This window comes from Phaseolus vulgaris, chromosome 11, assembly GCF_051622355.1.
Source record: "Phaseolus vulgaris cultivar YP4 chromosome 11, ASM5162235v1, whole genome shotgun sequence".
Classification (NCBI taxonomy): domain Eukaryota; kingdom Viridiplantae; phylum Streptophyta; class Magnoliopsida; order Fabales; family Fabaceae; genus Phaseolus; species Phaseolus vulgaris.
In genome coordinates, this window is record NC_143508.1 from 42,807,364 (window position 1) to 42,951,542 (window position 144,179).

Sequence of the window (144,179 nt, forward strand, 5' to 3'; positions counted from 1 at the left end):
ATACTTTCCAAACAAATTTAAGATCCTAGATCAAGAATTAGAAGCAAAACAATAATAACAATAATCAATCAAGAACATAATATTATGTTAAGATATCACCTCAATACATAAGAGTTTGAATAGATTACTCCCAATCACAAAGGGTAGAATTAGCCACACATCTTCTAACACCTTTTGTTCTACCAATTGGGTTACAGGTCACTCAATGGTGTTTTCCTCTCAATCTTCCACACCAGGCTCGAGCCTCAAGCACCCTATTTAACCTAATTTGCTAGGGTTAGGTGACTTCCTACGTCATGTTGATGGGCTTATTGATTAAAACATAAAATGGCCCAATGGGTTTGGCGCTTTCTCGCTCAAGCGAGATATATCTCGCTTTAGCGAGAAAGGCGTCGATTTTTTACACTGTCACTAGAGCATTCCCGCTCAAGCAAGAATGAGCTCGCTTGAGCGAGATTCCCTGTTGCTGAGTTGGTCTTTTTGGCGCTTTTATGCGTTCTGGGACCTTCTAGCTTTCTCTTTTTAGCTTATATAATTCCTCTTAAGCTCAATCATCTCCATTTTTCCTTAAAAATATGAAATTAACACCAAATTTGGGAATAAAATGCTCTTATTCAAATAAAGATCATAAAATATGTAAAAATATATAAATTCATAAATTAGAGATTATTTTATATGTAATTTAGAAATTAATACTCATAAGTACCTATATTTTAATATGAAATATTGTTGAAATTAGACACTTATCACCTTACCGGTATCAGTGAACATAATAATCATCGTAATAAAACATATGTATCACTGAAACAATATCTTTCAATATTTTTTAAATATTGAGATCTTCTATTATAAAAAAATTTATTGTAAATGCAATTTTAAATTGTTTCCAAGTTTAACACAAGATTTGAATGTTTAAGTATAATTAGATTTTATCCAGGATATATTTCCACAAAATATATTTTAAAAACTCTTTAAAATGGAAAATGTGTACTCTATTCTTAAAAAAAAAATCAATTAAAACACTAAGGCATAGTTGTATTAGAAACAATTTATAATCAATACAAAAGTTATTTTCCATTCACAAAACATTAAAACATGTACTATTTCATATATTTTTAGTGTGCTTTGTTTTACATTTTCAATTACAAAAACTTCCCAAACTCATTCAATCATTAATCTTATTTGAAAATTGTGTTTTGTATGAATTAATATCAGCAAGTAAAATTTGAAAAAAACCACATAATGTCATAAAGTAATCTAAGAATGTAAAAGTTAAGTATACTTGATATGATAGACCATCTGACGAGTAGAAACTGAAGTGATTATATATGATGTGCAAGCTCTAGTTGTTGTCTAGTGTGTCCATGAGCACTGCATTGTTAATCTTTTCTTGTGCTTTGGAAGCATTTGCCTTGATATAAAGTTAATTGTTTAGTACATTCCAGTATTGTGAGATTGTCTGGTGTGTTTCTTCAAAATTGGTGTTTCTTATTATTGGTCATGTTTTACACTTTAAATGTTTTCTTTATAACATATACTCACTCAAAGATTATCCATTATTAAGACACAAACTAGGTTGTTTGTTGTGATTTTACAAGACTGTCTAATTTTTTTTTCATTGTGTGATCGTCTAGTGAGTCTTGCTCATTTTTATTTATTAGTATAATTACAATTTTGGTCCATACATTAAGGGCAATAGTCAATTTAATCTAGTGGTTTTTAAAAAAAAAAATCAATTTCATCCTAAGTTTTCTTAAAAATGTATGCAATTTTGTCCCTTCTATTAAATTCGCAAAGACAACATTAACTTATGATGATGTGGTAGACAAGGAGGAACACATCATAGCAAATTTGAACATGTAAATGACACTTGTTAGTGGATATCCACTAATACTTGGGTCCACCACTGCTAACACCAACACTACATCCTATGGTGGAAAGACCTCCAATCTGGTTTTGTTCATCCAACCAACGATGTCCACTCCATCTCCAAACTTCCCCACTGGCTTCCTCCCTATTATCAGTTCGAATAGTACCACCCCACTAACGCTTCATTATGTTTATGTACCTTATCTTCCCCAACATTTTTATCTGAGCCCTGAACTCATAAGATCTAGGGTCTGTTGAGCTCATTTGAGTCCTACTCTTCCTGTATTCTTCTGGTCATGGCTCTAGTGGTTGGTCCATTGGTAAGGTATCTTCCACCAAGACTTGTCTTTGGCGCGGATCATCTTGGCGAAATTCCTTGTAAAATAGAATTAAGCTTTGAGAATTCTTTATGTGTATGTTAGCTTATTTTTTTTTACACTTATCGTCTGATTATCATCAATGCTTATCAGATAAAGTGGAAGATGTGCATGGTGCTTTATTGTCTGTCAGATGAAGCACTTTCCTTTTGTGTAAGCTACCCTTTTTATACAACATTTATCAAACGAAACTTCTTCATGTTTCATGCTTTGTTGGATTAAACACTTACTTAAAATCATATGGTTGTTGTAATTTTGCTTTAACAATTTTATATAGTAATACTTAATTGTCACCCTTTGAAATTGTTTATGGTTTTAATCCCTTAACTCCTTTGGATTTGTTTCCTTTTACCTAACATTTCTCATTTTAAGGATAGGTATGGGCATGATTAAGAAGAATATGTCAAGAAGTTGCAAGAGAAATTCAAGGTCCGAATTGAGAAGAAAAAGGAAAGGCATGCAAAATATTCAAAAAAAAAGGGGTCTAAATATGTGAATTTTGACTTCGTTTTGGAATCACCAATTATGAGTTTTGTAAGATCAGATACATTCATGTCTTAGTTAGGTCTGAAACTCAATGACCTAAGGTCTCACACTCATAATTGCTACCTCAAGTAGGCCACACTTTTTTTTTTCAAAATACTCATTTCTTTACCTTAATGTCATTACAATTGCCCACACCATAAAATTTTAGCACAAATAAGTTCACATAATAACATGCCGGGGGGGAGGGGGGGTGAATGAAGAATGAACTCAATCTGTAGTAAATAAATAATGTTGGGTTCAATAGTGTCAAAGTTCAAAAGAGAGGGTGAATTGAGCTTTTAAAACTTTACCACAGATTCTGTATTTTTTGCAAAACAGAGGAAAATAATCTATTTATTTAGCAATGAACAAATTTATTTTTATTCTGCTTAGTGTATTAAGACAGTTATATCAGTTATGTGATTTTCTGATATTAATCAAGTTCATTAGCAAGCAACGTTCACATTGATTTCCATAGAATAAAATGTGAGAGCAAAAACAGTAAAATACACCCTTTGAATACAGAGTCAAACTTTTGATTGAAACTTGTCAATTAATTGAGTCAACTTTCACAGAACAATGAACTGTAATTATATTCAACAACCCATACAGATTTTCACAGAAGTTTCAAACTGATTTTCCAGAAATCAAGAACAGTATGAACAAGTCCAGAAAGAACAAATTTATTCTTAATTGAACAGATTTAATTTCTGTCAGATTAACAAACGAATCAGTAAAAAAAATTGCAGAGATGAAGAGAGATTGAACACAACGAGATTATACTGGTTCACTCAAATGAGCTACATCCAGTCTCACCTAATTCAAGGTGAAATCTACTAAAACACAGTTCAAAACAATTACACAACCACTGTTCTTGAACCCTACAAGAACATGGCACACCTTGCTGAAAAACTCTATTCCAGCACACACAACTCTTCAAGAAACCCTATCAAGAAGAGTCTTACAATCACACTTTAAAAAGAAATTAAAGATGAAATGAATACACCTGGAAAGAGAATGCAGAAATATGACTTAGACCAGTAGAACAGATTGCACACACAGTCAGCACCTCCAACCAAGCTAGAACAAGCACAGCTTCTGATTTTCAAAAATCTTTTAAGAACACGTACTGATTCTTTGAAAATGCTCAATCTCAGTTATAAAACTTGTTTTTTCAACTCTCTTTAAGTTAGAACCAACTCTCCTTTTTTATAAGAAACATTTTATAACAGACCTTTAAGAAACAGTTAAAGCAGTTATAAAAAAAACATATTGAAAATAAAATGAATAGATTTATTTTCAAAAACAAAGGTAGTTTTTGAAAGGATGTAGCTTGGTTACAAGAGATTTAAGTCAAGCTTCTTGGTGCAAAGATAAAGATGTGGAAAACTCTTAAGAGTCAGGCACAAGACTAAAAACAATTTGTTCATTTAAGGAAGAACAGATTCATTTTCAAAACGATAACTAGAGATATTTGAATAGATGAAACTTAGTTGTTTTGATAGAATCAAGACTGAGTTAACCTTCAAGAACATGAACATTGAAGCTTGAATCTGCAAGACTTGAAGACTACACTGATTTTGCACTCTAGCTTCTTCATTTTTTGATTAGACACTCCAAAAGGAAACTTTTGCTATGATATATTTGTGCATCTAGAGAATCTACTTGTGAAAACATTTCAAATATGATTGACATATATAGTATTTAAAACAAAAAAATTAAGTTCGATCAAAATCAGTTAGACTTAAAATCATAATCAGTATTTGAAAACCTTCTATATTAGATTAGAAAGCTACTGGTAACATAAAAACTTATCATCTGAGTATAAATTTCAAATGTTGAAGTACACCAACCTTTTACATAGATTTAATTTAACTAAACATAATATTGAATTTGAATAATCTTTGTAAACAAGAAAATCTCTGTTTTCAAAACCTTACTATACTAACCTTACTATTTAAGTATGTGTTATTGAAAACCTTATATTTATGTTTGCATTTTTTAAAACTTTTTATTCTTTGCGTGATTTTCCAAATGTTGATACATATCCATGTTTTAAATAAGATATATTCCATTAAGAAGATATATTTCATTAAGATAGAATAAAGAATGTGAATTAACTTATATTTTCGAAAACCTCTATTAATCATTCTAGTTTCGAAAACTTTCCATAATATCTTATTGAAAACATTGAATAAAAAGTGTGGTTAAAAAGATTTAAAAGAATCAATACAAGTTTTGTAACCATCCAAAGATCTAGAAAACAGTTTCAGAGCACAATGATTGAGTTTAGAAATTCTCTAATGTGTTAGATTTTGTATCACGAAAATGAAGACTTGACCGTCTAACGTTTTGATGTCTTTGAGACTATCTAACACATTTTTCTCCTTGAGATAATCTAGTAAGTTGAACTCCACTAAGATTGTCTAGCAAATCTTATATTGTTTAACATGTTTAACATAATGAGATCGTCTAACATGTTTTGCATAATGAGATTTTCTAACAGGTTAATCATCGGGATACCGTTAAAACTATAGACTTGTCTAACTATTTGAATCTAAAGAGACTGTATAACGAGTTTAACTCTAAGAGACCTTCTAACAAGTGTAACACTACTTGATCATCTAACAACTGTAACACTACTCGACCGTCTAACATGTTTTAATCTGAATAGATAATCTAATGAGTTTATTTTAAGTTTTGCACATGAAATAGCTTTGTTATAAAATTTACACATCTTCTAGTATTTGTTTTCATCAAAACCTCATAGACTCTCTTATTATGAGACTGTCTGGTGAGGTATTAGACTATCTAACAATGATTAGACTATCTAATGTCTTAACAAAATTTAATCAATCGTAAGGTTAAGACAATCAACCCAAAGTTGATACTCCAAAATTGAAATCATATTCATATTTGTAAGTTGTCTAGCCTATGGTTTTTCATGTAAATAGTTTCTTATCACATCTACCATAGATTGCAATATAAATTGATCCTGCCTGTTGACCAAAACGCTGGAGCCTTGCCTCGTCAAACCTGGATCGACTTCTGCGCCGTGTTAGCCTCCGTCCTTCACCGCGATCCACCTCAAGAACCTGCAAAAGACAGAACGGCGCCGCTGCGGCCGATCACGCTCCGACGCCCAAGTCTAGCCTATGGTTTTTCATGTAAATAGTTTCTTATCACATCTACCATAGATTGCAATATAAATTGATCCTGCCTGTTGACCAAAACGCTGGAGCCTTGCCTCGTCAAACCTGGATCGACTTCTGCGCCGTGTTAGCCTCCGTCCTTCACCGCGATCCACCTCAAGAACCTGCAAAAGACAGAACGGCGCCGCTGCGGCCGATCACGCTCCGACGCCCAAGTCAGCGACTGAACCACCAATTACTAAGAGAAAACTCAAGAACTCTAAGGAACCGTGCACAAATTCTCTCTCAGCGTACTCAAGACTTGCAAGCGTAAAGAAACAATCTAAACGCGCGTACCTCAGAAGTTCGTTGGAAACTCTTATATACCTGTGCACTTTCTCTCTCCAGACAGTTACACTTCTGGACACGTGGCTCGCATCCAGCTGTACGCGTGTCACCATCTGGAGCATCCTTGACTTGGGCGCCACTTCTTGCTCTTCAGGTTTTTTGGCTAAGTTACTTATGCATGATACAACTCAGTGCATAGCTGCCTTGGAGCGTGATCTCTTCTGGGTGACGAGTTCGGGTGCCTTCGTACACACCTTCCCTGTGGTCTCGCCGGCCGCCTTCATGATCTGCCCTACCTGCTTCACCATGTATGTTCAAGTAAGCTGTCTCCCGACCTCATCCTCTGGCCAGCTGGGAAATGACTATCTGCCTTCATCTTCGGTGATGTCCTTGTTTCGGCGATCTCTAATCACTTGGTCGCCTGGGTTCACATCTGGCGACTTCATCTTCAACCCGGTGAGCGCCGGTTTAGGTATGCTGGAGATCGGAGCACGCCAACTTAATAACTGGCGACTACACGAGCCCCCCGACTTCCTTCCCTTCCGCCAGCCAGGTGTCCCATCCAACACGCCCATATAATAGCTCGACGCCACGTCATCACTTCCGACTACCAGGGCGGTACACAAGCCCCCCAGTCTTAAGCGAAGACTTGTCCAGCGAAAAGACTAAAGAAGTCACGTCACTACCGATCTACGTGGCGCTGGCGCAGAATTACAAACGTTTGTACTTTCTGCTTTCCTGACGCTCCACCAAACATTCTCTCAATCGTTCAACACGTGGCTTCATCAACGGTCATCTTTAGTTGTCGTTTGCGCTTCCAAAAATCATTTGAAAAACCCTTAAACCCATTTCATTTCTACTGTTCCATCACCTCTTTGCCTTCCCAAACGCTCTGAGTTTCTTCTGCAAAAACCCACGACGCTCTTCAACCTTCTGAATCCTCAACTTCCTTCAGCGTTCTTCTGATCATCGAAAGGTACTCCCTTTACTTCTTCTGCTGAGTTTTTCTGCATTTTAACTGATTCGCATCATCCATTAACTGCCTGGTGCATACGCTGTGGGTTGTTTCTTCTGCTTCTCCCTTCTCGTAACTTAGGGCTTCGTCTCCATTACAACGAACTTCCGTTCGTTCGTTTTTCATCCTTCTTTCGCAATCGAGTCAGCCTCTGCAACCTTCGCTCACCTTTGCCTTTCTTTTTCCTTTGCAGTTTCCGCGATGGCTCGTTCAAAGATCACCCCAAATCCTCCTCCCTCGTCACGAAACCCTCCATCTCAAGCTCATAACCCACCGCGAGCACCTGGTGCTTCCTCCTCCCAGGCTGAGAGGCCTGCAACCTCTCATCCCAACCTTGCTCAGGCAACTCCACCCATCGCTGGAGGTGCCTCCATTCCTTCCCCAGACTACAAGAAACTGTACCCTTGGGCCACCTCGACTTTGCTGAAGGAGACCTCTTCAATAAATTCTGCTGGGGCAGTTCTTCGATTAAAGAAAGGGGACGAGCCCCACCTGTCGTTCCACAAGGAGCACGATGACAAACTGACGGTGCTGCCTTGTGCCCTCGATGTGCCGGTCTGTGCTGATGATAAAGGGAACAACGGCGAGTTGTTCTGCTTTATATACACCACCCTATTCAAGAAGGTGAAACTTAGGTTTCCCTTTACTCGTTTCGAAAGGGAGCTACTAACCGAGCTCGACATCGTCGCCGCCCAGCTCCATCCCAACAGCTGGGCATTCGTGCGGGCGTTTTAGATTATATGCGCGCACTTGGGACTACCGGCCTCGGTAGACGTGTTCCTCTTTCTATTCGAGGCCAAGAACCCTGGGGATCGCCTTTGGGTGAGCCTGAACGGGATTGCTGGGAGGTCGATCCTCTCTATCTTCCAGCAGTCCTACAAGGATTGGAAAGGCAAATTCGTCCAAGTGCGCCAGAATGATCGGGACACTTCGCTGCTCGACGGCTTTCCCTTGTACTGGGTAAACAAGGGAAATAAAGACTCCAAGGGAAGCTTTAGAAAGCAAAGAAGCCCCGACAACATGGGCGATTTGGATAAGGACCTGTGCCTTTTCTGGAAAAGCGTGGCAGACGCTAACATCACCTTCCTCACCACCGCACTCATCTCCTTCGAGTTCTTCGAAGATCAACTCGAGGCTCGCATAGGTTAGTGCTTATCTCAACGCTTAAGTCTTTGCCCCGTGTTGCACTTCTGTTAACTGTTGCTGGGCGTCTTGTCTGTTGCGCACAAAACTTGGTCTTTATTTTCCGCATCACTTGTTTGCCTCACTTGCATATCTACCCATGTATTTATCTTTCTCTTTGAGCTGACCTGTATACCTTTGTATTATGCAGATCTCATGTTGGGCAAAGGAAAACTGGCTGAATTGAGGGCGCTCGCCCGAGCTCATGGGTTAGCGTCGGGCTCCCAGACCGTGCCCAACTCGGTGGTGGAGATCGCCGCTGCCCAGGGCAGATCGCCCCCTAAAGGCCCAGCTCCTTCAGAGGCCCTGCCCGCCCCACAACGTAAAAAACTCATCCTTAGGAAGCCAAAGAGGAAAACCCCTCAGGTGGTCCATGAGGATGAAGAAGAAGACGATGAGGCGACTGAGGACGGCCTCATCACCAAGAGAAGAAGGGTGGCGCCTTCTTCACCACCTGCTCCACCTCCTCCTCCAACATCAACACCGCCCCGACCACCAGCTCCCACTCCGATACCGACTTCTCCGCCAGCTGCAACACCGCCGGTTCAAGCAGTTCCCTTGGTGGCTGCACTCCCCGTGATTGAGGCTACTGAGCCTAACTTCATGGAGAACCCCCCAAGCGCCTCCACGCCATTTGTATCTGCTGGAGGGGGTCCCCCTTCAACAGCCTCAACTGCGGAAGCTGCACCAGGCAGGGATGAAGGGGCTCGCAACTCACCCATCATCATCACCGAGTCCCCCTCGTCACCACCACGCCAAGAAGCTCCAACCCACCAACCAATTCAAGAAGGTGGTGGCGAGAACCAGCAAAAGGCTCCCCAGTGCTTCCACAAGCAAACCTTTCCCTTGCGGTCAAAAGGGTGTGGGAACCCTTCTTAGCAAAACTCAAGATGATGGCAGAGGACTTCCCCTCCATCATATCAAAAGCTGTGGAGAGTTCCAGCAAGAAACTTCAGGATGACATCTCCGTGCTCCAGGAGGAGAATCGCCTAATAAGGATTGAGGCGGAGAAGTTGTCCTGCAACCTTATGCTGGCGGAGATCGACCACTCGCGGGTGGAGGATGCTATGAGCACCGAGCTGCGGGTGGCGCGCAAGGAAGCCACCGATCTACGCCATAGGGTGCACCTCTTAGCTCAAGAGAAAATTGAGCTGGAAAGCAAGCTGGTCCCCTATCGTCTCAAGGTGGCTGACTTGGAGGCGTCGATTAAAGCAGATGCCGCCAAGGTAGAAAGCCTTGAGAAGAGGTTCGTAGATCGGGAGGTCCTCTTAGGTAAAACCGAAAAAGAGAGGGATGACACCATGGCTAAGCTCGCCGAGGCCAAAAAGGAAAAAGAAGGGATTGCTGCAGAGCTGGTCCAAGCGCAGGCGGAGAACAAGAGGGTTACTGAAGACCTTCTTCAAGCTCGGGAGAGGGCTGAAGAACTGAAACAGCAGAACGAGGGGCTCAAGAAGCAGATTGAAGAACTCGAGCTGAGCTCTGCCCAAATCCTCGCTGCTGGGTTTGACGCCGCCCTGGAGCAGTTCGCCTGTCAATACCCTGATCTGGACCTCACCATGGTGTCATTAAACAATGAAGTGGTGGATGGGAAGATCATTCCTTCTAAAGACTAGCTGATTCCCTCCATTCACTTATTCATCTGTTTTCTTTTGCACAACATTATTGTAATAACTTTCCTCCTTTGTATATGTAATTTGAACTGATACACTTTATTATAAAGTTTTTCCGCCTCTTCTTACAATTCCTCTGTTTGCCTTATCTCTTCTTGTACAACTCGCTTCAAACGAAATTGACTTAGCAATTCTGCGGGCGCAACTTGTTTACTTGCTGCTTAAACTATCAACCCGATCTGTTCCATCAAATGGGCCTTTGCTCATGCCACCGCCCGAATCTGATCGCTAGAGGGTCTTGGCGATGTAGGCCTCCTCTTGCCCTCACAACTTGGCCATTGTTCCCTCATCTGGGGGTAGAGGCGCCTTTCGGATCCTTCTCTACCTCCCTGAGCTTCAGAACAAGGAACCGGGTGACTGGGCGTTCTCTTCGAACCTACCTTAGCCACCCTCTGAACTTCTTCCACCCTTTACACCATACCTGAACTCGTTCGAGACGAGAAGGATTTTATCTTGCCTGAACTCGCTCGACGGCGAGAAGGTCTTTAACTCGCCTGAACTCGCTCATCGGCGAGAAGGTCTTTAACTCGTGCCTCTACATTGCCCCAGGGGCTACATCTTCTCTCCCCTAGAAACACTGAGGACTTTTCATTGGTTCCTCTACATTGCCCCAGAGGTTACATCTTCTCTCCCCTGGAAGCACTGAGGACTTCTTACTCTAACTCGCCTGCACTCGCTCGACGGCGAGGAGGTCTTTATCTCTTTCTCGCCTCAGGACGCGCGAGGGCGTTGAGGTCTTTAACTGGTGCCTCCGATCGCCTAAAAACGATGAGGACTTTAAACTTTAACTGATGCCGCCAATCGCCGAAAAGTGATGGGGACTTAGAAACTTTTTTAGAAAGCATGCGACATATCTTCAAAACTCGCCTTAAATCACATATAAGCGACAAGGTATTTTCTTCAAAACTTTCGCAATAACGACAAGCATGCAATCTAAACAACTTTAAACTTCGAAAACTCTTCTTTATTGGGTGGCCTCATTAAAAACCCTCCTTAGGGAAAAAAGAGTGCCACCTTCAAACTGTTTTAACAGAAAGCTTGCAAACTCTACGTGTTTGTTTTTACTTACAAAGCTTTTAACTGTAATATAACTTGAGGTGCGTGGCGTTCCAAGTGCGAGGAATCGCCCCTCCTTCCAACGTTTCTAAGCGGTAGGCACCGTTCCCGAGCGCCTCGGTTATCCTGAACGGTCCCGTCCACTTAGGCGACAGCTTGTTCTCCATCTCGTGCTGGTGGGCCTTCCTCATCACCAAGTCGCCTTCTCTGAACTGCCTTGGTACCACCTTCGAGTTATACCTTCGTTCGATCCTTCTTTTCACCGCCTCAGCCTTTACTCTCGCCTCCTCCCTGACCTCATCCAGCAAATCCAGATTCAGCCTTCTTTCCTCATTCGAGTCTTCCACTACAAAGTTCTGGAATCTCGGCGAGCTCTCCTGGATCTCCACTGGAATCATCGCGTCGCATCCATAGACCAGGCTAAACGAGGTCTCATGGGTTCCTGACTGCTCAGTGGTGTGGTACGCCCAGACTATACGGGGTACCTCCTCAGCCCAACTTCCTTTGGCTTTCTCTAGCCTTCTCTTCAAACCTCTCAGCAATACCCGATTGGCTGACTCTACTTGGCCATTCGTCTGAGGGTGCTCGACGGATGCAAATACTTGTTGAATTCCCACCCCTTCGCACAGCTTCTTCAACAGGTGACTTACAAACTGAGTTCCGTTATCTGACACCAGGCGCTTGGGCACACCAAACCGGCACACGATGTTCTTCCACACAAAGCTCTCGATCTTGTGCGCGGTGATCTGGGCCACTGGTTCTGCTTCGATCCACTTGGTGAAATATTCAATCGCCACCACCAAGTACTTCATCTGCCTGATCGCCAATGGAAAAGGTCTCAGAATGTCGATCCCCCATGTATGAAACGGCCAAGGGCTATAAATCGACTTCAACTCCTCGGGAGGCGCCTTGTGCCAATCGGCGTGCTGCTGACATTGCTTGCAACATTGTGCATACTTCTTGCAGTCTTCTCTCATTGTTGGCCAGTAGTAACCTGCACGGAGAGTCCTTGCAGCCAGAGCTCGACCCCCGACGTGGCTTCCGCATATCCCTTCATGGAGCTCGGCCATGATTCTTGTACATTTTTCCCCGTGCACACATTCCAGGAGTGGGTGAGTGAACCCAAACCTATACAGCTCGCCATCAATCATTGTGAACTTGCTAGAACTCTTCTTTATCTTCCTAGCCTCAGTCGGATCCAGCGGGAGAAGGCCATCCGCCAGGCATCGCTTGTACTGTGTTACCCAGGTGTCTGGCTCATGGGTCGTGCAGACCTGCGTCATGTTCACCTTCTCTCCCCGACATGCTCTTATTCTTGGTGACCTCAAGGTCTCTTGAGTCAAAGACCTGTGACTCCTCGCCGTTTTCTCCGTCGATTTGCTTATCTGAAGAACCAGGTGATCTGCCACAAATGCTCTGGGTGTCTTCAGAGTTTCTTGGATCACCGTCCTCTGCCTACCCCCCTTGCCTGAACTGGCGAGCTTCGCTAGCAAGTCAGCTCGGGCATTCTGCTCCCTGGGCACATGCATCACCTCGAAGGAGACAAAGGAACTCTTCAGCTCCTGCACATACTCCAGGTAAGCCGCCATTTGTGGATCTTTAGCCTGGAACTCGCCTGTTACTTGTCCCGTGACCAACAGCGAGTCACTCTTAGCCATTAACACCCTAGCTCCCATCTCCTTGGCCAGCAAGATTCCGGCGATCAGCGCCTCATACTCTGCTTGGTTGTTGCTGGCTTTGAAGGCAAACCTCAGGGACTGTTCAATCAGCACGCCGTTGGGCCCTTCCAAGATGACTCCAACACCGCTACCTTGCTGGTTCGACGATCCGTCCACTGAAAGCACCCAACGAAAGTCATCCCCCTCAACTCGTGTTGCTTCTGACGAGAGCTCGACCACGAAATCTGCGAAAATCTGCCCCTTAATCGGACCTCGGGGCTCATACTTGATGTCGAACTCTGACAGCTCCACCGCCCACTTTACCATCCTCCCGGCGACGTCGGGCTTCTTCAGGACTTTCTGGATGGGCAAGTCGGTCATCACCAGTATTGTGAAGCTGTGAAAATAGTGGCGTAACCTTCTCGCCGAAAAAACCACTGCCAGCGCAGCTTTCTCCAAGGCCTGATATCTCACTTCGGGGCCCTGCAGCACCTTGCTGACAAAATAAATAGGCCTCTGGGCCTGATCTTGGTCTTGGGCGAGCACCGCGCTTACCGCCCTCTCAGTCACAGCGAAGTATAACCTGAGAGGGGTCCCCATCAGCGGCTTGCACAAAACCGGCGGGCTCGCCAGGTACTCTTTAAGCTTGACGAAGGCTTCTTCACACTCCTTCGTCCAGGAAAATTTGTTATTCCGCCTTAAACACTGGAAATACGGATGGCCCTTCTCTCCGCTAGCCGACACGAAACGAGACAGGGCGGCCATCCAACCCGTGAGCTGTTGTACCTCCTTCACAGTCGTCGGGCTCCTCATCGCCAAGATGGCGGCACACTTATCAGGGTTGGCTTCTATTCCTCTCTCAATTAAGAGGAACCCCAAGAACTTCCCAGCCTCCACGCCAAAGATGCACTTCTCGGGATTCAGCTTTAACCTGAACTTGGCGATCGTAGTAAACAACTCCTCCAAGTCCACAACGTGCTTGCTCTTCTCTGGCGAGGTCACGACCATGTCATCCACGTAGGCTTGCACATTCCTTCCCAGCATTGGTGCAAGTACCCGATCCATCAACCTCTGGTATGTGGCTCCCGCGTTCTTCAGCCCGAAGGGCATCACCATATAGCAGTAGCACGACCTCTCGGTCATGAAGGCGGTCTTCTCTTCATCCCTAGGATGCATCTTTATCTGGTTATACCCCGAGAAGGCATCCAGGAAGCTCAGCAACTTACACCCCGCAGCATTGTCGACCAGGGCATCTATACTTGGCAAAGGATATGAATCCTTCGGGCAGGCCTTGTTCAGATCAATGAAGTCGACACACATGCGCCACTTCCCATTGCTCTTCTTCACCAGCACGACGTTGGCCAGCCACTCAGGGTACTGCACCTCCCTGATATGGCCTGCAGCGAGGAGCTTCTGGGTTTCGTCTCTAATCCCCTGCCTCCTCTCCTCGTTGAACTTCCTTCTCCTCTGTCGTACTGGTCTAACTTGGTTGTCCATCGCCAAATGATGGCACAAGAAGTCGGGATCGATCCCGGGCATGTCCGAAGCGGACCATGCGAACGCATCCAGATGCCGCTCTATCACCTTGGCGATCTGGTCCTGGAGCTCAGCCTCCAGAGATCTTCCCAGCTTGAAGATCTTTCCCCCGATCTCCCTTTCGAGCCACTGCTCGACGGGTTTTGGTCTGGTTTCTCTGGCGATCACCGCCCTGGCGATTCCCAGCTCCCTCGCTTCCTCAGGGCGATTCCTCGCCTCTTCTTCCTCTAGACCGGCATTCTCCTCCCCCAACTCAGCATCCACCATCACCACGTCGCTTCCGGCGGTCTCCTCTATTACCGTCGGCCTGGGCTTCACACCGGGAGGCGGGGTGGTTGTCACGTAACTCACGGACCTCTTATTCTTCAGGCTATTCTCATAGCACTTCTTTGCTTCTTTCTGGTCGGATTTGATGGTGATCACCACCCCCTCCATAGATGGCAGCTTCACCTTCATGTGCCGGGTCGAGGGTATAGCGCCTATTCTGTTAAGCGTGGGTCTTCCCTACAGAATGTTGTATGCTGAAGGAGCGTTCACAACAAGGTACTTGATTTTCTCTATTCTGGAGCCCACCTCATCCGTAAACGTAGTCCTTAACTCAATGTACCCCCTGACCTCCACCCGGTCGCCAGCGAAACCATACAAACACCCTCCATAGGGCCTCAGCTGGTCAAGGGGTAGCTCCAACTGCGTGAAAGTCGGCCAGAACATCACGTCTGCCGAGCTTCCTTGGTCCACCAGCACCCTGTGGACCTTCCTTCCTGCCGTAATCAGCGAGATGACTATGGGGTCGTTGTCATGAGGCACAACGTCCCGAAGATCTTGCTTTGTGAATGTAATGTCCACATCCGGCGAGTGGTCTTCGAACATGTCCACCGTCATCACAGACCTCGCATACTTCTTCCTCTGTGACGCGGTGCATCCACCACCCGAGAAACCTCCTGCAATGGTGTGGATCTCTCCGTGAGTGGGCATCTCGTGCTGTTGAGCCTCACCACCTGCGGGCTGGGAGCTCGACGCGCCCCCCATCCTTCTATCCAGCAAGTAGTCGTTTAGGAACCCGCTCTTGACCAGGTCGTCGAGTTGGTATCCTAAAGCCAAACATGAGTCCACGGTGTGGCCAAAGCCCTGGTGGAACTCACACCAAGCGTCTGGCTTTGGTCCCAACACCTTGTCGCCCACCTTCTCGAGCGCCTTCAGCCTAGCTGATATATTGGGAATGGCGATCAGATCCGCCAACCCCATGACAAACTTATGCTTTGGTGGGCGATTGTACTCCCGACGTGCTGGTTGAGAGCGCCCTGGGCCCCTGCCCTTGTTCTTCCTTGGATCATAAGGATGGCGAGTCCTCTGATCCCTCTTGGCCGCCACTGTCTCCAGCACCCTCTGTGGCTGGATCCTGGTCTGGGCACGTGGCCTAGCGGGGGTCACGCTTCCCCTCTTCTCGGCGACCTCACTTTCGTCGGCGATGTGGGCCATCGCAAGTCGCCTAACCTCAGCAAACGTGGCGGGGTGAGCCCTGATCAACGCCTCACAGAAGGGTCCCGGCAGCACGCCCTTCTTGAACGCGTAGACCAGCATCTCTTCGTCCTTGGCTGGCGAGCGGACCATCTGTGCCCCAAAACGATTCAAGTAGTCCCTGAGGGACTCTCCCTGGTACTGCCTTATGTCGAAAAGATCATAAGACACCCTAGGCGGCACCTTGTTCACTATGTACTGCTCGACGAAGATCTTCGAAAACTGTTGGAAGTTGGTTATGTGGCCTGTAGGCAGGCTCACAAACCATTCCAGCGTCGTTCCCTGGAGTGTGCTCACGAACATCTTGCAGTACACGGCATCCGATCCTCCTGACAGCATCATTTGCGTGTGAAACGTGGTGAGATGTGCCTCAGGATCCTCCACGCCGGTAAAAACAGCCTTCACAGGTACCACACTCGCAGGGATAGGCGTGTCTGTAATCGCCTGAGCGAAAGGCATGGGAAAAACACGAGGCGGCGTTGACGGCGCAACCTCTTCAGCGACTGGGCGCCCTCGCTGCTCCTGAAGAGCTTGGCGCAATTCCTCAGTAACTCTGCTGAGCTCTTCATTCCTGGCCTGAGAGGCGACCAGGTCCTCGTGCATTTTTGCCTGCTCTATGCGTGAGGCTTCCACATTCGCCTGCAGCGAACACATGATTTCCACCATCTGCGCCATAGTCATGGCGCCTTCAGCAGCAACGGGCGCAACTGGACTTGAACGGTTGCTCCTCATCTTTCTCATGAAAACTTGACAGACCACAAAGAGCGATGAACAACACCTTCTTCAGCAACGATCGATTCAGCGATCAATCGGTCAGAACTTCGCAGAACTCTGAAGAACTCCAAGAACACAACCTCAACAGCAAACCTTCACAGGAACTCACGACTCCACCTCAAACCTCCGCTTCCTCCGCGAAAATCCAAACGAGCGGCGAAACTTAGATCTTCACCGAACAAGAAGTCAAACGAACGGTAGAAAACGCGAAACTACCGAACAAAACTTAGATGAACAGCGGAAAATGGTTGCACCAGCACACAACTACACAGAAACCGCAGAAACTTCCAAGAACTCACGCTGTGGATGGGAACAGGTTTTACACGGCCCCACGGTGGGCGCCTGATGATCCTGCCTGTTGACCAAAACGCTGGACCTCGTCAAACCTGGATCGACTTCTGCGCCATGTTAGCCTTCGTCCTTCACCGCGATCCACCTCAAGAACCTGCAAAAGACAGAACGGCGCCGCTGCGGCCGATCACGCTCCGACGCCCAAGTCAGCGACTGAACCACCAATTACTAAGAGAAAACTCAAGAACTCTAAGGAACCGTGCACAAATTCTCTCTCAGCGTACTCAAGACTTGCAAGCGTAAAGAAACAATCTAAACGCGCGTACCTCAGAAGTTCGTTGGAAACTCTTATATACCTGTGCACTTTCTCTCTCCAGACAGTTACACTTCTGGACACGTGGCTCGCATCCAGCTGTACGCGTGTCACCATCTGGAGCATCCTTGACTTGGGCGCCACTTCTTGCTCTTCAGGTTTTTTGGCTAAGTTACTTATGCATGATACAACTCAGTGCATAGCTGCCTTGGAGCGTGATCTCTTCTGGGTGGCGAGTTCGGGTGCCTTCGTACACACCTTCCCTGTGGTCTCGCCGGCCGCCTTCATGATCTGCCCTACCTACTTCACCATGTATGTTCAAGTAAGCTGTCTTTCGACCTCATCCTCTGGCCAGCTGGGAAATGACTATCTGCCTTCATCTTCGGCGATGTCCTTGTTTCGGCGATCTCTAATCACTTGGTCGCCTGGGTTCACATCTGGCGACTTCATCTTCAACCCGGTGAGCGCCGGTTTAGGTATGCTGGAGATCGGAGCACGCCAACTTAATAACTGGCGACTACACGAGCCCCCCGACTTCCTTCCCTTCCGCCAGCCAGATGTCCCATCCAACACGTCCATATAATAGCTCGACGCCACGTCATCACTTCCGACTACCAGGACGGTACATAAATAAAAGGTTCATCTGATTAAATCAAATAGGGGACGTCTTGGATTTTTCAACAACTCTCACTTTTTCAACATATTCTTTTATAATTTTTGGTACACGACTCCACTTTAAGTGATTTTTTTAACTTAACCTAGATTCTCATATCAAGGAATCCATTTCTTAAAATCTACGTTACCAAATTCTAAGTATACAGAACTATGTAAGTGCAGGGCTGCTAAAAATTAATTAATATAAGTTAATGATTTTAATGATGATAGAAAGTTCCTCTTACCTCAAAGAATTCTTCAATAAAAAAAAAGCAAGATGCAAAGATGTCAAAAAATTATCTCACTATGAAAATGGAAATGTAGAAACTCCAGGAATAACAAAATGAAATTATTAAATTATAGCAAATAGAAGAAAGAAGAAGAACAAAAATTCTTTTAACCCTCACAACTCAATCATAAACCTATACACTAAAAAAAAACCATCAAATAGAAATCAATTTTTAAAACTAAAATAATTAGTTGCAATAGTAACTAAATTAGAGATCATTTTAAAAACTAAAAAAAAATTAGTTTCTAAATTAATTTTTATTATTGTTAAATAGTTTATAAATTGGTATCTAATTAGTAACCGAGGTTTTTGCCACCAAATTTAGAAACTAAATAATTGGTAGTTAAAACTTTGATTGTTAATTAGATACCAATTTAGAAACTATTTAACAATAATAGAAACTAATTTAGAAATCAATTTTTTTAGTTTCTAAAATGGTCTCTAATTTAGTTATTATTGCAACTAATTATTTTAGTATCAAATATTGGTTTCTATTTTATGATTTTCTTGTAGTGATATGATACTCAACCCTAGACAAAGAAGAAAAGATGAAGTGAAAAAAAAAAGAGTAAAACTATTCTGAGACATGAGATCCTAAAGGACAACAATAACTGAGAAAAAAAAAAATACTCACCAAAAGGGCATTCATGCATACTCTCACATTGATGACTATTATTTTGGTTGAATATTTTTTCTCTCCTTCTCTCTTAGATTGGCCAAGAATCACACAACAACATCGGGATGTTATGGTTGCTTTTCCTTTTTCTAATAGTGGTCCAAATGGTCCAACTAGTGATCTAGCTTGTTCTACAAATGTCATGACTTATTTCATTTATAAATTAATTTTTAGAAAATTTTAAGAAACTAATATTTTTATTTGTCACTTTTGTGCTCGTAATTATTATTATAATCTATTTTTCATTTTTAAATAAATTTTTTACTTAATTATACTTAGACTTCAAGATTTGCTCTAAAAAGAAAGAAGAATATATTTCAAGACAATAAGAAAGTTAACCACACCATTGAAACGATTAAAATAAAATAAAATTATATTACTAAAAAAAATTAATTAAATAATAACTAAATTTAGAGACAAAAAATAATTTCTCACTATATTGATTAAATTAAATAATAATTTAAAGACTACAAAATTATTCATATTTAAAATAGTTTTTATTATTAATAAAAAAATTAAAATAATTTTTTCTAAATTAGCTACCTATGTTTTAGCTACCTAAATTAATATTTTAGATTCTAAATTAATTTCTAAAAGACTAATAGAGATTAATTTAATATATAAAATAATAAGTAGTTAAAATTTTAATAATTAATAATTAGATACTAATTTAAAAATTATTTTAGAATTTTTTATTAATAATAAAAATTATTTTAAGATATTAATAATTTTTTTAGTTTATAAAATAATTTTAATTTAATCAAATAATAACTAATTATTTTAGTTTCTAAAATTAATTTTTATTTAATAAATTTTTTTACTGTATATTATAATTCAATACTAAATGATACAAGTTCCGGAGAGAGAGACAATGATCTACAAGGTTATACTTCAAACACACTTCCATCACATCTGAAATAGTGCTTATGTTGAGTAATTTTTCTCACTTGCTCTCGCTTTGTGTGTTGGCTATTTTCCAACAGTAATGGACCTAGCCAAGTTGTTTTCCATTTGCTAAAACACTTAATACAAACATTTATCATTATTATCACATCACTTAATAAAAACGTTTATAATTCTATTAGTGACAGATTTAACAACCAAATTACCAACACAATCTAGAGATATAGTGGCAAAACTTTAGTTATTATATATGTATTTATCAAATTCATGCTAGAATCACTCAAACAATGTTTATTGCAAGTTTGGTAGTTATAAATCAAATAATTAATTTACATTGAGATTTTAGTATGTTTACAAAGATTAACTTAATTAGTTTCCAAACACATAACTGTAGTTATTAAATATTTAGGATTTAGTTAATTATTTTTTTATTTACAATTATTAATAAACTTTTTTGTTATTATTTTACTATTATTTTAACCGCTAATTTAAATTATTATATCCAAATTCAGGTGTTACAAGTAATGTTTATTTTTACAAGTCCAGAGTTGTGATTATTATTAAAATATAAAAAAAAAGTTTGAAGACATGCTTTTGTCGGGTCAATATTTTCGAAAATTATCTTTCTCACATAGAAGTTGCAAAGAGAAGAAAACTCATTAATGTATTTTATTTGGACCTGATGGAATTCCTATAATATTAATTACTTAATTTTGATTTTATTATAATAATAAAAACTATTTATTGGTTTATACGTGGAATAACATATTATGATAGCGGGTGGTCTGATAAGACCACCAAACACTCATTAGGATAAGGTTTAAATGACTCTAATACTATATTACGAAGTAAATTTTAAACTTAACTCAATCTTATAAAACCGGCTCATGGAGTGAGGTTTGCACCCACTTATATACAATGAAATGTCATAATTTCTAGTCGAGGTGGGATCTCCAACATTATTATTTTTTTATAGTTAATTCTCCTATCAACATATTGTTTTCTACTTAATTTGGATTTTATTTTAATTGGAAAATGTTTTTAAATTTAACTTTTTTTATTAATAAAAAATTAAATAAATAAAACCGAACATTTCATAAATGTTTCGACCATTATAAAAAATAGACAAAAAAATTTACAATATCAAATACAATTCCCCTACTAGATTATATGCTTTTCAACCAAAGCTTGTAATTTAATGCCCAGCATAAGCTAGAAAAGCAAAAACGTAAATCTGCTAGATAATGCATAGGCACTAACTTTATCTAATTCATTTTGTGGCACTCAGAGCTGCAATATAAGGTGTTGGAAAATCACAACATTTACACAAGAATGGGGAACAGAGCAGCTGGGAAAAGATCATCTGCATTGATTGTTAGAACTTTCACATCACTTGCAACTCCTCTGCCAATTCTGCTGTATATTTGTCATTGAAAACTGTCATTGAAACACTCCTCTGCTTTTAAATCTATAATGTTGGGATAAACAACAAATTATAATTAATTAGAATCTACCAACTTAGAGATTCAATTGTTTAAATAATTAAAAATTGAATAATTTTATGAGTTCATGAGACATATTAGTATTTAATAAGTAACTAATATTATAGCTAGTTTTGAGAAATTTGGCTGTAAGACTGCCTTCCACCTATCATGTCTCTTTAATCTACAATCCAACATTCAATAATCTTTTCAATGTTTTATTATCTTTTTGTATTTACTTTTTCTATTCTCATTTTTGTGTGTGTGATATCTCCTTTTTTTTTATCTTTTAAAATTTATTTTCATATCTTTATTTTATATAATATACGAAAAGATAAAATAAAGAAAGGTGAAAAAAATATGAGATATAATTAGTGATCTGACTTAGAAAAATAAAAAAAATATATCATTTAATAAGTTATTATATATGATTTGATATTATAACAACTCTTTTGAAATCTAATTACAAGAAAATAATTAAATATAAATTAGATACTATTTTTAAATACTAAAAAAAATATATTAGTATTTAAACTAGTTCTATTATTAACCAAATTTATAAACTAACTTCCACTACAAGAAATAATAATATTAGTCTCTCCAAAAATTTTACACAAAAAGTAAAAGGGGAACACTAAATGATACTTAGAGTGAGTTTAGTGTCCCATTAGAAGTTGACACTAATCCAAAGGCTGCTAATGAATTAGTGAGAACTAGGGGGACACAACTATTTTTTTTTTTATAATTTTAGTGTCCGTTTAAAACATCTTTGTCCACACTATAATTAATATTTAATTTTGTGTCTCAATTGTATAGGATTTGGGGACACTAATAATGTCCTTTACTTGACCCTCACTTTTTTTGGCAGCTAATTATAACTTTTTTTTGAAGTAATTCTAAGTTGGTTCTAAATAGATATATAATTAACTATTAATATTTTAGTTACCAATACCAATTTTAAAATTTAAAGTAGTTAATAACTAAAATCTTGATACTTAATTAGATATATCAATTTAAAAATTACTTAATTTATAAATTTTATTAATAATAGAAATTATTTTATATACCAATAATTTTTTTAATCTATAAAATAGTATATAATATAATCAATATATAATAATTAATTATTTTTTATTTTTAAAATTAATTTTTATTTAATAATTTTCTTCCTGTTTATACATAACAGAACTTGAAAGTATTCACTTAACATTCTTTGAGAATTTTCTTATTTTGCAATTTATGTCTACTCTAATTCATGAAACACATCACCGAAAGAATTAATGAAACCGCATTAAATTTGATAAGCTAGTGTTCACAAAGGAACAACCATAAGTTCATGAAGGTAGATGCACATTAACTAGAATACTTTAAAGACCGACTTTTTAGATATACTATAGGTTATATCTTTATACCATAACTTTATTTATAAGTATTTTTTACAAGTTAATTTATTTACAAGTTAGTTTTAGTTTATAGAGAAATTTACGTCTTTTTTTTATACAAAATATTTATAGATAATTTTCTTTTATTTTATGAGTGAGTATATAATAATAAATTGTTTATATTTTTTTGAGTTTTTAGTTATATATTATAAATTATAGATTTTTATATACTTGTGTTATTGTTCGTTCTCGTATGCCTGTTTGATTTATATTTGAACATGTGAAAAATATTGTTTTTATTTTTTTTTATGTGAAGTGTGTTATTATAAGTGTTAGGGAAAAATATTAGTGTTTTAAATCGAAAAATTAAAAAATAAAAAGAGTTTATTGCAGTTATAATTAAAAGGTGTAATTAATTTAAAAATTCATATCATGACATTATTATAGTTAGTTGTCAAGTTATTAAAGTGAAAAGATGGATTAATTTGAAATCATAACAAAAACAATATTTTTATAAAAAAGAGATTTCAACTTATTAAATAACAAGTTTTAATAGATTAAAGATACATCCTACACAAAGTTATGAATAGTTAGAAACTATTTTAAAACATAATTTTTGGAGTTTCATATATTATTTACCTTAATAGACAAAAATAAATAGACAAAAAAGCACAAAGACACATTTAAGGACAACTTCAAAAAATTTGATCTTCATTCTTTAATTGGGTTGGATTCATCAATTACAAGCTTCAACTTCACCTATCTTCAACAAACTCCTCTTGTGTACTAGAGTTTACTAGGTCCGCTTGTTGAGAAGTAACCAAAGAACAACTTTGTGTTCACTATAGCAAACTAGAAAATAATTTTTTATCCTTATAAACGTTGAAAGATGCAACCCCGCTCTAGTGAGCAATCTTCGTGATCCTTTTATCATAACCTTTTTTTTTCTTTCTCTTAGTCAGGAGTGTCTTGTTCTTAAAATGTATTTGTGTTATCCAAAAGTGGTTTGTTATCAAACAATACTCATATTATCTAGAAGCAACTTGTTGTAAATGTTGTAAACAATACTTATACGTGTTAGTCAAGAGTGACTACAAGCCAAAATAATACTCTTGTATTTTACAACGTTAATATGCTAGTAGAACTTAAACAGTTGTTTGAGAACTCGACATAGTTTGTGTTATTAGATGAACCAATATGAAAATTTCTTAAGTTATTTCTTCTCTTCTTTATCTTGTTACATTGCATGTTATAACTATCAATCTAACTTAAGAAGGAGATGTTTTAAAATTTAGTTTATGAAAATATTTGTTAGTTCATCTAACTAACAAAATATATTATTTGACTGCACTTATTCAGGCAATATTAATTGCGAAAAATTTAAAAACACAATTCAACCATCCCTTGTGTATTTTCTTTTTTTCATAGAAGATATAAAGAATTGTAGATTGTAGTAGTGTATTCTTCTGATTTGTTTGGAGTCCTTTATATAGACTTCATTAATTCAGATTACTTAGATATAGTGATTCTACAATTGTGTAATTTCTTAACTGCTTGTCATATTAAAGTTTTCCAAACTCATATATGTAAATGTTGAAGTTATAGTTCAAAAAATTTGAAAACATTTGTCTTTATGTATATAAAGCTTTGATTGTTATGACTTGGTTATGGATTTAATTCAAATTAAAAACATATAAGGAATGTTAGACTATTTGTCATGAATTTGGTGATACAATTGGATGGTCTAGATCTCATTCAACTAGCACAAAATGCACATTGTAATGTTTAGATAGTAAATTCATAATTAGACAACTAGGTCACATTAAGTGTTTGTTATCATCAAAACTTAATGATTTGTTGATATTAGACCGACTACTTGGGCTTTATGGATTAGACGTCTAAGGTCTCCACAATTGCATGTTCAAAGAATACTTGAACTGAGTGATTGTGTTCTAAATAATACTTAATGTTTAGCTAAGAATGACTATAGTCCAAAGATTACTCATTTTGTATCTTGAAACATTAGTCTGGTAGTGGAACTTGATTGTGTTGACGAAGAACTTAACATAGTCTTTTAGACGAACTAGTATAGAAATGCCTAGTGTAAATCTATCTTTACCTTTATCTCTTTTGAATTGCATAGTATTGATATTCAGCTAACTGAAGAAGAAGAGTTTTTACTTAAATGAGACTTAAAAAGTATTTTTGACAATATATTTGTCAACTTGAAATTGTGTCTGATGATATATTTCATCAAACGTTACTCTTACGAAAATTTCTTCAATGTGTCTATCAAGTTAAAAATTTGATTCATCGCTTTTTCTCGGATGTTGATTTGTTAAAGCTTTGAAAAGTTTTTAAACACACAATTAATCCTACTTTCCTTTATATTTTTCCCTTTTTTTTCAGATCTTTGATCTAATTGGAAAAGTTCTACTTGTTTGTTTGAATCTAATCTATTTGATATGATATTAAGCTTGTCAAGGACTCAATGACATTCACAATGTGTTTTGCTAAGAAGATTTTTTTCTCAACCAAAAGGGAAATGGTTGATATTTGGTCAATAAACAAGTATATTGAAAGTTGCTTTAATTTCTATTTATGGAACATGTCTAATAAAAAACGTCTGATGCATTTATTCGTGAAAATCATATAGTGTAGACCGTCTGATGCATACTATATATACTACCAACCACAAGCATAATCTATATTTTAAATAATTCAATTAGTGTGAAAAAGATGTCATATGCCACGTATATTTGGTTGAAGTCATTCATAAAGTTAGTTATAATTATTTCTTATATATAGGTACCTTGTATAACATGCAATTTGATGTTGATCAATTGCCACAATTAAAAATATGCAGAGTTGAAATTCTTCTACAATCAAAAGACTCTCGTCAAAGCTAATCCCACCATAAATAGTCATTCAATTATTTATTAAGCCTCCTTTCTTTTTTTTTATAATGCATTGTAAAAGTATTGATTAATGACAACTGTACTCTACTTATAACCCAACAAATATTAATATTTTAATTATTTATAAAAATTTATAACTTTTTGTTAATTTTAAAAAATATTCTAACTTCTTACGTTTTATATGTATTTTTATTAAAAGATTTTTTTTATATAAATATTAATATTTATTATGGTTATATTTTGACTGATAAACGCAGTCTTCACCGTTTGAATTTTCTTGACCGTGTCCATCATATGTAGCATTCCTAGGAACAGTTTGTTTCCTTTTTAATTGTTTTTTAAAATTACCAACTAGCCATCACCCAGTTCAGACCCAACCACTTGGTTTATGATAGAAACCGTACCAAAATCAATGGAGAGCTTTGACATGCTTGGTGTGTGCGTTTTGTTCCTCTCTTTGATAACCATGTCCTCCACTTTGGAGATGATTACTCCGACCCAACCCCTCAGAGATCCTGTGAATGAGAATGTAACTCTTGTCTCAACAAACGGAACCTTCGAAGCAGGATTCTTCAGCCTTGAAAATTCCGGTAGCCGTTACCTAGGAATTTGGTACAGAAACATATCCCCCAGAACAGTTGTTTGGGTGGCCAACAAAGAAACACCACTTCAAGACCACTCTGGAGTCTTGGAAGTAGACGGTGATGAAGGGTTTCTCAGTATCAAAGATGGGACAGGAGCCAAAATTTGGTTCTCAAATGCATCATCACACACACCAAGAAAACCAGTTGCGGTGGAGTTGTTGGAATCAGGAAACATGGTTGTGAAAGATGGTGACAACAACTTTTTATGGCAAAGCTTTGATTACCCTGATGATACTTTTCTTCCGGGAATGAAACTTGGAATGAACTTCAAAACTGGTCATCATCGAGCTCTAAGATCATGGAAATCCTTCACAGATCCTACTCCAGGTGAATTTGCATTTGGTGTTGATACTCGTGGCCTTCCTCAGCTAGTCATCACAAAGGAGCCTAGTGATTACATAGTTTATAGACCAGGTTCTTGGAATGGTCTTAGTATCACAGGACTACCTGGAGAGATAACTGACCCATTAATCAAATCCCTTTTTGTTATGAATGAAGATGAAATCTTCTATCAGATTCAGCTCTTGAACAGTTCAACTAAGCTGAGAAGCAGATTGATCCCAGAAGGGTATCAAGTGCGTTTAATATGGTCAGATGAGACAAAAAGATGGGACACGAAATACCCTGGTTCATTTGATGAGTGTGAGAGATATGGCATGTGTGGTGCAAATACTATATGCAATGTGAGTGGAGCACATCAACACTGTGAATGCTTGAGTGGGTTTCAATCCAACTTTGAAGATTCAACTTGTGATCGAACTAGACCTCTGGGTTGTAACAAGGGAGATAAATTTCAGAAGTACGAGGGAATGAAATTGCCAGACACATCATCGTCTTGGTATGATAAGAGTATTAGTCTTGGGGAATGCGAGAAATTGTGCTTGAGCAACTGCTCTTGTACTGCATATGCTCAACTGAATATCAGTGTCCAGGGAAGTGGCTGCTTGCATTGGTTTCATGAGATTGTTGACATCAGGGTACTAGCGCAGGGTGGACAAGATTTTTATCTGCGAATTACAACTTCAAAACTTCAAGGTACTTTTAATTTTACAATTCATTCTTAACAAAAATCTATCGTCTTTTCGTGAAGATCTACCGTGCTTGTAGTGGTATTTAATTGGTTTATCAGGTTACTTCACTGAAATACAAAACGAAAAATGATATTTTGAACGAAAAATATATTTTGAACATTGCTTCATCAACATCTCATTAAATATTAATATTTTTATTATTTTTATTTTTTTAATTTTAAAAATTATTTTAATATTTTGTATTTTATTTATATTTTCATTAAGAATATATATTTTTTAATTTTTTTATTATAAATATTAATATTTTGTTGGGATAAAGTAAAGCAAAATATCAAAACAATCGTCACCAATACAAAGCTATGTATGTCGGTGCAGTAAGCGTACGGCAATTTTTTTTAAATGAAAAGATATACAGAGTGGGTACGTTACAAGATATACAGAGGGTGTGCTAATTTAATATTTTAGCAGTATATGCAAATGAGAAATATCAAATATTTGTAGATTTTATTGAAACTAATTATTTATTTATCTATAACAATATAAACAAAGGGATTTCCTTTATTTTGGTGTATATATTTCGTTTTTTAAATTATCCTTTATAATATTAAAATAGAATAAATTTAATAATTATTTATTTAAATTGAAAATTTGAATTTTAAATTTTTTTCAAAAGTTTAAATTTGAAAAAAAAAACAAAGAATTCAATTTCTTACAATTTTATACTTTAAATATTTTTTTTTAAAATTCAAATAATCCTTTCCAATAAAAAATCACCTACACAATAAAATATTTGCATACAACAAAATTAAAAAAATATTTATTTTATAATAATTTTAAAAAAATATTTTTATAATAACATGATAACAAATATAATAATATATTTTTATTTCAATAGTTATTATAATAATAATAATAATATATTTTTTCAAAAGAAAAAAAGGTGTAGTTATTCATCTTTAAATAAAAAAATATTTATTCATTTATTTAATAAAATAAATAATTTATTTTATTTTAAACTAATTAATCTCTTTTTAAAAATAACGGTTATAAGATTATTAACTTTAAATTTAAGTCATATATTAATTCTATAATAAAATTAGAATTATTATAAACTTCTAAGGACAATAAGCCTTTTAAAATATATTTAAGACATTTCACGTTGGTAAATAAGTTTCAATTAAATTGAGAAACACATCCGCTGAAATCGAACAAGGGACACAAAAAAATCTAAAATAACTATAAAAAAGGAAGAAGAAAAGTAGAGGAGTAGAAAAATAATAGAAATTAAGTGTGATGATTTTGAAATTATTTTCTAAGAAAACAAAACAAAATAAAATATACATGTAAATAAAACAAATATATTAAATAAAAATTATAAACAGCTTAAATCGGTATATTTCTATCATTTTCTTTTAAAACTCTTTTTTTTTTCTTTCAATTTGGAAGGACACATATCCCTTAAAAAGGTTTCACTTCCACAAAGGAGGAAATATATATATATATATATATATATATATATATTTTAAATGTAAACCTATTTCTGCAAAATGGGTAGATCCCACAATCCGAAAAGTTTATCACTCGTAACCCAATTTCTTAAAAAAAATAATTAAATAAGTAATACCCCCAATATACAATAGAGAATAGGTTTGACAAAAATAAGTATTTTCCATTAAGATACAAATAATATTGTTATTACCAAAAATGAATTGGAATCGTGAATGTACAAGCTATACTATTTTGTTGACCTTTAGTTGAAGCGCTACATAGCTTCAATGATGAAGTCGAACGATAGTTTAATGATAAAAAATTCTCTAATGCTCAAGTCACTAAGAGCTTAGAGATAGATAATAAAGTGAATAATAAGTGTTGAGAATCTCTTCGTCATAATTAATAAATCTTGGTAATTGATTTATTGAATATATTCAATGATGACATTCCAATGTCTTGAAATTATATATGTGAGAAGCATTAACTATCTATTATCTCTTTGTGATGAAGCTTTTTTCTCCTTCTCTATATAAAGGGAACTTGTGAGGAAGAGAAATGCAAGCAAGTGAGAAGAGCAACATAGATATTAAATGAGAGAATTGATATCCACCATAGCGTGAGATTAAAAATCCTAGTGAGAGCCTAGAGAGATATTATATTCCATCCTTGTTGGGTGAGATTAAGTGTTACCCTCATAGAGTGAGAGAAACCCACTGACGACATATTTTGGACTAGGTCTCGTGGGTTTTTACTTCTCAAGTTGAGGAGGTTTTCCCACATTACAAATACTTGTTATTACTATATTTTGTTCTATTTTCTTATTTTTTGCTTATTGTTTTTGCAAGTGCCGATTTTGTATCTACACAAAGGAGGGATAATTACTTATGATTTTCCCAACAAGTCACTAGTACAAAAGTTTAAAACAACGACCCATTATTTAATGCGTTTTTGAAACTAACTTGATTTAAGAAGGCATCTATTTGTAATAGCCTCATTCTTAAAGCTTTTTTTACCCTAATTCAGAAGCGTGCCACTTACGTTTTCATACTCTCCTTTCTCTCGAGCTTCGTTTCTCTTTTGTGCTTCCTCCATTAACTGTGCTTCCTCTTTTCTTTCTCTCTTCTTTGCATTGTCTTCATGCCATTAGTAAGCATTGTCTTCCTCTCTTCCTCTTCACCATTGATTTTTGTATGTTTTCCGTTTCTCTTATGTTTTCTCTTATGCCATTGCTAAGGTCACTATTTCATTGGGAAGGTTTTTGTTTGCTCTCTACTATGCCTTCCTCGTCGTCGTTGTCGCCTTGCTCCGTCGTGTATTTGCGTTTCATTTGGGAAATTTTTATTTGCATTTTTTGGACTTCTATTTATGTTCCTGGTTATCAAGCCTTCCAATATCAATCCATTATTTGTATTTTTTTTATTTAGAACATGTCAGATTTAGATTCAGATTGGGATGAAACACTAAGAATGTGAAGAGGTATGATATGGATGCACCAAGAGATCAAAATAAATACTAAAATAATGACCTGTTCTTCGGAAAAGATCAAAGTTGAGAACTTTGATTAGAAACCCAAATAACAGCAAAAAAGAAAAGAAACCCTAAATGTCATTCGTAAATGTGATTTATAAATTCAACTATGGTAAATGGCCGCATTTATAAATCAAATTTATGAATGCGGCTAAATAGTCGCCTTCTCATCTCTTCGATTTAAGACTACGTGTACATCAAATGCGGCTATATAGCCGCCGTTTTAAATTGAAAATAGTCGTCGTTGTTTTTCCTTTCTGCACCCATGAGTGGTATCAGAGGTCTGATACAAGATGGAAGGATTCTTTACTAATGGATACATGTTCAAGTTGACAACAAACAACTATTCCTATTGGAAGCCCATGATGGAGGATCATTTACACCGTAAGGATATGCACGAGTCCATTTCTTGAAAAGACAAGCCAGAAGGTAAGAATGACAAAGTTTAAGAACTTTTGAATCGAAAATATGTTGCAATGATTCGAAAGTATATTGATAGAAGTTTGTTTGAGCATGTGTCCACATACACAAATGCTTATTAGTTGTGGTCAAAACTTGAATGTATGATTCAAAAGAAACTCCAAGAAATAAAGTATCTTTTATCAGAAGATTGATGAAACTTGACTACAAGGATGGTCAAAGTATGATGGAGCACTTAAATTCATTAAAGGATCTTGCTAATCAATTTACAACGATAGATATAGAGATTGATGATGAGTTGCAAGTACTTTTGTTACTTAGTTCGTTGCCTCAAATTTGGGACACGCTAGTGGTCACGCTCAACAACTCAGTCCCAGATGGGAAAATCTCAATGGACACTATTTCAGACAATCTGTTGAATGAAGAATCTAGAAGGAAAGAAAGAAGTACAAATTTCCAATTTGAAGCAAATGTTATAGAGAAACAAGGAAGAAGTGAAACCCAAAGAAATCTCATGTAAGAAATAAAAACAAAGTCAAATGTCGATCACAATCTCACAAGAACAATAATATGTTATTATTGTAACAAAGAAGGTCACAAGAGACCTGCAAAAGACAACAAACATAAGAAGAATGCAAATGAATATAAGTGGATAGATGTAGAAACCGAAAACAAAAAATAGTATTTTGTATGGTACCTTTATGATAGTTCTTATTACCTAAAGCAGGTAAGGGAACACCATATGAAAAGGAGAAAATAATGTAGAAGAAGAAGAACTAGAGTAGGAAGAAGAATTTCCTCGATTAAGGGACACAAACATGCAAAATATTGTCTGGGTTGAGGTAATATGGTCATCTGATTTATGTGGTTTTTGAATTTTAATATTTTCTTGATCAAGTTTTGTTTTTCGTTTAATAGTATCCTCTCAAATTTATTTGTGGTTAAGAGATATAAAGTAAAAATTTGTTGTTTTGTCTAGGGTTAAAAATGTCCCTATAAAAACAATAAAAAATTAACATGAAAGAAATATGACAATAAAAGGAAGAAGAAAAATGGAAAACATGTCCTTTGGTTCAATGGTAAGGTACTTCTTTCTTGATAGGTTGATAGAATAGATGTAAGGAGTACTTTTTTTTTATTTTGATTTTTCAGTTTTGCTATCTCATGAAATTGCCTAAACTTTTGATCGTCTTATTTTATTACTAGCAAGTCTTCACAAGATGTTTGAACAAAATATTGGCTAGCTTTAGACAAAAGATTTTCAAAAGGAAAACTAGTCACAAAGATATTTCATTTGTTAGTGAAAGTAATTTTAGGAAAACAACCCTTGTAAAAAAAATTGTACTTGAAAAATTCCCAGGGTTGTCTAATAAAAACTCACAAGCTTCTATAAGGATAATGGGACTTAAAACATTTTTATCATAATGTCTTAAAGAAGGTTTGACTTTCACTTGTTGAGTCACAACGAAATCCCCATCATTTTGAAAGGCCAATATCAATGGAATTGTTATCATCATGATGTGTGGAACAAACTGTGTCAGTGGAAGAACATTCAAAAAATTGTTGTTCCCGGCTGTAATCAGAAAAATTCAAAGGATATGGAGATATAGGTAAAATATCTTTATTAGATATAAGAGAGGGAGAAGGAAAAGAAGTTTCAAGTGTTTAAGATGGTACAATAGGATCAACAAAAGAAACATTTTGAGAAGTCTTCTCCCTAAAGTGTGATTTGGGTGATTAACCTTCCCTTTTGTAATTCGTCCTAGAGTAGGAGGAGTTAGAATATTGATTCACGATATAAGAATTATAGGATACCTCTTTACATGGAGAATAGGGTTGCTTAAAGGTTTAGTGTTTGGATAATACCCTTCCCCGTGTCCACTCCTAGGTCGATGTGAAGTGTCTCCATATATACTCCTAGACCTATGTGTTTGACTTTCTTGAGGTTGTTTATATTGTATAAGGAGTTCTGTTATCTCAGAAAGATTTTGAGTTTGTTGGTTTAGTCGTGAACGGATATCTATTGGAGTTTGAGCATTTATAGTGCCATGAACACCAAATTGATAAAATGGTCTAGTCATGGTTGATTGTAAATAAAATTTTCACAACTGTTTGAAAGAAATCAATTAGAGTGATTTTGTTTAAAACAATTTTATGGGTGAAGTTTAGTAAAGGAAGCAAAAGTGATAAAGATTCAAGTTCATTCACAGGAAAGCGAGGTAAGTCATCTGGACTTCTTAAGTACCAAGGCTTTCCTTGCCCGAGCTTACCTTAAAGGTATCTCACAAAAGTTTCCAAAAGAAAACTTCAAAACAATTTTGGAAAACAGGAAAAAAAATATGTAGATATGGAAATGCTCTTAAAAACCAAAGAAAGGTATATCTAGTCACAAGAAAAGAAAACCCTATAGTATCACAGAGACGTAGAAAACAAGAAAAGAAAAAAAAGAAGGAAATTGTAAAGATAGCAAGAATAAATGCAAATGCTAGTCAAGACCTATGGTGATAATGCAGAGAACACTGAGAGTTCACTAACACACTACCACACTAATGCACGAATACTATTACAAAGTTTAGTGAGATTGCTTAATAAAGCATTTTCCCAAACAAAGAAATGAAAACTAATACTCGAGGCAAAAAGTAAATGCAACATAAAATTAGGTGATACACAAGTTACAAGGAAAAGTAAAAGTGTATAGTAAAACGGTAAATGACATGTTTTGATTTGTGTCCTTTGAACTGAAGTATGCTGAAAATTTCTCTGGGATCCATCTTTCTCTTCTTGATAGTAAGTCTAGATAACAAAGGTGAAGCCTCAAGGGATTGGGGTCACCCCACTTCTTGAAGCACCTTTCAAGCATCACCAACTTACCAAACACAAAAGTAGGAATCCAAGAAAGAAAGCAAGAAAAACTAAATTTTTGGAAAAGCTAAACTCAAAGGAGATCAGTTGTAACAAACCAGAACAGAGATCCAAGAGAAGACAATAGAAAAATTAAGCCAACCAAGAAAAGGGAGCACCATCAAAAGGACCTAAGAAAAATTCTAGAAAAGATTAAAATCCAAAAATCTAGAGGAATTGACAGGGACAGTTCCAAAATTTATATAAATTGATTTACAAAGCAGTTGTCTGAAATTTTTATGGTAAAACTACACTCAATGATGAACAATATGACACAAACTTGAGGCCAATTGGTTCAGTAATCACGGAGAAATAAATGCAACAAGGGCGCACAAATCGCAAGCAAAGTGGACTAAAAGTGAAAGTAGGTTTTAGGACTGGCCACCAAAAGTGTAAGAATTATGGTAATTTTGATACAATGAATTTGAAGTTGAAAATTTAACTGGAGATTGGTAACATAGGAAACAAGATATTGTAAAAGGTTCAGGCTAAATCATCAAGGGAATTAGGTGCAAAAAATTTAAAACCAAGAGCAAAACTAGCACTCAAACAGGTTGTCAAACAGAAAAACATCCTAACTTTTGAAATTTATAATTTTTTTGTAGGTACAATTTGGACGTTCCTTTTTTACTGAATACAGGTAACATGTTAATGGTGTTACACAAAAAATTTCACAAGTTTTGGTGATAATATTAGATCAAGATAAATTGTGCAAACTGAAAGTAAATCATAAAATTCTGGAAAACTGAATGAAAACCGAAAGGAAGCAAGAATACATGACAAAATTGCAAGAAATAGTAGGAAACAATGCAAAGAATTACCAAGGAATCAATGGCAAGGTATGACACTTAGATGTAGGCAACACAAACAGATTACACACAAAAAATTGATGCAAAAAGCAACAAAACTTTGAGCAAACAGTTGATGTGCACTAAACCAAATATCAAACAACTTGCATGCAACAACAATACATAATGAAATTTGACAAGATTAAACAAAATTGGAATGTGACAGTGGGCATGCGACTAGTAGAAACACAAGAGAACACCTAAGTGTGCACAAAAATGGATTAAAACACAAGATTTATCAAGAAATACAAGTATAAGTAAAGAAAACAACAAGAACACCCCTGGTTTTGACAGGTTTTGGTGCAGATGGTGTGTGAACAAATTGGCCCAAATTGAACCGAACAAACAATAAGGAAATCAAAGGAAAGGCACACAAGAATGAGATAAACGATGTAACACAACAATGAGACAAAACTAACCAATTAAAACAAAGAAATCAACTAGAAAACGGAAGAACAATAAACAACACATTAGGTTATGCAACGAAACAACAAAGGAAACTTTGGATGCAAGTTGTACTCAAATTAAACGGTGAAAAATGGATTTTAATCGGTGGAAACTGTAAATAAAACAATGGAAACAAAAGTAAACGGTAGAAGATAAAGATACAAAGACAAACAATCAATAACAAATGGAAACTGTGACAAACAGAAAGTTGAACAAATTTTTTTTTGCAAAAACTTGGCTTAGCTTGGCCAGATCTTGGTGTGCTTTGATCCACCTGATGCAATCCAAGTTCTTAACTATTGATTGGAATGGAATGAGGCAGCGAAAGGCTTTGGAAAAGGAAGAGAACCGTGAGGCAATGGTGAGGCTAGGGTTTCGGCAATGATGAGTGCAATGGAGGGGAAAAAGGTGTGACCAACCTTCCAAGGTTCACTAGGCCTTCTAGGCTCACTAGCAAAGAGAGATTTAGGAGATAATGAGTTTTTTAATTAAGAATACTTCATTCAATATATGTCAAATTTGCATACAAAAGTTTTATGTAAGGTATTATAAATGACAAGAGTGAGGGTAGCTTGCTCCTTAAGCTACCATAACCCTAGTTAAGTAAGCTTAAATATGGTGAGATTTGGTGGCTTAAGGAGAGGCGTGTATGTCCTCTTAAGATGCTCTAGGGACCCTTGCTTGTGTGATAAGTGAGGGCTTTTAGAGTGTCTTTAATTCATCTACAAAATACTTTTGAAAGTAATTGAAAATACAAGTCCTATACATGAGTATTCTACTATTTACATAGATAGTTCTTTTGCCTTTATTCTTGTGTAAAGTGCCTTGGATGGTCCTCCATCACCTTGGGTCTCCAAAAGATGAATTTGGGTACAGACTGTGGGATCCTATAAATAAGCAAAAATGTTGTGTTCTTTGAGGATCACACGGTCAAAGATATTCAAAAGACAAAGTAGTGCACGTCCAAAGTTCACATTTATTTAAGGGGGGAAATTCATTAACATATAGATCCTGATCAGATTGACCAATAGACAAATTCTTCTCAGCGAGTTCCTGACCAGACTGATGAACAACCAGATCATGATTAGATAATTTCAGACCCTCAAATACAACAAGAACTCGAGCCATTAGAGCAACAAATGCAAGTTAAATTGAGACGCTATGAAAGAAGAAGAATGCCATCATCAAAGTATCCTGAAGAAGATTATATTACTTTTAACATATAATGGTGAACCTCAAAACTTCTCAGAGGCTTGGAGTCAACTGAGAGAGGAGATTGGATTAAAGTCATGGAAGAAGAGATGAACTCTTTACATAAGAACCATACTTATGATCTGGTCTAGCTACCTAAAGGAAGAAAAGCCTTGAATAACAAGTGGGTGTACAAGCTTAAAATGAAGAAGGAAGCTCGAGATCAAGGTACAAAGCTCAAATTGTTGTGAAAGGGTGCAATCCACCTAGCTAAGAATCCTACATTTCATTCTCAGATAAAACACATTGATTATCGTTATCATTGGATATGAAATGCTTTGGAGGATGGAGAGTTCCAATTAGAGAAGGATCATACAAATGACAACTGGTCTGACATGTTGACCAAGGCAATTTCAGTTAAAAAGATAACAAACTGTTGTAGGAGAGCTGAATTAGTGATACCCTTAAATTAAGTCATGAAAGGGGAGATTTTTAGGGAATCCATCCTTAATTAAATTGGAGACAATGACCAATGAATCTTGGTAATTAATCCATTGAATATATTCAATGATGGACATTCCAATGTCTTGGAATTATATACTTCTTGAAGACTATGAAGTTCAACCTAGAAAGTTGAAGATAGTTTTTCAAGGTAACTTGAAAATGTGAGAAACATTAATTATCATTATCTCTTTTTGGTGAAACCTTTCTCTCATTCTCTATATAAAGGGAACTTGTGAGGAAGAGAAATGTAATAGCAAGTAAGAAGAGAAACATAGAGAATAAATGAGAGAATTGATATCCACCATAGTGTGAGATTATAAATCCTAGTGAGAGGCTACAAAGACATTGTATTTCATCATTGTTGGGTGAGATTAGGTGTTACCTTCATAGAGTGAGAGAGAAAAAAATATTGTAATTCTACTTTCAGAGTGAAAACATTTTATGAACTAAGTCCCATGGTTTATAGTTCTCAAGTTGAGAAGGTTTTCTCACGTAAAAAATTCTATATGTTATTACTATGTTTTTTTTCTATTTTCTTTTGTCCACTTAAGTGCCCATTTTGTTTTTTTTGTCAGCAATGAATAAAATAAATAAAAAGAAACACTTTAAAGGTGTCCCAACCCTTTATAAACTTTTGTTTTCCTACTCTTACACATACCAGACTAGGCAATGCCTATATTACTTAGCTTAAACAAAAGCTACAACTGCATAAATCATATAAACAGACCCCTTCACAAGACTATGCACAACAAGTAATGCAAAGCATTGGTTTGCATCGTTATAACACCACAAAACTAAAAACAGAATTTGAATTCTCTTTAATAAGAAGAATTTGACAAAAAAACGCATTCCTACAACCACATATAAACTTTTGCAGCATTAGAAAAAAGATGTGACAACTTACTGGTATATGTTGCCTCCCACTATTTTTTCTTTTTTGCAGAATAACCTTCCAACTTCTATGTTACCATCACCTTGTCAACATGGCTGCTTTGTTGGCTTTGTTTCCCATTCCTTGCTCTCCCATATACACATATTCTCCCCATATGGATGTCTTGCTTTCTTACAAAGTAACTTCTTTCATATCTTTTTGGCCTTTCTTCTTTCTGCACCACTGAAAATTTGTTCTGCATAACATCACATTTGGTCTTCTGCTGCATAAAACCTAGCTTCTCCATCACATGACTAAACCATTCTCATACTTTCAAACAATACTTCCTCTATTTCAGCTGCTTATAGTGTGCCTTCATACTTTCCTTCATAGCAATTCCAATTTGCTCCCTACCCATACCACAAGCCCATCCCCTCTATAGCTTTAGAACATTTTTCCTCAACCTATTAAAACCAAACAATAACCACCAAAACAGAAAAAACAACCTTGGCCTTATTGTTAGACAAATAGATTACAAACAACAAAGCTATTTGGTTTTTATATTGATACAAGTGATGGGAGGTTGAATCCAAGCCCAATAGGAGAAGCTAGCCTTATTTACCTTATGTTTCAACCAAGTCCAAGACTTCACCTGTGTCATAGTTAAAATCTCCATTGCGTTAATCCTATCTTGATTAAAAACTGAACCATTCCTATGTTTCCATATGCACCAAATGATGGAAGCCCACACACATTTCCATAATCTGTTACCTTCTTTATTAAAACACATACAAGAAAAATGGTCAAAATTATTAATCATATCGTTTTGATTCACAAAACTTACCCCAAGCCATTTGTAACACATATTCCAAACAACATTTGATATGTTACAAGATATAAGGATGTCGGATGTTGTTTCCTCTTTCCTCCCACAAAGAGCACACAAAGTATCCCCCAACTGAACACCTCTTTTAAACAGTTTTTGCTTGGTTGCTATCCTTTTCAACATAGCCCTCCATGCAAAGAACTGGGCTGAAGGCATCACCTTTTAACCCCATAGTGAATCTATAGCTTCAGATGGTTGTCCATAATCATTATTAGCTAACATTTTATCCTTACTGTCACGGTGCAATGTTTCTAGTGATAAACATTCCATGAAATCTGTTAGCATTGACCTTTTTCCCATTCAAATCAAACCCTTCTCCAGCTAAACACCCATTCCCAACCCTTTGATGACCATCTTCCAAAATTCTCTATTGTTTTGTCTTTGATCAAAGAGTTATTAAAAATTCTAGGATATTTTTCTTTTAGCTTAATATTATCTATCCACTCGTCTTCCCACCATTTAAACTTTGACCCAAACCCACTTCCATACCACATTTGAGTCAAACCACAAGTCCCCTTGTTCAGGGTGCAAACTTTGCTTAAATTAGACCACCACCTTGTGTAAGACTATTTAGGCCAAAATTGTTTACATTCAACATCATCCATGACCCATACTTTGATTCTACTACACCTTCCAAAGACTTTCCTTTGAGGACCTCATCCTCCATTTTCATTTTGTATCTACACAAAGGAAGAAGGGAAAATTAGTTTTGATTTTTTCAATGATAAGTATTGAGTTAAGATGAGTATTCTCTTATGTTGTATTTATAGACCTTTGAGCTTGCTAAAATATTCAATTATCTGATATCGGTTAATAAGTATAAAGTTGATTTACACGATAATCAAAGTTAATTTTTAAAATATTTGTGTAAGTTGTTAAGGTCCACTATCTCAATTGAGTACTTAGTATTACTGAATAGTATAAGTAGAATTTATCGCTACTAACTATGCTGCAAACAAAATAGTTTCTTTATGTACTTCTATACATATTTGGTCAGATTCACTAGAACTAATCTGTGATTCGTTTCAATTCATTACTTAAACAAAGAAGATGGTGCCTATTGAATACTTCCCCCTCCCATATTATGCCCTGTTTCCTTTTTCCCTTTTCTGCCCTAATTTATTGATTTTTAATTCAACTATAAAATATTGACATTTATTATGTTTCCAAGGTTAAGTTGTACTAAAATTTCTGCATATTTATGTTTTTATGTTTTGTAAATGATCCAAAGTTTGATTGTGTGACTGTTGATTATTACTTGATTGAGTTCTTAATCTTTTAGATCACGCCTTCAATAGAAAGATAGGAGGAATTGTAGTTGGCTGCACTATATTCATCATTGCCGTTGCAGTATTTGGAATCATATTTTGTATTAAGAGGAAGAATCTCAAGAATTCAGGTGAGCTCATGATAATTAAATATTGCTGCACTAATTTGTGTTATATTTTACTTTAAACTGAGCAATAATGAACCAATCTTCATTTCAATGTTCTGATTCTTGTTACAATTTCCACAATTATTTTCTATTGTATTTTTGTTTTGCATAGCATCTGATAGATTTTTAAGTAGCAGAAACAAATAACTGGAAGGAGAAGAATGAGAAGGATGACATTGATTTACCCATATTCGACTTTTTATCCATCTCCAATGCCACAAATAACTTTTCTGAGAGTAACATATTGGGACAAGGGGGATTTGGACCAGTGTACAAGGTATGAAAATAGATTTTACTTACCATTCATCTTCTTCACAGAAATAACTTCAATGTTTTCAAAATTATTGGCAGGGTATATTATCAGATGGGCAAGAAATTGCAGTTAAGAGGCTTTCCAAAACCTCGGGACAAGGTTTAGAAGAGTTCAAAAATGAAGTAATGTTGATTGCAAAACTTCAACACCGCAATCTTGTAAAGCTTCTTGGTTGTTCTATTCAGCAAGATGAAAAGATGCTAATTTATGAATTCATGCCAAATAGAAGCTTGGATTATTTTATTTTTGGTGGGGCTTTTGTCAGAATCTAGTTTTTCCAATTTTGTGAAATTTTCCATCAAACTGTCATGCTAACTTGGTAGTGAACTTTCTCATCAGATTCAACAAGAAGTACATTAATTGGTTGGGCTACGAGATTTGAAATTATTGGTGGAATTGCTAAAGGACTTCTTTATCTTCATCAAGATTCTAGACTAAAAATCATTCATAGGGATCTAAAGACCAGTAACATTCTTCTTGACAGTAATATGAAACCAAAAATATCAGATTTTGGTATGGCTAGAACTTTTGGCCTGGATCAAGATGAAGCAAACACAAATAAAGTGATGGGAACATAGTAAGTTTTCTATACTTAGTTTTTTTCTTTCTCCTAACAATTCTAAATTCTCATGTTGACTCATGTTTTTGTTTTCAGTGGCTATATGCCTCCTGAATATGCTGTGCATGGTTCATTTTCAGTCAAATCAGACGTATTCAGCTTTGGGGTGATTGTATTGGAGATAATCAGTGGGAGGAAGAATAGAGGATTTCGTGACCCAAACAATCAGCTAAATCTTCTTGGACATGTAAGTTAAGAATCGAAATATGTAAGTGAATAATAAAACTCTGATCCTTCTTGAAAAAATGAACATTCTTGGAGTCGCAAAACACACTCTATACCTATATTTATTTTCTTTCTGTAATTTTCTTATTTTTGTCTTCCTATTAAAGACTAAACCTTTCTGGTGTAATTTTTGCAATGAATTTTGAAACAATGAACATTATTTGGTTAGTAGTTTCCAATATGGAAAATGAAATGATCTATTAATGGGTTTTATGCATTTGTCTTTTCATAGGCATGGAGACTATGGATTGAAAAAAGGCCAATGGAACTAATGGATGACTCAGTGGACACTGCAGTTGTTCCATCTGAAATATTAAGACATATTCATATTGGTTTGTTATGCGTACAACAAAGACCAGAGGATAGGCCAAACATGTCTTCAGTAGTTTTCATGTTGAACAGTGAAAATTTATTGCCTGAGCCAACTCAACCTGGATTTTACACAGGAAGAAATAATTCGACCACGACAGATTCTTCCTCAAGAAATTGTGATGCGTATTCCCTCAACGAAATGTCTGAGACATTGGTTGAGGCAAGATAGATGATTTAAAACAAAATAAATGATATGGGAAATACAAAAGATTTTCGAACCATAAATCTCTGCAAGTACTACCATATATCTGGAAGATTATTCAACTTGAGTGTGAGATAAGAATTTTAGAATCATGCCATGCTACTATTTGTTGATAATTTTCATAATCAGTGTGTATGATATTTGGACAAATACTTCTGCTACATTATATTTTTCAGAGTCAAGAGCTTCCTTATTAGTTGCTTATTTTGGAATATAAAAATTAATTTTCTCAGTATTCTTATTTTAATTCAGAGTATATATATTCGTACCTATTTACAGTGTAAACAGTTACTTGTGGATAAGTATGTATAATTGTTGGACACTCCCTCTTAGGAAATGGAAATGTATAAGAAAAAGGAGGAAGGAAATATATCTTTAGAGAAAAAATATGAGAAATTGAAAAAAAGAGAAAAATGAAAATGAAAAAAGAAATCGAAAAATGAAAATAGCAAGTGAAATGTGTTCCGTGATTATTATTTTTTTATCACTACTTGTTCTATAATGGTACATTCTCTTAATTGTTTTATGATTGCCATGTTTTTAAAAAAAGTTAATTTTAGTATTATTATAACTCTAATAAAGCACATATAAGTAGAGGTTTTTAAAAGCTCTGTTAAGTGTCAATGATTTTTTCCTAAATGAATCTGTCAAGTACTAGAGTATGTGAATGTGAACCTTATATATAACACCACATATACTTTGATTGTATATATCTCTGTCGAAAATTGCATACTCTTATTTGGCAGAAAGGATAGATCATGCAGATAAACTTGGTGGCAATTGTCAAGTTGCCAATCTAAATTATTATATTTTTTTATTCATTTTCTCATGTTATGTAACTGAGTAAAACTGTTTGGCTCTATTACTTTAATAAACTTCTATAATGTATTTAAAGAAATGCATCAAGTTATTAATGATGCTATCCATGCCTTTTTACTTTTGGGGGTTTCCTTAAATAAATGATAATTAAAATTGTTCTTTCCCAGGAGGTCCTGGTAGTGGGAAAGGTACACAATGTGCAAAAATTGTTGAAACCTTTGGATTTAAGCATCTGAGTGCTGGAGACCTTTTGAGAAGGAAGATATGGATGATGTTGTCTTATTCTATTTTTTTTTTTGTTGGTGCATCTTTGTGATTTTAGCATTAAAAATAAGAACTCCAAAGCAATTATGATTCTGAATACAATTAGTGAAGGAAAATTATTTGTGATAGGGAATAGGTGACGTTGTCTTATCCCAGAATTTTTTATTGATGGTTTCCCTACAAGCAAGCGAACCGTATAGCTTTTAAACAAATTGTAAGTTTGACTTTTAACCATGCTCCTCTTCAGTTTGAGCTTAAGGAAGTTTAGTCCCCCTCCTTCTACCTCTTCTTTCTAGTTATAATTGATATATATGCATTGCCTCATATCTTGTGCATTGAATATATTTCCAAATGGCAATATCTATGGATGAACAAAGTAAATTGTCATAGTTGTAAACTGTATTAGAGGGTATTAGAAAATCTTGAAGTTATGCATCTTTCTTGATCAAAAAGAAAAGGGGCAAGATGGAGAAGGTGAGAAATGGTGCACAAAAATCAATTAGAAAAGTGGAAAAACATAATTTTATTTCATATGCTGATGCCATAGTTTTATATTACAAAAGGGAAAAAAGCTCTAATGGACTTTGGTAAATAAAAACCAACAAAGCCCAAACTAAGAAAAAAAACAAAAGGACAAAAACACTTAAATCCCCCCTCAAGTTGGTGGATGAATATTGCAGACACCAAGCTTGGAGAGTAGTTTATGAAACCTTTCTTTGTCAAGTGCTTTCGTAAGAAGGCCCGCTGGTTGATTTTCAGAACTGATTGGAAGTAACCGGAAGAGACCTTGTTGTAGCTACTCCCTCTCCACATGACAATCAATGTCTATGTGTTTAGTTCTTTCATGAAAACTATTGTTGTGTGCAATGTGACGTGCAAATTGGCTATCACAGAAAAGGCTTGCATTGTTGTTGGTTACCACATGAAGATCTTCAAGAAGATAGCTGAGCCATTGTACTTCACAACAGGTAGTTGCAAGAGCTCTATATTCAGCTTCAGAAGAAGATCTTGACATTGTACTTTGCTTCTTGGTTCTCCATGACAACAACGATTCCCCAAGGTAAACAAGGAATCCAGTGGTGGATCGATGTGTTGTAATGCATGAGGCCTAGTCAGAATCATAAAAAGCTTTAATCTGAATATTATTATTTTTTGGGATAGTAAATACCTTGCGCTGGCGATGCCTTTATATATCTGAGTATCCTTTGAACAACTTGGTGATGCAATTTTGAAGATGCTTGAACAAACTGACTTAGGAATTGTACAGAAAAACTGATATTTGGTTTGTATGAACCAAATATAGTAGCCTTCCAATAATCCTTCGGTATGTACCAATGTCATGCACGGTTGAATTTTGATAAAAAAAACTTTTCATTATTTTTAGTCATGGGTGTGACTGCTAGCTTTGCATTCAACATACCTGCATCAGCTAAAATTTCGAGTGCATATTTCCTTTGACAGATATGGATGCCATTCTTGGTTCTAGCAATTTCTAATCCTAAGAAAAACTTTGAATGACCAAGATCTTTTATTTTAAAAGCCATATTTAAGGAATTTTTAACATCCTCTATATCTTTCTTGTTGTTACCAGCAACTAATATATCATCAACATACATGAGAAGAGCAATTAAAGATGTTCCAACAACTTTAATAAAAAGAATTATCTGCCTTTGAACAAGCAAAATTAATACTAAGAAAAGTAGCGAGTTTGTCATACCTTTGCTTACTTGTCTACTTTAACCCATATAAGGATTTGGTTAGGTGACAGATTGGTTGGGTTCTTTTACTGGTTACACCATGGAGCAACTCCATATAGACCTCCACTTGCAAATCACCATGCAAGAATGCATTATTCACATCCAGTTGTTCAAGGTGTCAGTCCATGGCAACAACTACAACAATGATAGTTCGAATAGTAGTGAGCCTGGCCACAGGTGAATAAGTTTCCATGTAATCTATGCCTTCGCGCTGTGTATACCCTTTGGCAACAAGTCTTGCCTTGTACCTCTTGATTTCTCCATCAGCTTTGCGTTTACTCTTATAAACCCACTTACAGCCGATAGGTACTTTGTTAGGAGGAAGATCCATTATTTCCCAAGTTTTGTTGACTTCAAGAGCTTTTATTTCTGCCTTCATGGCTTCTACCCATTCAGGAATTGTTTTGCTTCTTCGTAACTTTGTGGCTCAGTTTGCGAGTAGTTTTGTTGTTTTTCCAAAAGATTTTTGTAGGATAAAACAGAGCTAAGTGGATAACGCCCCTTTCTATTTTCTTTTAGTTTCTTGCTACATGGTGACATCATGATCTGGTGATGATAGTCCTCCAAGAATGCTGGTGTTTTCCTGATTCTAGTTGAATGTCTCAATTCTTCATGTTGAGTACAAGTTTCAGCTTCATTTTGTAGAGGAAGATCATCATATATTTGTCCCGTGAAGTCACTGTTTTCTTGGATAGTTTCCTGCTCATCTCTATCACTTATGTTATAAAAGAAAGTTTCATAATAAACTACATTTCTATATACAAAAATCTCTCTAGAGTTAACATCTAAAACAACATACCCCTTAGTACCTTGTTTGAAGCCAAGGAAAATGCACTTTCGTGCTCTAGGATCAAGCTTGTGTCTGTTTTGTTCAAGAGTAGAAGCAAAACATAAACACCCAAAAATTCTCATATCAGAGATGTCAAACATACATTCATACAGTAGCTCATAAGGACATTTGTTTTGTATAAAAGGAGTTTTGCTGATCATTCTTGGAGGAACTTTCTTGTGTCGCAGCCATGAAGAAGAAGAAGCCAAAAAAGGGGAAAAGAAAACGAGGAGAAGTTCGTAGGAGGAGAAAAAAAATAGAGGCAGCGGAGGAGAGCGAATATCTGATACCATCTTGAAGTTTTGCATCTTTCTTGATCAAAAGGGACAAGATGGAGAAAGTGAGAAGCGGTGCACAGATATCAATTAGAAAAGTGGAAAAACGGAATTTTATTTCATATGATCTGCGCATCTGCTAATGCCATGATTTTATATTACAAAAGGGAAAAAAAACTTAATGGGCTTTGGTAAACAAAAATCAACAAAGCCCAAACTAAGAAAAAAACAAAAGCAAAAAACACTAAAAGAAAAAATAGTAATTCCATGTAAATTCTTTCGTGTATTCTTTTGACTAAATAAACACGCTCTTCATTATGCAGATTGGAGCATAACCACGTTTTGTACTTTTCTTTGATTACCCTGAAGAAGATTGCTATTAAATCCGTGGAGATTTAACTTCAGCACCTTATTACAAACTATTGTCTTACATATTTTTATTGCATGGTCGAATTGATAACAACATAGAAACAATGAGGAATCGTCTTAAAGTGTTTAAGGCGTTAAATCTTCCAGTTATTGATTATTATGCTAAGAAGGGGAATATTTACAGGGTAACTATATTTAGTTTCAATGTTCAATTGAATCTAGGAGAACTGGCCTTATTTAGAGAATTGCACCATGACAACTTACACACAAAAATTGCCTCTTTATGGTCATGCTTACACATTATGCTTCTTAGTTCAAGAAACCATATAAAATTATAGTGGTAATCATAACATCTCACAATGTTATCTCTGTATCGTGGAAATTTCAATGTACCTTGTTCGTGTTTTTTATCCTAATCTTAGAAGAGAAGGAACTACATCATGTGGGGGAATGTTTACTATAAATCTAATAACAAGGTCTCCAATTCGCTGAATGTTTACTAGTAAATTTGTTAGAAAGGTGTTTTTTCTAATCACAACATATAATTTGTTAGTAAATTTGTTATTTTATTTATATTTTTAAAAGAATGTCATTAAAATATAATGAGAAAAAGCTCACGTTGGAAGCCGCCAGATATACAAAGGGTTTACAAACCTCCAAAAATACCAGAGATTTGAGTCGCTCAACTCCATGAGATAAGCAAGATGATGATTTCATACTTGTGACCTAGCCTGCGGAAGAAGAATCAAGAATGATAAGAATTATGAATAACCTTCAAGCACTCGACTCTATGACATAAGAATGTATGGAGAATTTTCACTTGTGACCTAACTCACAATATAAGAAACCCTAAGGGAGAAAATTCTCTAATTCACGAACTTTGGTTAACTCTAATGCGCTACACAGGAAATAAGCTAAGAAACACCACTCTAGGATAAAAAAAAGGGGAGAATGGTGTTGGACTTCAAGAGTAGACACAAGCTTCCAGTGAAGTTATTTTGATGTTGATTTTTTGTATATGTAGAAGTTGAACCTATTTTAAGAATGTCAAACTTTCATCATATGTGGTTGAGAGTCTTTAGTACAAGTTATTCACAAGGTTTAGAGTTCATCACACAACCTATACTAAAATTAATTAAAAGAAAATTGTTTTTGAAAAGTTAAAAATAAGAGAAAAGGATTTTATGGTTATGTTAATAGATTAAGTTGTTAAGTAATCGATAAAATTGTCCTTAAGAAGTTTCAAAATAGGATATTTATCACCAATTTAGTTAACCGATTAAAAATAGAGAGTAGATTTATGTGTTTTCAATATTCTTAGAAATTAATCAATTAAAAATCTTGCATAATTGATTAACATTGTTTTTGTTAAGTCGTTAGACGGTCTATGACCAGCTAGACATTTTAATATCAGACAGTCTCGTAATAAAAGAGATAATAAGTTTTGATGATAACAAACACTATAAGGTATCCTAAGTTAACTAATGAAGTTACTAAGTATGCAAATTTAGTAAAAGACTTAGTAGACGCTTTAAGTTGATCAAGTAATCCAGTAGTATTATAAGTATCAAATGCTTATGATAAATACGACAGACCAGACAATCTATTAAGTTATTCCTATAAAGTCAACATTTTAAATAATGTATCTTGGTAAATATACTGGATGGATTCAATTCTGTCAACAAGATGTTTCAATAGTAAAAGATAAAGACAAAAGATCTCATCAGACGATCTCTGAAGAGTTTACTGTTGGGTTTAATAGTGCCAAAGTTCAAGAGGGGGGGTGAATTGACCTTTTAAAACTTTCTCGCAGAAACAGTGTTTAACACAGTTTACAGAAAATAAATCGATTTATGTGAAAATGAACAGATTTATTTCAGCACTATTTTTGTTTGAAAAGCGTTTATACAGCAAGGTTAATCACAAGATTATGCAGATAGATTTTCCAGAAGCACACACACTGATATTAGATTTGAAAAACAGTGAAACACAAAACAACAAACTTCAATTTCAAGCAAGTGATTAAGGTTCGATTGATAGCATGCCAATTAATTGAGTAACCTTTACAAACAACCTGTTCCAGTGACTTTTAACAAATTATAAGTGTTCTTCTTGAAACACACAGTTTTCCAGAAATTAAGAACAGTGAATCACAGAACAGCAAGCTTCAATTTTAAGCAATTGTTTAAGGTTCAATTAATAGCTTTGACAATTTCTTGAGCAACCTATCACAATCAATCTGTTCCAGTGGCTTTTAACAAATTTTATATGTTCTTATCTGACTCAAACAACTTTTCCAGAAATTAAGAACAGGATGAAACGAGCCCAGAAAAAACAGATTTTTTAATGAATGAACATATTTATTTCTTTGCTGTTTTATCAATTATGCAGAAACTTAATTGCAGAGTTTGAGAGAGAATGAACACAGGGCAGTTATACTGGTTCACCCAACTGAGCTACATCCAGTCTTCACCTAAAACCAAGGTGAAATTCACTAAATCACAATACAAACAAACACAATTCCCACTGTTCTTGAAAGCTACAAGAACTTAGGTACTCTTGCTGAAAAAACCTATTTCAGCTCACACACACTCTTCAAGAAAACCTATCAAGAAGAGTGTTCAACCAAACTGTTACAAGAAATGAAAAGTGAAACGACTACACCTGATTGAGGTTACAAAGATCTGCCTTAAACCAGTAGGCAAGATTGCTAGAACAGTAGCAGAACCTCACACCAAGCTTTTGGAACCAAACCAAGAACAAACACTTTGTGATTTTCGAAATCTTTGAAGAACAAATGTTAATCCTTTGTAAACTCTTAATTCTCTGTTGTCAAAACTTGTTTTTGCAAATGTATGAACGATGTTTAAACTCAGAAACAAGTTTTCGTTTTATAGAAAACCAACTTATAACAGAATTTTGAAAAACAGTTAAAGCTGTTATAAAATGAACAGATTGAAAATAAAATGAACAGCTTTATTTTCAAAAGCAGTTAGAGAATTTGTTAAGTGAGGAGACTTAGTCAACCATTCTGGTGCTGAGATAAAACTGAAAATCGTTTAAGCTGACATGGCACCAGAGACAAAAAGAATCTATTCATTTACAGATGAACAAATTTATTTTTCAAAACGAAAACAGAAAAGCTTAACTGTTTGAAACACAATCGTTTTGAAAGATAAAAGGCTTAGTAAAAATACATGATGCACAAAATCTAATTTTCACAAGACTTAGCCAAGGCATCAGTGTAAAAATGAATTTGTTTATTTAGAAAAGAACAGATTTATTTGTATGCAGTAAACGTGTTTTTTGTAAAACATGTGAAAAACAGTTTAAGAAAACTTATGCTTGTTCTTATCACATGGCCAGTGGTTATGAGGTGAGTTACTCAACAAAAAGCCCTCTTAAACAACCTCTAAGCACTACCTAAGACACACTTAAGGCAAAACAAAAATACACATGAAATGTACATAAAAGTCTTCATCAAACACAATCTTGAAGGGGCAACAACCATCTTCAACATTTACTACAGATAATCCCGTGTTACATGTTAGAAGTTCTAAAGTACATATCATATCATTAAAGAAGATGAACAAGACTCACCAAATAAGTCAAGAGTGGAAAGTCTCATTAGAAGATCTTAATGAAGAAGATGAGCAAGACTCACTAGATGATCTTACAATGAAAAGATCCATTGAGATAATCTAGTAAAGATACATCAGATGGTGCAAACACTTTGTCTTAGCATTGGAAAATTGTTAAAGTGATAAGGATAACATTCAAAATGAGGAACAATGTCCAAAATGATAATTCAATGATGTAGCGACGTGTTAGACGGTCTTATAGGATTGTGTTAGAATGTATGGCCAAAATAAGAGGGGGTGGGATGAATTGTTTTTACAAAATTTCCGCAAAGATTGGAAGTAGAGTGAAAAGATTTGTAAAATTAATCAATTAATTTTCTGTTCAACTGGATGAGTTATTAAATTAATAGTTCTTTATGAAAAATCAATCAGTTGTTTTATCAAAACAACTGTCTGTTTAATGCAGTAGAATAAAGAATAAAATATAAAGCAGTATATCATAGTAGAGAAAGAGAGATTCACATAGAGAGGTTTATACTGGTTCACTCTTAATCAAAAGTTATATTTAGTCCTCAGCTAACCACTGAGAATTCATTATGCAATCAAAACTAGATTACTAAACACACACCAAGAATGATGATCTTAAACCCCTCAAGAACACACAACACTTCTTGACAACATCACAGTTTCTAGAAACCCTTTCTGAAATTAACTTACACACAATTACAGTATTCAAAGAAGGAAATAGAATACACTTGGGTTTTCAAAGCAGTAGCACAATTGAATAGAAAACCCAGATCTTACTTCACACACAAGCAATGATCCAAAAGCTTTTGATCTTCTCTTGAAAATGTTTTTGACGAAACTCTCTTTCTTGTTATTTTTCAAATGATTACAAAACAATCTTTATATAGACTTAAAGAAGTGGTTAAAATTGTTAGATCATTAATTGAAAAAAATTAGAAACATTTAAAATCAGTTTGGAATTCATAACAGAATTCTATTAGAAAAACAATTGATTGATTTTAAAATGAACTGATTGAATTCTTTTTCTGTTAAAGATTTCACACAAAACAACCAATTCCTTTATCGAAATAACCGACTGTTTTGCCTCACAGAAAAGACTAAATATTTTCACATCCTTTTGAAAAATATTAAGTGCAATTCAATCGGTTGTCACGATAAATCAACTAGATGAACAATTTGTTGTAATCACCAGACTTTGAACAAAAACTTTTTTAACTAATTGAAAGTTCAAAACAAATGACTAAAATTCACATAGCGTTTTAGAAAACACTTCTTTCAAAAGAGAGTAAGAATTAAGTGAACTTGGATCAATACTAGATGTGAATTGACAACTCAAAATCTACTAAATAACACACACAAACATAGCAGTAGATTCTTCAAGTCTTCAAAGCACATTTGGAAGCATCAAAGCACCTTGTTCAACTGACCGGATCATACATTCTTGCTAGAAGGTCTTGTCAGACGATCCTATTTCTCATGGATACATAAGAAGATCTTGTCACACAGTCTCCAAAGGAAAATTAGTAAGACGATCTCAAGGCACATGAAAGCTCAATCATACAGTGCATGATAATCTCATCAGATGGTCACTAAAGATTACACGCGAGAGATGATCATCACGTCTTGTACACATTAGATGATCTGCTATATCAATGAGTGTTTATATTTAACTCATACATTCTTGAAATAATTTATGACACTACTCTTATGTTTTTAAATCTTATTTGACATTCTTAAATCATATAAAACAAAGTTTTCAAATAAGATTAATGATAAAATGATTTTGGAAAGTTTTCGTACTTGAGAATGTAACACAAAGCTTACTAAAAATCTCAAATATTATATGCTTCAATGATTTTTGAAGGAAAAACTATTTTCATATTAATTATATACGCTTTTCAAAATAATTGTGTATTTATGATTTTGTTTAAAACTATATTGGAAATATTTTTAATGAACAATATTATTACTGGAAAGTTTTCGAAAAATAAAACATGTGCATATTCCATATCAAAGAGTTTTTCCAAATATATTTTGTGAAAAGATATCCAAGTTAAAATTTGATTATACTTCAACCTTCAAATTTTGTATTAACTTTGAAAGTATTTGAAAAAGGATTTACAGTTAAATATCTGAGAAAAGAAAGTCTTGATAATTCGTAGAATATAAAAGATATTGTTTCAATGATGTCCATGATTTATTATATTGATTATAATGTTCACGAATACTTATATTGTTTCAATAAATTATCAAAGGATCATAAATACGCATATAAAGCCAATAGCCAAAGTTTCCTTATCAAATGTCTTACAGGAAAACGATGAAGTCAGAGAGCAAGATTCGCTTAGATGAAGATTAAAGAGATATCAAGTCACTCTGAATGAAGATATACAAAGAGAAGGAATATTCAAAGTATAAACAAGTGATATGATGCAATGAAGGCTCATACCTGAACATTCCATTTAGAGCGTCTTATACGAAGAAGACAATGAACAGTGCAGTAAAGGAAAGATTCGTGCACAAAGATAAATCAAGCTTCAACGTTCGACTTTATAAAGATAAAAAAAAAACTATTTGAAGAGTAAGTAATTGTTCAAAGATGTGAAGAAAGCATCAAAGCTAAAGTTCCATTTCTAGCATCCAATGCATTGAAGATGAAGATGAAAGTGGCAGATTTTTGAAGTTAAGAGGATTAAAGTTATAACGTTCATATATGAGGAATATAAACAAAGAATTCAAAATGCTTCACACGTAAAGAACACGCAAAGATCAATTAGAGCAAAAGTTTATATATTAAGCATCTAATGGCTATAATGAGGAATGAAGAATACAAAACTTCAACGTTCATATTTTGAAGGCTATTTAAAGACCTTAAAGATGAAGAGCACAATAATGAATGTGCATAGAATGAAAAAGAAACATTGTCATCAAGTGATATTCAATTGCGTGTTGGAATAGAACTTATGCAATTTACTTATGCTTTGAAAAGTGATTGTGAGATTGAGTTGTGTGCTTAACCTTTGTAAAGTCTTCAAACTATGAAGTATACCCTTGGAGCTTTCATTGTTCTCTCTATAAAGAGGTTTATCATATTGTGGTCTTGATCTCAGGGGGAGATTAGGATTGGTTTCTTGGAGAGGTAAAGATGATCTGAAGAGGTGTAAGAGTACTTGTGTGTACCTAGAGATGTAGAGAATACTTGGTATACATGGAGAGGTAGATAATACTTGGTGACCTGAAGAGGTGTAAGAATACTTGTGTACCTGGAGAGGTGGAGAATGTTAAAGATAGATGAAGCTTCTTATCTGCTGTCCTAGTGTGTGTTTGATGAAGAAAATAGCAAGTTTGTTTTGAAGGTTGTTGTGATGTAATTAGGTGATCTTGTATATATGTTAGAGTGAGTTTAAGGTAGCTGTTTGCTTCATGACCTACCTTATATGCCTAATCAAGATGGTAAGATCAAACACAAGAAGTGATTCAATGTTTTTCCTAAAAACCTCTTTAAGTTTTCTTAAATTTAGGTTACTTCACAAAAATAAATCTGTTGATTTGTAAAACAATAGATTTATTTCTGAACTGCTTAAATGTTTTTTCAAAATTCTGTTAGGGCACCAAAAATTTTGTTCCAGCTCGTTATTACTGTTAAGATGAGCTGGAAGTGTTTTCAGAAAAACAATCTGTTTATTTTGGATTTAACCTGTTCTTTTTATAACAGCTTTTAACTATTTTTTGAAAAGTTGTTATAAACTGTTTTCTATATAAAGAGAGGAACATCTCACATGAAAAAGTTGTTGAGCAATCACGTTTTTAACAGAGTGCTTGATCTTTGTGTGCCTTGATCTTGGTGGAGGTGTTGTTACTGTTGTGCTACAATCTGGGCTATTGGTTTTCAGTTTCTTGCATCTTCTTTTAGGTTTTTTCCTTCCTTAATTCATTCTTGTGTAAAGGTGTTTGTGTAAGACACTTCTTGATAGGGTTTCTTGAAGTGCAAGTAGTGCTGAAATAGGGTTTTTCAACTTTGAGTGCCTTGTTCTTGTAGGGTTCAAGAACTGCAAGTTGTTGTATTTGTTTTGAACAGTTTTTAGTGAATTTCACCTTGATGTGAGGTGAAACTGGATGTAGCTCTTTATGAGTGAACCAATATAAATTGTGTTTGCATCATTCTTCTCAATCCCTACACTCTTTTCTACTTAATTGGATAATCTGTCAGGAAATAAATTTGTTCATTTAAAATTGAATCTGTTATTTCTGGGCTTGTTCATACTGTTCTTCTTTGTTTTGGAACAATCTTTTAATCACAAATAAACTTTCTCAATCTGAGTGTTGACTAGTTTAAGAACAAACAAATTCTTTATAATAACTTTGTTAAAGATTCACTTTCTTTAAAGAATTGTATCAAAAGAACTTGTGTTGATCTCTTTATGTAAACCTTGTTCTTATTGTTGCTGTAAAGATAACTCATCTTGTTCTAGAAAATTTCTCTGTTTGATCTCAATGCTAATCTGAAATGCTCTAGTTTTGATAAAGTGTGTTGAAAAATAACTTTGTTCTTTTCAAAATCAATTTGTTCATTTTCTAAACCAGTTTGCGTTTGCGAAAATTTTATAACTTCAATTCACCCTTCCCTTCTTGAACTTGGACATTATTAGACCCAACAGAGAATACTTAGTGAAAGGTTATTAAGAAACTTGCTTGAGGGGACTAGATGTGACCCTTGTTGTTTGATGAACTAGTATAAATCTATGTCTACTTTTCTCACTCTATTGTTATTTAGACACTTCTTTCAATTGGTTGATACTCGACGAATTGAGTTTAGGCTCCACTCAACACCCTACCCCTCTTCCAGTGCCAATTGCACTTTCAATTGATATCAAAGCTAACCTCAGGATTAGTCTTAACAGGATGATGGAGTACTATCCAACCACTACAACTTGGATTGAGAAGATTGGAGACTTCATTCGGGAGGGTCCTCTTGTTGACAAATATTTTCATTCTTCTTACCTTTAAAATGTAAATATTAGAGGTAGAAAAAAAATGTATAAGATTAGGATTTTCTTTGTGTAAAAAAAATAAATGCATGCGCGGGGTCAATTTGGAACTAATAAGGGTTGACTTGGGAAGTAAAAGTCCAAGTAAAGGTCAACTTTGAGGTCAGCACACTACCCTCTGCATTAGAGAAGTCAAACCTTAATTGAAGAGGCATGGAGAGAGTTAACCATCACCTCCCACAAGTCCATATGGTTATGCATTCATCTAAAGAGCATTGGAGTTTGTTGCAACCAGGGTCACGACGGCGGGATGACAAACCAGAAAGAATAAATTTATAAATGAAAAAATAGATTATTGGAGTCACCACCATAGTTTATTGCGAAAAACTATGGAAAACCGAAAATATGGTCTACAAACAAAATTTGAGGTTTGGGAGTGGGTTACGTGTACGAAAGGTATTAGCACCCCTACAACACTCGTTTGAAGACGACCCTTAATTAAATATACAAAATGAGTGTGGTTTTTTCATAATGTTTATTTTCCCCAAAATTAGAAACAGAAAATGTTTAAAAATAAACAAAATAATTTTGAAATTTTTTATTTGGGGTTCGACAAGGATAAACCTTGATCTTACATATTTTCGTTCATAATAGGAAATAAGGGTTTATGTAATTCTAAAGGTTAAACTATTTAAAAAAAAGTTGTTCTGGTGTGAGCTGGACTTTTGAGAAAAAGTGAAACTGAAATTTTGAAAAAGTGAACCTAAGAAAGATGGACCTTTGATACGACCCAAATCCATAAAAAGATGACCATGAATGCCAACCTTGAAGGGTCATCTAAACAAGAAAAAGAAAATGCAATCAATAGGAAGAATGGTCAAGGACCAAAACACTTGAAGTTCTTCCTATTAGTGTTCTTAACATTGAGGCCCAAGTCCAACAAAAGCCCAAGCCCATACTGAGGCCCAAGCCCAACACATGTTTTTCATCATCCAACATGCCTCAAAAGATTACTAAGAGCAAAGGCACAAGAATTAATATATGAGCATCAATTGGTGTCTCTTTTTTGTAATTTCTTTAGAGTAGATTTCAATAGAACATAAAAGGGAGGTGTGGATAGGAGTTTTAGGGCTTATGAAAAGAAGTAGTAAAGTCACACTTCCCATGTGACTAGTTTTGGGCGGCATTTTCAAATGGTTTCCATTTGAATTTTCCACCTATTTCCTTCATGAAAATCGAACCTATGTCACTCTAAATAGGGATGCATGGTTCATATAAAGATACATTGAAATTGAAGTAAAGTTACTATACTCAAATTGAGTGAGAATTTGTGAGACTTGTTTCTCCTTTCCTAATCTTATCTTGTGAGTCTTTGGGAGCTTTCAAGTGGCGGCAACCTCACTCATCTTGGAGTCTATTCACCTTCCAAGTGGCGTGAAACATCTCCCTAGCTTCAACCACATAAGTTCTTCCTATCATTCATCTTTTAATTCCATTTCCATTCCATTTGAATTCCAGAATATGTTGTGTTGCTTTGTTCTTCATTCCAATCAGTTCATATGCCTTCTTTGTTCATTCTAATCGATTTAATTGTGATGTTTGCTGTTTTAATTGGTTAATTTGTTCTTGTTATTGTGTTCTTGATTCCGCACCATGTTTAACATTTATTCATCACCTATACTTGTGTTTTTCCTTTAATCTCTGGAAATGAACATTCACATCTACTTAACACCTGTTAAGTTAATATCTAGTGGGGATTTTCCTTAGGTTTCTCACCTTAATTGCTTAAGAATTTCGATCCTAATTCTAAAAAGTGTCATCTAATGAATCAACCTAAAATCAACTCACATCATGTGGTATCATGAGCTATGGTTGTGTTCATCTTTTTGAGTTGATTTGGCACTTTTAATTCAAGCAATTTCAATTCAAGTACTTTTACTTTCTTGTCATTACAGTCTTGTTTTTAATTTTTCCAGCACCTTTAATTCATTGCAGAATTTTTTTTAGCCTTGTTATATTCATTGCATTTTTCGTTTTGAATATGCTCCTTGTTATGCCTTTCTTTGATCTTGTTTTTTACTTTGAGTCATGTGTTCTTTAGTGTTCTAGGTGTCCTTTACTTTAATTCTTCTTGCTTACTTTTAATTGTGAAATTTACATTTCAATTAGAAACTTGTTTTAGTACAAGTTGATGTTAAGTTCCAACATATGATTGCAAGTGTTCAATTATATTGAATCCACCAATTTTTTTTTGTGGAAAAATGAATGTTCTTGACACTTCGCATGATGCAATTAGGATATAAAAAAAAACAGCAAGCTATTGTTTTAGTAATTCCAAAACAGTACCTCTTTATCTAAAACAGTACCTATTGACATTAAAAAAACAGTGAGCAATTGTTTCTAAAGGCATCTTGCTTATCAATTGGTTTAGAAATTCATTTTTCACACCTTTGGATTCAACTTTGCGGAATTTTGTATCATTTTGCTTTAGCAATTTTCTAGTTCAAAAAGTTTCATAGTAAAAAGTTTAGTAAGGTTCTTTGAGTTTTCTTTTGTGCCTTTTCTTGATTGTCTTCTATTCAAAGTTCTGTCATATCTCTTTTCTAACTTTGGTTTAGCCTTTCTTGTTTTAAACTTTTCTTGGTTGTCTTTTATTCTTTCCTAAAGTTTTGTGGTGATATTACTTTGGGCAAGTGTTGTTTACTTTGGCATCTTTCACTTGAGAGTTATCCAATCCACAAGTGAGACTTTGGTTAAGGAAAGAAATATTTTGTTTTGAGTGATTACTTCTTTTTCTGCCTATTGTCGTTAGCAATTGTTTCCTTCTAACTTGTTTTCTCTAGTTGTTTGTTTTTTGTGTTTTGTGTTTGCTTGTTGATATGGATCATCTTTCTAGTGGTGAATCATCTAAACCTCATTTTCCTCAAAAAGCTTTTATAATTGGAGAATTGAAGGAAGATAAAAGAACCATTGCACAAAAAGAGGAAGAAATGATACAAATGGAGGAAAGACTCCAAAGATGGGAAATGATTAATGAAAGACCCCAAAGACAAAGGAGGCACCATCATAGATATGAATCAAGAAGTTCTCAAAATTATCAAGGATATGAAGAAGAAGCCGAATGGAGGAGACAACCATATGAAGATAGGCGCCAAAATGTGGCAAAACCTTTTCTACCTTATGTAAAATTTCCTAGTTTTAGTGGAGAAGATGATCCTAATGTGTATTTAGGTTGGAAGGCTAAAGTAGAGAAAATTTTTAATGTACATGAGGTCCAAAAGGACCAAAAAGAAGGTTAGCCTCCTTAGAATTTATGGACTATGCCATGCAATGATGGCACAAAACTCTCATGGACATTGAAACAAGAGACCAACTGTGGTCTCTTGGGAGGATTTAAAAGAATGCATGCGCTTGGGAGGATTTAAAAGAATGCTAGATTTGTGCCTCCACACTATAAGAAATACCTTTTGTTGAAACTCCAAATGTTTCATCAAGACACGCTAAATGTGGATGCTTATTTTAAGGAACTTGAAACTCTTTTAACTAATATTAACATGCATGAAAGTGAGGAGTACAAAATGGCTCGCTTTGTAAGTGGTCTAAAGAGGGACGTCCAAGATGTGGTAGAATTATATGAGTATACTTCTTTAGAAAAATTGGTTCACCTTGCCATCAAGGTAGAATCCCAACTTTCCAAGAGAAACTCTTTTAAAAATTCTCATAATGATAGCTTTTACCACACATCTTGGACAAATAAACAAAAATCTACTTCAACTTTTCCCTCTAATTTTAAAAAGGAGTCCACTTACAAAACAAAGGATTCAAAACCCTCACCTTCAACTCCTATATCACCCACCAAAACCTCAAGTAAAAAATGTTTTAAATGTTTAGGTTTTGGTCATATAGCCGCAATTTGTCCAACCAAACGTACCATGATGCTAAAGGGGGATCAAGTAGTAAGTGAACATAGTGATAACTCTTCTACATTTTGTTGAACCAAGTGGTGTTCAAACTTTGAAGAATCCAAACCCTTTGAAGGATGTTGAAGGTTTGGCTGTGCTTGCTGTTGCTGAGCTGTCTTAGATAGGATCTGAGGTAGATTGTTTATGTAATCCACTCTTGATTGAATCCAAAGCATAGGCATTCTCAATCTTTTAAAAAGAAAAGTGTTTTTCTAAGTGAAAAACAACCGATTGTTTTATACTTAGATGCTTTTAGAAAAGACTGAAAACTGTTTTTCAAATGGTTGAGCTGTTAAAACCAAAACAACCGATTGATTCGAGGAAACAACTGATTGTTTGTTTTGGTACCATAACAGAAAAGTGGTTTTATCAGTTTTCTTTTTGCTGCTTTTGTTGTTTAATTTTGATGTATTCAAAACAATTATCTTGTTTTATCTCTTCTCTTTGTCTATTTGTGAAGACAAATAAGGGGAGATATATGCTGTGTTTGATTTCAGTTTTTATTGTTTTCTGCAAATTAGTTTGGATGAGTGAAACCTTATAGGTTTTTGCTCCTATATTTGTTTGTTGATTACTCTGATATTATGCTCTGAATTTCTATACTTGTTTCTGTGCTAACCAAATATCAGAAGTTCTATGCTTTGCTTAAAACTGTGCTATGCAGGAACTGCTTCAAATTCAATCAAGTACAACACAAGCATCAGGGATTTGTCTTCATCAAATAGGGGGAGATTGTTGAACCAAGTGGTGTTCAAGCTTTGAAGAATCCAAACTCTTTGAAGGATGTTGAAGGCTTGGTTGTGCTTGCTATTGCTGAGCTGTCTTAGATAAGATATGGGGTAGATTGTTTATGTAATCCACTCTTGATTGAATCCAAAGCATAAGCATTCTCAATCTTTTTAAAAAGAAAAGTATTTTTCAAACTAAGTGAAAAACAACCGATTGTTTTGTCGAAACAACCGATTGTTTTATACTTAGAAGCTTTTAGAAAAGACTGAAAACTGTTTTTCAAATGGTTGAGCTGTTAAAACCCAAACAACCGATTGATTCGAGGAAACAATCGATTGTTTGTTTTGGTACCATAACAGAAAAGTAGTTTTTGTCTTTGACTGAACTTTAAATGTTTTAACTGATTACGCTTCAGTCTTTAATGCTTTGACCAATCTATTAAATGCAATGAATAAGTTTGTTAAGATTTGATAACAAACAACATCTTTGAATATATTCAGAAAAACAGATTTGAGTATTAAGAATTAACACAAGTTTTTAAGTTTTTCAAAGAGTTGAGATTGCTTAGAGATTGAGATTGATTAAAGAGTGTGAGATAGGATTTCTGCTTGTATTGATTTCAGATTTGCTTCTGTAACAAGTGTAATCCTTGTATCTGTTGAACAAGTTTCTTCTATGTGTTTGCTGAGAAGTGTTGTGTGTTCTTGAGGGGATCAAGATCAGCATTCTTAATGTTGGTGTGTTGGCCAAGAGAAGTGTGTGTCTTGAGGGGATCAAGGTCACTTTCTTGGTTGTGTTGTAAGTGATCTAGGTTTGATTGCTTAGTGGAATTCCTCAGTGGTCTCTGAGAAGACTGGATGTAGCTCTGGGTTTAGAGTGAACCAGTATAAACATCTGTGTGCATTCTCTCTATCTTTAACTCTTTAAATTCAGTTTTGATATTTGTAAACTGGTATAAACAACCGATTGTTTCTGCGAAACAACCGATTGTTTTTCTGGTGCTGTTGTTTTTGCTTATTGTTTTGGCAAACTGGATTCCTTATCAACTATTTCTTGAGATAATTTCATTCTTGACTTAAAAGTTTTTGAAATCTCTCTTTAAACCATTCACCCTCCCTCTAGTTTAAAGTCATCCATTCTAACAGTTTTAACTCCCCTTCCCCTTCAAAAACCCTTAGTGATAATGAATGTGAAATACATTGTGAAGGTGACTTATTGATGATAAGGTGAATGTTGGGAACAATTCCAAAACCTTCCGATGATACCCAAAGAGAAAATATTTTCCACACTCGCTGTCTTATCACCAACAAGTTATGTTCCTTGATTATAGATGGGGGTAGTTGTACTAATGTGGCTAGTACAAGAGTTTTGGAGAAGTTAGCCTTACCCACTATCTATCATACCATGCCCTATAAATTACAATGGCTTAGTGCCGAAGGTGAAATCATGGTAAATAAACAATTCCTCATAAACTTTACCATAGGAAAGTATAAAGATGAGGTTTTATGTGATGTTGTGCCCATGGAAGCAACTCATCTTCTTTTATGAAGGCCTTGGCAATATGATCGCCACGTTTTACGTGATGGCCTCACAAATATAATGTCTTTTTCCTTCCAAGCCCATACTGAGGCCCAAGCCCAACACATGTTTTTCATCATCCAACATGCCTCAAGAGATTATTAAGAGCAAGGGCACAAGAATTAATAGATGAGCATCAATTGGTGTCTCTTTTTTGTAATTTCTTTAGAGTAGATTTCAATAGAACATAAAAGGGAGGTGTGGATAGGAGTTTTAGGGCTTATGAAAACAAGTAGCAAAGTCACACCTTCAATGTGACTAGTTTTGGGCGGCATTTTCAAATGGTTTCCATTTGAATTTTCCACCTATTTCCTTCATGAAAATTGAACCTATGTCACTCTAAATAAGGATGCTTGGTTCATGTAAAGATACATTGAAATTGAAGTAAAGTTACTATACTCAAATTGAGTGAGAATTTGTGAGACTTGTCTCCTTTCCTAATCTTATCTTGTGAGTCTTTGGGAGCTTTCAAGTGGCGGCAACCTCACTCATCTTGGAGTCTATTCACCTTCCATGTGGCGTGAAACATAGCTTCAACCACATAAGTTTTTCCTATCATTCATCTTTTAATTCCATTTCCATTCCATTTGAATTCCAAAATGTATTGTGTTGCTTTGTTCTTCATTCCAATCGGTTCATATGCCTTCCTTGTTCATTCTAATCGGTTTATTTGTGATGTTTGCTGTTTTAATTGGTTAATTTGTTCTTGTTATTGTGTTCTTGATTTCGCACCATGTTTAGCATTCATTCATCACCTATACTTGTGTTTTTCCTTTGATCTTTGGAAATGAACCTTCACATCTACTTAACACTTGTTAAGTTAATGTCCAGTGGGGATTTTTCTTAGGTTTCTCACCTTAATTGCTTAAGAATTTCGATCCTAGTTCTAAAAGGTGGCATCTAATGAATCAACCTAAAATCAACTCAAATCAACCTTGCTCCTACATATTCTAGAGGTTAAAACTGTTTGTTTTTTTAGAATTGAAAGTCAAGAGATCACATAGTTCTGAAAGTCAAGAAAGGTCATATAGTTAATTTTTTAAATTTATATATATATATATATATATATATATATATATATATATATATGAAATAAGAGTTGGTGGGTTATAAAATTAAAAAGGAGTAGCAGATAGCCAAAGTATTGCGCCAGCTGAATGGGTCCAGGCTTTCTAACGCAATGTAGATATAAATCGCATGCTGGAAATAGTAAAATGTTGGGGTTAACATGAGGGCTCTAAAAGCAATTGATACATGAAGGAATAAAGCCCAATTCTCCATGCACCTCCATACATTCTTCCTACACCTCCATGTATTATTTTTTAATTCCAATCCTATCCTATTGAGTATATGTTAAGTTTTTCCGCTTATTTTCTTTAATTTCTCTTTGTGTATAACATATTGTAAAGTTTGTAACACCCTCTACCACAATATGTATTTTGAATTATACAATATGCAAGATATTATTAGATTTGGAAATACCTTCTAAATTATACAATCCATAATACATTTTAAAATTATATTTTAGATTATAGAATTTAAAAGATATTTTCATATCCAAAAATACTTTTTGAATTGTACAATCCGTAGCACGTCTTACCATAATATGTATTTTGTAATGTAGAATCCAGAAAAAAAAATTAAATCCAAAAAATACCTTCCAGATTTTATAATCTAATAGGTGTAAAAGAAAAAATAAAATTTCTTAAGAAAAAATACTGTTTAAAGACAATATGATCTTTTTCTTCTAACATGTACGTCTAAAAAAAACTATGGAGGTGGAAGAAGAAACAGACAAATAAAAAGAGAGGAATAAAACGTACCCAAAACTGTGGGCCTCGTTTTTGCTCTTTGGCCCTTTTGTATGATGTGTACTTCCTTTCCATTTTGCATGCAATTTCAATGTACCAATTCACGCACAACGATGGGCCCCACCTCCTTTTCCAAAATTGGTAACAAATGGTGCCCCACATGTAAACCAAATATCTGAACATGATATTTTCTGTTTGCTTTCCGTAGCCTCATTTTTTCAAATCTCATGCACACTTTAATTCACCAACAAAAGAAGAGTGTCCCATCAACACTTTAATTTCTGTTTGCTTTCATGTAATATTCAAATGAAAATTTGTCTCTCTCATCAAGAGTGGCCCGCACCTGAATCGAAATATAAAACCAACAACACAGTATGCAAAAAAACGTGAATGGACTAGCAAGTAAACCAAAAAAAAAAAAAAACTACACTAGTATAAAAATACTGACACTCCCTCCATAGATGGAATGAATACGAGTTATTTATTTAAACATTGTGATATTTTTGAAATTATTGTGAACGGTTATATATAAAATCGTTGTTTGTATATAAAAAAAAAAATCATAGACGATGTTCATTAAGGAGACTCGCCGCCTAAAATATTATAATAGGCTACAACTTTTTTTGGTAAATGTAGTAATATAATCATAACTTGCATCTTCATTTGTAAATTTTATTCTTTATTGTTTTGAATTGAATATTTTCTACGGTTGATGAATGATATTGTGAAAAGATGAAGAATTGTAGAATTTTGGAAGATATGAAAAATATGAGGGTGAATTTAAGTGAGGTTAGGTTAGGTCAACACTTAGTTTCTAGAGTGAGGTTGGTCCAAACTATTAGGAAGAGTCTAGAAAGTTATCTAACAAGAAGACAACTTTAGAGAAAACTTTGAACAAGTAAAAGTGTCTCACAAATTTGAGAACATTTCACTACTCAAATCAAAGTTAAAAAACATGTACAAAAGACTCCTATTTATAGAAAAAGTCTCTCAAAATCTCACAAATGAGAGTGTGACAAGTGTCACCACCTTAGTGGTGCAAATTCTGTCCATTGGGAGAGTGACAAGTGGCAAGCTTTCATTGGAATCCTTCCTTGCCTACATTTCTATTTGCACCATTCTTTTACTATTTTACCATTTACTTTCTTTTTTATTTACATCTTACTCTACTTTGGTACAAAATACACGGGTCAATACTTCCTAACTACTCTATACAATTTTTACAAGGCTAACTAGAAGAAAAAGACTTTACAATCTCTTCAGTAAGACTCGATCTTTGTTTGTCTTCTTAGCCTAAAGTTTCGAGGCCTATATAAAAGGAAAACATAGATAATAGTCATTAAGGAGATTCATCACCTAAAATGTTGCAATATGCTATGGTTTTTGGTTAAACAAAGTCTAAAATGTTAACATTTGAGATAGACGATGGTTATTTACGAGAATCGACGCCTATATTGCTTTTTAGAAACCCAAAATACTTCCCATGCCTCACTTCTGCATTTATCTCCTTCGAGCTCTCTCTTCTTTATTTGTGCCTCACTTTTGCATTTCCTTCGCTCCATTTTCTCCCTTTCTCCATTGCTCTTCATTGCTTCTTTTCGAACTTTTAGGCAAGCTTCTTTTGTAGAGGTCTCATAAAAAAAACAATTTATTGGGGGGCTTTGATACTTTATTTCAAAAGTCACTCATTTTATTGTTGAATATTGCTCCCCAATGATAATTTTTTAAGTAGTTTATTTTTGTGTTGTACCATTTTAAAATGCATGGTGAAAATTGTATTAAATATTAGATATTAATGAATGGATGATGTTTCAAATTTCTCAAAATTTTGTTTTAATGACTTTCCAAACTGGTTGATGATATCATTTTTTCTTGGAGTTCTTAAGCATGTTTTTTTATTTTGTTTCTTTTGGTTATTTATTACTTTCCCTTTTATGAATTTGGTCTGTTATTCAGGACCTTCGAATCTGTTTGCTTTTTTTTTTCATGATTGATTATAGTGTCTTTTATAATTATAATTTTGTTTTTTATTTTATAATTATAAACATTCAAAATCATTAACTTAAAATTATTTATTTCAGGTATCAGATACTCGAAGTGGTGCTTCATCACCTAATCAACTAATAGGATCAAGTGCTGGAAGCAAAACTAAATAGGGATGAATAATGTTTGTTTTAATTTTAAATTATGTACCAACTTTTGAACAATTATGTGTGTTTTAATTTTATGTTATGTGTCAACTTTTGAATAATTATTTGTGTTTTAATTTTCAATTATGTATCAACTTTTGAACAATATTACGTGTGTTTTAATTTTCAATGCAATGAATGGATGCTTATAAATTTATACATTATTTCATTTTATTAGTATTTTATTTTTTTATTATGAAAATATATTATGCTTAGTTTAATTGAGCAAACCAGACTATAAAAAAGTGGTGGTTAAATTTCATTTATTTAAAATTAAAATTACGTCAATTGAAACCGACATATTATTTTTACAATTTCATTATAATACTGACAGTTAAAAACGCCACGTTATACCCTATGTAATGGTGCTAAAATATTTTTCAATGAATTAAACTGCGATAGTTATAATTGACACTACTTACATATAAAAATTGTCACTTTAAACATAGTGTTAAAGTGACGCGTGTTGCGGTGGGTAGCGTAAAACCGCCACATTAAAATTTGTGTCAGCCAGTTCAATGGTGGTTTGGGAAACCGTTACACGCGTATATTGTGCGCGGTTATAAACACCAGTTTATACGAAAATAATTGTCACATTATACACGATTTTTTGTAGTGGTTTTAATTTTAAATTATGTATCAACTTTGAACAATTATTTGTGTTTTAATTTTCAATTATGTATCAACTTTTGAACAATATTATGTGTGCTTCAATTTTTAATGTAATGAATGAATGCTTATAACTTTATATATTATTTCATTTTATTAGTATTTTATTTTTTATTATGAAAATACATTATGTTTAGTTTAATTGTGCACACCAGATTATAAAAGAATGGTGGGTAAATTTCATTTATTTAGAATTAAAATTACACCAGTTAAAAACAACCTATTATTTTTACAATTTTATTATAATACTAACAGTTAAAAACATCACATTATATCCTGTATAATGGTGTTGAAATCGTTTTCAATGAAGTAAATTGCGACATTTATAACTAACATTAGTTACATATAAAATCCGCCACTTTATACAAAGTGTTAAAGTGACGGGTGTCGCAGCGGGTAGCGTAGGACCGCCACATTAAACTTTGTGACGACCGGTTCTATGGTGGTTTGGAAAATCGCCACGAGCGTATATTTTGGCGTTTATAAGCATCACTTCATACGAAAATAACAACCACTTTATATACGATTTTTTGTAGTGATATATATATATATATATATATATATATATATATATATATATAACAACTAATCTTGTCGAATGCATGAATTCTATTTTGAAGGGAGGATGATCATTACCCATGTGTGCTCTTTTTAAGACAACCTTTGAAAGAACGAATTCATGATTTTTTGAAAAAGGGACCAAGGCAGCATGTATGCTACGATCAAGTTATCATTTTCCTGAAGATATTGCTGCTTACTAAGGAAAATTGAGCAACAATCTGTAATGTGTCATGTGTAGAGATATAATAAAAAAATTCAGAATTTGATGTTTAGGAGATAGCCACTTCCCATCTCCGACATCGACCTATGTTATTCATAATCAAATTAAATGAATTGTTGTGTGATTGTGAGGTGTTTCAAGCTCTTTGCCTCCCTTATCCTCATGTCATCGTTGTTTGTTCTATTCTTATTAGCAACTGATGATGTTTGTTCATCCAGTTCACAATCTCCAAACTATTTATAAGGCTTATGAAGTCCAATCACATCGAGTGCAAAATGAAGATTGTTGGTATGCTTATATTAGACTGAATTTCATTCCTAACCCTCACATGAGATGTAAAGAATATGTCAGACCAACAACTACATGTATCCATAACGAAATGGACCATCTTGATAAAACAAACCAAAAAAATATTCTTACTATAGAGATGAAGGACACAATAAAAACAAATTCTTTTATCAATAATAAAATGTAGTCATTTGTAAACGAACCAAGCATTTATTAGAATTAACTTCCACTTTGTTATATTCTTTATTTAATATACTTGCATGTCATTGATCTGATTTATTTAATGATATTGTAATTTAGAAATAATTATAATTAACATTTTATTAAGAATCTAAGTTTTTCCATTCTCATTACTTATATGTACAATTAGTGTACACAATACTATGCAAGTTTTAAACCCTAAACTTTCAATCATAAGATCTAACCTTAATTCCAATACCTAAAACCCTCAAATCCTAAAACATAAACTCTAAACTCTAACACCTCAAATCTTAAAATTCTAAACTCTAAACCCTGAACCTTAATCACTCTACTTTAAACCCTTCACTCTAATCCTTAAACTTTAAATCCTAACTTTTTAGTCTTTCAATTCTCAAAATTTTTTAATTAGCAAGTTGAAGTTATGCATATGGGTGACTCACGATATTAATTAATCATAATTTAAAATGTTAAGCAAAGTTACCTCAACTTCTCACAACTCTGTTTAAAAATATTTCAACTAAAAAAAATCGTGAAACATTAGCACAACTTTAATGTGAATCCTAATCTTAATTAAAATCATATGTTTCTAACATAAATTTTTTAGAATAAAATCGTATCACCATAACACAATTTTTTTATAATTAAAAAAATATTTTTCATTTACACTATAAAAATCACATTTTTAATGCAAAAACAATAAAACTTCAACAAATTTATTTTCCTAAATAAAGAACTAATATTTTTACCGTACAAAAATAGTTATAGTTACCTAAGAACTTAATATTTTAATTATATCTATTTATTATAAAACTTTAAAAGTCAAATAATATTTGTTTTTTATTAGCAATAATATCTCTTTGTCCTATACAATAATAATTTTTTTACTAAATAAATTTACAAATACTCGTAGTACTTTGACCGTACAAAAAGTAATTATACCTAGCAAAATAATGTTTTTAGTTTTCCAGGTTGCAAAATGAATGTTTTTAGTTTGAAAAATTATATTTGAGACAAACCACATGAATACAAATTTTGATGTGACACACAAAATATATATAATACAGAATAAATTTACAATTAAATAATATAAAAAAATTATTAAAATGATAATATTGGAAATCCTAAAATGAGTGTAAAAAAATAAGTTGGTTTATTAAATTTTACAGGATGTCAAAGGTTTTTTTTTTCAAAAATGTTGTCACTAACACAGACTTGACACCGCTTGCGTGACATTAATTGACATTGCAGACGTGACATTTGATGAGGATGTGACACTGACTCTATATTATAATATATGACCCGTAGCACACGCAAAACTGTATATGACCCGTAGCACACGCAAAACTGGTTATCCGTGTGTGTCTGTAAGTGGTTACTTATGTGACTCACGCAAAATTGGTTCCTCCACATATACTGACAAACGCAAAACTGGTTATCCGTGTGTCCGTAAGTGGTTATCTATCTGACGTTTATGGTCACCCACTCTTCATGAAAAAAATTCATTTTTTTTAATAAAAACCATACATTACATCGGTTAGATGACTTAACCGATGTAGGTTTCTCCACATATACTGGCACACTGTAAGTGGTTACCTATGTGGATTTTATGGTCACCCACTCTTCATGAAAAAAAAATCAATTTTTTTTAATAAAAAACATATATTACATCGGTTAGATGGCTTAACCGATGTAGGTTTCTCCACATATACTGGCACACACAAAACTGGTTACCCGTGTGTCTGTAAGTGGTTACCTATGTGACGTTTATGACCCACCCACTCTTTATGAAAAAAAATCAAATTTTTTTAATATGGGTCATATATTACATCGGTTAGATGACTTAACCGATGTAATATGGGTCATTCTAAGTAAAAAAATATATATTACACCGGTTGTTTCTAATAATCGATGTAATATATTCTTTTTTAAAGCTATTTTGAAGTTCGCGTTGCTCATTCGCATATAATCTCACTTTTTCACATCATTTGCCACATTGCAACATCAAATGTGTGTTATGTGCAGAGGTGTCAATATATGATGGACTTTTTTTTTCATAGCAAAGAGAATGCCAGAACTGCTCCCCCTCACCTACCCACATGCTCACCCAAGATGAAGCAGCCTTCATAAAGCCCCATGTTCCACTTTCCTTCATTCTATTTCAACCATCCATCATGGCCATCACTCACACTTATACACACCAAAGTCGAAACATGTCTACAGCAAGAGGTCACGTGCTGGCTTACCCATTCCCTTCTTCTGGACACCTGATCCCCCTCTTGGACTTCTCCAAGGCCCTCTCGTCTCTCGCCGCGTTCAAGTCACCCTTCTTGTCACCCCAAAAACCCATCCCTTCGTCCCAACCAACTTTTCTCCTCTTCTCCAAACCCTACTGCTTCCCGAACCTCACTTTTCAAACCCCAACATAAATATGCTCGTCGGCATCATCACCTTCATGCGCCACCACCACCACCCGTTAATCGTCGACTGGGCCCAGTCCCAGCTCACTCCCCCTTCAGCCGTTATTTCCGATTTCTTTCTCGGTTGGACCCTCCTCCTCGCACGTGACCTCCAGGTGCAGCGCCTTGTTTTCTCCCCCTCCGGCGCCTCCGCGCTTTCGCTCGCCCACTCCCTATGGCGTGACGTCCCGCAAAATGACAACCCCCAAGACCCAAACTCCTCAGTTTCGTTCCCCTACCTTCCCAACTCCCCGGTTTATCCGTGGTGGCAGATCACGCGCCTGTTCACCGGGAACCAAAGAGGAGGACCAGAATGGGAGTTTCACCGAGTGAACACGCTCTTCAACATCGACTCCTGGGGCTTCGTTTTCAACACGTTCACCGAGTTGGAACAAGTTCACATAGAGCACATGAAGAAAGACCTCGGACACAAAAGAGTCTGGGCAGTGGGCCCGGTTTTACCGATTCGAAACGGTTCGACCGAACCGGAAGAGCGTGGCGGGAACAGCGCCGTTTCGCGAAAGGACATTGATGAATGGCTGGACTCGTGCGGGGAATGTTCGGTTGTCTATGTTTGTTTCGGGAGCCTTACGATTCTCACGAGTTCGCAGTTGGATGTGTTGACGCGTGCTTTGGAACTCAGTGGGGTCAACTTTGTTTTGTCGGTTGGGGTTCCAGACGCGCGAGCGGTCGCGCAGGAGCAGGGTAAGGTGCCGTGTGGGTTCATGGATCGGGTGGGAGTGAGGGGAAGGGGTTTTTTGATAGAGGGGTGGGCACCGCAGTTGGTTATACTGAGCCACCGCGCGGTGGGGGCGTTTTTAAGTCACTGTGGATGGAACTCGGTGTTGGAAGGGTTGGTTTCGGGGGTGGTGATGGTGACGTGGCCAATGGGTGCGGATCAATATACAAACGCGAGGCTCTTGGTGGATGAGTTGGGTATGGTGATTCGTGGTGCTGAAGGTGAGAAGCTTCCAGAGGCTAGGGAGTTGGGGAAGAGAATTGAGAAGGCTTTGGGGAGAACGAAGGAGAGGGTGAGGGCTGAGGAGTTGAGGGACGCGGCGCTGCGGGCGGTTGCGAATGGTGGAAGCTCGCAGAGGGAGTTGGATGCGATGGTGAAGATTATGAACGATGTTCACTTTGAGAAAACCACCAAGTGAAGGAGTGTTTCTTTTAGAAATAACCAACATCGATTATTATTGCTGTGGAAGATAGATTATGTAATACAAAAATAATCGACATCGATTATGGCCGGTGTAAGATCGATGACATTACGGATAATAAACATCTACCAGACTATCTTTTCCATACTTTCTCTACACAAATAAAGAAAAAAAACCTAACATTCTCATGTTTCGTGCTTGCAAATCATCGATAATCACGGAAAACAAATACGAAGTTTCGTCACCTTTCCATCTGCATAAAAAAACAGTGTTACTACAGAAAGAAACACTACGTTTATGAAAATTGAAAAGGCTCAATCCAATGTAATGTTAATGATTTCTGTACCAGTCACGATTGAAGACCGACCGACGAAGGTGAAGCATAATTACCTATCAATTTTTACCTATTATTTATTATTCATAAATTTCTATTATCTATAAATTATCATTTTGCATCTCTATTACCTATCAATTATTATTATAATAATTATATACATAATATTAAAAATATTATTATAATATAAATAATTATAAAATCATAATTAATATTAATAAATAATAATAATAATAACTATATTATTTTATTAATATTATAAAATTAATAATATTAATATAATTAATATTATATTAATAATATAAATAATATTAATAGTAATAATAATATTAGTAATATTAATAGTATTAATATTAATAGTATTAATGATATTAATAATAAAATAAATTTAATAATATTCATAATATTTAATAATATTCATAATATTTCATAAAATTAATAATATTTACACGTTGTCCCTATCCCTCCTCAACGTGAAGCAGGAGAAAGGTGATCCCTGCAATTTAGCAAGGTATGCATGGGCATTTGAAGCCTGATGCTCGAGATAGCCATGCATCATCTAGTAGGAGCCATTCGACCGGGCAGGTTCACAGAAAGCCTAATCAAAAAGTTGGCCAAGGATATGGATGAACTAAGAACCCGAACAAAGAAGTTCATGCAGATCGACGAGCACGTCGACTACCACAAAGCATACCAGACTGAAACCATAAGTAAGGAAAACGAGAAAGAAAAACACAAGAGCAACTAACCGCGGGGTGACCGACTTAAACAGAACTGCGACCCTCGTTTTCACAATTACACCTTTCACCGTCCCAAGAGGAAAGATTTTGGACGAAGCACTACAGGCAGAACTCATCCCAGCTCTCGAGCCGTCGCATACCCCGTGAAATGCTGACACATCCAAACATTGTCAGTACCATCACAACTACGGTCATACAATCGAGGGATGTTAGGCCTTGAAGGACAAAGTCGAAGAACTCATCCCGACAGGTCATTTCCAGAAATTTTTCAAAATGGACGTTGTGATACATCGGTCTCCCCGGTCTCCCGAAAGAGACCGACATCAACCTTGAGCCCCGAGGGACTATAACGACCGATCAGGTCGAGGAGAAGGGAGGCGGCAAGACAACAACCGGCATTGAACCATAAGAAAACGAAGTGAAAGCCCGGTAAGAAAAACCCGACAACGAAGTGAGAGTCCCAGGCAAAGCAATTGGACCAGACACCGAGTCCGGGAATTCTTCAATACCATAGCAGACCCGGTATCACTCGACCCGCCAGATGAAGAGGTTAACTCGATAACCGAGGACTTTGCAGGAGGAGGATGCTCTAACTCCGCGGGGAAGAAACACCTCTGAGCCATTCAGTCAGCTCATGCTAAATCTCGCCAAAGCAGACCTAGAATACCCCCAATAACATTCTCCGATGACGATTTTACAGCCATTGACGCCGCACAAGACGAACCCATGGTAATAACCGTGGAGATCGAAAAGTTCGCAGTCACTAAAGTTATCGTGGATCAGGGAAGCTCGGTGGACATTCTCTATTGGAGAAAATTCCAAAAAATGAGGATTTTGGAAACGAAGATTCAACCGTACGAAGCGTAGATTGTCGGATTCTCAGGCAAGAGAGTAGACACCAAAGGATACATCGACTTACACACCACGTTCGGGGAAGAAGGAGATCTGGCAAAAACCATAAAGATCAGGTATTTATTAGTAAATGCCAATGCCTCATATAACATACTATTGGGTCGGTCGTCTATAAACCGCCTCAAAGCAATAATGTCTACACCCCATCTGCCCATGAAGTTCCCATCCACAAATGGGGACATTGTCATGGTACACGTAGATCAAAAAGTCGCACGCGAAGTTTATGTCGCCAATATAAAAGTAGAGCCTACCAGGCAACTTTACAGAGCATCACCACGCGGCCATTCCCGGGAAAGAAGATAACGCCCGACCGAAAATCGTTCACAGAGCGAAGCACGAAAATACATGGTAACACTCGTAGACCTTGATCCCCAGCTTGACGACGCACGAATGGAAGTAGGTGAAGACCTTCAACCCTTACCTCTCAATGATGACGAACGCAAAACATACATTGGTTCGTCCTTAAACCTGGATGACCTAGAACCATTAGCATAACCCAGGTGGACAATGTCGACCTTGTTGAAAATGAAGTTTTGATGTCTCCAAATCTACGAAGATTGCTTGAAGACTGTGTTACTGTGTATGGGCATGAGTTTTGGGTAGTTTAGAATTTGTTAAATCCACTCTTAGTCAATTCAAATATGAATCAATCATGTTCCTTAAAAGAAAAAGTAATTTGAAAAACAACCTGTTGATTTATCGTTTTAATTGGTTGTTTTTCTATTAGTGTGTTTGAAAGGTTTTTAAAATTGGTTTGATCTTGGTTGACTTAACTGTCAAACATATTCAATCGGTTGATTCGATAATTCAACCGATTGATATTTGAAAATCTTTAACAACTTTTCCAAAAACTATTTTTTGTAATTTCAATCTGTTTTAGCTCATGATTAACTCCCTTAAACGGCTACTTTCGAAAGCTATAAATATGGGATTACCTCCCTATTTCAAAACACGGAAAGAGAGATTCAAAAACACTTTTGTGAAAGATTGGATTCAAGATTGCAAGATTGCTTTGGCTTTGCATTGGTTTAAAAGTGGAGTAGGTTCAGCTGTAATTCCTTGAATCGGGTGTAATCTTTCCTGCTTTCTTTTGTAATTGTTTCCAAGTTTGTAAATCTGTAAACTGTTGGTACTGTGAGGTCAGAGGGTGTTCTGACTTTGTGTGTGGTTTATCAAAGAGGGTGTGTGTTCTTGAGAGATCAAGATCACCTATTTGTTGGTGTGTGTGTGTTTGTAATCTGTTGTTGGTTACATAGTGAAACCTCAAAAGGTTTCTGAGAACTGGATGTAGCTTTGGTAAGGAGTGAACCAATACTTGTGTGATTCTCTCTCTCTCTCACTCCTTTAAAGTTGTTTGATTTGTGATTTTAACATTTGGTGGTATAAACAATCGGTTGATTCGTATAAACAACCGATTGATTTTCTGGAATCAATTTAAAAGCGTTTTGTTTCTTGGTTGATTTGATTGCTTTGTCTGTACTTCTTCATTAATCTTCATTCCACTCCATTATTTGCGAAAATCTTCCATTAAACAATTCACCCACCTCTCTTGTTTAAGTCGTTAATTCTAACAGATCTCTTCGCTTGGACGGTCGTTGACATCCCCGGGGTGAGCCCCGACATCATTACACATCGCCTCTCTATATACATGGAGGCAAGACCAGTGACACAAAAGAAGCGAAAACTCGGGGAAGAAAGGCGTCAGGCCGCCCAAGAAGAGGCCAATAAATTGTTGAAGGCATGATTCATTCGGAAGGCACACTACACGACATAGCTGGCCAACTTCGTGATGGTCCAAAAATACAACGGTAAGTGGCGAATGTGCGTAAACTACACCGATCTCAACAAAGCATGCTCAAAAGACTCATACCCTGTCCCGACCATCAACCGACTAGTCGATGGAAACGCCAGCCACATTATCCTAAGCTTTATGGATGCCTATTCGGGATACAACCAAATCCAAATGCATCCAAGCGACAAGGAAAAGACAGCCTTCAGGACTGACTCAGACAACTTTTACTACGAGGTCATGCCCTTTGACCTCAAAAATGTCGGAGCCACTTACCAACGGCTAATGGATAATGTTTTCTAGGGTATGATCGGAAGAAGCGTCGAAGTCTATGTGGACAACATCGTCGTCAAATCCGACTCATTCGAACAACACATTCAGGATCTGCGGGAAGTGTTTCAAGCATTACACTGCTATCAAATGCTCCTCAATCCTGACAAATATGCTCAAAATTTCAAAAGCTTTTTCTTATTCCTGACCCCATTTAAACACCACATTCTTCTTTACTATGGCATTGAGAGATGCGGCAATGGTACTAAAGTCTTTCACAAACCTCCTATAAAAACTAGCAAGGCCATGAAAGCTCCGTACCTCACTAACATTGGTGGGTGTAGGCCAATGTCTAATTGCTGCAACCTTTTCTTTATCCACATGCACCCCTTTAGAACTCACAACAAGCCCTAGGAAGTCTATGTGGTCTATAGCGAACACACATTTTTTCGGATTAGCATACAATTTTTCTTTCCTAAGGGTTGTTAACACTTGCCTAACATGCTTCTTATGGTCCTCTAAAGACAAGCTATAAATAAGAATACCTTCAAAATAGACCACTACAAACTTGCCAATGAAAGGTCTTAAAACATGGTGCATAAGTCGCATGAAGGTGCTTGGAGCATTGGTTAAGCCAAATGGCATGACTAACCACTCATATAAACCAATTTTGATCTTAAAGGGGGTTTTCCATTCATCTCCCAATTTAATCCGGATTTGGTTATAACCACTCTTAAGATCAATTTTGGTAAATATTTGAGACCCATGTAACTCATCCAATAAGTCATCTAACCTAGGGATAGGATGCCTATACTTAATGGTCATATTGTTTATGGCACGACAATCCGTACACATCCTCCAACTCCCATGCTTTTTAGGGACAAGAATACAGGCATAGCACAAGGACTCATGCTATCTTGGACCCAACCCTTAGCTATTAATCCCTCCACTTGTTGTTGAATTTCCTTGTCTTAGTTGGATTGGTCCAATATGTTGGTCTATTTGGTAAAGAAGCCCTGGGTATGGAGTCTATTTGGTGTTCAATTCCCCTTAGAGGAGGTAATCCTTTAGGGGAATCTTGAAACACATCTTCAAACTCTTTTACCAAAGGTTCAAACACATAGGACTATCTACCGCCAACTCACTCTTAAGGTTTTTCTTTGGATATGCTATGAAAATAGCCCTTTGAGAAAGCATTACCTTTTTAACCTCTTTAGATGAAATGAGAAGGCTTCTTTTAGAACAATTTTTTTCTTTTTCATGTTCTTTCTTTTCTCTCATTTTGATTTGGTCCTCATAGACCTCTTTTGGTGAGAGAGATTTTAGTGTGATCTTATGCCCATGGAAGGTAAAAGAGATTTTGTTGGTAAGGCCATCATGTAAACTTTCCCTATCAAATTTCCATGGCCTACCTAAAAGAATATGAGTGGCTTCCATAGGTACAACATCACACAAGACCTCATCCTTGTATTTACCAATTGAGAAGGCTACGAGGACTTGTTTATTTACTATTATTTCCCCCTCTTCACTTAGCCATTGAAACTTATAGGGCTTTGCATGAGAGATGTAACCCAAGTTTTTCTACCACTCTTGTGCTTGCCACATTTGTACAACTACCCCCATCCACAATTAAGGAACACAACTTGTCATTAATGAGGCACCTAGTGAGAAAAATGTTTTCCCTTTGACTTTCATCAAAAGGCTTTAAGATTTGGCCAAGCATGCGTATCACTACTAACAAGTCTCCATCACATTGAATTTCACTTTCTTCCTCACTTTTGCTCCTAGAAGAGGTAGGAGACCTAGACCTTTGTGAGCTATGATCACTCATGACCCCCCCCCCCCCCTCCTTAACCATCATATTTCTCTTACAAGGACAATTGGCTACAATATGCCCAAAACCTAGACACTTAAAACATTTTTGACTTGAGGTTTTGGTGGGTGACTTAGGTGTAGAAATGGAGGGTTTAGAGATTGTAAGTGGAATCTTTCACAAAATTTGAAGGAAAAGTTTTTGAAGAAACTTTGTTCTTGTCTTTCCAAGATGATTTGCAGAAGCCATCATTATGAGTGGTTTTGAAATGAGTTGTCTTTGAAAGTTGAGATTCAACCTTGATGGCTAGGTGAACCAATTTTTCTAATGAGGAATACTCATAAAGTTCTACCACATCTTGGATTTCTCTCCTTGATCCACTTACAAATCTACCTATTTTAGACTCTTCACTTTCATGCATGTCAATTTTAGTTAAAGTAGTTTCAAGATCTTTAAAGTACTCAGCTACACTTCTAGGTCCTTGTTGAAGCCGTTGGAACTTCAACAAGAGTTCCTTCCTATAATGAGGAGGAACAAACCGCACACATGTATAATTTTAAATCGTCCAAAGAGACCATGATTGACCTCTTGTTTAGCCCAATATCCATACAACTTTATGCCACCATTGCATGGCATAGTCTAAAAATTCTAGGGAAGCTAACCTAACTTTTTGGTCTTCTTGAACCTCATATACATTGAAAATTTGTCCTACCTTAGCTTCACATCCTAGATATACATTGGGATCACTTTCCTCATTAAAACTTGGCAATTTAATAAAAGGGAAAGAGGGCTTGGATGGTTGATGTGGATGGCGCCTTTCATCATATTGGTGCATTCTCCACTCTTTCTCTTCCTCTTGGCTACCATAATGGGAGTAACTCATTGAGGTTCTCCTTTGATCCCACCTCCTTCCTCTTGGTTGTCTTGTTTGTGCCATTTCAAAGCCTTTGCAATCTCTTTTCCAATTTCCGCATGTCTTCTTCTTTTTGGGCTAATGCTCTTTTGGTTGCCGCAAGCCCACCCATAAGAAAGGCCTTTTGGGGAGATTGAGGTTTGGATGATTCCCCTGAAGAAAGATTAGCCATAAAAATTGAACAAAGAGAACAAACAATTAGTGAAAGAAAAGTAAATGACTCTTTCCTCACTTGTGTCACTCTTTTGTGTAGCAAAGAAGAGATTTGAACAAAGCACTCAAAAAGAAAGTTCTCTCAACAAAGGTCTATCTTGGCGTTGCAAGCTCTCAAATGAAAAAGGACAAAGCCCTTAACACTTGATCTCAAAAGAACCACAACAAAACTAAAAGAATTTTAAAAGACAAGCAAGAAAAGCTCAAAACAAAGAAGTTCAACCAAGTTGGAAAAAGAGATGATGACAAAACTTTTAAAGAAAGACAAGCAAGAAAAGCACACAAAAAGACTCTAAGACACTTACTAAACCTTTAACAATGAAGTTTTCTTTTCTTTAGAAATTGTCAAAGAAAAAGGATAAAAATTCCTTGCCAAATAAAATGAATCCCCTATTTTTGAAATGTTGCTCTTAAAAAGATTGGAACAAAATAATTTGTGCAACTTCTCTTTTTTTATACTTGTTTTTGGTTTATAGAAATAAGATGTCCATAATTTTTGTCATGCATATTTTTATTTACCTCCAATTATCGCAAAATTTTGGGATTCAAATTAAATGAACACTTGAAAACTATGTTTGGAACTTAAATCTACTTCTACTCAAACAAATTCTAGTTACCTTCACAATTAAAATCAAGTAAGTAGAAGTAATTAAGGACTCCTAGAAACACTAAGAAAATATGACTCAAGAAAAAAGAGTAAGAACAAAAATGGACATAAACATAAACATTCAAAAGCGAAAAAGAAGTGCTAATGAATAAAAATGTCGAAAAGTAAAGGTTGAATTTAAATTTATTTGAATGTAAAGGCAATAATTTAAAGTTGCAAGAAAAGTAAAGTGTCAAATCAACTCAAAACAAATATGCTAAAAAAACAAATCTCTGAATATCACATGATGTGAGTTGATTTTAGATGATTCCATTTTAAATGTGACACTTTACTTAAGATTGAGATTTTAGCAATAAAATGGTGAAACCTAGGGAAGATCCCCACTGAACACGAATTTAACCAAGTGGTTAAATAAGTGTGAAAGTTTACTTCCAAAGGCAAAGATAAAAATCAATATAAGGTGACATGGATGATGCATTGCTGAAATTGAAAGATATGGAAGAAAGCAATGAAACAATGCATAGCCAAATTGAAATGAAGGAAGAACAACATATAAGCACAATGGAAAAACTGAATGGAAACAAGAGAAGAACACAAAATAAAGCGGTGGAAATGGAAATGAAGGAAAAGGATGGAAGAAGAAAGCTTATGTGGTGGATTGAGAATGGATCACGCCACTTGGAGTGTGGTTTTTCCTCCAAGATAAGTGTTGATGACCGCCACTTGAGAGCTCCCAAATCACTCAAGATGAGACCTAATAATAAGAGGAAACAAGCCTCACAAACACCTCACACAAATTGTACAAAGTAACTTTTCTATTCAAATTCAACGTGTAAAAATACAAGGAGTATGACACCCTATTTATAGGAGATGGTGCCTTAGAAAACAAGAAGCAAGAGTATGATGGGAAACCTAAAAATGGGGCTGCCTTTAGGGTTTGACTAAGTCAAACCGCACCTTAGGCTTGTTCTTCTAGAAACTAGGTAAAAAAAAGCTAAAGTGATAAGCACACTCCTCCCTATTATGTTAAAGGCAACCCTATTCTACTGAAATTAAAAACAAAGACACTAGTTGATGCTCAGCTCCCAAAGTCTGTGCCCTGCTCCTCGTGATCCTTTGTGGAAGGCTAGGTGCTGAGGATTGACTAGTGGATCCTGACCTAGCCCTGTGTCTTGAGTCATGCTCCTAGTCATCTACCGGGAAGGCTGGGCTTGGTCAGTGGGCACACTCTCTCCTAGGTTCTCATCACCTTGGTTCTTTAGGGAAAGATTCATATATGGGTCTATAATAATCTCTTGGGGATGGTGGATAATAATCTTCAAAATAAGGACTATACCACACCTGAGTTTGGTCTCTAGAGTCAAGACTCCTTCTTTTTCTAGGACCAGGTTCCTCTTCCCTATGGCCCTTGGCTTTATTTTGATATTATATGTATTAAGTAACCATGATTTTTAGCTTTTGCATTGATATTTTTTTTTGTATTTTATAGTTCATCTCTCCAAATTTCTCCCTTATGATTCCTCTTATATTTATACACACTATAATGATGATCACTCATTTTTTAGATTTAAAATTTTTTCACAAAAAAAAAATCAAAAATTGGGTGATAAAGATTTTCACAAATAGTTTTTATATTTTAGCAAAGTTTCTAAAAGAAAAAGTTGTTGAAAGTTAACCAAGTAGACTCTCAGGAAAGAGAGGTGGTTCACAAATTTTAAGTACTTGACATTTTCTAGTAAGAGTTTTCCTAAGTATCACTTTCACAAAATCTCTCGTAAAAACTTCAAAAATAGATTTTTGTCCAATTGTGTGTGTGCAATAGAATCCTAAAGATAAAAGCAAGGTCATTTATTAATTTTGAAATGATTAAAGCCTAGTTATCACGGATACCTAATAAAGAAAAACAAAAAATTAACAAGAAGAAAGTAAAGTAAAGCAAGAAAATCTAGACAAAAATTCTAAGTGAAAATGCAAGTGACACTATAAGCCCCTTAACAAATTTCCACTAAGACTAAATGCTTATTGTAAAAATGTTGTTAATGGGATTGCTTTGAAAGCATTTTCCCAAACAAAGAAAATAAGCAAACAAATTACAAATGAAGAATTAGCACAAAGTTTGTGACAATATGATTTTATAAAAAAAAAATTGATATTTGATCTCTCTCAGGTGTTTATCACTCTTTCTTTTGAACTTCCACTTGTTTGTTATCTAAAGATAAGTTATTCTTAACTTGATATTTTTCTTCTCCAAAGTGTTATCTAGCAATGTAAATCAACATTTTCAAAAAATCACAACTAAAAAATAATTTTCATCTCCAAAATGTAATTATAATAAAAAAAAACTTAAAATTAAGAAAGTTAAACTTGAAATTATACACCAGACAAACTCAAAAATTACCAAAAATTTAAGATAAACAAAAAAATTAAAAGTTATAAAAATAATAAACACTAAAAAAAGAATTACCTAGATATTGACACTAGAAGAGATTAAAAAAATATATATATCAATTTTTTTTATCAATGGAGCATAAGACCAAATGTTGCTGACCCAATATGACTTTGATTACTCCTATGCAGCAATGAAGGGAACACATCACCCACCGAAGTGCAATTTCACTTCCAGAATCTTTGTTTGTTGCAATTTGTTCAATTCAATTCTCGTGTGCCCCACAAAAATTCTTCAATTGCTTTAATTTTTACCTCAATCACGCTGCTGTTTCATGTGCAAAGTTTGTAAAAAAAAAATAAAAAAAATCTCGATTCATGCTGCCTCTCATTGTTTATATAATTAAATTCAAATATCTTAAACTTTAAATCTTAAATCATAATCGCTAAATCATAATCTTAGTTAAACTTGTCAACCACTGTAATCAAATTTCCTTTTCAATTTGATTTCACACTGTGAAAAAAAAATCAATTTCATTTCAAATTGTACTGTGCCAATCCAATTCACCGTGACCATATTAAATTGGATGCAAAATTGTTGGCCCTGATCAAAAATTTTCTCTCTGGTCAATTCAAGCAAATTGAATCAAACAAGCACTTCACCCGTGAAACGCATGGACTTGTTTAAATATAACAAAATTTGGATTATAATATTAAGAAAAAGAATAAATTGTAATTATTTTCTAAAATTAAAATATAATTACAAAACATAATATAAGTCCTGCAGTTAATAAAAAATAAAAATAGTTAGAAAATAAAAAATAGATATGAAAATGATAATTATAATTAATAGATATAAAATTGACAAACTTTAAAAAAAAATCACAAATAGGATGAGACATGAAAAGTAAATGTATTTTTATATAACGACTAAGTTTTGAATGTTGACTACATAAAAAATTAAGTAAATATATTTAAAATAAGACAATGTATAACACTTAAAAAATGAAATGGTAAAAAGCAAACTCAAAAAGTAAGAACACAAAATATATACGTAAAAACGAGAAGTGGCAAAATAATTTTTTAGTGCGGAAACATAGAAGTTATTAAAAAAAACATATGACTCCTGCAAATAACAGAAAATCATATTAAATACATATAATAGAAAATAAAATTGAAAATGCAAATTATGGGTAATGTAAAAAATGATTGTCAAAGAACATATAGTTGCATACCATAATGGCAGAACATAACATAAATTGCAAAAAGAAAATAACATGAAATATTGAAGTGCGATTTTACCCATAACGTAGGGGATTTATTTTAAAATAATATATATATATATATATATATATATATATATATATATGTGTGTGTGTGTGTAGTCTGTTAAAACTAAAAACTAAAAAATAATAAATAATTTTGCTTTATATGTTTTAATTATTGGAGAAACATTTTATTATATCAAAACAGACATTAGAAACATATTATATTATTATATCGTAAAGTAATTATAATAAAAAATATTATAAAATTATATATATTAATTTAAATTATCATTATTTTTTATAATAATTTAATATAATGTAATGTATAGACTTTAGAATATATTAAATAAATAAAATTAATATTTTGTCTAAACAAATTATTATATAATAGTTGTAATAATTTAATATTTTTAAAATATAAATAATTCAAATTCCTAAATAAATAAATTATAGATGTAATAAATGGTAGTCGTATTAGAAATGTTTAATGCAAAATTGTAACCATCTTTATTTTATTAACAATTAATTTTTTATGATTTTTATGTAAAATATGTAAAAATAACATTAATTTTAATATGTGACTTTATCTAAATTTTTGTTAAGATATTTTAAGAAACAATTTGTTAAATTAAACCTTATTATAATATTTTTTATTAACATTAGCTTATTTTTAACGGATCTGTAGAGAATCATACTATTATTAATAAAAATTATATTTACTTAGCATAATTATAAGATATAGTTGATTGAAGGTATTTGTACCGGTCTGGTTCGTACGATCAATTCGAAGTCCAACATCTAACTAAGATTGATCGAAACCATTACACCCAAGTAGAAGATTAACGAGACTAATCAAAGATCAAACAATAAGTAGTACATTCTTAATCATGAATTAAATCCTTAATCGGGTTAAATAACAAAAGATCCATGATAATTATATAAATAAACACAAATTCCAAAAATTAGGTACATCATTATCCAATACTAATTACATTGTGTACCGAGTGCCCTTACTTGAGACGTCTTAATCATGAATTAAATCCTTAATCAGACTCAATAAAAAAACGTCCATTATAATTATATAAATAAACACAGATTCCAACACTAGTGCAGAAAGGCTAAACAAGGGCGACTATTTTACATTTACAAGGGCAGCTATAGAGCTACATTTGATCAACACGCATTCGTAAATCAAAGAGATACAAGTGTGGCTATATAGCCGCATTTGTAAATACTATTTATAAGAGTGGCTATTTTTGGTAGCCGCACTTGTATATGCTTCTGAATCAGGGTTTAGGGGTAATGCATTTACAAATGTGGCTATTACCAAAGTAACACTCGTAAATATGATTTACAAAGGCAACTTTGGTAAATAACTGCCCTTGTAAATCACATTTACGAGTGCGACTATGGTAATTGAATAGGTTAATTTATATGGTAATAGCCGCACTTGTAAATCCTGTGCTGGATTTATAAGTGCGACTATGGTAAATAGCCGCCCTTGTAAATATTGGTTTTTTTTAGTGCAATTTGTTTAGTGCTAATTCCCATATAAATTAACTTGTTCAATTATATATACCCAGTCTGACAAATACATAAATTCAGATAAATTCAAAGAATCAAATATATATTGATCAAAATGTACATTACAAACACTAATCAAATTACATATAATCCCTACACTATTGATCAACTATCCTAGAGTTATAAAAATTTATGAAATATATGGACCAAGAATGTTTCACATATGATATGGCTTCCGAACTAATTGGTACTTCTGTCGTGAAGAACTGCATTTCAAAATATAGTTGACATAAATTAGTTTTAAGATACATATATGTTAAAGAATTATAAAAATAATTTAACATATCATGTTACCTCTTTCCAACCACTTTTAATGCCTAGTCTTACAATGGTAATCATCCATTGCATAACTTAATAGCCACACTCATAGCTTCCTAGTTGTTTATTACACTATAATTCAATAAAAAGTAAAAGTTAGTATATTGATAAATAATGAAAAGAGAAAGAAAAAAATTACAAACTTTTATTCTTATCCAGTTCAAATTATTTGAACTGGATCGACCTTTTAGGATGTTATATCCACGCAATGAACTGGTTAATACAAAGAGCTCGTTAGTAGATGGTTAATTAGTAACATACAGAGTTAAATTTATAGTGTACATATCAATGATATTCTTAAGATTTGAAGGTATCTTCTTGTGTAGGGAACATAGCTACACAACAGTCTTATCAACCATTGATAAGGCAAGTAACTGCCAATGACGCCTATATCATCCATGAAAAGAGTTAGTAAATATTTAAAACATGAAATAGTAATAATTGACGACATATAATTAAACTTACTCATTAATATAAGAGCATAAATAAATTTGTTTTCCCTCTTTTTCCAAGGTGTTAGTGATGTATGATTGGGTTTCAGTTGCCTTTGCTCTAGTAGGATTAGTATATGCAGGATCTAAGAATCCATACACATTTTCCTTCTCCTCAGTGAGACAGACTCCATGCAAAAACCTACAAGTTATTAGTTAAAGCATAATCAATAATAATTTAACATAAAGTAAATTGAAATATAGGTAAAGATACTTACATCATAAAAAATTGAATTATATTTATATTGAGCTCCAGATCCCCAACTACAAATTCTAATAAATTTGTCACGTACATGTACAGTGGCAGTTCAGTGTTTATTTGAAAAAACTTATCATCCCAGGGAACTTCAAAAGGATCTGTCTAGCAGCTAGAGCTAAGGAAGCTATAAAACCGTTAACTGGAACCTCATGCTTATTTTTCAGACTTGATTTCCTACGAGGTTTCTACAAAATAAAAAACATTTGTATTAAATTATATGTATATATAAATATAAATATAAATTAATATAATATAATAAAATGAAATTATTACATGAGGTTCTCGCATAATTCGAATGAGGTGTCTGGGCCAGACAACGAATGTCTAAAATGCATCGGCCACAATGGTTACCTCGTCTGAAGGTAGTGGAACACGAGCATCAGGTACTCGTACTTTTTCAACTATTACCTTCGCCACATCAGGGGAGAGAGGGACGTTATGTAAGGTGGTGGCCTCTTCATAGACTTTTCCAATGGCCACCACCTGAGGAAGCTTGTCGCCCGCTATCAGTAGCTCGCATTCCCTCGTATGCCCAATGATATCCTCCCCTGATGTTGTAGGAGCCACACAACTCCCTTTTGTGCTCTTGGGAGTGGGACTAACAAGGAGTTGAATCGGCTCAGGACAAAGTTGTTGCGATAGAAACTCTTGTCGCATCCGATTAGTCTCCTTTCTCATCTCCTCCATTAATTTTTCATGTATCTTAGTCTTCATTTCTGCTTTGCGCTCTTTGGAGGAGGAGGATGATTGTCGTTATGAAACTCCAAAATATAGTTTAATTCCAATCCCTTGTCCAACTGCACAACCACAGTGCTCAGGTCGTCCAATTGCTTCAACCAGGATATCGCGACGACCTTCAGGAACAAAATTACCTTGGGATTCCAAGGAATCTTGCAAGAGAAAAAAATCATATCAGTTTTTAATATAATTAATGCTTTTAAAATAAATGAAAAAAGCTAAAAATTACTAACAATTTTTTCGATGATAACCCCGAATTGCTTAGAACTTAGTGCACCTGACTTTTTAATCTGAGCCCTCTTGGCGAAAAGGTCGTGATGGAGGAGAACTGACCCCTGTTTCCACATTCTCAGACGACGTCCCCTGTCTAGATTGCTCCTTTTCCACGATCAATGATTGCTCAAGCTTTCGATACCCTGAACGAGATAGTACGTGCGGGGTAACATTCTTCAAAGCTATCTCTTGAGCTTTCTTTCGAAAATCCTGTCATAATTGAAATAAACAAAGTGAATTAAATAAGATAAACATATTAATGTTATATAAATAAAAATAGTTAGGTAACTTCATTTACCATGCAAGCCTCATTTTCACGGCTTATTTTAAAAAGACGCCATGTCTCTTCATCAATATGTTTGTACTTTAAACATGAATTTTCGTCTTTAAGGTCGCCAAAAACATATCTCAAAGTCAGTCTTGACTTAAAGTGACAAAATTTAAGTCCGATATTGGATATAATCTTTGATTGAAGCGGTTCCACATCAGGAATTTCAAAATTTGCCTGCAAAATAACATCACCAAATTAAAATTAATCAATGAATATTAAAAAACATTATATGGTAACAATAATAATGTAAAGCTTATAAGAACATCCTCCCAGATCATGTTCCGATCGACCTTTGACACCTCATCCCATGAATTAATCGAAATGGAGAGCCTTTCACGAGAAACAACTCCAAGATAGCTCATAAACTCATCTGCATGAGGACCAAAAGCCACTCCAGTGTTGGCGTCAATGTCAACACGTGTCTTCTCACTAGCAACACGTTTCAATGCGAGACGCTTCAATCTAGTATGTCCTCTGCTACCTCGTCCGGATCGGGATTTGATTGGATTTTGATTGTCATTTATATCTGTGTTAAAAAAATTAGGTAACAAACATTAGTTAATCTGCATCGAATTAAAATCATATAAAACAAATACATAAAATTATAAATGCGTATTTACGGGTTGCATGTGGGTTGAATGTTCATATGTAAATTCCTTCACTGTGGTCTTTACGGGTTGCATGTACATCATCAAGTACATCGTCATCTTTATTAATTATCATTGGTGTGAATGAACGGGGGTCACCATTTTCAATATCATCTATGACCTTCCTTTGTTTTTTCCCGTGTAAAACGACATACCAATGTTCTGACATAGGATCTTTCACGTAGAAAACCTGAGACGTTTGTTGAACCATTATAAATGGCTCATCTCGATACCCTATCTTTCGAAAGTCCACTAGTGTGAATTCTAATTCATCAATTTTAACCCCACTTTTATTGTCAACCCATTTACACTTGAAATTGGAACGGAAAACCTAGTGTAGTCAACCTCCCATATCTCTTCTATAAACCCATAGTATGTCATTGATCCAAGTACAGGATTTGTATCTTTCGAAGTTGAAAACTGCATTGACTCGGCTTCAAGAGTAACACCAAAATTTTGAACTATACCCTTTTCATCCATAAACTTTGTGTAAAATATACAATTATTCACTTCATATGCTTTACATGAAATGACATCAAACTTCAATCCAGCAGCCAACCAGGTCAAGGTCTCTGATGTCGTTGAATCCTTTAATACCTCGTCTTTAAACAAAGGCATGAAAGTTCTATTATGTTCCATCAAGACCCATTTCTCTGTTTGTATTGGGTTATTTTCCTTCACAATGGCTTTATGAGCTTCTATGTAAGGTATGACTTCATCTGTGTTATTCAATATATACAAATGTTCTTGCAAGACTTCTGATCGAGATTTGCTTACAATATTCACACCACGTAAACATTTACTTGTAGAACGCTTGTGGTGCCATGAATTAGCTGGAAGACCTATTGGATTTGCTTTTGACATGTACTCTAAACAAAATTCAATACTTTCTTCAGCTATGTACCTTTCAATCATTGAAGCTTTTGAACGATAATGATTTTTCACATAACCTTTCAAAATTTTCATATACCGCTCAACAAGATACATCCATCTTAAGTACACTGGTCCACAAAATCTAACCTCTCTTACCAGATGCACCACTAGATGAACCATGATGTCAAAAAAATATGGAGGAAAAAACATCTCCAATTCACACAAGATAACAACAATTTCATTTTGAAGTTCATCTAGTTTTGATGGATCAATGACTTTACAATAGATGGAATAGAAAAATGAGCACAAATGGGTTATGGTATGTCTAACATTTTTGGTAAGATCCCACGAATAGCTACCGACAACAACTGTTGCATCAAGATGTGGCAATCATGAGACTTCAACCCAATTAACTTCAAATCTTGCATTGACACTAGGCTCTTAACATTTGAGGAATGTCCTTGTGGCACTCTCACACCCTTTAGACATTGACAAAAACTAATTTTTTCATCTTTTGACATGGTGTAACAGATTGGGGACAAATATGTACGCTTACCTATTTTTATGGGTGCCAACTCGCCTCGTATGTTCATCTCAATCAAATCTAAACGAGCATTTGACCATCCTTCGTCTTTCCATTATTGTTAAGAAGTGTACCAATTAAGCTATCACACACATTCTTCTCAACATGCATTACATCTATACAATGTCTGACTTCTAACCTCGATTTGTATGGAAGATCAAAGAAGATTGATTTCTTCTTCCAAATGTTTGTTACAGATGACTTTTTTTTACTTACCGAAGGTGTGGTCTATGTTATTTACCTTTTCGTAAATCTCAACACCAGTTAATGGAGTTGGTGGACCACTAGTCTTTTGGTGTCCATTAAAGACTTTTTTCAATCTCCGGTAAGGATGATGACTTCTAAGAAACCTTTGATGCCGAAGATATACTGTCTTCCTTCCATGTTCACTTTTTGAGAAGCAGTGTCTTCTTCACATATTGGACATCCTTTATGACCCTTAACACTATAACCTGATAAGTTACCATATGTCGGAAAGTCATTGATGATGCAAAATAACATGGCATGAAGCTTGAAAGTTTCATTAGCAAATCCGTCAAATACTTCAACACCCTGGTCCCACATTAACTTCAAATCTTCAATTAGGGGACTTAGATAAACATCTATGTCATTCCCTGGCTGTTTCGGACCAAATATCATCATAGACAACATCATGTATTTTCGCTTCATGCACAATCCAGGAGGTAAGTTGTAAATAACTAGTAAAACATGCCATTGTTGGGTTTAATAGTGCCAAAGTTCAAGAGGGGGGTGAATTGACCTTTTAAAAGTTTCTCGCAGAATCAGTGTTTATCACAGTTTACAGAAAATAAATCGATTTATTTGGAAATGAACAAATTTATTTTGTCACTGTTTGTGTTTGAAAAACGTTTATACAGCCAAGTTAATCACGGGATTATGCAGATTGATTTTCCAAATACACACACTGATATTAGAACGAAAAACAGTGAATCACAAAACAACAAGCTTCAATTTCAAGCAAGTGATTAAGGTTCAATTGATAGCTTGACAATTAATTGAGTAACCTATTACAATCAACCTGTTCCAGTGGCTTTTAACAGATTATAGATGTTCTTTTCAGAATCAAACAGTTTTTCCAGAAATTAAGAATAGTATGAACCGAGCCCAGAAATAACAAATTTATTATTGATTGAACAAATTTATTTCTTAACAGTTTTGACAGATATGCAGAAATTTAAGTGTAGAGATTAAGGGAGAATGAACACAAGGCAATTATACTGGTTCACTCAACTGAGCTACATCCAGTCTTCACCTAAACCAAGGTGAAATTCACTAAATCACAATTCAAACAAACACAAATCCCATTGTTCTTGAACCCTACAAGAACTTAGGTACACTTGCTGAAAAACCCTATTTCAGCACACACACTCTTCAAGAAACCCTATCAAGAAGAGTGTACAACCAAACTTTTACAAGAAAAGAAATGTGAAACGACTACACCTGATTGAGGATGCAGAAATCTGCCTTAAACTAGTAGAACAAATTGCTAGAACAGTAGCAGCACCTCTCACCAAGCTTTTGGAACCAAACAAGAACAAGCACTTTTTTATTTTCGAAATCTTTCAAGAACAGATGCTAATTCTTTGTAAATCCTTAATTCTCTGATGCAAAACTTGTTTTCTCAATTGTATGATCGATTGTTTAAACTCAGAAACAAGTTTTCTTTTTATAAAAAACCAACTTATAACAGATTTTTGAAAAACAGTTAAAGCTGTTATAAAAAGAACAAATTGAAAATAAAATGAACAGATTTATTTTCAAATAGCAGTTAGAGAATTTGTTATGTGAGGAGACTTAGTCAGCCATTCTGGTGCAGGGACAAATTTAAAACCATTTGAGGTAGACTTGGCACCAGAGTAAAAAAAGAATCTATTCATTTATAGATGAACATATTTATTTTTCAAAACGAAAACAGAAAAAGCTTAACTATTTAAAACACAGTCGTTTTGAAAGGTAGAAGACTTAGTCAAAATATTTGATGCATAAAATCTAATTTTCACAAGACTTAGCCAAGGCATTAGTTTAAAAATGAATCTGTTTATTTAGAAAAGAACATATTTGTTTTTATGCAGTAAACGTGTTTTTTTGTAAAACATGTGAAAAACAGTTTAAGAAATTTGTGCTTGCTCTTATCACATGGTCAGTGGTTAAGAGGTGAGTTACCCAGCAAAAAGCCTACTCTTAAGCAACCTCTAAACTCTACCTAAGACATTCTTAAAGCAAAAGGAAATATACATGAATTGTACATAAAAGTCTTCATCAAACACATGTCTTGAAGGGGCAGCAACCATCTTCAACAATCTCCCCCTGTTTGATGGAGACAAATCCCTATAGCTCTGTTGCTTTAAGAACCTGTACTGCACCAAATACTAAACCAGAAAATTGAAACATTGCATAACATGTAAATCAATTTTAAGGTGCAGAATGTAACTTTCTGTTTCAGCTAGCTTCACCTAGCATGGTGAGCTATTTTTCTCCCCCTTTGGATTCATCAAACAGCATTTAAGCATAGGGAAAGATAAAATAGAAACATAACCATAATAGTCCAAAAAATAAAGACAGATTGTTCAACATTACAGAAATTAAAAACTGATAAAAGAAAGCATGGAAAGCAAGATACTACTAATCCTTGTAGTATAACTCTGCAAGCTGCAACTGAACTCCTTCAATTTGATCATCAAGGTGCTGAAACCTTGCTTGAGTGGTCTCAAAATATGCCCTCTGTTCTGCAGTCATGACATCAAGGCGATACAAAACTTGCCTTTCAAACATGGATAATGGTTCACCTCGGTATTTTGGAGTTTGATAGGCAACAATGACATTCTGATGGGTTGCAGCAGCCTCTTCATGCACTGATTGGGGAGCAGGTGAGTCTCCTCTGATTTCTACAGATGGAGAACTTATCCTTTGATTTCCAGCATGTTCAACAGATTGTTCTTGCCCATAGGAGTGATGGATAACATAACATGAGTGTTCTGCAGCTTGAACTATGTCATCCTCCATGGGAACAGCCTCATCTTCATCTTCATTGTTGAGGTTTAAGGCTCCACGCTCTTCTTGAGGATCCTTGCCTTTGAGAATCACCCAACTGTCCTCTACTTTGTGAAATCCCATCTTTGTGAGAGTTGAGTTATCAATCTCACTCACAGCTTTGATGGTTTCGTTTCTCTCATTTGAAGCATCAATACCAAAGAAATCAATCAATTTTGAAACAAGTATAGCATAAGGAAAGCGATAATCAGCCAACCTTTTGGATTTCAGCATGTGTTCATTGATAATGAAAACCCAGTTTACCTTAATCTAGTTCATGATGCAATATAGAAGGATTAAATCCTCTTCATGTAAAACAACATGATTTGTACCTCTTGGGATGAGTTGCCATGCTATAATGTAGTCAACAAGACGTGGTGTAAGGTTCAAATGACCTGCATGGAATCTGCTTATGCTCTGGGTAGGAGTCCTCATACAGCTCTTGTAATATTGCAGTTTATTGAATTCTTGTATCCCACTGGTGTTTCCTTTTCCCACTTTCAGTCCAGCATACTTGATTCCAGCCACAGAATTCCAAACATCACTTGTGATCTTCATTTTGATCCCTTTCACATAGGAGACAATGTTCTTTCCATCCAAGGTTAGATTAGTGTAAAACACCTTAACTAAATCAGGATATACATTACCCGTTAATTCCAGCAGCTTTTTTCAGTTTCTGGTGCTTCAATACAACCCTTGTTTATGCCAATTTTCTAATTTCAGCCAGTTGAAATCCAACACCTTGGGTATATTAATCTGCTTTCTGCTTGTCTCGTGGATGTAGGCATTGATACCTTCTTCATTTCCAGCGAACCAACCTTCTAGTACACCTTGAAAAGTGCTTAGCTTGCCCTTATTTTTTTGTTTCTTCATTGAAGAAGAAGCCATGGTTGAACCAGAATTTTCTCTTGGTTTCAAATGGTGAGAACAGAAAATGGATAGCCAATGTGGGTAGCAGATTTTCACACAGATTTATATAGAAAAATGAATAGGTTGATATGGCAGTTATGAATGGATATGCATGAAGATTTTATGCTCTGAAATTGTGCAGAGAATCTTTGAAAATATGCAACAAATATTTAGGGTCACGATGCACACAACTCATACCTTCATTGAGCACCCAAACCATCAAATCGGTTACATAACCATGACCAAAACCGTCAAAGGTACAGAGGTTAATGCCCACTAAGTCAGTCAAATAGTCAAAGATCAAAATTTCTCTTTCCTAGTCATCAAAGCATATCAGTACCAAAAATAAACACATTCAATTACGAATAAACAGATTTAATTTTTCACTGCTAGGCACAATTGACATTTATAATACCCAATTCATTAAGCAGAAAATTAAACCTATCTTTAGCCAATGGTTTTGTGAACAAATCAGCAAGTTGTAAATCTGTACCAATGAATTTAACATCACAAGTTCCATTTGAAATGTGTTCCCTTAGGAAATGATGCCTAATTTCAATGTGTTTGGTTCTTGAATGCATGACAGAATTTTTGGTTAAGTTGATTGCACTTGTATTATCACACAACAGAGGTATATGGTTAAGTAAGATACAAAAATCATTCAATTGTTGTCTTAGCCATATAGTTTGAGCACATAAACTCCCTGCTGCAATGTACTTTGCTTCAGCAGTGGAGAGAGCAACACAAGCCTGTTTTTTGCATTGTCATGAGATCAAGCTTGATCCAAGCAAGTGACAGGTTCCACTGGTGCTCTTCCTATCAATTTTGCAACCTGCAAAGTCTGAATCAGAATATCCAGTTAAGTTTAATGAAATGTTACCTGGATATCACAAGCCAACTTCTTTAGTTCCTTGCAAATACTTCAAAATCCTTTTGGCAGCATTGTAGTGTGATTCTTTAGGAGCAGATTGAAACCGAGCACACATGCACACTGCAAATATTATGTCAGGCCTACTAGCAGTGAGATACAGTAGTGATCCTATGAGTCCTCTGTATTTGGTTTCATCAATAGCAATTCCAGCTTTATCATGATCCAAGTGACAGCTAGTTGAGAAGGGTGTGCTGATTGGTTTACACTTGTCCATTTCAAATTTCCTTAGCAGATCTTTGCAATACTTAGCTTGATTCAAGAAAATGCCATCCTTGAGTTGTTTGACCTGCAAGCCTAGAAAATAGTTCAACTCACCCATCATTGACATTTCAAACTCACTCTTCATGACTTTCACCAAAGTTTCACTCAATTCTTCATTGTTTGATCCAAAGATGATATCATCCACATATACTTGTACTAGAATTGTGTCATCTCCTTTCTTCTTAATGAACAAGGTCTTATCAGATGTGCCTCTGTCATAGCCTTGTGAGGTGAGGAAATCACTTAGCCTCTCATACCATTGCCTAGAAGCTTGCTTGAGCCCATAGAGAGCCTTTTTGAGTTTGAACACGTATTCTGGATGCTGATGGTCTTCAAAACCTGGTGGCTGTGAAACAAATACCTCTTCATTTATATAACCATTCAAGAAGGCACTCTTCACATCCATTTGAAATAGCTTGAACCCTTTGATGTAGGAGAAGGCAAGTAGCAATCTAACAGCTTCTAACCGAGCCACTGGTGCATATGTCTCATCATAGTCTATTCCTTCTTCTTGATTATACCCTTTAGCTACTAGCCTAGCCTTGTTTCTGGTAATTACTCCATGCTCATCCATCTTGTTTTTGAATACCCATTTTGTCCCAATTATATTCATCTCAAGTATTCTAGGAACAAGAGTCCATACCTCATTAAGAGAAAATTGATTCAGTTCCTCTTGCATGGCTAAAATCCAGTTGCTGTCCTTGAGAGCTTCATTCAGATTCTTGGGTTCCACTTGAGATACAAAAGCCATTGCTTCACAGAAGTTGTTCAAGGATTTCCTAGTTGATACTCCTTTCCCAATGTTCCCAATGACATTATCAAGGGTTAGGTCTCTAGGGTTTTTCACTCTTTTGGCAAACCTGTAGGCACAGTAGATTCTTGCATAGCATGTGTATCAGTAGTATCAAAATGAATCGATTCATTTTGATTTAAAACAGATTTAAATTCATTACTGTCAAGGTCATCAACAATAGTTTTAGATATGCTATGATCAGCTTCATCAAATACAACATGCATTGATTCTTCTACTATGAGCAACCTTTTATTAAAGACTTTATATGCATGACCATTCAAAGCATAACCAATGTGCACACCTTCATCTGATTTATCATCAAACTTACCAAGATTTTCTTTGCCATTATTCAATACAAAGCATTTACACCCAAAAACTCTAAGGTGGGTCACACTAGGTTTTCTGCCCTTATATAATTCATATGGAGTTTTCTTAAGAATTGGTCTAATTAAGGTTATATTTAACACATAAGCTGCAGTATAGACTGCATCTGCCCAAAAATACTTAGGGAGCTTAGATTCATTTAACATGGTTCTAGCTAGTTCCTCTAATGATCTGTTTTTCCTTTCAACTACACCATTTTGTTGGGGTGTCCTAGGGGCTGAAAAGGTGTGTGATATCCCATGCTTCTCACAGAACCTCTCAAATCTAGCATTTTGAAACTTTCCCCCATGATCACTTCGAATTGATTTAATGCAGCAACCATTTTCATTTTGCAGAACCTTTGCCAATTTCTTAAAAGCAATGTAAGCATCATGTTTATGTGCAAGAAACAAAGTCCATGTAAATCTAGAGTAATCATCCACAACAACTAAAGCATACAAATTTCCAGCCAAGCTAGCAACTCTAGATGGTCCAAATAAGTCCATATGCAATACATCCAATGGATTTTTTGTAGAAACAATATCTTTTGAATTGAAAGAGGATCTGATTTGTTTACCTTTCACACAAGCATCACAGAGCCTGTTATCCTGAAATTTAATGTTAGGTAAACCAGAAACTAGATCTTTAGATTTCAGTTTATTCAAGTGATTAGTGTGTATGTGAGCTAACCTTCTGTGCCACAGCAAAGACTCATCACTTCTAGACAACAAACACTCATTTGAAGAGTTAGTTTCCATGATATTCAAAAGATATATGTTATTCACTCTCTTACCAGTAAACAACACCTTATTAGATGAATCACTTGAGATTGTGCAGCCTTTTGACTCAAAGTTCACCTTGTATCCTTTGTGACAAAGTTGACTTATGCTGAAAAGGCTATGTTTGAGTCCTTCTACATAAAGCACATTCTCAATAGTGGTTGAATTACCTGTTCCAACAGTGCCTCTGCCCAAAATCCTTCATCGGTTATTATCACCATAGGTTACATGTCCCTCTGCTTTGAGCTTTAAGCTAGTGAATTTTGTAAGATCTCCAGTATGCTTGGAACAGCCACTGTCCAAGTACCACTGATTTTTCTTGTTGCTTATCTGCAAAACAGAATAAAAATGATACAAATGGTACCCTTTTCAGTATGGGGTCTAGCACAGATTAAAACCTTATCTTTGGTAGCCATTTTGCTAAATTCTTAGGAACAAGATGCTTTCTAGCAATGCATGACCTAGAGGTATGACCAGATTTCATGCAGTAAAAACAGGTTACATGAGATGCCTTTTGCCATTGTTAAAAGCTGAAAAACCTGATTTTGCTGGAACAAAAAAACTTGAAAGCTTTTTGACATTGGTTACATTTCCAGGGATATAACCAAGACCATTTTTATTGAAAACAGCATTCTGTGAGCCAAGGAGAGACTCAAGGTGATGGAAGAGGGCCAAGCACAACCTTCCATGAAAGGCAAGAGCCAAGTCAAGAGTGTCTAAGATCAAGCTAGGAGCGTCTAAGACCAAGCTAGGAGCGTCTAAGACAAGCTAGGAGCGTCTAGGACAAGAAGACCAAGCTAGGAGCGTCTAGGACAAGCTAGGAGCGTCTAGGACAAGAAGACCAAGTTAGGAGCGTCTAGGACAAGCTAGGAGCGTCTAGGACAAGAAGACATGGATCAAAGCTATGAATGGGAGAGTGGCATACTAGCACATTTTCCGTGAAGGCCCATCAAGTGTAGTTTAGCTTTAATTGGGGTGTAAATAGCATAGCCATGTGGACAAATGTTTATTTTTCTGCACATTAGAATTAAGGAGGAGTTAACCTTGATTAGCTAAAGGTTTCTAGAAGCCTTCACTAATCTAGGGACGGTTTTGTGAAGCCATGTGCACCCATGTGCTCCATGTGCTCTCCATGTGCCATGTGCCTCACATTTCCATTTCATTTTGCTTACATTTCATTTGCACTTAGCTTAACATTTACGGCCTCCTTAGCTTATAAAAGGAGATGCCTATCACTTGTATTTGCAATATTAATGAGAGTAATGTTATGCTGCCCATTTTGTGCCATACTTGCTCCTTACCTAGTTTCTAGGTTTTAATCTTCCTTCACCATCTATCAAAGGGTTGGCCGAACCTCCCTTCTTCCATACTCTTCATGCACCTTCAAGGTCACCACAACTCCTAGGAGGACCTTGCCCATTTCATACATAAGCTTCTGCACCATATTACCAAACATCCAAGAAGAGCTCCTTGAGAATGCCATCATTTGGTATCATGAGCAAAGGTTCTTCAAAGATGAGTATTTCCTGGTCATTTTCTTTTTTAGTTCTTCTTTAATCCGTGTTGTTCTTCATCTTCCATATTTGTCTTGTTGTTTTTTAATTTTTGCTTTGAATTGGTGTGATGTTTGGAAATTCCAATCGGTGCATCTTGTTCAATTGTTCTTGAGCAATCTTTGTGCAATTTTTGGTAGGATTCCATACACTTTGTGTTGCTGTTTTTATTTTAGGTATTTGAGTCCTTATTGCAATTTTATTTGGTTCATTTTATGTTCATTTGAGTCTTTTAATTTCTAAATCTATATGTGTTTTGTCTAGTCATGTTTTTCCCAAAATGTCATCAAATCATAGTAGTACTTTGTTTGGCTTATTTGTTTCTTGATTTTGGTCTAAATGTTTGATTTGAATCTGCTGTGTTTTTTATCCTTTGGTGCCTTTTATTTTTAGCTTGAGTTCATATTTGTGTTTAGATCTACACAAATTCCTTTTCATCAATTCCATTGTGTTTTTCTTTTGGTATATCTTGCTGTTTTTTCCAAATTTGCAGAATCCCCTGTTTTGCATAACTCTGTGCTGGCTGTTTTGCTTAAGAAAATTATTTTCCCACATAGGAAATTTCTGATCCTCTGGATTATGCAAGATTGAGGTGCTACAGAAAAGACAAAAAAAGAATCAGTTCAAAAAAGTCAATAGAAAAAAATGATAAATATTATAAAAACAGTGTGCAAATTTGGCGCTACAACTGGCGTAACTGAACACTGATTTTAGAAAATTTATTAAAAAAAAAATTGTTCATGCGTTTGGAGTGAAACCAACGCCAGAATTTAGTTGAGATCTTGAATTATTGGCATATAAATTTTCAGAAGCAAATCTTAAAAGGGCAGCTCAGCATAAATCGGGGAAAATCACGCTCTCTGGCCCACAACAATTTTTTTTTCAGTGGTGTTGTTTTTTATTTTGAAATCAATTATAGTGTTATTCTTAGGATCCATTTTGTGTGCCTACCTTTCTTTGAGTACCTTTTATTTGCTTGTCTAATATTTCTTTGGAACTCTTTCTAGTTGTCACATTTTAATTCCATTTGTGTGTTACTGTTTTTCCAATTAATTTGTTTCTTACTTTAATTCTTTGACCTCTAAATTTGGTGGTGGATTGATTCTCAATTGGTGCTTATTTGATTGGAAATTTGACTTGAGTGAGGTCTAGCTTGCTTGATAGGTGCTGGATTGGAGAATTAATTCCCTAATTCTAAGAGGAACAAAGGCAAGGGCAGAAACAAACACCTACCAAAAACACCACATACATTGGAAGGCCCAACAAAGAGGAGACAACCAAGTGCCAATAGAAAAAAAAAAGATCAACAAAGGGAGTTTCATTTATTTTCTTTGAAACTTAACTTTTGTTAATTACTTCTTTAATTACGTAATTAGACGGTGAGTGTGTCTTCAAGGGCTCCAAGTGTCCAAGAAGCCTCACCTAGGGCCGACTAGTTAGAACTATCTAGCTTAGTTTTGTTAATTGTCTTTAATTGCATCTTTTTGCCTTCATTAGCTACACTTATCAAACTGTTTTGTATTGTTTAAGCTTTGTTAAAACTGTTTGGTTGATTATATAGTTTGCATTGTTTTCTTGCATTAAAATCTTATTTCTCCAACTTAATTGTGTTTTAAGTGGTTTACTAAGAGAAAGCTTTGTGTGAAGACATTGAGGGATAGTTTTTGGCTAAGGCAAATGCTTGGTATTTAAGTAGTCCACTGTGACTCACCTCCCTTACCTGGAAGACTACCTTCTTTGACTTCCCTAAATTTTCTCAAAGTAAAACACTTTTATACACAAAGCTCTAGCCATGTCTTCTCATTCTGCAAAGTCTATTAAAAGTGATGTAAAGTCCATGAAATCTCTTTTAAAACAAATCGCAAAGGACGTACAACACATTTCATATAGACAATTGGAAAATGAGTCTAAAATCAATGAGTTAGCTAGAGCCAAGGAAGAGAAATCCCAAAGTTCAAAAAAATCCAATAGCCATCCATCTCTTTCACAAATCCAAGAATCTCTAGGGGAGGGAAGCCTTAGAATCCATGATTACTACCAACCACCCCCTAGGAGAAATAGAAGAAGAGAGGAAGAGAGCCCAAGGGAAGTAAGGGTAGACCTACCCCATTTCTATGGTAAGGAAGATGTAGAGGTATACCTAGATTGGGAGATGAAAGTAGAGCAACTCTTTGCTTGCCATAGGGTGAGTGAAGAAAGGAAGGCACCCTTAGCAACCCTTAGTTTCCAAAGTAATGCCATGTATTGGTGGACCTCTCTAGAGAGAGACCGACGTCTTCATAGGGAGCCTCCCATAGAATATTGGAATGACCTTAGGGGAGCCCTAAGACGTCGTGAATTGACCTTTTAAAAGTTTCTCGCAGAATCAGTGTTTATCACAGTTTACAGAAAATAAATCGATTTATTTGGAAATAATTTATTTTGGCGCTGTTTGTGTTTGAATAACGTTTATACAGCTAGGTTAATCACGAGATTATGCAGATTGATTTTCCAGATAGACACACACTGATATTAGAACGAAAAACAGTGAATCACAAAACAACAAGCTTCAATTTCAAGCAAGTGATTAAGGTTCAATTGATAGCTTGACAATTAATTGAGTAACCTATTACAATCAACCTGTTCCAGTGGCTTTTAACAGATTATAGATGTTCTTTTCAGAATCAAACAGTTTTTCCAGAAATTAAGAATAGTATGAACCGAGCCCAGAAATAACAAATTTATTATTGATTGAACAAATTTATTTCTTAACAGTTTTGACAGATATGCAGAAATTTAAGTGTAGAGATTAAGGGAGAATGAACACAAGGCAATTATACTGGTTCACTCAACTGAGCTACATCCAGTCTTCACCTAAACCAAGGTGAAATTCACTAAATCACAATTCAAACAAACACAAATCCCATTGTTCTTGAACCCTACAAGAACTTAGGTACACTTGCTGAAAAACCCTATTTCAGCACACACACTCTTCAAGAAACCCTATCAAGAAGAGTGTACAACCAAACTTTTACAAGAAAAGAAATGTGAAACGACTACACCTGATTGAGGATGCAGAAATCTGCCTTAAACTAGTAGAACAAATTGCTAGAACAGTAGCAGCACCTCTCACCAAGCTTTTGGAACCAAACAAGAACAAGCACTTTTTTATTTTCGAAATCTTTCAAGAACAGATGCTAATTCTTTGTAAATCCTTAATTCTCTGATGCAAAACTTGTTTTCTCAATTGTATGATCGATTGTTTAAACTCAGAAACAAGTTTTCTTTTTATAAAAAACCAACTTATAACAGATTTTTGAAAAACAGTTAAAGCTGTTATAAAAAGAACAAATTGAAAATAAAATGAACAGATTTATTTTCAAATAGCAGTTAGAGAATTTGTTATGTGAGGAGACTTAGTCAGCCATTCTGGTGCAGGGACAAATTTAAAACCATTTGAGGTAGACTTGGCACCAGAGTAAAAAAAGAATCTATTCATTTATAGATGAACATATTTATTTTTCAAAACGAAAACAGAAAAAGCTTAACTATTTAAAACACAGTCGTTTTGAAAGGTAGAAGACTTAGTCAAAATATTTGATGCATAAAATCTAATTTTCACAAGACTTAGCCAAGGCATCAGTTTAAAAATGAATCTGTTTATTTAGAAAAGAACATATTTGTTTTTATGCAGTAAACGTGTTTTTTTGTAAAACATGTGAAAAACAGTTTAAGAAATTTGTGCTTGCTCTTATCACATGGTCAGTGGTTAAGAGGTGAGTTACCCAGCAAAAAGCCTACTCTTAAACAACCTCTAAACTCTACCTAAGACATTCTTAAAGCAAAAGGAAATATACATGAATTGTACATAAAAGTCTTCATCAAACACATGTCTTGAAGGGGCAGCAACCATCTTCAACATCCATGTCCAAGTGTTATAAGATCGAAGAAACCCATCACATAGAAGGTGCTCCCTCATTATCTTAACATCCAGTATCCTTCCATTTAAACAGTTAACGCATAAACACCTGGTCTTTGCTCCATCATGACCACTATTAATCGCGTTATGTTGTGCAAATTGTATAAATTCTTCTACTCCTCTTTCGTACTCATCACTTATGCGAAGAGAATTAATCCAATTTCGATCCATTCTATTCTGAAATAGTCATGCAAATGATTTTTAATCAGTGTTCTACCAAACGCATTTGCCGAGGGTCGAACACCCTCGGACTCAATACCAGCATGTATCAATTGCCGAGGATGGAACACCCTCAGACTCAATACAAAAACGATAATTCTATTCTAAACTAACAACTAACATAATATAAATTAAAATTAAAATTAAAATAAACACTAAATAATATAAATTTTAAAAAATAAAAATTATAATACACAAAAAAAATTCCTAACATTAAAAAAATCAAAAAATACAACCAACCTTGTGTGTGAAGGCAACGTTGCCAAGGTGGCACGGCGGCGGCAACAACAGACGAGGCGATAGATGCGGAAGCAACGACAAAGCACACAAGCAAGAAGAAAGGAACCTACAAAGGCAATGCAACAATATGAACAATATCAATAACGCTGTATGAACGAAAATACATTGGTGAAGAAGAAAGAGTGCTCACAAACTTACCACGAAGGCACGAGCGCTTCAAGAAGAGAGAAACGCAAAGCACAAATGAGAGCACAGTGCAAACGCGAAACGCTTCTGGAGAAAGAAAGAGTAGTGAATGGCGCGCTTCTGAAGTGAAGTTAGGGTAAAAATGATTTACGAGTGCGGCTGTTACAATTAGTTGCATTTGTAAATGAACTTAATTTCAAAAATGCCACCACGTTTTTTACGAGTGCGTCGGTTCGTAAAACAGCACTTAATAAGGCGCCCTTGTTTTGCCTTTCTGTACTAGTGCAAGAATTAGGTACGTCAGAGTGTCTTTTGCAGGTACTATCTGAGTCTGGAGATCACATAGGCGAGGAGTATAGAGGCGAGATATGCAAAAAGAGTGCATTCAAGAGGGAGGGAAGAGCAGACCAAAAACTGACAAGGAGGGCATCATTCTCTTGGTTCCAACTCCGTTCGAGAACAATTGGTGCCCACCATGGGGCTGAGAGAATTTGAAGGAGGAAGCAGTCAGATGGTTCTACAAGAAGCAGGGTGAACAAGAAGATGTCGGAGACTGAGTAGATGGCGCTGATACTGTCTTTGTGGAAGGAGAAGGAGTAGATGAAGAAGAAGAACAAGGAAGAGATTGTGGCCCTCTGAAGAGAAAATGAAGAAAAAGCTAATCAAGGAGGGTCCCTCTGGCAGGCCAAGTAACCCTGTGGGGAGACCTGATGCAACCTCAACCGGCACAAAGGTTGTCGAGGAGACAAGACCCACTCGTACTCAGGAGACTATGTGCTAATCGTACCCAAACAGTTCCTTTCCCCCGTCGGGTGTGTTGGACGCATTCTGAAGGAACCCATTCACTGATTATGTGATAGGAGCGCAATTTCCACCTACGTGGAAGGGGATGAACATAAATCGTTACGAAGAGACAAATGACCTCAACGAGCACATAGACATATACACTACTCACATGAGTTTGTATACCTCAGACAATGTTGTTTTGTGCTGAGTGTTCCCAACCTCGTTGAAAGAAGGAACATTTAGTTGGTTTACGAGACTCCCCCCGTATTCCATAGCCTATTTTGAGAACTTGGTGTCCATGTTTGGGACACAGTTCACCACTAGCCGACCGCAGCATCTGATCTCTATTGCCCTGGTTAACATTCGTTAGGAGAAGGGAGAATATCTTAGGTTGTTTATGGAAAAGTTTAATAAGGTGACCCTAAACATCTGAAATCTGTGTCCGAACGTGGCCATGCATCACATGGTCACAACCTTACAACAAGGGCCATTTTTTAATAGTTTATGCAAGAAGCCAACTGCAAACCTTTACGAGCTTAGGCATAGGGTTGCTAACTATATGCAACTGGAGGAGTTGAGGGAGCATAGGAGTCAGGCCAGGGCCGAGGCAAGCGGAGAGAAGAGGAAAGATAAGGAGAAGGAGCACTCGAACCGACCTGCTATTGATTGAAGAGATAGGCACAGGGAGAACTGGGGACCCCGGTTTACAAGGTTTATCACTTTGAATGTTGACAAGGGAAGGATTATGGATGAAGCCTTGAGTGTCGACCTCATCCCAACACCGAGAAGGGTTATGAGCCTTGAGAATGCTGACCGATCTCGTAAGTGCTGGTACCATCGGAATAGTGGGCACACCACTAAGGAATGTCAGGCGCTAAAGGATAAGATTGAAGAACTAATCCAAGACGGACATCTCTGTCAGTACGTGGAGAGGGGAAGCAGGAGTTCGAAGTGATCTCCTCTGAGAAGGGAAGAGATAACCGAGCAAAGGGATTACGATCCTCGACGAACAAACAAAGACGATCATCAACTCGAGCATCGGAGAGGAGCCTCCAAGAAAGGATGGGGTGGCCGAGAGGTCATCAATAGCATTGTCAGAGGCTTTGCGGGAGGGGGCAACTCCAATTTGACAAGAAAGAATCATTTGTGAGCAGTGCAATAGGTGAACACCATCTCTTTTCACCAAGGATGTCTCCCATCACCTTCACTGATAAAGACTTCAAGGATATTTACCCTTCGCATGATGATCCCATGGTTATAACGGTTGACATTGGTAACTTCTCCATCATGAAAACGTTGATGGATTAGGGGAGTTCGATGGACATCCTCTACTGGAAAACGTTCAAGAAGATGAGGATTGCTAAGGAAGAGATGAAGTCGTACGACAATCAGGTGTTGGCTTCTCGAGTGAAAAGGTAGGCACCCGAGGCTACATCAAGCTCTACACCATGTTCAGTGAGAGCAAAACGAGTAAAACTATCAAAATCCGGTACTTGGTGATAGATGTCAGCACCTCATACAACATTCTGTTAGGATGACCGTCCTTCAATCGGCTAGGGGCGATCGTGTCTACCCTCACCTAGCTATGAAGTTCCCTCAGTTTCAGGAGATATTCTCACAGTGCACGTGGATCAAAAGGTTACATGAACATGCTATGCGGTCAGTTTAAGAGTGGAACCCCTCCGGAATGACTCTGACCAAGTAGATGGAGATCGTTCCCCCTGAAGAAAGCTCACACGAAGATGGAAATCCCCTCGTAGAGAGGATAAGACAGAACGAAGGGAGCATACAATTGCTCTAGTCGACCTAGATCCCCGGACAACCGAGCCGAGGCTTGAGGCCGGGGAAGACCTACGTCGAGTTCCCCTGCTGGATGGAGAGCACACCACTAGCGTGGGAATGTCGCTAGCGGCTACAGAGGTCGAAGTCGTTCATTTGACATTGAAGAAGAATGTGGACCTCTTTGCTTGGACGACATCTGATATGTCGGAGGTAAGCTCCGATAGGTTTGAGTGATAGCTTAGAAGAAGCGCAAGCTTGGGGAAGAGAAGAGGGTGGCAATAAAGGAAGAGGCTAAGAAGCCCCTATTGACAGGCTTTATACGAGAGACCCACTACACTACTTGGTTAGCCGATGTAGTTATGGTGACTAAGGCGAATCACAAGTGGAGGATGTGCGTCGACTACACCAACCTCAATAAGGCCTGCCCGAAAGATTCATACCCTCTCCCCAACATCAACCGACTAGTGGATGATGCAGTTGGTCACAAAATCCTTAGCTTCCTAGATACGTACTCTGGCTACAACCAGATAAGCATGCATCAGAGAGATAAGGAAAAAACCGCCTTCATAACAGATAAAGCCAACTACTATTATGAAGTCATGTCGTTCAACCTGAAGAACGCTGGGGCAACCTAGTAGAGGCTGATGGACAAAAGTTTTAAGGGGATGATAGGTCGAAACGTCGAAGGGGAAATGTGCATTCGGGGTGGAAGGGGGAATTTCATGTGTTTCATGCTAACCCACCAGGGGATCGAGGCTAACCCGGAAAAATGTTGAGCAAGAACTGAGAGGAGAAGCCCTTAGAATGTAAAAGAAGTCCAGTAGCTCATTGACTACCTGACAGCCTTGTCAAGGTTCGTTCCTCAGCTTGCCGAGCGGACGAGACCCATGGTGAAGCTTATTCAAATGGTGGCCAAATGCAACTGGGATGATAAATGTGAAGACATTTTTCAGCAGTTGAAAGCTTTCCTATCCTCACCGGGGGTGATTCAGAAGTTGAGGTTTGACCAGCCTATCATTGTTTACCTCTTGTTCTCGGAGGAGGCAATCAACGCAACCTTGGTACAAAAGGTCGACAAGGAGGAGCGACCAGTCTACTTCGTCAGCTGAATGCTCCATGCAGCGGAGATGAGGTACCAGATGATAGAAAAAGTTGCATTTGCCCTGGTTCTCACAACAAGACGGATAAGGCCTTACTTCTAGAATCATGTCATTATGGTAAGAACCGACTACCCAATCATTAAAATTCTTTCTAAATAAGATCTTGCAGGACGTATGATAAGGTGGTCGGTAGAGTTGTCGGAGTTCGACATCCATTATGAACCGAGAGGAGCAATAAAGTCTCAATGTTTAACAGACTTCTCAGCTTAATTGACCTCTCAGAAGGACTTTTCGACTAGGTGGGTGATATACGCTGACGGATCCTCTAACAAAACGACATGCGGAGCCAGTGTCGTCCTCGAGGGGCCGGGGGACCTTGTCCTCGAACAAACATTGAAGTTCGAGTTTAATGCCACTAATAACCAGGTCAAGTACGAAGCCATTCTTGCTAGTATGCACTTAGCACATGATATGGGAGCTCGCGAAATAACATGCAAAAGCAACTCCAGTTGATGATCAGACAGATTAGGGGAGAACTTGAGGTGAAAAAGCCTTTACCACAAAGGTACTACTGTTGAACAAGATGCTTTGATGTCTCCAAATCCAAGAGGAAAGCTTGAAGACCTTGCTGTTGGGTGTGTGTGTGTTTTGTCTAGTTGTTTGAAACTTGTTAATTCACTCCTTAAGATGATCCAATTTCATTTGAATCTTTAACCTTTTGAAAAGATGTGTTTTCTAAAAAGCTGTCAAAACTTCAACAGGTTGTTTTTCGAAACAACAGGTTGTTTTACCTTAGCAGTTTTTGAAAAGGTTTTGAAAAACTTGGTTGACTTTGCTGTCAAACCAAAACAATCGATTGTTTCGACAAAACAACCGATTGTTTTCCTGAAAACCTTAACATAATTCTGTTAAGCTGTTTTAATATGTTTTAAATGATCCTAACTAACTTGGCTCCTTTATTAAATGTTTTTGACCACTTGGGGGGTCTATATAAAGGTGGTTTTACGCTCCTAATCTTGAAGAAACAGAAAGAGTTTATCAAAACAGTTTTTCCAAGATTTGAAAGAGCTTTGCATCATTCTTAAGTGTGTGGAATAGGATTGTGTTGTACTTTTGAACTTTAAGCTTTGTAATACCCAGGTGTATCCTATTCCCTTCTTCCTTGATTACTGTATTTCTTTAGTTGTGTTGCCAAGGAGTGTTGTGTGTTCTTGAGGTGTTCAAGATCAACATTCTTGGTGTGGTTTGCCAAAGGTAGTGTGTTTCTTGAGGCGTTCAAGGTCACTACTTTGGTGTGTGGTGTTTGTAATCTGGTTTTGATTGCATAGTGGAATACCCAGTGGTTTCTGGGGACTGGATGTAGCTCTTGGTGTAAGAGTGAACCAGTATAAATTGCTTGTGTGCTTATCTCTTACCCTTAACTCTTTAAATTATGTTTTTAAGTTGTTTTTATAAACTGCTAATAAAAACAATCGATTGTTTTGACAAAACAACCGATTGTTTTTCTGATATCATCTTAAAATAGTTTTGGGTATTTGTTTCCTTGGTTCTTTTCTCTGTAATTCAACATTGATTTTCATTATACCTTCAAAGTTAGTGAAAATCCCTCTTAAGCAATTCACCCCCCTCTCGTTTAAGGCCATATATTCTAACAACTACCACACGGTCTCAAATCTCATCACTAGGTTCAAAAGATTGACAATGGAGCATATCCGCCGAGAGGATAATATGAGAATCGACGCATTGCCTTAGCTAGCTACGACAAAGAAGAAGAGCCACCATCAATCTATTGTACATATTTGCCTACGGAACCCTAGCGTAGGAGAGGCCAAGCCGATGACGAGATACCTAGATCTCGACATTTGCAAGCCGGAGGAGGAGAAAGCAATGAGACAGTGATGTGTTAGGTACACATTAATTGGTCCAGATCTCTACAGAACAGGGTACTCCAAACCACTGTTGAAGTGTGTCACCGAGGAACAAGCAGGATACATCCTCTAAGAGATCCACTATGGAGTTTGTGGAAGTCATTCTAGCATAAGGACCACGGCTGCAAAGGCACTCAGGGACGGATATTTCTGGCCAACCATCTAGAGCGACTATGCAGAGTATGTGAAGAAATGCATCAAATGCCAAGAGCACGATCCCTTGTCCCATCTCAAACCCGAGGCACTCCACAACATCGTGTCTCCATGGTCATTCGCTATCTGGAGGATGAACATCATCGGTCCTTTTAGCCTAGATAAGGGGCAAACCAAAATATTTCAAAATATTTAATTTTTCCTCAAAAATAGAAACAAAATGCATAAAGAAAATATTTTTGAATCTTTTATTTGGGATCCAACAAGTATAAACCTTAGTACTAAGTATTTTCGTTCATACCAAAAAATCAAGGTTTACGTATTTCTAAATGTTAACTATTTGAAAAAGGGTGTGCAATGTGAGCTGAGCTTTTGAGAAAGGTGAAACCGGAATTTTGAAAAAGTGAACCCGATAGAATGAACCTTGCTCCTACGTATTTATGTTCATAACAGAAAATCAGGAATCGCATAGTTTTGGCAGTGGGAACTAGACTTTTTTGGAAAAGTGAATCCAATAAAGATCAACCTCGTTCCTACATATTTCTATTAGGAATAGAAAATCAAAGATCACGTAGTTCTAGACAATTATTTAAAAAAAAGTTTGTTTGTTTGTATTTTTATTTTTAATATTTTTATTATATTTTTTTGGATTTTATGTTTGTTATATTTTTTTATCAAAAAAAGTATTGAGTAAAGGCATACAATACTCAAATAATTATTGTAGAAATTCAAATTTTAAAATATTTATTATTATTATTGCATTATTTTATTTTTTTTAAGAAATTAGTAACTGTGGGTGTATAAAAATAAAAAAGGTTGGCAGATAACAACAGTGCTGAGACAGCCGAATGGGCCAAGGCTTATTTGGATAAGATTAGTGCGGATATTAAATCCGCGGGTGCGAGTAGCAGAACTACGGACTGGTGCAAATAGGAAAGTTGCTGGAAATGAGAACATCAGCAAGAGGTGTCCAAAAGTAATTATTATATGCATAAAAGAACGTGGCCCCTAACACTCTCTCTCCCTTACGTAAATCATTATGTATGCAAATCTTCCTCATTAAATAGAGCAAAACACGGGCCCACAAGTACATGTATTCATTTTCCAAATCACCTCCAACCGCGGGTCACATTACTTTTTTCATACAAATTCTCTAATTCAAATGAAAAATATATATTAACAACCTATTCCAATATATAACCCTATTTCTTTAATTAAGATTTCAGTTTTCAGTTTTGGTATAAAATAACGAAAATATCTTTTTTTTCATATTATTAATCCGAGATTGTATATTGGAGCAGGTTGTCAGTATATCATTTCTCAATTCAAATACTGCGTGAGAAATTCATTTCAGTTGTACACAGAAAGCGGAGAGGGTCCCACATATTCTAATGATCATAACAAAAACTATAAAGGGACACAAGATGCGCAAACAACAACCTAATGCAAATCATTAAGCAAAATCCACAGGTGGAATATAGTTGAGTTGCATTGCCAACGTAAAGAACGACACCGAACGCAACCCCAAATCGAGAACAACTAAAAACTGCAGTAGCTTTTCATGCCAAGGCAATCAAAAGCAAAAGCAAAGGAGCTTCAATTGGATTCTGGTAACCATGAGCAATCACGATGCAAAATACTATCTCCTTGTGCATTAAACTGTGAGACAGATGAAATATTATATTTGACTATGAGATAGATGACAACGTCCTTATACATTCTTCATGCATTAGATGATAAGGTGGAGAGAGATAGTGGAGAAGAAGACAAAAAAGTATTTTTGTTATTATGTATGAAAAATGAAAAGAGAATACAATATATATAAAAGTTGCGTTAACTGAACAAAGAGTTACAGATAAAAATAACTTTCAAAAAACTTAATATCCCTTCCAACTTAGCGAGAGATGTTTATCGACCCAGGCTTGGAAATAGTATAAATGAATGCACCACGTTCAAGTGGTTTTGTGAGAACGTCAACGGATTATTGCACTATAAGAAAATCATTAAATAGAAACTAAATTCAGAAATAAAAAATAATTAGTTACTATATTGAATAAATTAGATACTATTTTAGAGACTAAAAATTTATTGGTATCTAAAGTACTTCTTATAATTAATAAAAATTTATAAAATGGTTTCTAAATTGATATCAAAATTAGTTACCAAGGTTTTAGCTACTAATATTTTAGATTCTAAATTAGTCTCTAAAGACTAATAAAGACTAATTTAGAATATAAAGTAGTTAGTAGTTAAAGCCTTGGTAGCTAAGGTTAGATACCAATTTAGAAACTACTTTATATACTAATAAATTCTATTTAATGATTTTCTTGTAGTGTTGGAAGAGATCGGTAACAACTGAAAGAGCTTGGATTGAAGCTTTTCACATACAACATGATAGTCTATCTCTATATGCTTCGTTCTCTCATGAAAGCTTAGATTGTGAGATATATATCTTGTGGATTGATTATCATTGTAGACAATAACTAGGGTCTGAACCTTTATCTTGAATTCATCAATCAAATATTTCAGTCGTTGAATCTCACAAGTTAGAGAGCACCATATTCTGCTTCGGATGATGATTGTGTCACAATAAATATCTTCTTTGATTTCCAACTGATCAATTAAGAGCCCACGAACACACAAAAACCAGTTGTTGACAGCCTAGTTTACGAACAACTTGCCCAATTTGAATCATAAAAGCCTTTAAGCTAAAGATCAGAATTAGTAGGGAAGAAAAACCCTTGTCCAAGAGTCCCTTTAATATAATGCAGGACTCGGTGTGCAACATTGTGGTGCTCTTAAGTAGGTGTCTGCGGGAACTGACTTAAAAAGATGCAATAGCTTATGTTTAGTCTGGTGTTTATAAGATATACTAGTCTCCCAATGAGTCTTTGGTAAGCAATAACATCCTATATGGGAATCCCTTCTTGAAACATGTTCTTTGTATCCTTCATCATAGGTGTGGAGCATGGTTTAGCAACAAGGAGACCAACGTCATTGATGATGTCTAGAGCATACTTTCTCTGTGAAATATGAATACCCTTATTAGATCTAGCTATCTCAAGACCCAATTTTTTTTTAAATCTCCTAAGTCTTTGTCTAGTTGTTGTGTGACTCGTTCAAAGTCTGATATACATTTTTGTGCAAGAATAATATCATCTACATATAACAGTAATATAGTAAAAATATTTTTAATGTGTCTTATGAATAACAAATGATCATAAACAGATTGAGTGAAACCAATTCTTTTAAGAGAAGAAGTAAATTTAGCAAACCATTTCTACTTGCTTAGTTAGCTTGCAAACCTATCCAGTTTTGACCTTAATTCAAGGTGGAGGTGACATGTAAACCTCCTCATTCATTTCTCCATGCAGAAACACATTGTTCACATCTAGCTGTTTCAGGTGCCAGTTCTGTGTTGTTGTAATGGCTAGGAGCCTTCTTATGGTTGTAAGTTTGGCCACAGGGGAAAATGTGTCTAGGTAATTGATGACTATTTTACGGCAAGTGTACCATGTAAGAAATAATAATTTGTCCCTAAGGACAAATATCAAACGCACAAGAAATAGTTAAATTCTCAAGTATAATATTCACTAAATCTAAGACAAATGTCAAAGTTTGTTGAAAAGTTGCTTGTATGATGAATTTGCAAGAAATTAAATAAAGCAAAGTAAAGGATTTGTATGAGTCAATTGGGAAAATTGGAATTGGAGTTTATCCTTCTCACTCGTCTGTATTTTTTTCAAAAGATTATAATATTCAATCTTGATTGATATTGAAGCACATATAAAAATCATTCATATTGATTCCTTGCATACAAAATTATTAAGAGAGTCTCCTAAATATTGATTCTTTTCATATTTATAAAAACTCCTTATCATTACGAACATATTTTATGAAGCAGTTAACATTTCAAATTTATTCCTAGAATTCAAATATGTTAACCATTATCATTTAGGTCAGATGCTTAGAAATACTTTTCAGTCAAAACTAAGGATCAAAGTCATGAATAATTCAAGCTTTGAGAATAAAATGATAATAGCAATCATCAATGAAGAACTGAATATTATGGATAAGTATCACCTCAATACATAAGAGTTTGAATAGATTACTTTCAATCCCAAATGGAAGAATTAGCCACTCATGTTGACCATTACAAGCATGGAAAGCAAGAAAAGAAGATCCAGGATGTTCATCCTTGACGGTTGTCTCCTTTAGGGTTTTCTATCTTTTTCCATTCTCCTAATGATGTCTAGGATTATGCCTCATGCCTTCTATTTAACCTAGTTAGGCTTGGCTAAGTGACATCTCGCTTAAGCGAGTTCTTACTTGCTTAAGTGAGTTTGACGAGAAAAGGCCCAACTTCACTAGAATGAACTCGCTTAGGCGAGTTCCTCTGGAGTGATCTTGCTAGGGCGAGTTTCCAATGTTCCAACTTTCCCTTTTCATCTTATCCATTCTCCTTTAGCCCTTTCATCAACATTTTCCCCTAGAATCCTGAAATTAACACAAATTTGGGAATAAATCGTTCTCATTCATCTTATAATCACAAAATATGTAAACATGTTTAAATTCCTAAATTACGGGGGATGACTTATGGTGACAGTAACCGAGGGATGATCCTTGGCAGAGGCACAATAGATTCTTCAAGAAAGATCACAAAAGAAGATGATTAAGATGTTGGATTTTAGAAATTAAAGATCTGCTCAGAAAATCAACTAGATGATTATGCGATTCAACTAGTTGAAATCACGAGATAGAATGACTTACCAAAGGAATGGAGAACTCCAAGGTATCTATCACTGGACAAATAATTGGACAAATAGGTAAGGGAATATCTATTCATCTTTCTCTAAATAATCTCTGCGGACATATGGCATTTGTGTCACAAATTGAACCAAAATTTGTAATTGAAGCTTTAAATGATGAAAACTAGGTAACAACAACGCATGATGAATTAAATCAGTTTATATTTTGCACATTGCACCTGAGATAAAAGGGGGAGAATATTTGGATGTTTTGTTGTAATATTTTACTATTTTATTCCTACATAAGTTTGTTGTATTATTATTTACAGTTGGCAGAAATTGTGGTTCTGCATAGGTTGTGTTTGGTTATCCTGTTGTACTTGTATATTCTGTACTATTTGGTCTTTCCTTATGTTTTTGAAGGATCTCCTTGTATCAAAATCAACAACACAACACCAGAGATTTGTCTTCATCAAATATGGGGAGATTGTTGATCAAGAAGCTTTGATGAATCCAAATCTGTCTTGAAGACTTGTCGTGTGTATGTGTTTGGTTAGGTAGATTTTGTTATGTAACTTTGCATTAAATTATGATCCAAGTTACTTGAATAGTAATCTCCTTGAAATGTTTCTTTTTTCAAATATGTGTTAATTTTAATTAGTTGATTCATATATTAATCAGTTGAAATTACTTTTATTCAACTTTGCTGACTATAGTAAGTATATCGTATCAACCGATTGAAAACACTTAATGATTTTAAAGATTTAAAAATAAATTGTTTTCTATTTTATTTTTTTTGTTAAGTTAAATCAATCAGTTATTTCGATAAAAGAACTAGTTTAAAATCTGATGATTTCTTCTATTAAAGAAAATGGTCAGTTATTTTCATAAATCAATTAAATATTTTTAACAGAATTTTGTTATGTTAATCAAACTGTTTTTAATTAATACATCTGGTTTCTATAAATAATCAAACTGTTTTAACAATCTTTTTTACCCTATATAAGGATGTTTTCTGATAATTTTAAACAACACTTTTCATAAAGAGACAAATAGAAAGTTTTAAAGCATTCTTGGAGATTAAATTTGCGTTTTGGATCATTCTTATTATTTGAAGAAGGTTTCTGGGTTTACATTTTTGCTTTAAGAATTTCATCTCACATCGTCACAACTAGGTCTTTAGATTCTAAAGCCCCCAATGAGATGAGATTCTTCTTCAACTTTGGCACGTACCGTACATCCCGCAAAATTCTGGTGGATCCATCATGATTCCGCAGCTTGATTGAACCTATCCCAGCTGTCTTACATGGATTATCATTACCCATGTAAACAACCCTGCCATCAAGTTCTTGAAATTCAAAGAACCAATCCCGAATGGGACACATATGATAGGTACAACCTGAATCCAATATCCACTCATCTGGATACGATGATGCTGAAAGCGAGACAATTAAAGAGATATCTGATTCCACGTCACTTTTGCATTCTGCAACATTTGCATCTTGTGGAGCCTTCCCTTTCTTCTGCAGTTTTGGACAGTCTCTCTTCCAGTGTCCTTTCTCATGACAGAAAGCACACTCATCTTTGGCAACGGCTCGACCTTTAGACTTAGACCTCCCTCTTCTCCCATTTGTTTGGCTTTGCTGACGACCTCTTGCCACCAATGCTTCTTCTGATGTCGTTGATTTGGTTTTCATCTTATCCTGCTTTCTCAATTCATGACTATATAAAGCATAACAAACAGCATCTAACGACACATTCTCCTTCCGGTGAAGGAGCGTAGTCTCCAAATGTTCAAATTCATCAGGAAGAGATGATAACAACATCAAAGTCAAATCCTCATCCTCAAACTTCACATCTAAATTCAACAGGTCTGCTACTAATTGATTAAACATAGTGATGTGTGCATTCATAGTAGTACCTTGTTGGTAGTCAAATCGGAACAACCTTTTCTTCATCAGGAGCTTGTTCTGACCACTCTTCTTCAGAAACTTGTCCTCCAATGCCTTCCACAGTTTGTGTGCAGAAGTCTCACTTTTTACAGCATACTTCTGCTCTCTGGACAGGCAGGATCGAATAGTTCCGCATGCCAACCGGTTGATGATGCTCCAGTCTTTCTCCTCTACCTCTTTTGGTTTCTCTCCTTCAATAGCAATATCAAGACCCTGCTGAAAAAGAGAGTCCAAGACCTCTCCTTGCCACATGCCAAAATGTCCAGTGCCATCAAATATTTCCACCGCCAATTTCAAAATGGACATCGGGAACCTCGACCATGATGACGAGGAGCCCGACACTCTGGATACATCCTTCGCTTCTTCTTCTTGATTTGCCATTACAAACTCAAAATATAGTATTCAATATTACAAATAATTTCAAACAACCCAAGGCGAACCTTCGGCTCTTGATACCACTTGTTGGGAAAAACGGGTAATTTTCCCACTAAAACAGAACCCTAACAGAGCTACCCGACAAATAATATTGAATAAATAAAGCGGAATAATAAAAGAGATAAAGAGGAAAAAACACACCCGAAAATTGTTAACGGAGTTCGGCCTGTTTAGCCTAATCTCCGAGCACAGCAAAAACAACTCACTTTTATTATTATGGGAGAAAATATTACAAATTGGGATATATAACAGTGAAGGAGGAGAATTTAATTTATAACCCTCAAACCTCATTCCCAAACAATGAACCCACCAATGTGGGACTTGGGATTAAGCCAAAATCAACAAATCAAACTGTTTTTAATTAATACATCTGGTTTCAATAAATGATCAAATTGTTTTAACAATCTTTTTTACCTTATATAAGGATGTTTTCTGATAATTTTAAACAACACTTTTCATAAAGAGACAAATAGAAAGTTTTAAAGCATTCTTGGAGATTAAATTTGCGTTTTGGATCATTCTTATTATGTGAAGAAGGTTTCTGGGTTTACATTTTTGCTGTGTTTCATTTGTAATAATCCAGGTGTATTCAAATCTTAAACTTTTTATTGTATTATGTTGTAAGCAGATTCAAATAGGGTTTCTGAATTTTGTGTGTGGTTAAGAGTGTTGTGTGTTCTTTTAAGGTTCAAGATCAACACTCTTGATTGCTTTTGTAAACCTTGTGTGTTTGGTTTAGTGAATTCTCAGTGATTTGCTGAGAACTGGATGTAGCTCTTAGTTAAGAGTGAACCAATATAAATCTCATGTACAATCTCTCTCTTTCACTTTGATATTTGTTTTATAAATTGATTTATAGTGTTTTGCAATTAAATCAAATGGTTGAATTCTCATAATAATTGGTTTAATTTTTGAATAAATGTTTGTTTTGCTTTTTATAATCAGTTGAGCATATAAATCAATTAATTTATTTTATTGATTTTTGTAAAAATCTTATGAAAACAATTCATCCCTCTTATTTTAAGTCACCTATTCTAATACATTAATTTATTTTATTGATTTTTGTAAAAATCTTATGAAAACAATTCATCCCTCTAATTTTAAGTCACCTATTCTAATACATGTGTACCTCAGAGTGTCATGTCATCATCCTTTTAATGTTGTTAATGCCAATTTATCAAAAAAAACCAAATTAAATCATTTAAATAATATTGGGATCATCTTAAACTTTTTAAAAATCAAGAAACTAGAGTGACTTTTTACGTTTAAAATAGAGATAAAAAAATAATTAAACCTCTTATGAATTATTAGATTACACTTATTGGAAACATTTAAAGTTAACGTAGATCTAAATGAATTAATTGTGTTAATAATTTGGTTAGATGAGTATTTTATTATGAAAATAGTAGATGTTTAGTCAAGAATATTTTCAACTTCTTGGAGGTTATTCCAAATGTGTCAAGAATGATTAAAGAACAATTTTAATTCCAAAAATAAAATTTAAGAAAAAATAGTTAATATTAATTTTAAATGATTATAACACTTAGTATTAAAAGCTGATATTAAATTGTTAAATTGAATTATTTTTATTCATATAAATATTTGTAAATTAATATTATTATTCATAATTATATTTAATATCATTCTAATAACTTTAAACTATTTGTATTAAAAATAGTTTGTAATAATTATAAACTTCATATATCACTTTTAAATTTAAAATATATATATATATATATATATATATATATATATCAGCTTTTTAATAATGTTATAAAATTTATTACTTAGAAAAATAGAAAAGTCTGTAGGACGCGATTTTTAGTAGAGAAGAGAAGAGAAAAATCAATTTAGAAATGGGTCGAGGGTATGATTTTTCATAGATTTATAGTAAAAAATATATGATAAATTAAGTAATAATTAAGTTAGTTTTTGTTGATAAACTAGTTACTAATTGATACATTTTTAATTATAAGTTTTAAGTTGATAAATTAATTTATTAGCTAAAAAATATTGGGTAAATCTAATTGATAGTCTAATTCGTAAATGAAAACGATACAAAAGTATATCATTATATAAATTTTATTATAAATAAATTTTTTGTTTTTTATATCAAATTATATAATTATAATATTTAGATTTTTTTAAAAAAAATCATTTTTTATTAAAATTTTAATGTTTCTATTTACTTTTTTAGGGTGTATATTCTTTAAATATTTAAATTTAAAATGTAATAAATAAAAATAATATAACAGTTAATTGATTCTATAAAATTAAAAATATTTAAATAAAAGTAATTGAAGATAATACAAAAATTTAATAAAATATAAAAACAACAAAAAATAAACTGCAAATTATGATTTAGTTACAAGCTACAAACACAGTATAGCTTCCAAGAGTTCATTCTCCTAAAGAAATGTCGGCTGGGTTTAGTGGACTTTTTTGTTTATTCTAAAAAATCTAATGATATGTCTTATGTTTTTGTTTTCTTATAGTTTATATTCAATTTTTATAATGGCTTCTTAATTTTTATTAAATTTATTATTAATTTTTGTAAAGAGAAGAAAAGGCAAGGCGGCAATACATGGTAATGGAGTGGTTGGCGTTCTACTATAAAACTTTAAAAATCAAATAATATTTTTTTCTATAACAATAATATCTCTTTGTCCTATACAATAATAATAAATTTACATAGCCTCTTGATTAGTTATGACAAAAAGTCAACAACGGCTAACCAGAAAGAAAAGAGAGAAAACACTCCAATGTCTTCCACCCAAGATGAAGCATCCTTCATAAACGGGCATATGCCTTTTTCCACTTTCCTTCATTCTATTTCAACCATTCATCATCGTCATCACTCACACTCACACTCACACACGCCAAAGTCCAAACATGTCTACTGCAAGAAGTCACGTGCTGGCATACCCCTTCCCTACTTCCGGACACCTGATCCCCCTCTTGGACTTTTCCAAGGCCCTTGTCTCTCGCGGCGTTCAAGTCACAATTCTCGTCACCCCAAAAAACCATCCCTTGGTACCGACCAACTTTTCTCCTCTTCTCCAAACCCTGCTCCTTCCCCAAATTCAGTTTTCAAACCCCAACTTAAATAGGCTCGTCAACACGATCACCTTCATGCGCCACCACCACCACCCCTTAATCGTCGACTGGGCCCAGGCGCAGCCCATTCCCCCTTCAGCCGTGATCTCCGATTTCTTTCTCGGTTGGACCCTCCTCCTTGCACGTGACCTCAACGTGCCGCGCCTCGTTTTCTCCCCCTCCGGCGCCGCTGCGTTTTCCCTCTCCCAATCCCTATGGCGCGACGCCCCCTTAAACGACAACCCCCAAGACCCAAATTCCGCCGTTTCGTTCCCCTACCTTCCCAACTCCCCGGTTTATCCTTGGTGGCAGATCACGCACCTGTTCACCGGGAGCCAGAGAGGAGGACCCGAATGGGAGTTTTACCGAGAGAACACGCTCTTCAACATCGACTCCTGGGGTGTCGTTTTAAACACGTTCACCGAGTTGGAACAAGTTCACATAGAGCACGTGAAGAAAGACCTCGGACACAAAAGAGTCTGGGTGGTGGGCCCGGTCTTACCGATTCAAAGCGGTTCGGCCATACCGGAAGAGCATGGTGGGAACAGCGCCGTTTCGCGAAACGACATCGTTGAGTGGCTGGACTCGTGCGGGGAATGCTCGGTTGTCTACGTGTGTTTCGGGAGCCGTACGATTCTCACGAGTTCGCAGATGGAGGTGTTGACGCGTGCTTTGGAACTCAGTGGGGTCAACTTTGTTTTGTCGGTTGGGGTTCCGGACGCGCGAGCGGTGGCGCAGGAGCAGGGTAAGGTGCCGTGTGGGTTCATGGATCGGGTGGGAGTGAAGGGGAGGGGTTTTTTGATAGAGGGGTGGGCACCGCAGTTGGTTATACTGAGCCACCGCGCGGTGGGGGTGTTTTTAACTCACTGTGGATGGAACTCGGTTTTGGAAGGGTTGGTTTCGGGGGTGGTGATGGTGACGTGGCCGATGGGTGCGGATCAATATACAAACGCGAGGCTCTTGGTGGATGAGTTGGGTATGGGGATTCGTGGTGCTGAAGGTGAGAAGCTTCCAGAGGCTAGGGAGTTGGGGGAGAGAATTGAGAAGGCTTTGGGGAGAACGAAGGAACGGGTGAGGGCTGAAGAGTTGAGGGACGCGGCGCTGCGGGCAGTTGGGAATGGTGGAAGCTCGGAGAGGGAGTTGGATGAGATGGTGAAGCTGCTGAACGAAGTTCCCTTTGAGAAAACCACCACTTGAAAAATTGTTTTTTTTACTTAAATATTTATTCAGATTATCGGCAGCATTTTAGTCTTAAAAAGTAATTACCTTTCTAATTGTTCAATCACATGGCTAGTTTCCTTCCAAAGTTTGTTTGCTAATAACAAGTAGCACTTTCTTTTTATGAGATTGAAAAGGCTCAATCCAATGTATAGGTGTTCTAATCGATGGGAATCCTACTTATTAAGTATTAATGGTTTTGAGGTCTTACGTCACGTCTAAGTTTCATTTAACCTATCATGTTGTCGTATGTTATCGTAGAATGACATGACATGACGCTTTAGAGTCCGTTATGATGTTTTAAGAGTTTTCAAACTCTTTGTTTAAAAAAATGTTTGATTGAACGACCGCTTATTTAGTTGCTCCAGTGTATTAGGTGTCAAAAAAAAAAATATTTAAATATTGTTGTGGGGTTCATAAATATTTTTTGAAAAGGTTTAATCTTTCATTTAATTTTCAATTTTTTCTTGTTTTGATCTCGTGGTTCTTCAGTGTATCATTCTCTCTTTCACTTTCTTCTTCTATTGGTTTCTGTTTCGTGGTTTCATGTTCTTCTTTAGTTCTTCAGTGCCTTAGTCTTCCTCAAGTTTCACTGTCGTCGTCGTGGGTCGGTGTTTGCAAGGTGGAGCTCTCCATCTCTTTTCACGGTGGTTAGGTGATAAAGGTAATACATTTTTTATTCAATGGATTATGAAGTGAAACATTGTTGTTGTGTGATTTTGATGATGTTGTGTGATTTTGATGTTGTTCTAGACCGTTAACTAGGATTGTCATGTTACAACAGTTGTTAGAGTGACAATAGTATGGTTTGATGATTCAGTTTTAGTTTTGAGTTTCCTGTTGAAGGAAGTTTGAAGCTTTTCTTCCATGAATGATGAACTGTTGGTATTGTTGATATTACTAGACACACTGATATAAAATTGATATATGTTTTTCACAGTGATGAAGGTAGAGCATATAAATTGTATGCTCTAATCGTTGAACAAACGAGTTTGGTAATTGTTGGTAATATTTGGTAATTGTTAAGACAAATGAGTTTTCCAATTGTTTCCCAAGACATTTTAGGATTTCATTTTGTCTAAGATTGCTTTGCTAACTTTTGATTTGGACCGATGGGGTTGTTAATAAGCTTACAATCCATTAAGCTTGTTTTTTTTGTAGGATATCCAAGGCATAAGTTCTCAATGTTTTCGTTGGATTGAGCCACTTGTATTGCGATGAAGTATTTTAGATAGCAACCACCTTCTTCCTAGGTGGAAAAGTAACCACAAAATTAAGTCAACTAAGACAGTGGCAGTATGTTAAGAAAACTTTTTCAACAAATGTCACGTGACTGTTCCGATTGGTTGGGGTGGGGCATGAGGTAGGGAGAAAGTGGGTCAAATAAGGTTTTTAGAAGCCATGAGTGTAGGGCAGTGTCAAGTAAGCACAAAATTCACTCAATTTAGGGACTGATAGTATGTGGTTAGCCTAGTGGAATATGTGGTTGGGGTGGGCATGATGTGGGCAAAATGTGCGTTAGATCAGGTTTTTAGAGTCCATCAGCTTATTGAGTGTGTTTCTATCAGTTGGGAGACCATGAACATTTTCCATCTGCTCAATTTCCTGCATGTATTGCATCTTGAGCTTTGAGGCTGTTGTTAGTAGAGGATAATTTTTGAAACACTCTACAGGCAAGGCCAATGGCCAATGTAAAAATATAATTCCAAAAGCCAAAATTAAAACAACTTTGTACAACTAGATTAATTGAAAATAGAACACAATAGGGTAACATCATCATAAAAACTACACGCAAATTACCTATTACCCCAACTTTGTGTTCTGCACAGATATGTATTAGGTCTTTCATGTTGTTGACAACCTTTGAAATCTGTCAAGCATTGTAGCAAGTAATATAAGGGTTGAGAAAATACATAGCATAACAAATCAGAGGTTTTCTCTATAGTACTCAACACTATACATTAATTTTTGAGCTAGAATTTAATAGCATACCTGCAAACATCTCACATATCTTTTAGAAAAACCCAAGTCATTAAATGATTGCAACTCCAAAATCTTTGCAAGCTGGCGCTCTGCTGTCAATACCCTGATGCAAAATAAACATTACATTAAAGCTTTGAAGCTTGAGTCCAGTGTCATTGTAATTGTTTGTTACCTAGATCTGGCATAGACTGTTTTAACCAACATATACTTTTTAACAAAGCATTGTTATAAAATGCTCAAAAAGAGAGTGGTGGTTGACAAAAGGGAATGAGAATCTAAATTTGTAATCTATATTTAAAAAATACCATGAGATGCTCTTAATTTTGAATAAGCTCATTGTAAAAATATGAACGTGTGACTTTGCATCTCTGTATGTATAAAAAATGCTATTTCTATGACGTAGGGCACCATAATGCAACCAAACATGCCCACAGGGTAAAATCTTATACTACAATAAGATCTTTTTGTTTCCAATTTTACAATTAATGATTTCCAACAATACTTTTTTCCTTTGATTTTACCCCTGGTTATATACAGTTGGATAACCCTTCAATAAACCCAATAAATATAAAGAAACATAGTTTGCACCATATCCTTTCTATAGAGCTGTTTTTATCCATCTATATACCGAAATCACAGTATGCACCATGAGTGTAGGACAGTGTCCAGTGATCACAAATTGACTCAACTTAGAGGATTGTTGTATGTGGTGACCCTAGTAGGAATATGTGGTGACCACATTAGACTTCCTGCAAGTCCCTGTGCAAACTTATTCTGGAAATGTGAAGTGTGTGTTGGTGTTGGTTGGGGTGGGCATGATGTGGGCAAAAAATGCGTTAGATAAGGTTTTTAGAGTCCATGAGTGTAGGGCAGTGTCCAGTAATCACAAATTCAGTCAACTTAGAGGATTGTTGTATGTGATGACGAATATGTAGTGACCACATTATACCTCATGCACAGTCCCTGTGCAAACTTATTATGGAAATGTGAAAAGCATGTTGGTGTTGGTTGGGGTGGGCATGATGTGGGCAGAAAATGTGTTATATCAGGTTTTGAGAGTCCATGAGTGTAGGGCAGTGTCCAGTGATCACATATTCACTCAACTTAGAGGATTGCAGTATGTGGTGACCCACATTAGATTTCCTGTACAAACCCAGTGCAAATTTATTTTGGAAATGTGAAGTGCGTGTTGGTTGGGGTGGGCATGATGTGGGTAGAAAGTGAGTTAGATCATATTTTTAGAGTCCATGAGTGTAGAACAGTGTCCAGTGATCACAAATTCACTCAACTTAGTGGATTGCAGTATGTGGTGACCCAAGTAGGAACATCTGGTGACCCACATTAGACTTCCTGTACAGACCTAGTGCAAACTTATTCTGGAAATGTGAAGTGCGTGTTGGTTGGGATGTGCATGATGTAGGCAAAAAGTGAGTTAGATCAGATTTTTAGAGTCCATGAGTGTAGGGCAATGTCCAGTGATCACAAATTCACTCAACTTAGTGGATTGCAGTATGTGGTGACCCAAGTAGGAACATCTGGTGACCCACACTACACTTCATATACAGACCCAGTGCAAACTTATTCTGGAAATTTGAAGTGCGTGTTGGTTGGGTGGGCATGATGTGGGCAGAAAGTGTGTTAGATCAGGTTTTTAGAGTCCATGAGTGTAGGGCAGTGTCCAGTGATCACATATTCACTCAACTTGAGGATTGTCGTATGTGGTGACCCAAGTAGGAACATCTGGTGTCCCACATTACACTTCTTGCATAGACCTAAGGAAACTTTTCTGGGAAATATGAAGTGAGTGTTCGTCTTTGTTGGGGAGGGGCATGAGGTGGGGACAAACTGAATTAAATAAGGTGTTCTTGCACACACACATTTCCAGAATACGTTCTCTCTTAATTTGTTTATTTTCTTTTGGATAAATTGGTTGATATATTTTCTTTTGGAAAGTTTTGAAATTGCTTATCCTGGTTCGATGGGGAAGTATGACGATGAAAAATTTGATCATGAAGGAAGCAAAATGAAGGTTTGATTTATTATATTACTAGGTTGATAGCTGATAGTTAATTATGAAATTGTGTAATTATATTCAATTTAAACATTTCCCTTGCACGTTTATTTTGAAGATTCGAGTTAGACACAAAGTGCAACCTGAACATATTGTTAACATCAATAGAAATTTAACGTCATTGCAACGACAAAGAATAGAGGCAACCCTTTTTAAGTGGATGCTCCACTTAGAACAAGAATTGGACATATCAAGTCCCCTTCTTCGCGAATTGATTAGTAGGTGGAGTGTTGATGATAATTGTTTTAGGATTAGACAACATTTAGTACCTTTTAATTGTTGTCCCATGTGATGCAACAAACCTTCTAATTACACTTAATATTACTTTCCATCATTTCTAATTATGATGACAAGTTTTCCACAAATGGTTTTATTCGTATTGAAACCTAAAGGATCTATTAGCAGGTGCCACATACTGTGGAAGGTTAATTTAACGGTTGTCCATGGTTAAGTATGACTTCGTTCTTAGTTCGTTGGACTTAGTAAAAAAAGTTATAAATATTTACATTTGTCCATTTTGCTACACTAAAATAATTTTAAAGTTATATTAAGTTAAAGTTCAAAATTTGGCAACTTTTTTACCGTTTGCACCTTTTCAGCACTGAACCGTTTTCGCTTAATCCAAATTATTTCGTGCAAGTTAAATTGGACCCCTTTAACACTGGATCGTTTTCGCTTAATCCAAATTATTTCGTGCAAGCTAAATTCGACCCCTTCAGCACTGAACCATTTTCGCTTAATCCAAATTATTTCGTGCAAGCTAAATTCGACCCCTTCAGCACTGGACCGTTTTCGCTTAATCCAAATTATTTCGTGCAAGCTAAATTCGACCCCTTCAGCACTGAACCATTTTCGCTTAATCCAAATTATTTCGTGCAAGCTAAATTCGACCCCTTAAGCACTGAATCGTTTTCGCTTAATCCAAATTATTTCGTGCAAGCTAAATTCGACCCCTTCAGCACTGGACCATTTTCGCTTAATCCAAATTATTTCGTGCAAGCTAAATTGGACCCCTTCAACAATGGACTGTTTTCGCTTAATCCAAATTATTTCGTGCAAGCTAAATTGGACCCCTTTAGCACTGGACCATTTTCGCTTAATCCAAATTATTTCGTGCAAGCTAAATTGGACCCCTTCAACAATGGACCGTTTTCGCTTAATCCAAATTATTTCGTGCAAGCTAAATTGGACCCCTTTAGCACTGGACCATTTTCGCTTAATCTAAATTATTTCGTGCAAGCTAAATTGGACCTCTTCAGCACTGGACCGTTTTTGCTTAATCCAAATTATTTCGTGCAAGCTAAATTCGACCCCTTCAGTACTGGATCATTTTCGCTTTCGTGCAAGCTAAATTGGACCCCTTCAACACTGGATCATTTTCGCTTAATCCAAATTATTTCGTGCAAGCTAAATTCGACCCTTCAGCACTGCACCATTTTCGCTTAATCCAAATTATTTCGTGCAAGCTAAATTCGACCCCTTCAGCACTGCACCGTTTTCGCTCAAACCAATTTTTTTTGTGCAACCTAAACTAGACCCCTTTGCAGCACTGCACCGTTTTCGCTCAATCCATTTTTTGTAGTAGAACCTAAAGTGGACCCCTTCAGCAATTTAACATTTTGGCCCAATCCAATTTTTTAGTACAAGCTAAAGTGCAACCATTGAGGAGTCGATGAATTTCATTTGAATCCAATATATGTAATGCAACCTAAACTGCACCCCTTCAACACTCCATGAATGTCTTTGAAGCCATTAATTTTAGTGTGACCAAAAACGCACCCTTTGACCACTACACATATTTATCTTCAAGGATATTATTTAGTGCATGCCAAAAAGCATTAGTGCTTAAATAGAAGTAATGTTTTCCTTTGGGTAGACTCAAATTACGTGTGTCAAGGGAAAAGGCATCACTGCTAAGACTACTCACATAATTCATCGATTTAGAATAAATTTACCGCATTTTGGGGATAACCATGTACACTGTAATCTTACAAAATATTTTGAATACAGTCAAAAAAATTTCATACAAACATATACAACCAGTCATTGCATGTGGGTGGCTGAACATCTACCACAATTATTCAAGATTACATAACAAAATTGTACATGTGTCATTCATAAACTCCATCCTTAATACATTGTCACATCTGTTAAAATTTATTGAGTGCGTTGTTTTTTACCTGCAATGGAATAACAAACATGACTTTAAAACATCTTCATGTATAACAAATTTACTGAATAACATATTGGAATAAGTTATAGTACAAATAACCGAATAACACATTGTCCTTCTTAGTTTGTATGAACTTAGTTTCTGTGTGATGAGACGACCATACATTCAAATTTAAAAATTACGTTCACTTCAACCACATAAATGGAACACAATTAAAATTCAAAAACACTTAAGAAAGTCCAACCAATTTACAGTTAGTAAAATTAGAACGCAGTTGCTAAATACATGTCTTAAATTCTCTAACCACATTACACCCAATGAAATAAACATTCACCATTCCTAACAACTACTTCATAATAAACATACTTAAGTACTAAACACATCATGTACGATCCCTTTCAATTATGACTAACAAAATCATTTTTTCCCCTTCCATACCTAGTCTATGGTGATTTCATCACAACCGACTTCACACGTTTCCTACCTCTATGCTTCACTCGGGTGAATATGTTACTTTTTTCTTCTCCTTCATCTTGGTCTTCGGGTACGTCTTGCTCTTGGGATACATCTTGTTGTTCGGGTACATCTTGGTCTTTGGGTCCGCTTTGCTCATCGGGTACGCCTTGCTCTTCGGGTACGCCTTGCTCTTCGGGTACACCTTGCTCATCGGGTACATCTTTATCATCAACGTAAGACGTCTGCATATGTTCGTCATCATCTGCAGAAGGACTATCACTCACATAAGATTTTGCATGTACACTTAAAAATTCTTGTAACTCTTTCAACTCCTTCTCCAAATTGCTTATGACAACCTGTTGTTCCTGCACTTGGCGAAGCATATCAACTACTTTCACCTTCATTTTACCATAGTCCTTTTTTTTTATATGTTGGTTGTAAATAAACTGACTTTGGTTCAACACAAGGAACATAAGAAGGACAAAAAACTTACACTATTCCCCACCTCACCCTAACTAATAACAGAACAAACCTAAGATTTTAACAAAAAGTTACCTTGCCTCTGTGATACAACTATAATGTGGGTCACCAGATATTCCCTCTACGGTCACCACATTCTGCAACTATCTAAGTTGAGTGAATTTTGTGGTTAGTTCGCACTTTCCTACTCTCATGGGTTCTAAAGAACCCATTTAACCCACTTTCTCCCCACCTCGTGGCCCACCCTTCACCAACACGAACACTCACTTCCCATATCTAGAAAAAAAAATCGACTGGGTTTGTGTAGGAAGTGTAAAGTGGGTCACCACATATTCCCTAAAGGGTCACCACATACTATCACTCTCTAATTTGACTAAATTTTGTGGTTACTTCACACGGTCCTACTCTCACAGCCTCTAAATAACTCATTTAACCCACTTTCTACCCACCTCGTGTCCCTCCCTAACCAACACGAACACAATTGACATTTCCAGAAAAAGTTCCCTTGTTGGGTTTGTGTAGGAAGTGCCCCTCCCCAACCAACATCAACACTAATACTAACACAAACACTAACACTAACACAAACACTAACGCTCCTTTTTTACCTTTCTTATCCATGTCAACATTACAAAATTTCCTTTAAAATTTTCGTATCTCATCAACCTAACATTCTAAACAAACAATATGCATTATTTATACACCAAGACACATATTTCTAACAACAATATTTTCCACAAAAAATTAAGTCATACTCAAGAAAAATGGGTCACGATTTTTGGACAACTCTAAATGAGTTGCTCCACCGATCCTTTTTCTTTGTGTATCCTAACATGCTACTATGAAATAAAATACTACAATATTAGTCAAATACAGACCCACAAAGTAAACCCAACATGAAATACAAATATACATTTATCTTAACAGTGTGTGCAAAAAATTAGCTTTGGGTCACCATAGGACAAATAACACAAATGACCCAAAAACAAAAATCACACAAGATCAATGTTACTCTAAACCCTAAACAAATGAAAAAATAAATGTATTACCTTTGAAAAGAGGATGTCCAAGAGGAAAATTCCACCTAACCACCGTGAAAACAGGATGTCGAAGACGAGACCTCCACACAAACACCGTGAAAGGAGAATGTCGAAGACGACACCGCCACCAAACCACCCTGAAAACAGATGCACCAGGACGACGACGAACGCTGTTGCAGATAAACGTTGCGGAGAAGTTGGAAGAAATGGCTTGTGGAGAACTTGGAAGAAATAGCTTGCGGAGAACTGGAAGAGGATGTGGAGGACAAGCATAAACCTAAATTCAACTCCAATTTCTCTTTCTTAAAACCTAATTTCACATTCTGAAACACCCAAATACTAAATGTTCAACTTTTACGTGGGCCCCACAACTCAAATAAAATAATATTTTTTGTGCCACGTTGGCAGTTGTGTGGTGAAGCAACTCATTTAGAGTTGTCCAAAAATTGGGACCCTTACAAAAATAAAAGAATATCTATATTTTGATACTCCTATTTGCATTGCTCAAGAATACAACAATATGATATAGTGGTTTTAATATTAAACAAATAGTGTGTGGGTCCCAATTGTCGAGGTATAAAAATTGAAAAAAATTGCATTTGAAGGGTGCGTTTCTAGAATGAAAAGCGTTTGAAAGGTAGGATTTAGAAGGAAGAACATTTTGTTTAAGGGTTGTGGACTGGGAAGGGAGACCGTTTGCGTTTGAGGGTTGTTGGTTGCAAACGAAGACGTGCGATTTTGTGTGCGCCGTTCAGCGAAAGCAACAACGGGATTTGGAAGGATTAGGGTTTTCAATTGCGACGGTTTTTGAAGGGAGAAGGAAGCATAGGAGAGGGGTGTTGCCATCTTGAGGAGTTTAGGGTTTATGTTTAGGAATGGGATTTCAATTGAGGTATGTATTTTGCTTCGTTTGGTACGGGGTTATTTTGTTAATTGTTTTGCTATTGCTTTGCTTTCCGTTTTTTAGCGTTGAGTGTAAGTTAATTTCGTTTGTTTTTTTGGTGTGTGGTTTTTGAGTTTTGAAGTTTGAATGCATTTGGATTTCATTGTTTTGTGCTCTGCGAATTTGTGACTGGTTTTGAAGTTTTTGTTTGTCCAGAAGGTTAGGGACAGAGTTACTGGTGATAGAATTCAATGTGAATGTTAATGTCCTGAATTATTGACACTGACATGGGGAAGTGGTGACCCCTTCCTTTTTATGTGGTGACCTATGAAGCAGTTTTTGCACTGTCATGTTGTCTTACCAGTGTTATGTTTGCATGTCCTGTTTTGGTCTTTTATTTTTTATTTTTTTGGTGAGATAGAGATGTTACTATGTTAGAGTATGAACCGGTCATAGGATTGTATGACACATGAATATTGAATTGGATTTAATTTGAACTTGAAATCATTATTGTTGCATTATGTATGTTTCTGCAAAGTATAAAATGACATGGAGTTGTGATAACGACCATCATTGTAGAAATCATCACATAATAACTTTCTCAAGAAAAATAGTTTTCCCACTTTGGGTCAATTAAATAGATGTTTGTATGTAGTTACGTTTAAGGTAACTGAATATTCTTCGAAAACACAATATTGTTACTTTTGACAAAAGTTATTTTTCTTGAAAATTTTCAAAAACAACCATGTTATAATTACTTTTGAAAACAAAAACAACTATGTTAATTTTAATTCAAATACAAATAAGTCATAAGAGGTGACATTTTTTATTATAGGTATATATAAAACTGATAGAAATTAAAGTGGAGCAATTACAAAAATGGAGAATCGAAAGTTGAATATGAAGTAGATATGTGAAGTTGTCCCAAGGTTTATTTTAATAGAAGGGGGAGGGTGGGGGTCCTTTTTCCATTGATAATATGCACCCACCAAAATTACATGTTTGTACACACCGTGTGTGTTGTAATGGTGGTGGATGGAAGCAAAGTTTGGTCATATTTTGTTGGTTTGGTGATGGTTTTTATACCACGATTTTATCTATTTCCAACTTGTAAGAATGAATCATTAATTTGCTGTTGAAATATTATATTAACTAACGAAGGAACATCCAAATTTATGGTAGGTAGTAGTTCATCAATCATCATTGTAGTTATGATTTTGCCCTACCAAATTTTGTCTGCACATAGTAATTTCTTAAGCTTGTTGACAAGGCGAAATTTAAACATTCCTATGAAGTTTTACCTCTTATTTTATAGAGCAGTGATATTGCAAGGTTTAGGGTGATTGAAGGTTAGACAATTGATAATTGTAAGGGTAGCTTCAAATGTGGTATGTGTAGGTAAGTGGTGACCCCTTTCTTTTTATGTGGTGACCTATGAAACACTTTTTGCACTATCATATTGTCTTACCAGTGTTATGTTTGTATGTGCTGTTTTGGTGTTGCGATGGGAGTGTAGTGAGCTGATTGAAGCTTAGAGAATTGATTATTGTAATGATAGCTTTAAATGTGGCATGTGTAGGTATTTATGCATTGTCTTGTAACCTTTCAACTTAATTCTTGGATTTGATTTTTTGGTTTTATGAGGGTTGAGATGGGCAAGGAGGATGGGCAAGAGGTGAGCTATGTGGGAATAGGTACCACGTTTTTGCATAGTTAAAATTCATATGCTTTTATTAATTTCTTGCATGTATTTTGCTGGGGCAATATTTATTTTGGTTTTGTTAGAATTGAATTATGGTGTTCATGGTTTTCAATTGATTAAGTAATTACTTGTTCAGGATATACTGTCAAGTAGCAAACGTTCAGATCAGGAGGTTGTTACGATTGGTCCTCATCTCGAGCCTCAACCTAAGGTTTGATTGAAATGATGATTTTTGTTTTAATGTAGACATGATGGTATATTTATTTTTTGATAATTTTATGCATTAAAGTGTATTTGTATTTGATTTGACATACAGGTGTTTAGGCATAATTGCAGGTCAAAGTGTTTGGGTGTTGTGAACAAGCACTTAAGAAAGCAACAAAGGATGAAGTTCGTACAATGACGGTGAAAGTTGTTGAACTAATCCGCAAATGTGAGGAGTAGGAGGTATTAATCACAAGTATGGAGAGAGGTTAAGAACATACTTGAGTTATTGTAAAAAGAAATTTTGTTCCTGATGATATTCGTTCAGAAGTAGTTGAAGTTGAACCTCTTTAAGTGGATTGCACATACTTCAAAATGCCAGAAAGTAGTCATGAAGATGTAGATGAAAAGAAAGACTTACATGGAGATGAAAACCAGCCAAATGAAGAAGTCAACATGTTTTCTAAAATGAACTGTGAACCCAGGAAACGTTTCAAGACTGTTGTTTTGAAAACACCTTAGACAACATATTTATGGAGGAAGAGAAAAAACCCAAAAACTTATGCTTAAGTAGTTGGTTAATTGATATGTTTTTAGGTTTTTTTGCTTTTAAGTTAGTGGATTATGGTTTATTAACATTGTTGAAACGATTGTAATTTATGTGGTATTGTACAATTTATGTTTTTATGAAATTGTCGTAACAAATATTTTTGTTGAGGATTTATTTATTCTGGAAACTCTGAATGTGTGACTGGATTTATTTTGTGATTCATTCAACATTGTTTATTGATTTTGTGAGCTTTGCAATTATATTTCTGATTCTTGTGTATTGTTCAAAAATTTTTGTTGAACTTTGTAGTGAATGTGGTCAATTCTATTTTGTGTAAAACTGAGTTCAGTGGATGTGATGGTAGTAATTGCAGTGCGTGGTGGTCAGGTTGTGAATACTTTATGCACAACTTCTCAATACTTAAGGAAATTGAATACTACAATAGTAGCTTGAAATCTGGTATGTGAATCTAAGTGGTGATTCCTTTGTTTTTAAGTAGGGACTTGTGAAGAACTTTATGCATTGTCATGTAACCCTCCAATAAAAAGTTTGCATGTGGTTTTTTTGGTGTTTTGAGGGTCCAAATGGGAGTCCATTGAGCTCATTCCAGGTTATGCAATTGATTAGTGCAAGAGTACCTTGAAATGTGGTATGTTAATTTAAACGGTGACCCCTTTGTTTCTAAGTGGGGACTTGTGAAAAACTTTATGCACTATGACGTAACCATCCAATTCAATGTTTGCTTGTGGTTGTTTTTTTTTTGGTCTTGTGAGGGTTGAGATTGTTAGAAAGTATGGCTTTAAACTAGAGGGGGGGGGGTGAATGGTTTAAAGAGGAATTTCAAAAAACTTTTAGGCCTTGAATGAACTTTCTTCCAGATTCAGTTGATAAAGAATTCAATATGCCAAAACCCAAAGCTAAAAGCACAACACCAGAAAAACAATCGGTTGTTTATACCAGTTTACAAAAATCAAAACTGAATTGAAAGAGTTAAGGGAGAGAGAAAATGCACATAGGGATTTATACTGGTTCACTCTAAACCCAGAGCTACATCCAGTCTTCTCAGAAACCACTGAGGAATTCCACTAAGCAATCAAACCTAAATCACTTACAACACAACCAAGAAAGTGACCTTGATCCCCTCAAGACACACACTTCTCTTGGCCAACACACCAACACTAAGAATGCTGATCTTGATCCCCTCAAGAGCACACAACACTTCTCAGCAAACATACAGAAGAAACTTGTTCAACAAATACAAGGATTACACTTGTTACAGAAGAAAATCTGAAATCAATACAAGCAGAAATCCTATCTCACACTCTTTGATCAATCTCAATCTCTAAGCAATCTCAACTCTTTGAAAAACTCAGAATCTTGTTGTTCTAAAAAAGATTGTTATTTCTCAAATCTGTTTTACTGAATTTATTCAAAGATGTTTGTTATCAAATCTTAACAAACTTATTCATTGCATTTAAAGATTGGTCAAAGCATTAAAGACTGGAGCGTAAACAGTTAGAATCATTTAAAGCTCAGTCAAAACAAAAACTATTTTTTTGTTATGGTACCAAAACAAACAATCAATTGTTTCCTCGAATCAATCGGTTGTTTTGGTTTTAACAGCTCAACCATTTGAAAAACAGTTTTCAATCTTTTCTAAAAACATCTAAGTATAAGACAATCGGTTGTTTCGACAAAACAATCGGTTGTTTTTCACTTAGTATGAAAAACACTTTTCTTTTTAAAAGATTGAGAATGCCTATGCTTTGGATTCAATCAAGAGTGGATTACAAAATAATCTACCCCAGATCCTAACTAAAACAGCAAGCACAACCAAGCTTTCAACATCCTTCAAAGGGTTTGGATTCTTCAAAGCTTGAACACCACTTGGTTCAACAGAAATGACAGTCCAATGAGCTCAATGGAGGTTAGACAATTCAATAGTGGAAGAATAACTTCAATTGTGGTATGTAAATCTAAGTGGGGATCCCTTTGATTTTATGTGGGGACTTGTGAAGAACTTTATGCACTGTCATGTAAGTCTCTAAGTTAATGTTTGCATCTCATTTTTTTTGGTGTTTTGAGGGTTGATATGAGAGTCCATTGAGCTCATTCGAGGTTAGGCAATTCAATAGTACAAGAGTAGCTTGAATTCTGCTAAGTGAATATAAGTGGTGATCCCTTTGTTTTTAAGTGGGGACCTATGATGAAGTTTATGCACTATCATGTAAGCCTCCAAATCAATGTTTGCATGTGGTTTTTTTGGTGTTGTGAGGGTTGAGATGGGAGTCTGGTGAACTCATTCGAGGTTAGGCAATTCAATAGTGCCAGAGTAGCTTGAATTCTACTATGTGAATCTCAATGGTGACCCCGTTGTTTTTAAGTGGGGACCTGAGAAGAAGTTTATGCACTGTCATGTAAGCCTCCAAACCAATGTTTGCATGTGGTTTTTTTGGTGTTGTGAGGGTTGAGACGGGAGTCTAGTGAGCTCATTGGAGGTTAGGCAATTCAATAGTGCAAGAGTAGCTTGAATTTTGCTCTGTGAATCTATGTGGTGACCCCTTTGTCTTTAAGTGGGGAATTGTGAAGAAGTTTATGTACTGTCATGTAAGCCTCCAAATCAATGTTTGCATGTGGTTTTTCGGTGTTGTGAGGGTTGAGATGGCAATCCAGTGAGCACAACGGAGGTTAGGAAATTCAATAGTGGAAGAGTAGCTTGAATTGTGGTATGTTCATCTAAGTGGTGACCCCTTTGGTTTTAAGTGTGAACCTGTGAAGAAGTTTATGCACGGTTATGTAAGCCTCCAAATCAATGTTTGCATGTGTTTGTTTTGGTGTTGTGAGGGTTGAGATGGGAGTTCAGTGAGCTCATTGGAGATTAGGAAATTCAATAGTGCAAGAGTAGCTTGAATTCTACTATGTGAATCTAAATGGTGACCCCTTTGTCTTTATATGGGGAATTGTGAAGAAGTTTATGCATTACATGTAAGCCTCCAAATCAATGTTTGCATGTGGTAATTTTGGTGTTGTGAGGGTTGAGATGGCAGTCCAGTGAGCTCAATGGAGGTTAGGCAATTCAATAGTGGAAGAGTAGCTTGAATTGTGGTATGTTCATCTAAGTGGTGACACCTTTGTTTTTAAGTGGGAACCTATGAAGAAGTTTATGCACTGTCATGTAAGCCTCCAAATCAATGTTTGCATGTGTTTTTTTTTGTGTTGTGAGGCAATTCAATAGTGGAAGAGTAGCTTCAATTGTGGTACGTGAATCTAAGTAGGGACCTGTGAAGAACTTTATGCACTGTCATGTAACCCTCGAAGTGAATGTTTGCATGTGCTTTTTTGATCTTGTGAGGCTTGAGATGGGAGTCCAGTGAGATCATTGGAGGTTAGGCAATTGAATATTGTAAGGGTAGCTTGAAATGTGGTGTGTGGAGGTAAGTGGTGACCTGTGATGAACTTTATGCACTATTATGTAATCCTTGAAGTGAATGTTTGCATGTCATTTTTTGGTCTTGTGAGGGTTGAGATGAGACTCTAGTTACCTCATTGGAGGTTTGAGAAATGAATATTCTTAGGGTAGCTTGAAATGTGGTAAGTGGAGGTAAGTGATGACCCCTTTGTTTTTAAATGGTGACCTATGAAGAACTTTATGCACTGTTCTGTAACCATCCAAGTGAATGTTTGCATGTTATTTTTAGGTGTTGAGATGGGAGTCCAGTGAGGTGATTGGGGGTTAGACAATTAATATTGTAATGGTAGTTTGAAATGTGGTGAGTGGAGGCAAGTGGTGAACCCTTTGTTTTTAAGTGGTGACTTATGAAGAACTTTATGCACTGTCCTGTAACCATCAAAGTGAATGTTTGTATGTTATTTTCAGGTGTTCTGAGGGTTGAGATGGGAGTTCATTGAGGTGATTGGAGGTTAAACAATTGAATATTGTAATGGTAGCTTGAAATGTATTGAGTGGAGGTAAGTGGTGACCCCTTTGTTTTTAAGTGGTGACCTATGAAGAAGTTATTTGCATGTCCTTTTTTTGTGTTGTGAGAGTTGAAATGAGAGTAAAGTGAGGTCATTGGAGATTAGGTAATTAAATTTTGTAAGACGAGCTTGAAATGTAGTGTGTGAAAGTAAAGGGTTCTTAAATGATTCTTGTTCATCTGAATAGTTACTGAAACAAAAGTAAAACTCACACATCCTTATTCTTAGATCTTTCCCAAGTCTTCCAGTCAGTGCCAACAATAATGTATTTTTTCTAGAGCTTGGAGGGTCTAAAAAAAGTATCAATTTTAAAGTAATTATTTAATTTATTTGACAACATTAAATATATTTTCTTTTTTCTCAAAATTACCTTTAACATTAAGAAAACACTTACAAACACTTAAAATCAATGCATTTCACAGTGCTTATTGAAGTAAAAGAATTATTTTAATTCATAACATTAATTGTCTTAAATTTGTTTCAAGATTCTCTTAACATTGATGAAAAGAAAGTTAAAATTAATGTATTTTACCCCGTTATCTATAAACGTTCATAAACTTTCAGGACTATTTTTAGATGTAAGTTAAAAAAACATAAATTTTACAACCAATTTTTAGTTTAGAGTGGATTTAAATTTTAGAAATTAGTGATTAGTCTCCTTCCTTTTATTAAAAGTATCACTAGTTTCTTAATATATCTTTTATTCTCTCTTTTCTATTGTAACATATTTTATTTTTGTATTTTTTTGGAAACAATTAAGAAAGTCATCTTTGATATTATTTTAAATTTTTAAATAGACAACTAAATAGAAATAACTTTTTTTCTTAAAAGATGCCAGATAAAACATTTTTCTTGCAGAAGTAAAAACCAAATCACTAAAAATTAATAATAAAAGAAATACATAAAATTAATTACTTGAGAAAAAGAAGGAAAATGTCGTGGTATTTCAATGGGTGAGAATACTCAAACCAAAACATAAAAGGTTAATCTCAAATCCATACAAAAAATCTCTCGGGTTTATTTTGCATTGGTCAGGGTGAAAAGCAATTTCATTATGCATGGAACTTGCTGCTAACGAATTCATAGCTGGGGACATTCATAACTGCAAGAGAAGCACATTGCAACAACATTATCAGTAACCAAACCTAATGCTTGAGCCATAGTGAGAGGCGAGGAAATAATCTTCTGAGAAAATTCAGAGATATCATTCAAAGTGATTGCCTCTAAGAACTGCTCCACTCTGAAAAAGGTCACAACACAAAATACTCATATCACAGATTATGCCCATGACTTAAGGGATACTTCTCACTTTAAAGTAGCGGGAGGAGGATTTAAATAAGAGGGAAAAAAAATGGAATTGATGACTGAATAAAAAATAGGCCTCTGATTGATTTTTTACCTTTCTTCATAAGTCAGTATCTACCTTCCTATATCCTCTGATGCAATAATCTGCAAAAGTAATGAGTATTAAGCAAATGACAACTACTTGAAATAAGACCAACACAATTCTCCTTCTATTTGTGACAAAATGTGTAGAGAAATTAATTCATGATAGATAATATAAAAGGAAGCAGTGATGCAAGAGAGTCACAATATTATATTCCAGAGTGGGAAGAGAGATCATACTCTGGACTCCAAATTCATTAGTATTGCAGACTTCGTGGATTCCTTGGCACGGTCAAGCTGTATCTGTGAAACTGCCATTGTGGGAAGCCTATATTTAATTTGGCAGATATCAGGATTAACAAAAGGAAGCCAAGAAGACAGATTAAACCTTGTCCTGGTGATGCAAGTGCTATTAATTCTTGGGCTGCTAGGTCCAAAGCTTTTTCCAAAAAATCAGAGCTCTATATTGACACATGAAAAATAACTCAAAATTCATACTACTTTCTCCACTTCGATAGGGCAGGTTATTAAGAAAGTCACCCACATTCATCACATTTTGTTACAACCATGGATTTCCCAAAAATAAACACTAAAACCTAAACAATGCATTCAAAACCAAAACGGCCACAACACCAATGCATTCAAAAAGCGACCACAAAAAACTAAAAAATAAAAATAAACCCTACATATCTTTTTGCCAAACGAAAACTGCAGGCACAACCTTTAAGCACTCACAACCTCTTCGCACTCCCAAGGAAACCTCTTCGGACTCCGCCGCACTCCACCTACAATCATCACTTTCTTAGGGTTCAACGTCTTCGCGATTTCGCCAAACGAAAACTCTGGGCTCAAGTAACCACCCACAACCTCTTTGCATTCTCAATGAAACCTCTTCGGACTCCGCCACACAGTCCGCGCCTTCTAAGGGTTCAACGTTTTCGCGCTCTCAAGTTTCTTCTCTTTTCCTGCTGCACCTCTCAATAGGGTTTTTTCAAAACAAAATCCTGTGCTATTTCATTTGACAAAAATACCCCTTACCACGTTAGCTTCATAGCTACCTTAGCAAGGTGTAACCTGGCGCAAAAAGAGAAGGGGGTGTTGAAAAATCATTTTCGTTTCATTAACTGCTTCTTTTACTACATACCCACAACAAGAATGGTGTTGGTGGAATGCTTCCATTTACTCCATTAATAGTTTCTTTCAATACACAGGTACAAGAAGGTGATTTTGAACGTTTGCATTCAATGTGAAGCTCATTCCCAAACGCTGCATTCAATGCATTTGGATACTTCTTCACCTAGACATTCAATACCTCCACACATTCATGGTTTGTCATACTTTTTTCCCATTTATTACAGTTTTGATATCTGAGTAATAGTTCATACTTGTTTTTTTTTTTGGTTTCAATATCATAGAATGTGGGACATTTTTCTTTTATTTTTTAAACAATGTAGTATATTAATACTTACATACAAAAATGTTTTAAACATTGTACACTATGACCGAAATGGAGATTTTATGTCTGACTTGTTACTTATTTTATTTTAGATTCAATAGCATACAAGGTGGGATAATATTCTTTTCTTTATTTTACAATGTAGTATATTCATACTTCCATCTAATAATGATTTTAATAATGCAGAATATTAACGAAATGGAGACTATCAGCTTTGATGACATTCCCTTGTTTGAAGAAATGGAGAATAACAAAGGAATTAATATTGATGATGATTTGGTTCCTACAATGGGCATGTGTTTTGATAGTGCTGATAGTGTTAAAAAAATTTTGTTGACAATATGCCATTTCAAAGGGTTTTAGCATCAAAACATGAAGTTCTAAGAAAGGACCGGACAAAGAGCTAAAGTACTTCATGTTGGTGTGTGCAAGAGCCGGAAAATATGTCTCGCCTATTTTGACCGAAGTTAATACCCAACCAACTCAAACAATTGAATGTCCAGCTCGAATAACTGTTGGGATAAAAAATGGAAAGTGGTATATTATATCTGTGCACCAAGAACATTCACATGACCTCAGCCCAACAAAGTCACGGTTGTTTTGGGGTAATAGAATAATTAGTTTACACACAAAGAGGGCGCTTGATATGAATGACGATGTTGGGGTACAAATTAATAAGAGTTTTCAATCATTTGTTTTAGCAGCTGGTGGTTATGATAATCTAGAATTTGTTGAACGAGATGTGTGAAACTATGTCAGGAAACAAAGGAGGGTTTTGTGAAAGGAAGGAGATGGGATATCACTGTTAACTCATTTCTCTCGTATGAGGGAGCTTAATCAACACTTTTTCTTCGACATTGATTTCAACATTGATAACCGCTTTCGTCATATTTTTTGGGCAGATGCACGTAGTCGTGCTGCAACATGGGAAAGCTTTGGGGATGTTCTATGTTTTGATACTACGTATTTGCTAATAAATATGACATGCCATTTGCACCATTTGTTGGTGTTAATCATCATGACCAACCTTTTTTTATGGGTATATCAATTCAATGACCTCACTCCAACAATTTGTACATCAATGTGACAATGCACTACAAAAAAAAAGCACAATTAGAATGTGAATCAGACTTTGCTTTGTTGAACACCATTATTCCTTGCACATCCCAGTCTAGCATCGAAAGACAATTCCAAATGGAGTACACACATGCAAAATTCAGTGAAGTGCAAGAAGAATTTAGATTGAAAATGAATTGTGTTGCTCATAATGTGTTTGTTGAGGGACAAAGTTGTCGGTTCAATGTTGTTGAAGATTCCTTCTGTAATGAAAAAACTAAACACATGAACTTTGACGTATGTTTTAACCGGGATAACCTTCATATTTCCTGCGCATGCTTGTTATTTGAGTTTAGGGGAATATTGTGTCGACACTGCTTGGTTGTTCTAGCACAAGAAAAAGTGGCACAAGTACCAATGAAATATGTGTTGACCAGATGGAGTAAAAATCTTCGCCGAAAACACACATACATAAGAGCTTCATATGGGATGAAGGACAATGATCCACAAATTGATAGATATGACAGGTTGTGTGATAAGTGTCTAATTTCAGTAATATTTCATATTAAAATATAGACACTTATGAGGATTTATTGCTAATTTACATATAAAATAATCCCTAATTTATGAATTTATATCTTTTTACATTTTTTATGATCTTTATTTGAATAAGAGTATTTTATTCCCAAATTTGGTGTTAATTGCAGATTTTTAGGCACGATTGAAGATTTAGAGTAAAGGAGAATAATTTGAGCTAAAAAGAGGAAGCTGGAAGGTCCTAGAATGGAAAAACATGCAAAGAAAGATTGGGCCTTTTTTATGTTTTATCACTTAGCCCATTAACGCGACACAGCAAGCCACCTAACCCTAGAAAAGTAGAATAAATAGGGGGCTAGAGGTTCAACCCTAGTGTGCCAGATTGAGAGGAAAACACCATAGAGAGAATTGTAACCCAATTGGGAGAATGAAAGGTGCTAGAAGTATGCGTGACTAATTCTACCCTTTTGGATTGGGAGTAATCTGCTCAAACTCTTATGTATTGAGGTGATATCTTATATATTAATATTCAGTTCTTGATTGATTATTGGTATTGTTGTTTTACTTTTAACTATCCGTAACAAATTGAGAATCTTAAATCTGACCGAGAGGTATTTTTAGGGTTTAGATCTAAACATCAATACTTAACATATTTGAATGTTAGAGATAGACTTGAAATGTTAATTATTACTTGTGAGATAGACTTGTGGGATCGATATCCGTCCTTAAGGACAATTATTACTTCTGACAAACGCGGTGCACTTACCGTAAAATGTCATCATTGTGCAAGAAATTTTATGATATAATTGAACTTGCAAGTGCCTCAACAAGTGCAACAGAACAATTACATAAGCGTCTTGATGATTTTGTGGCCAAACACAATGATAATCACCAAACTTTCAATGGTTTTTAATGATGGACAATGATAATAAAAGTCTAACATTATCCTTTATAATACAAAAGTTACAATGGTTTTTTTGGACTTCAATAAATGGAAGCTCTTCCATGTAGAAAAGGTTAAGAAAGAACAAGTTAAAAGACGACAATTGCTTTTATAAATGGAATGCATGAAACTTTTTGTCAGAAGGGGAGGATGATGTAGGTGGAACTGGAAGAGGAATAGGGTTTAGAGAGAGGGGTGGGCTTGGCCGAGGCAGGGGCAGAGGCCGAGGCACAAGAAGAGGAACAAAGGGATGGATATGGATGAAAGGCTTGGTTGAATCATGGATGCAGATGCTTAAGATGATATAGGGCCATATGTTGGAGATGATGCAGATGGTGAGTATATCTAATGTCTAAATCTTGTTGTGTTGAGGATTTTGTTTTCCTGAGTCTGGCATTAATTTCCTTGTCCTGAGATTGATTTATAATCCTTCTATCTCTGTTATCCACATCTGACTGCAGATTCTTCATTAAAATTACAAGCATATAATTGTGTGCTAACAATTTTCTTCGCATAAGAGATTGATTATAACTGAAAAGTTAGGACTTTGGAGCTTGCTCGATGAATTATTTTGAAAATTCCCTGGATTATTCTTTTGCAGTGCTCTAAAAGTTCATCTAGTTTTGATTTTATTTGTTATTTCAGCGGGCTTCATATATAAAATGGTATGTTTGTAACTTCTATTTTTGTTATTCGTGTGGCTGAGTTTCTATGGTGTGGTTGCTGCAGTCACCTCTTCGGAAGAAATAAACAATTTACTAACTTAAAGAAATTATGTACAGCAGAAGAAAGTATTAACTAAATGATGGACAATGAGATATTTAGTGGTTGGTTAGGGTTACTGCTTAGCTAGTTATATCTTCAATTTAAAGTAGTTTTCTTATGTTGAAACGAACTACAATGGAACTCGGAAGGTTAAAAATGTTATATTCTAAAGTTTTAGGATTTAATTAGTTAGGATTTTATCATTTATTTAATTAGTTAGGATTTTATCATTTATCTTTATCATTTGTAATCTCTTTAGTACTTTATAAATAGAGTATTGAACTATTATTTGAGATATGAATAATATATGTAGTTTGTTTCCTTTTCTCAATTCTCTATCATTGTTCTTGTTCTTGGTATAATCGGAAGCCACCTAAAGGTTCCCTTTGTCCAAAGCCTAAACGTTCTTCGAAATCTCTTACGAGATGACCTAAACACTTCTACACACAATCGTTCATATCAATTGGTATCAGCTAGGACCTTCCAGTACTTCAATGGCAGATTCAACACGCTCCGCTCAAGCTACTAAAGAGATGGAAGATCGAATTTGCCAAAGGATGGATAATAGGTTTATGGAACTCGCGACTACGTTGAAGGAAACCTTGACTCTTTCTATGAAAGACACCATTCAGGATTTACTTACTCAATCTCGAGGTGAACGCTCCCCTGGACCCTCACATGACACGCGCGGACCTCGCACGGGGTCTTCTTATGTTTGTGGCACGCGGTTGACACGCATCGACTTTCCCCGATTCAATGGCGAAAATGTTAACCAGTGGATTTACCAATGCGAAAATTAATTTCTCATTGACAAGACTCCAGAGGAATTCAAGGTACAGTTGGCACTTGTGCATCTAGAAGGCAAGGCCTTGCAATGGCATATCGCACTTATGAACTCTGATTTAGATATGGATGCACCTTCATGGCCAGGATTCACCAAAAGTCTAAAAGATCGGTTTGGTGCAATTGGCGATGATCCCATGGTTGCGTTGATGTGTCTACGACAAAAGACTTTCGTTGATGCCTATCACGAAGAGTTCGATTCAATCATTACAAGGTTGAAGTTAGCTAATGATCATATTCTCAACTGCTTCCTTGGTGGCTTAAAGCAAGACATCCAAATGATGGTACACATGTTCCAGCCTACGTCTCTACAACATGCGTTTACTTTGGCCAGGACGTATGAAGTAGCCCATTCAAGCAATTCGTTGGCCAACCTAGATAGGGGAGTCTTGGGTCCAACACCAGTGCCTATGTCATCGTTTGCTCCAATCAATGCGGCCCCCACACCCAACCCAAAATGCCACTTAACGTTGGAGTTCATAGCAGAACGCAAAGCCAAAGGCCTTTGTTATTTTTGTGATGAACCCTACTCAATGGAGCACAGTAGGGTACACAAGCAATTACAACTTCACGTCATGGAGATGGAGGAAGAAGATGACCCCCTTGATCGTCCTCCCAGTGAAACGACTGAATTATTGCAAAGGAAGGAGCCACAAATCTCAGTCTACGCATTAACCGGAGTGGCTGGGTTCAAAACTATGAGAATAACTGGATATCATAAAACACGACCTTTACATATTCTCATTGATAGTGGCAACACTCATAATTTCTTAGATACCCAAATGGATTAAAAATATGGGTGCATAATTGAGACGATTGCCCCTTTGAATGTTGTGGTAGCAGATGGGTCAAAGATCAAGATATCTTACGTGGTCAAAAATTTTAGTTGGACAATTCAGCACACAACTTTTACTGCTGATATGCTACTCCTTCCTTTGGGGTGTTGCGATTTAGTGCTAGGAATTGAGTGGCTCATAACATTGGGCGATATTTTATGGAATTTCGACAAACTCACTATGGAGTTCAATGTACAAGGAAGGCAACATGTTCTACGTGGCTCTGTGGGCCCCAAGATCAAACTTACACCCAAGCAACAATTGAGTAAAGTTTTTCTTGAAGATGTGCATTTATCTATGATTCACATTGGTGCAAAGGAGGAGATGTTGTTGCATTCCTTGTATGCCGCACAAAAGGAGATTCCAACTGAGATCGCGAATCCATTCCACGAATTTGCAGATGTTTTTCCAGAACCACAACAATTACCACATTTTCGACCAGGCCATGATCATCATATTCCTTTGCTTCAGGGAGTTAATCCTGTCAACAAAAGGCCTGTAAAGTACCCATTGTTCCATTCTTGAGGGCAAGAATGTTGTTGTGGGGAGGGCATTGTTATATTCTAAAGTTTTAGGATTTAATTAGTTAGGATTTTATTACGATGTTATCATTTATTTAATTAGTTAGAATTTTATCATTTATTTAATTAGTTAGGATTTTATCATTTATCTTTATCATTTGTAATCTTTAGTACTCTATAAATAGAGTATTGAACTATTATTTGAGATATGAATAATATATGCAGTTTGTTTCCTTTTCTCAATTCTCTATCATTGTTCTTGGTATAATCGGAAGTCACCTAAAGGTTCCCTTTGTCCAAAGCCTAAACGTTCTTCGAAATCTCTTACGAGAGGACCTAGACGCTTCTACACACGATCATTCATATAAAAAAACCTGTTGTTTGTTTTGGATGCTTTACACTACAAGAAAAACGCGAATTACATACAGATTATTACATACGGATTTAATTCCGTATGTAAACAGGTATTACATACGGATTTTTTCCGTATGTAAATATTGGCACCATAAAATAAAATTAGCAGTGAATGGGATTCGAAGCCAAGTTCCTTAAGCAATCCTTCAACAACTAAAGAAAATTTAACCACTACACCAAGCAAATTCTTTAGTTTTATTATACTTATTATTATTAATAATACTAACAATATTAATAATACTAACAATATTAATAATACTAACAATATTAATAATACTAACAATAATAATAATACTAACAATATTAATGATACTAACAATATTAACATATGAATCACATTTAATTTATCTATAATCTACTTGAATCTAAACATAATTTATTATATTATCTATTAGTATGAATCACATTTAATATATGTCATACTCATAGTCATCATATTACCTATTACATTAAAATCAACTATCATATTAATTATTATTTTACGATCATATTGACTTAATTAAGTTCATTATAGGTAGTTGGTTTTACTTGTGTGTTATAGTAAAGAATATTGTCAACAAACAATATTATCTTTTAACATAGAATGATGACTTTTACATTAACTATTAATTAAATTTCAAAAACAGATTACTAGTTAGCATATCATTATAGTTTAAACTATATTAATTATTCCATAAATCTATGTAAAAAGTTGTTACTAAATAACCCTTTCTACTAATATATAAATCATAATGACAAAGTGATTAAATAATTTATAATTTAAAATACTTTAAAAATTATACATTATATCAATTTTAATCTATGTAAGTAAATATTTGAAAATAAGATTTCTTTTATCGACAAAGAATAAAAAAAATTAAAGGAAACATTTTAAGGATATTTCAATCCTTATACAAGAATCTCAAATCAGAAAAGAAGTGTAAGATACAAGCATCTATATAGCCATCTAACAAAAACTTCACAACTACCTATAATAACCTATATTTGAAAATAAGATATCAAATAATTTTATATTAATATATATATATATAATATGAAAGTAAATTTAAATTTAACCATGAGTTTTAAAAAATTAATGATTAAATAAAAAAATATATTAATCAATATATATGTATTTATAGTATTAAAGTTATATTAATATTATATAATTTCTTCCTTTTTCTCTCTATCTATCTATATCCGGATAAAAGTAATATTACTCAAGTCAAATAAAACTACTATACACACACAATAAATATCTAAATGTATATTTATATCAAAATTAATATTAATAATATGAATATAATATTGATAATATGAATATAATATTAATAATATGAATATTAATAATATGAATATTAATACTAATAATATTAATAATAATATTAATAATATTAATAAATATTAATAATAATATGAATATGAATATTAATACTAATAATATTAATAATAATATTAATAATATGAATATTATGTTAATAATAATATTAATAAATATTAATAATATGAATAATATTAATAAATATTAATAAATATTAATAATATTAATAATATAAATATAATTTATTTTATTATTATTATTAATAATAATAATTATATTAATATGTATAAATTATATTAATATGTATAAATTATATTATTATGTATAAGTATAATAAAAATGATAATATGACCAAAGAACTTGTCTAGTCAGAATGCCTCTAGGATTAATAATAATTAGTAATAATGAAAAAATTAAAAAATAAACTTTTTACATTACATACGGATTTTGACTGTATGTAATTCCAATTTTTCTTGTAGTGTTATGTGCAGTGTGTTGAAGATGGTTGCTGCCCCTTCAAGATTGTGTTTGATGAAGACTTCTATGTACATTGCATTTGTATTTTGCTTTGCTTTAAGTATGTCTTAGGTAGTGCTT

General features: G+C 35.3%; 2 protein-coding genes and 2 pseudogenes across 3 annotated transcripts; all 4 read left to right on the forward strand.

The window, feature by feature from the left end:
- The first annotated feature begins 25,902 nt into the window (after positions 1-25,902).
- On the forward strand, positions 25,903-41,695 carry LOC137829708 (G-type lectin S-receptor-like serine/threonine-protein kinase At4g27290). Of its 2 annotated transcripts, none has more exons than XM_068636594.2 (7): positions 25,903-27,245; positions 39,610-39,726; positions 39,897-40,039; positions 40,114-40,324; positions 40,415-40,652; positions 40,731-40,881; positions 41,152-41,695. In XM_068636594.2, the coding sequence occupies exons 1-7, from the start codon at positions 25,955-25,957 to the stop codon at positions 41,458-41,460; spliced, it is 2,460 nt and encodes an 819-aa protein (XP_068492695.2). In that variant the 5' UTR covers positions 25,903-25,954; the 3' UTR covers positions 41,461-41,695. The 2 variants fall into 2 exon arrangements, with proteins under 2 accessions (XP_068492695.2, XP_068492703.2); XM_068636602.2 differs by having other exon boundaries at positions 39,900-40,039.
- A 436-nt stretch (positions 41,696-42,131) lies between these two features.
- LOC137808007 (putative UMP-CMP kinase 2) lies at positions 42,132-64,638 on the forward strand (annotated as a pseudogene).
- Positions 64,639-68,653: 4,015 nt separating this feature from the next.
- Positions 68,654-70,371, forward strand: LOC137817831 (UDP-glycosyltransferase 89B2 pseudogene; annotated as a pseudogene).
- A 45,911-nt stretch (positions 70,372-116,282) lies between these two features.
- On the forward strand, positions 116,283-118,135 carry LOC137817839 (UDP-glycosyltransferase 89B2). Its single transcript, XM_068621067.2, has one exon. The coding sequence runs from the start codon at positions 116,587-116,589 to the stop codon at positions 117,985-117,987; it is 1,401 nt and encodes a 466-aa protein (XP_068477168.1). The 5' UTR covers positions 116,283-116,586; the 3' UTR covers positions 117,988-118,135.
- The last annotated feature ends 26,044 nt before the right edge of the window (positions 118,136-144,179 follow it).

Coding starts and splice junctions, on each gene's coding strand:
- LOC137829708 (XM_068636594.2), top strand. CDS start 25,955: ATGATAGAAACCGTACCAAAATCAATGGAGAGCTTTGACATGCTTGGT. Junction 40,653..40,730: donor AATAAAGTGATGGGAACATA/GTAAGTTTTCTA, acceptor TTTTGTTTTCAG/TGGCTATATGCCTCCTGAAT. Junction 40,882..41,151: donor AGCTAAATCTTCTTGGACAT/GTAAGTTAAGAA, acceptor GTCTTTTCATAG/GCATGGAGACTATGGATTGA.
- LOC137817839 (XM_068621067.2), top strand. CDS start 116,587: ATGTCTACTGCAAGAAGTCACGTGCTGGCATACCCCTTCCCTACTTCC.